General features: G+C 27.9%; 6 protein-coding genes and 1 long non-coding RNA gene across 7 annotated transcripts in view; 4 read left to right on the forward strand and 3 right to left on the reverse strand.

Annotated features, from left to right (window-relative positions):
- Window positions 1-363: 363 nt before the first annotated feature.
- Window positions 364-36,891, forward strand: LOC107451409 (nuclear factor NF-kappa-B p100 subunit). The gene is made up of 17 exons (XM_043046724.2): window positions 364-809; window positions 1,250-1,347; window positions 3,558-3,712; window positions 5,359-5,438; window positions 9,471-9,638; window positions 11,430-11,537; window positions 14,529-14,623; window positions 16,092-16,218; window positions 17,609-17,746; window positions 19,858-20,200; window positions 24,095-24,203; window positions 26,713-26,932; window positions 28,485-28,651; window positions 28,757-28,864; window positions 30,532-30,583; window positions 32,915-33,111; window positions 36,477-36,891. The coding sequence occupies exons 1-17, from the start codon at window positions 710-712 to the stop codon at window positions 36,603-36,605; spliced, it is 2,394 nt and encodes a 797-aa protein (XP_042902658.1). The 5' UTR covers window positions 364-709; the 3' UTR covers window positions 36,606-36,891.
- Window positions 36,892-41,843: 4,952 nt separating this feature from the next.
- On the reverse strand, window positions 41,844-49,270 carry LOC122270199 (uncharacterized). The gene is made up of 2 exons (XR_006225668.2): window positions 45,369-49,270; window positions 41,844-44,267 (listed from the first exon to the last, which is right to left on the reverse strand). It is a non-coding gene; the product is annotated as an uncharacterized lncRNA (long non-coding RNA).
- A 4,182-nt stretch (window positions 49,271-53,452) lies between these two features.
- On the reverse strand, window positions 53,453-78,053 carry LOC107453465 (protein FAM13A). Its single transcript, XM_043046721.2, has 21 exons — window positions 77,463-78,053; window positions 77,292-77,366; window positions 71,818-72,013; window positions 70,331-70,540; window positions 69,723-69,900; window positions 68,746-68,929; window positions 68,526-68,668; window positions 67,496-67,566; window positions 67,359-67,420; window positions 63,825-63,968; window positions 62,420-62,569; window positions 62,139-62,337; window positions 59,498-59,606; window positions 58,330-58,386; window positions 57,576-57,641; window positions 57,433-57,488; window positions 57,300-57,358; window positions 57,137-57,218; window positions 56,160-56,365; window positions 55,259-55,510; window positions 53,453-53,591 (listed from the first exon to the last, which is right to left on the reverse strand). Exons 2-21 carry the CDS (start codon window positions 77,307-77,309, stop codon window positions 53,475-53,477), a joined length of 2,559 nt encoding a protein of 852 aa, XP_042902655.1. The 5' UTR covers window positions 77,310-77,366; window positions 77,463-78,053; the 3' UTR covers window positions 53,453-53,474.
- Window positions 78,054-78,330: 277 nt separating this feature from the next.
- On the forward strand, window positions 78,331-82,915 carry LOC107453466 (xyloside xylosyltransferase 1). Its single transcript, XM_016070311.4, has 2 exons — window positions 78,331-78,834; window positions 81,881-82,915. The coding sequence occupies exons 1-2, from the start codon at window positions 78,415-78,417 to the stop codon at window positions 82,553-82,555; spliced, it is 1,095 nt and encodes a 364-aa protein (XP_015925797.2). The 5' UTR covers window positions 78,331-78,414; the 3' UTR covers window positions 82,556-82,915.
- A 2,840-nt stretch (window positions 82,916-85,755) lies between these two features.
- On the reverse strand, window positions 85,756-96,613 carry LOC107453467 (proteasome beta1 subunit). Its single transcript, XM_016070313.4, has 6 exons — window positions 96,309-96,613; window positions 92,547-92,614; window positions 90,895-91,026; window positions 87,681-87,810; window positions 87,455-87,599; window positions 85,756-85,930 (listed from the first exon to the last, which is right to left on the reverse strand). Exons 1-6 carry the CDS (start codon window positions 96,363-96,365, stop codon window positions 85,800-85,802), a joined length of 663 nt encoding a protein of 220 aa, XP_015925799.1. The 5' UTR covers window positions 96,366-96,613; the 3' UTR covers window positions 85,756-85,799.
- A 6,677-nt stretch (window positions 96,614-103,290) lies between these two features.
- On the forward strand, window positions 103,291-118,145 carry LOC122270200 (echinoderm microtubule-associated protein-like CG42247). Its single transcript, XM_043046727.2, has 4 exons — window positions 103,291-104,208; window positions 111,741-111,954; window positions 113,943-114,060; window positions 117,859-118,145. The coding sequence occupies exons 1-4, from the start codon at window positions 103,748-103,750 to the stop codon at window positions 117,927-117,929; spliced, it is 864 nt and encodes a 287-aa protein (XP_042902661.1). The 5' UTR covers window positions 103,291-103,747; the 3' UTR covers window positions 117,930-118,145.
- Window positions 118,146-119,865: 1,720 nt separating this feature from the next.
- The window catches only part of LOC107451876 (echinoderm microtubule-associated protein-like CG42247), a 43,614-nt gene continuing 33,207 nt past the window's right edge, over window positions 119,866-130,272 (forward strand). The window contains exons 1-2 of the mRNA XM_071182553.1: window positions 119,866-119,918; window positions 123,073-123,543. Coding sequence (XP_071038654.1) covers window positions 123,118-123,543 — 426 coding nt within the window. The 5' untranslated portion in view covers window positions 119,866-119,918; window positions 123,073-123,117. The remainder of the gene's footprint in view (window positions 119,919-123,072; window positions 123,544-130,272) is intronic.

A 130,272-nucleotide genomic window follows, 5' to 3' on the forward strand; every position in this document is an offset into this window, starting at 1 on the left:
CTCAGCTATTTTTTCGAGTGACTGTAATATGCAAATAATTTGTGTAAAATGTGCAATTTCGCTGAGTTTGGTATGCATTTCCACCATCAGAGAATTTGACCCTAGAGGATCCTTCAACCCTAGTACTCTAATATGAACTTTCAAAATTTTCTTAAGTCTTTTCTTTATTCTAGAATGCATACCATAATGTAGAAATATGATTCTTGATTTAAAATACTTGCTTGATATGTAGAGCTTTATCTTGAGAAATCACATATGCAAAACGCGCAAGTGTAAAAGCACATGTGAAATGAGTTGTTAGTAAAAATGTATCCTCTTAAGAACTTGTTTAGTACAAAAATAAGTCGCTGAAGACGTACAAATACTTCAATAAACATAAACCGAAACTTATACTTGCGCTGTCTGCTGACGCGCATTGTAACAGGGAATTTTGATTAATTCCCTACTCTTTTTATTTTGAATTGTTAATCAATAAATTGTTTACATCACGAATTATCCATTTTATGTTTTTTTTTGTATGTGGATTTTTATTTTCAAGCTTTCATCAAAATGAGAATGCATTTACTGCTATTTGACATATTTACTTTTAATTAGGGAAGACTTAATAATCTCACTGTTTTTAAATCTTAAAGTAAATTTCTTACTTTTCGCTTTTGTGTATTTAGACCGTTTCATAACTTATCATCTCGTTTTTGTGACGAGTATTAAGATGCATCACTGTTTTGATTATGAAAATACATTTCAAACTTTATCTTCAGAGTTTCAATCATCATTATCATATGCAGCATCCAGCTCTACTTCATCATATGGTAAATATTTCAAATAATTTTTAGGTAAAACTATTTTTATTTTCTATGCACACAATTTTTAACATGAAAAAGTCAACTGAAGAAATCTATTACATTTGGATACTTATCTTTTCTCCAGTAGTTTCAAGTATATAAATTAGTAGTGTGAGGGGGGTCACACTTTTTATTTTTAAAATACTATTCGTCTATTTTAAGTTTCATGCATAAATATACATTCATATAAAAGATAAATATACGTATATACAAAATACTTAAAATAAGCTAACAGTTTTCTAAAAACAAAAAGCGTGCCCCCTCCCTCATGCTATGCCTATATTACAACATATAATCTAACTTAATAAACTTTTTCTTGACCATAGTTTATTTTATTTCGTTGTAATTCATGTTCAAAGTCTGTTCATAACTGAAAAAAAGACATTGTAATATCTTTTTATATTTAGGAAACCCTTATTTGACTATTAACAGTGAACTCCCAGACAAATTTAGATTTCGATATCGCAATGAGGGGCCTCATGGAGGTTTACAACCAATAATCGAAGTAAGATACTTTATAGATTTTAATTTTTAAATATTGGTTTGTTGACTGTTTAATCATTTTTATTATTAATTAATGTTATCATTTGTAAAAATATTTTTCCTCACTTATGGTGTTTAAGTGAAAATCATGCTTGAATTTTTCTTATTCAAAGTTTAAATGCTTTTCTTTTTTGCTAGATCAATAGTTACTATATTGCCTAACATACAAGAAAAACTGGGAAAGTAAAAATTTAATTGAAGTAAAAAATAATGCATTGTTATTTTATTTAACCTTTTTTTCTTATTTGGACTTTGCTTTTTTTTCTTCTTTTTTTTAAATAAATAATGTACTTTGGTATACATTGAATAAAACTTATTACAAATTAATAATAATCAGTGTAAAAGTAGCCTCTAAAACAAGATTGCATAATTGTATTTTAGGATTATAAATTTTTTCTAAATTAATTGTTTTCTTTTTTTGTTCAGCTAAATTTTTCTAAGAAAGTACAGTTAGTATATATATTGAAAAATATTTGTTTACCTTGCAGAGCATATTAATTTTACTTCTTATATAATATAGATGCATGCTAGGCGATTATACGTCTGCGAAAATTCTTAAAATTCGTGCATACTTTTTTTCAAATTAACAGGAGTGTTCACACTGTTTAAAAAATCAACTAAAAAATTTTTTTTATTCAAAAATTACACAATAGGATCCAAATTCAAGTGTTTTAGAAATCAACCATCATAAATCGTATGGCCATTGTCAAATTATCACACAATTTATACAGAGCTGATTGTGCTGCGGAAACCCCCCGGATTTTTCGCTAACAGTGATCTGGAAGTTTCCGGAAATCAAAGGTCTAGACGTTTCAACAAATCTTGATCACAGAGTTTCCGGAAATCAAATTTTCAAAGGTGGAACTTAAAAACACAGTTTATTTTATTTGCTTGTAAGGGAGAGCCAGATACTTTATAAGCTTATATTTATGATTAATATTAATTTCTTATCAGTAAATAGTTATTATAATCATAAACTCAAGAAAGAAAGACATATTTGTAAATTTTAATTGCTTCTCCAGGTCATCATAGATATGTGTAAATGGTATAGGTATGTGTGAAATTTTAATTATATTTTAAATATATTTTAAGTAAACTAAGAAATATTGAGAAAAGGGAAAAAAACCTTGTTTAATTTCTTTCTAATTTTTCAATTTAACTGTGTGTGTTTTTTTTAACTCAAGAAATATTCAGGAATTTTGACTTGGGCTCACAATTAACCCTGTTTGTATTCACATAATTGAAAAATCCTGTATTGCAATTTGTATTCATGTGTTTTGCAGATCCAATATTGTGATTCATATTCACGTGATCTTAATATCAAACATAAATTTACATGATTTAAAAGTTAAACATTGCCATTCCTATTCCAATAATTTAAAAATTACATTTCACATTTTAGATTTATGATTAGAAATAGTTGTAAATGAATATATTTAAATTAAATCTTTGGCTCTTTATGTTTATTCTTTTTATTAAAGAATTTTTACTTTCACACTAATTGCTTGTGATGATGCAATTTTAATAATTTGAAAAACGAAGAGTAAAAGTGAAAGGTAAGATATTTAAAATACAGTTTATTTATTTTAATTAATATTTATTTAATGTATCAGTTTATTTATTTAATTTTACTTTCATTAGTTTATCACCAGTCAAGGATATGCTACATGCCTTCTAATGATAGTAGTAAGGTTGGTTGGTTTGTACCCCTCAAATTTTCCAAACTTTTTGAATTTTTTTTTACAGTTTCTTTTTTTTATCCTTTAAAGACGCATTTTCTATAAAAAAGATACTTTTTTTCCAAGTTTTTTTTTTAAAAATTATGTTTATATATCTTATGTGGCAATCAATAAAAAAAATTTTAGTGCACATTTCCACCAAATTTCTTATTTCTTGGTTCATTTGTTTTAAATTAAAACTCAGGAAACAGGTTAAACCTTAACTTTTTATGGCAGTTTATTACTTTCTAAAATATTATTGCATAATTAAACTTAATAGGTAATTACATTTCATAGATTCACCTGTTTAGTTTTGCAAAACTTGGATATTGGTTCATTACTTTAAATTTGAAATTTCAAATGCATTTGTATCTTTCAAATAAATATTTTATATTAAGGTATAAATTTGTATTTTTTCTAAAAAATTTTTTAACATATAATATTTATATTTTAGTTACATGGTTGTGATGATCCATCAGGTATATACATTAAAGCTTCTTTGTACACCAATGAAGAAATACCTAGATTGCATGTTACTAACTGTCTTTTTGGAAAACATTGCGATGATGGAGTGTGCTGGATGAAATTGTCTGAAGACTTTACAGCAGAGTAACTATGTTTTATGACATTATTTTTATTCTGACAGTGACAGATTATGGATGGTGTATTCTATACAAATGTAAATAAAAACAATTCTTGACTTTCTTACCTACACGACTTCAAGTTCGAAAGTTTGCAACTGTTTACCAAAGCTTATTGTAACATAATTCTGTTTTCGATGAAAAAATTTAAAAATTGATAAAAATAATTTTTGAGCTCAAATCTGTTGCACTTAATATTATTTTAATGATATTGAGTAATTTTTGTGAGTTCAAAGTAAAAATTTGTTTTAGCTATTCTAGATATATTGTTTAAAAAAAAGGGGGCGAAGTGGTTGCTATAATTGGAAAGAACTCACTTTCCCTGTGGCAGAATTTTTTTGGATTTCTGTGACGAAACTCTCTAGCACTAATATCTTTAAACAAGTTACTTTCAATAATAACAACGGTGTATATTACTAATTTAATGTAGCAAAAACGCTTTTTACAAGTAAAAATAAATATAATTATTTTTATTGAATGTGTAATATTTTTTTAATTCTAATATTATGGGATATTTTATCGCCTTTTGTTTTGGAGACAAATGCACTAATTATTTCCTTAATTGCATTTCGTAAATCGTCATCACATTAAAAAAATAATTAAAAATCATGAAATTCGTAGCAGTAATTACCGAAAAACAGATAGACGACAAAATCACACAAATGGGATCAGATTTCTTTACATGTGACCCTCATGATTTGTTGGATAGACCTTAAATATACTGGTTTATTATTGTAAAGGATATGTTATGTTCAAAATCAGATGCAAAAGTGTACTTTCACCAAATACATGAAATAAGTTAAAATAGTTTCTGAGTAATAAGATTAAAAAACAATTGTAATTGTAATCTATTTAGTTATTGATTTAAAAATTTCACATTTTGGATTTTGTCCTTTAATTTTATTTAGTTCTGAATAATTCGAAAATTTTTCTTTCTGAAGCTCAATGTTTTTGATCAATATTAAATTCTGAATGACACGCAAACAGGCAAATTTGAAAGTTTCTTCTGTGTATTATATATTTTTGTGTTTGATTTTTTAACTTAAGATAAAAAGTAACTCAAGATAACAGCATTTGCATTAATTAATTTTCATATTTATGATGTTTTATGCTAGTTAAATCATTTAGATTTTAACTTGGGTGTGAAAATTCTCTCATTATGATAGATTAAAAGTTATTCAGAATGTTCCCATTCACTGTTTTAATTGAAAGGAGTATCAGTAAAATGGAAAAGCTAGTTTTATTTGTTACTTTTGTTTTTTGTTTTAGCTTTTAACACTAAAAATAACTCTTGCCTATTATGGGAAAATAACTGAATCTAAAGGGACATTGCATTATTTTACTGATTTTTCTAAAAATTCGACTTGTTCATTTTCTTTCTACTAGAAGTTGGAGTCAATTCATTTTCTTTTAAACATAATATATTTTTTTATGAAGAATTTTATTATTAGAAAATAAGCTGTATTATTGTTCTGATTTTTTTATAAACTGCATGATTAATAATTTTAGCTTTTATACCAGTTTTAATTTTTATTCTAGTTTTAATTTTTATTCTGGTTTTACCTTTTATTCCAGTTTTAACTTATTAATTACAAATGAGGAATTTTGTTTTAGGTTTCCTCAACTGCCAATTTTGATTAAGAAAATGGATGAAACAAAAGTCATTTTAGAAGAAAGAATTAAGCAAAGATATTGTTAGTTCAAGTATTATTTAATCCGTTCTGACTATTTTTATATCATGTATATTTAAATATAGCTGTTATATTTTAACCGAAAACTCTTAATTTAGAAAAAAACTTTAAACAATAACAAGTAAAGTTTATTAGTGTACCTATTTAAATTTGTGTTAGTCTCTGATGACAGGATCTTAACTTGGCTAACATTGTTTCTTATGCTTGCAACAATATGCGACACACCTTAGCAACTCTTAGCATAGATTATTATAAGATTTGTTATATTGTGCTGCTATAAAGTGATTCTTATTAATATTGTTCATAAACTTGTTTAAAGACAAGCAGAAAAAAAAACTTAATGTGTGCTGATGAATAGAAAAAAAAACTGTGTGTATTTATTTGCACATGTTGCTTGATACTTATTGCTTCTTTCATATTTATTAAATATTTTTATTAATTTTTATTAAAAATTTTTTTTACTAATATCACACAGCAGACTAAAAAAATTTTTTTTATATATTACTTTTATTATATGCTTTGCCTAAATTAATCTTGTATTTAAGTGATTAAGTATGTTGATTATTATTAGTATTGAGTGATCTCGATGAAATTTTTTATTTGTTTTGATTTAAAGCTTTATTGCATCTTTTTGCCTAATTTAGTTTTAATATTTATAAGAATTAATAATGATATAATTAATCATATTGCTACATTTTTATTTATTTTAAACACAGGTGGCTGTTAGAGTTTCTTTTTTTAAACTTCAGAACTCCTAGTTGAATGGTATCTCAAAATTATGAATAAGGCTTTGAGCAAAATATGTGAACATGAAGCTAGAGATGAATATATCCGAACAACACTTAAGTGTATCAGTTATGCCTAAGTTCTTCAAAAACAATTAGTTTTTAGATTTATAATAAATATGAAAAAAGAACTTTAACAATGCTGTAAATCAAAGAGTCTTGCTCCATTGAAAATATATGTATATTGCTGTAAATATAATGTAAATACCATACGAAATGCTTTGTTGGGTGAGGTGTAGGTATAACTCAATGTGCAAACATGTTCACATGGTGAGTTTTGGATTGTTTTGACCTAACATAATAAGCGAAGAGATACACAGTTAAAATTAGAAACAATTGGTAAACTAATATTTTTTTTCCTTCTTAAAATGCTGCATGAATATGAAAAATTAAATTTTTGATCAAAATTTAATATATTTAAACCTCAAACAAGCATTAAAAACAAAATTGTGTTTATAGCAAAAGTGTTAGTCAACTTTAAAAAGAAAATTAAGAAAGGCTTGATTGTTTCAAGTTTTCATTACTGATTTTTAAAAATTTTATGCTGTTTTTATTCTTATTACTATAGGCAACTTTTCCAAACTAAAGCGTTCTGAAATTTATAAATTAGTTTTTTGACCCACTTTAATGGTTATCCTATGGATAGTGATTGTAATTTTGATTCTTAAGTTACTAATAAATTTACTCCTTATCAATTTAGAAAATATAAACATTTAATATTTTTGGGAATCAGAAAAATGTAAGTCAGGGATGTCAAACTTGCGGCCCGCTGAACACTTTTGTGGCCCAGTCAATATATCCGAGGCAAATTAAAAACAAAATAGAAATGTGAATTAGAAACGAAACCAGCATATAAAATTATAATATACTGTATTTATAAACTGTACGCATCATTTTAAATTGTACGCAGCGAAAATGTAAAATTCTAATTGGCTGAAATGGAGTCCGTTTCACTATAAACTATCAATTAGATAGTACATAATCAGGTTTATCCTACTATAGCGAGGTAAGTTCGGTATCTTGCTCCAAGGTTCTCAAACAATTCTGGGATTTAAAAGAAAAAATATCTAAGTTTTTACAAACTATAAATCAAGATACAAGCTTGTTCTCCGATCAAATATGGTTGCAAGGTTTATCTTTCATGGTTGATATAACCAAGCACTTATCCGATTTAAATTTATTGTTGCAAGGTGAGGATTAGATCATTACGAACATGTTTGACAGAATTAAAGCATTCAAATGTAAACTATTTCTTTGGGAAAGGCAACTGAAAAATGAAGATTTAACGCACTTCCCAATGTGCAACAGGAACAAATCTAGTTAAGAAGATACTGCATCGTATCAAAAATACGCAGAAAAAAATTCAAATCTTAGAACAGAATTTGAAACAAAGTTTAAAGATTTTAATGCTTTGGAAGACAAATTTTGTTTGTTTTCTTCGATTTTCTCAATAAATATAGACTCAGTACCCAGTTATATGCAAATGGCAGTGATTGAGATTCAGTGCAACTCAAATTTGATGGCAAAATTCACTGAAGTGGGTGTGCCTGAATTTCACGAATATTTACCGGCAAGGTTTGAAAATACTCAAAAATTTGCGTATGAAATTATTTCCTTGTTTAGAAGTACTATCAGTGAGAGCAATTATTTTCTGTTATGAATGGAAATAAATCTCCTGTCCGAAACCGTATTAATAACACTCACGTAGGGTCAATTTTGAAAGCAGTCTCAGCCAATAAAATTTCTCCCAAAATAGAAAAGATAGTAGCAGAGAAGATGTCAAGTATCAGGACGTAAACAATAATTTAACTTTATGTATGTTTATTACAATTTAAAATAAAAATATTTGTTTCTATGAACATTGATTTTTTTTCCTTTTTGCGGCTCCCCTAAAGTTAAGCATTGTTTATTTGGCCCAAGTTAGCTTTTGAGTTTGACACCCCTGATGTAAGTTGTGAATATTGGGTTATGCTTGACTCTTAGTCAGTAAAAGTGTTCATTCTAATTAGGTATATTTAACAGAAATTATTTGTAATTTTGGAAAATTGTCAAATTTAGTGATAAAAGCACTCTTTTGTAAAATCACTAAAAATGTTGTAAACAGTGGTGCGTTATTTGATTCTGCTTCAATGGCAGCTTTATATAATGTTTTATGTTCTCTGCTGATTCAGTGAAAAACTTTTTTTTTTTCATTGGATTTTTGGAGTTTGGACTTCATGTCAACTGCTTCCATTCAGCTAGTAATAATATTTCCAATTTAAAGATTTTTCTGTGTAAACTTAATATACATTTTTAAATTTCCTTTCCCTTTGAACTAAATTTTCTTTATTGAAAAAAATTTGTGAATAGTTTTTATCAAAATTTGAAGAAGTGTAATTTTTAAAATGGAAATTAAAAATTTATAAGATTTTTTAACAAAAAATTAATTTCAAAAGTAAATAAAGAAATAAAAGCTAAACTTTAAAAAAAGGAAAACCTCATAAAATATATGCTGTTCCATACAGCATATTAATTTCCATATGACAGTCAAAAGTTGTCTAAGATCACGATCATGCTCAAGGGTTATGGATGGAGAAATTGTTCCAGGACCTGGGATTGCTGAGGACTTCAGAAAATTGCTCTGCAGAAAATTAAGTGTCCATTAATTATTTTTTTAAACAAAGATAGCAGAGTATTCCTTCCTTGTATTCCTATAGAAAAAATATTTTTAAACGATTTTTCAAAAAGTTCTAGAAAATATTAAAATAAGATTTTTTTTATTTAAAAGAATGGGGCTTTCAGAAGAAGAATGGGAAGTCATTTTTGGGGCTCGTGTCCAGCCTTGTTGAGGATTCCATGACTTCCACATAAATTCTCACGTAAACCACCCAACATCTGGGTGCATGCTGCAGATCGTAACTCTTTATGTGCCTTATACTGATGTCGGGTATTGTGTGAATAAAAAAAGATAACTTCATGTTGTTGCTTCTCCCTCTTTCCTTCGCTAGTACGTATGAGATACAGTTTTGTGCCCTGCTTTGAAAGTTGAATTAAAAATGCAGTTATGATAATAAGGAATTTTTCTCTTGTTACTGCTATTATCAATTCTTTTTTTTACTTGTTTGATAATTCTAATTATTTTTTAAAAAAGGAATTTATAATTTTTTTTTTTTACATTTTTTATTATATATATTTTATTTACTTTATTATACATATTTTATTGTACATTTTTTATTGAATATTTTTTTAAAAAGAAATTACTATTTTTCAGTGGAGCAAGGGAAAAGTATTTCTGAAAAAAATCTGAAAAAAGAATCAAAAATGGAATTAAAAGGATATAACAGTAATTGTGTTAAGTTTTGCTTTGAAGCCTTTTATAAAAAAGATGAAAATTTTCCTGTATGCAAGAAAATATTTTCAAAACCAGTTAATTTCTTCAGTAAGTAAATTTAAGTAATCAAACTTATGTTATTTACATTATGATTCTGAATACATCCATTTTTCATACTAATACCCATTCAGCCTGTAATATTGCAGGGATATCCAGATATGTCTAAATTTTCAATTAATATTTTGGATTTATCTGAGATATCTAAAAATACCCAAGTAAATCGATATGAATATTTTGGCTCTCTGACATTATTTATGAATATGCATTGGCTATGGATGTTGAAGCGATATCCTCATGTGTCCAAGTTGAATATATGAATATTTTGTTACCTCTTGGATATTTATATGTTTAGGGTGTTAATGTTTAAAGAGTGCCTGAAGGTTATCTTGAATTATATTTATTATCTGGTGCATTTCTAGTTTTTAAATATCACCAAGATTTAGGTTTTTAGATATTTATAAGACATGCTTCATTTGCCAGTCCTTATCCACGTAAAAATACATGAGAAGAAATAGAAAATAATACTAAGCGTTATTATAATTTTTAATATGAATATTGTTATTAATAATATTTTTATTGTGGACTAGGCTTATTTTCAATGCAGACAAACAGCTCTAATTATTATTATTTTTTTTTTTTGGTAAATGGCAAATTTTACGCACAGAAAATGTTATGAAGTTATCGATGCACCAATTAATTAACATATTTGAGGTCACCCTCTTAAACCATTACGAATGAGTCCTGATACGTGAAGATCCGATCATTAGATCAAGAGTTATTCAGGATGGTCTGATTTTTTTTAGCAGTGTATACCATTTTTCTTTGAGGTAAGAGATCTAGCTTTGGATTAGCATTTTTGTTTTAATTACAATTCCAGTCAACAAACATCTGTTTTACATTCCTCACAATCATTATGCAGTATTTCTTTAAGTGCATGACGTTTTCTAATCATATAAATTTGTACAACCTTTATTCTCTCATCTTTTAACAGGGACATAAAATTTTGAATTGTATTTGTATGGTCGCACATGGGATGTTAATATTTATGTTAAAGATAGATGGTGGAAGTTTAATGCTTCTCTCTTACTATTATCAACCAAAATGAAACTGAAATTTTAAAATTAATCCTAAATGACATATTCTTAGAAAATAATAAACTAGAGGGATAAACAGTTTTACGTATCTTGAAAGTATAACTGACAACAAAGGAGGAACTCATTAAGATATGCTAAATAGAGTAAACATATCCTGAAGCATTTATGCTATTCTAAATAAATTCTGGAAAAACATAACAAATTCAGCAAAGATTAAAATTTTAATATTAATGTTAAATCTGTTCTCTAATTATTTGAGACATGGCACTGCAATAAAAATAACATGAAAAATTTCAAGTATTTATTAACAACAGTTTAACAAGAATTTTACGAATCTAGTTGTTCCATAAAATGTGCTAGACAGAAGTCCTTAGAAAAGCAAAACAGGAATCAGTCGAGCTTTAAATTCAAAAACCAAAATGGAAATGGATTGGTCATGCTCTATGTAAACCTGAAAAATTAAAAGTAAGACAAGTTTTTGATTGGAACCCGCTGAGTAATAGAAAAAGAGGAAGACCTTAAAGTACTTGGCGCAGAACGATTGTAAGTAAATCAAAAATATTAGGAAGGACAGGGTGAGAGGCAAAATATTTGGCCATAAATAGAGTGAGAAGGAGAGCTATGATAAGTCTTATGCTCCAATTTGGAGTATGTGTATATTTTGTTTAAAATTTTTCATGACTTGTAGCTTTAATATTGCATTAACGGTTTTAGTTTCAACATTCTTTGCTTCTTTATATTTTAGAAAGTAAAGATACTGTTAAAAAGTTAAATATTTCTCGATTATCAAGATACACAGGAAAGGTGACTGGAAATGAAGATACAATATTGTTATGTGATGAAATAGACAAAGGTATTATGCATTTTCTGTTTTTCTTCTTTTCTTTTACATGCGTATTCTTTGTTTCAATAAACATTTACTCACTGAAACATTTTTTATTATCAAATAAACAAAACAAAAGAGATACTTGACCTTGCATGCTTCAAACCTTTATTTTAGTGTATCAACAAATGATAGTCTTTTAATAGTTCTATAATATTTTCAAATGCTTAATGTAGTTAAAAATGCTAACATTCCACTACATCCAAATACCACCTCATATTGGAAGATTAAACTGTTTCTAAGAAATGTAAGCATGAATTCAATGAGGAATATTCATCAAAAATCTTTGTTCTTTTTTTTTTGGGAAGTGATGGAGTCAAATGCAGCCTAATTGCTGGAAAAGTACTCTGGCGATGTACTATGGTACTGCTCTAATCCTAGACTTCAATAAAGGGAGTTGTTAAGGACATATTGGGGATTAAACATTTCCAAGTATTGTGATGAACACTACACTTTGCACAGTGCTTCCCCCCCAAAATGAAAGAGAGTTCAAGGAATGTACAAGAGAGCTTGAATTAAAAATGTTTTCCATTTGAAGAATATTAAGTACTCAATGGCTAGCTTATCATCCTTTTGAAAAAAGTTTGGTGCACAGCTCAAACACTTATGTAGTGCCTTAGTAAGCGTGACCCAAAATTCAAGAGTGAGTAAAAAGGCTTAGGCAAACTTGTTTTATGTACTATTCTAGACATTTTCTTGAAGCCCTTAAAAAACTGACATATATTTTCTGATTTTTAGAAATGTGATACGACACTGACTGAAGCACACAAATTAGTAATGCACAGAATTTCAAGGATCATGAGAGTCAATGATATAGAAAGGAAGACAGAGATAACTTAAGTGAAACAGAAAATTCTATGTGAAATATATTAATTTTACAGGCATTAAGCTACACAATAGATCTAAAGCTATATAGATCTAAGACCAATCGATAAAAAGTCTTTTTAAATGGCCATAAGATAAGATGTAAACACTGAAGCTTTACTTGAGGTGAAAAAAGCAATAAAGCATTGTGCAGAACATTTGAAATTGAAGAACAGTTTTCAAGAATATATTGAATCAAAGCTTAATTTTTTTTTTAAAAAAAGGAATATTTTTTACATTTTAGTCAAATTTGAAAAATAGCAAAGTGTAAAATATGAGTAAACTTTTAATTTTACACATAATTTTAAAAATCTTAGGCTTTATACTTCTAAACATTTTTCTTAACTTGTATACCAAACTATTTAAATTAAATAATAACTCCGAAATTCTATATAAATTTTGTAATAATGGGTTTAAAAAACTATAGCTTCTTAAAGCATTCCAAACAAGCTCCATTGGATTCAAGTCTGATTATCAAGCTTGCCACTCCATGCACTGAGTTATTCGCTGCTGAAAATAATCATCCATGATGCAAGCAATCATTGATGCCCTGTGCAATGTTGTGTTATTGTCCTGTAGCACAAAATCATCACCTATTGCACCAGCATAAGGGCCTACATTAACATAAAGAGTGTCATCTTTATACACATGATTGTTCACAATTCCACATGGAAAGATGTGCAGGTCGGGTTCCAAATTCTCTCCAATCAAACAACATCTATTATCACTTTGGAGGCTAAACCTGGACCCATCTATGAAGAGAATAGCCATCCTGTGGACATAATGCTGTGCCCACCTCAACATTGCCTTCTCTGGCGTGATGAAAGTGGCACACAAATGGCTGGTCGCCAAGTGAACTAACCGCGTCTGTGAAGTCTTCAGCGCACAGTAGACATTGACACCAATCTTCCGGTGACTGCATTAAAAGAGGATCTGAACTAACTCAGAGTTAGGGTTCTATTTCTCCTTATGAATAATAAAAAATATCAGTCATAAGCATTCGTTGTAGCATATGGCTCTCTTTGGCTAAACCTTCTAGGTGTCAACCTGTAGTTAAAAATTTTTTTCCAAAGCTTATGAACCACATAAGAACTCACATTTAGCCACTTCTATCTGACTTTGTTCTACCTCTAGTCTTTCAGTAAATCTCTGTCACAGTTCTTCAGACAATTGATGCCTGGAGGTCATTGTTAAGAATTGGCTATCTCAAACTTCAAATTTTAGAAACGCAGCTAAATTTGATGGTTTGCGATCAAACATACGATTTCATGCTAATTTCAGATGGCGTCATTCCATTACAGCGCCACTAGTTTATGTAATGCGGTTTTTCTTAGCAACTCTTTTTTTGACAATATACTCAAATTTAATTGGAATTGCTTATTTTTGGAAGAGTTATAGCTATTTTTGTAATTTTCCCTTAACCTATGATAAACAGTGTATAAGGATTAAGAAACGTCTTGAAAGTCATCTATCAGACCTTATTTTTCATAAAGTGTTTTTTTTTTTACCATTAATTCCTTTTTATCCATTATCATTCATCAAATCATGGCTCAGTAGTGCAAGGCATGCTGCCGAGTATGTATTGAGTATATCTTGCAAGAGATTTAAAATCTGCAAATGAATACTAAGTGTTGTGAGCTCTTGTTTAAGGAGATAAAGTTTTCACACTTTTCTTATAAAAATATTTATAAAATTTTTTATTTGGGAGTTAGCTTGGCAACCCACCCTTTTCTTTTTTTTTTGTTTGTTCTCCCACTTCTTCGGTTGCCACAAATTTTTTTTTTGTTCCTCCACTTCTTTGGTTGCCACAAAGTTTATTTTTTTTACGTTGATTTTAGTTTGAAAATTTTTTTAAGATACCAACTAACAGATCAAGTTACAAACGGTCGTGCCAGAATAATAAAACTGTCACCCTGAACTTTTTAAATTATTGGTTGTTTTATAAGAAAACTAATTTAAAAAAAGTGCATAATTATTTCTCATTGTATTATTTTATTACAAATTATGAAATATTTTACTTCATTTTTTCAGTGGCTAAACCTTTTATTAGGTTCATTTGGTTAAATTTATCCACCTGCTATTATTATTATATTTCAGATGATATTGAGATTGTGTTCTTCAGTTTGGACAATGATCAAAATGAGGATTGGAAAGAAAATGCAAAATTCCTTCCTTCTGATGTCCATCATCAGGTTGTTAAAAATATTTCAACATAATTTTGAATTTTTGGTATTTTCTTATGTTTTTCAACTTCTGTATCTAAAATAAAATAAAGTTTATTTTCTATTATTTATATTTGAAAATAACCTGATTGTAGCTATTTCTTGTTGCGAATATTTTTATGAATATTTTTGATCAAATATAGTCTTATTTTTATGTTATCAAAATCTTGTTTTATTTTAAATACTTGCTATTTTATATTATTTTATCTGTGTCAATGAACAGTCAGTTTTTTGGCTTTTAATGTTTATCTTATTAGCCTTATAATATTGAACCTAACCTGGAAAATAAAGGAACTCTGTGTTTTTGAAGCATTGGGACAAGCTTACCTTCAAGAAAAACTGTTTGATTAAAATTAAAAAAAAAAGCCTACATGTATCTGCATTTTACTTAACCTACATTTGGAGGTCTCATAATTAGTAAAAATGATTTTTCACCCATGATATATCTCTCCGTAGGAGTCTTTCAACCTGGATCACTGGTTGGTTCAAGTTGAGAGCAGTATAATAATGGACCAGCTGACAACAATAATTAGAGTAGTTACCAATTTTTGTAGTAAACATGGTCATATAGTCTACATCAAGCATCTTAAGTTTTGACTTAAAGAACATGAAATATGAGTTCTCAATCAAGATACTAAACGATTTTCGGTCAGTCTACATAGCTGAACTTCTAATCAAAAGATTTAATTCATTTCATTTTCATTAAATTCAAAATCATTCAACAGCACTCCTAATCAACTGGTTTAAACTTCTAGGAATCCTTTCTTGTTTTGAAAAATTCTAATAATTCTGTAATGACGTTTCTAGTATCCCATTATTTCTAAGCATTTAAAAATCTATTTCCTTTTAATTTTTGCATCTTAGAATATCTACACTCTATATCTTTTTCTTATCTCTCAACTTTAATTTAATCATCTTGTTTCCCTTTCTTATTGATTAAGCTATTTTATTCTTTGTTATAACTTATTTTTAATTTCTTTTGCATCTGTGTTTACATCTTTCATTCTACGTTTTCACATTTAATTGTTTTCAATATAGTGTGGAAATTATCCTTTATGTGGCATCATTCTTGCTGTTTCAGTTTTATTGCAAAACTGCATATGTTCTAGAAACATATTGGATTTGTTCTATTACTTGTTTAAAATAAGACTTTAAATAAATGTTAAAATAATTGACACTAAAAGTTTTATGATTTATAAATTTATCTAAGTAATTATTATTTGAGTAATTAATTTCATTAATTTATTTAGTTGTAAAATTAATTAAAGTTTACAAAATACATTGCATTTAACAATTGCCTAATAAAGTTTGAAGATATAGAAAATTTATGTTATATACACTTTAATGCAAGTGACAAATATTGATGTTTTACTTTGTACTTTGTTTCACTTATAAACTGTGCTTCATCACCATTTTAACTTGAGTAATATTTCGGTAGGTTGCTATATGTTTCCAAACTCCTCCTTTCAAAGAGAATATCGAAAAAGAAGTTTTCATTCAACTTCGTAGCAAGTCAAATGGAATGAAAAGTAATGCAGTGAACTTCCGTTATGTACCTTGTCACGGTTAGTGAAAGTTCTTTCTACAGTAGAAGATTTTTATAACCCAAATTTTGAAACATGTGAATTTTATGTTACATAGATTATTTCACATATCGTTGAACTTGTCTACCGAACATGTTAATGTTCAGCATATGAATCCAAATGCTTTTAAATAAAGAGAATTTTTAAAGGCCAAAATATAACAAGGATCCCATGGTTCTTAAAAACTGCTTAATTTTTATTTGGGAAAATTAGAGTCCTTGAAAGTACTTAATTTTGGTTTCAAGGTTTTTAAAAGTATTTAATTTTTCAGCATCACTATCCTTGATAAAAACAATTTTTCAGTTCAATTTTTATACACAAAAAGTCGTTCTAGAATTAGACCATGCATTGAGGGTAGAACTTTTCTGTAGCCTATATTCCTTTAAAACTAGGATGAGAAAACTATGCCACGTCAGAAAGCTCCAACCTATCTGATATTTCTACCTCGCCTTTGTCAATTAAAAAAAAATATTTTCATATTTTTTGCATTATGAAAATGAACGCTGTTTGTGAAAAATTTCTCACTATCATGGAAATTTTTTTAATAATACGCATTGTAAAAATAAAGAAACTGCCAAAATTTCTCTATTCTACGTCACTGACAATTTTAGAAAATTCAGGTACAGCAACAGGAGATTTGATAAATCAATAACTCGTTATATACCTCTAGAAAACTGTTATATTTAAAAAATTATATGCTCTAATAATAATCAGCATGCAGTTATATAAAAATTAAAACACTTTTAAAAGTATAAAATATAGTAATTTTCAAATAAATTTTGTCAGAATAATGGAGAAAAAAGGATTGAAACTAGTTACAAGAGTCAATAAATTGCTTGCGGAAAGTTTTTTATTGAGATTTTGTGTTCACAGAAAGTATCTCATTTTATATAAGTCTGCAGTATCTTATAATATAGCACCTATCTTCAATATTTGGTGGAAGAGAAGAATTATTTTGAAATTTTAACTGTTTAACTTTCAATAAAATGCAAAAAAAGAGAAAAGAAATTAAAATTTTTGTTCTTACACCAAAAAGAAATTTTTATAAAAGATGAAAAATAAAAAATATTATTTTATGTAATCTCTAATATAAGTATGACTTACATGAACGTGATTCTTCTAGCTATTAAATTTTTTAAAATGTACCATCTTAATAATCAAAATAAGTAATAATTTTTTAGAACTGTAAAATGAAACCATTACTCTGCGTATAATATTTTGATACTGCAAGGTTTTATGATTAAAACCTTTTGTAATAAATATTGATTCAAAAAATAATACAAATGAAACACAGTTTTATGTTGTTTTTTTCTCTTCTACATACGTTTTTGCTGTTAATGTTTTATAGCAATAAAATTATATATTTTTATAGAGTTGGAACCAGAATTAATAGTACAGCAAACAAAGAAACGGAAAAGACTGGCCGAAGATCTCCTCGAAGGTGACCTTTCTATGTCACTGGCAAGTTCTTCAAAAACTGAGCAAATAAAAGCTTTTGGTGACTTAGATGGTTAGTTTTGTTTTATTTGACTGTCTAAAGTTATACATGAAAATAGCGCTTTTATTATTAAATCTGAGAATTATATATTTTTCAACTGTAATAGAAGTCTATTTATTAATTTTCTTTTATGCAAAGGGGATATAGAGATGTGTTTTCTTATAAAATTATAAGTTAATATTAGTAATATTTTTTCAATAAATAACTTAATGGAATAGAAATAATGACTATTTAAATTATGTATTCAAAATTGTCATTTAACATCTTCTTTTCATTGCAGTCTTAATTGTTTGGCATTTTTGTTTTACATATATAGCTTTTTTCTGGTGTCAGATAAGTGCTTTTGCTCATATTTCAACCTTAACGTTACATAAGATTTTTGACATATGTATTTTCGTTGTTTTAGGTAATCAACTTTAGTTTAAAAATGCTTTAAATTTTTATAGATTACTAACTAAATACCTGTTATTAGGGGCTGAAAAAAAGTAAGCTATCAATATATTAGTACTAAACAACACTTCAAAATCATGAACAAAATTAAAAGTAATTTACTAACAATGAATAAAGTTAAAATAATTAAATTTTTTTATTTATAATATTTGTTTTTCTAGGTGGCTTTATATTATTAAATTAAGCAAAATACTTTTTTAGTAGTTCTTATATAAAGATTAACTGCACTCAATATAATTTGGCATTATGCTGTTGCTTAATGCCAACTGATTATAGTTAAAATTTACCACATTCAAGCAGTTTTCTCCAGTACTTATTTCTTTAGAAGAAGAATAAAAAATTTAAATCTTCCAAGTATTGATGCAGTTTTAAATAGTGTCAAATATAGTAACATAATACATTGTATGTGTTTAGTATATTTGGTATCTCTTAAAGCTGGACCAACACCTTAATACTAGTAGTACCTATTGCCAAAATTAATTTGGCATCATTGGTGTCGATAATAATAATTTAACCATTTTATATGTTTCTCCTAAACAAATTAGCATCTTTCCTCCCCTTAATTTTGCTTTTTAAAAAGTTCAATCACATTAATGTGACCACCTGTCTAATGTTAGAATAACTACTTTTCACAAAAGGACTTCTGAGAAATGTTCAGGAAGAGAGCCAATTGGATTCTCGAAGGTTTTCACTGTAAGGTGGAGTGCTGTGGCTCTGAGAGTGCTGCAAACTCTGTGCTGTGTGCCAGCTGCAGTAGGTTACACAGTTGAGGATCCATGCCGCGATCAACGCAATCAAGGTGGTCCTACAGATTCTCCATTCGTTTTAAATCCAGGGAGTTTTGTGACCAAGGTAGTTTGGTAAACTCATCCTGGTGCTCATCGAATCATGCATGCACACGCCAATCTGTATGACACAGCTCATAGTCCTGCTGGTAGATTCCATCATTCTGAGAAAAAACAATTAGCATTTAGGGGTGTACATGGTTTGTTGGAACAGATGTATACTTGTGTTGATCCATCTTGTCATCCATAATGATGAGTGCACTCTGAAAACATTCTCCAGGCCATAAAGCTCTTTTCTCTAGCTTGGACCCATCTAGCAATAGTTTCCTTCTGGTCTGTCCTTCATTGAAAATTTTTAAGGTGTTTTATGTTGTATATGCAAGCATCCATTTATTCAATAGAGTATAAAACATATTCAATGGAAAAAACCACCTGTATCCACTCAGTGGACGTTAAGTTGTTGTACTGGCATGCTAATTCCGGCCTTCGTTGTTTATTTTATTGTATACATTGCAAACATTGCATTTCATAGCATTGTATTGTATGCACTAAAATTGGAGGTATGGCAGTGTGGCTAATAGTATGATAATTGAAATGTTTAGTTATCCCTTTTGCTGTTATGTGAGGTGGTGCAGCATTTTTATAAAAAATTAATTTTTCTAAAAAGTTATATCACATTATTTTAAGTTTTAGAATTTTTATTCCTTCAAATTTTTATGAGGAACTTAAAAGTCATCTCTTTTTTAAAATTTTAAAAACTGTTAACTCTATTAGTAATTTTTTCTATGAGGGTATAAGGACCAATACAATAGGCCTTTATAGTTATGCTATATTTTCTCTCGTTATATTTTTACTTTTTTATCTTCTTAATTCTCATTTTTCTTTTAGGTTATCTAGGATTGAAACCTCCTCTATCAATGTCTATTTTTGAAACTGGTGAATCATCTAATGATGATAAGCCATCTAACGAGTTGCCAGTTGAAATACAAGACTCCTTTAACTTAAACTTATTCGATGAAGTAAATTTTGATGGTCTCATTGATAATCTGGCATCTCTAAATATTAAAGAAAAGACTTCTGAGGGGATAATGAATAAAAGCTGCTCTTCAGAAGCAGAACAGGAGCAAATACTAAAAAGTAGTGTTACAAATCAGATCAAAGGAAGCAGAAAGGATACATTTTTTAAATTTCTTCCAACGTTAATAGCTTTTGAAGATGAAAACGAAAATAAGTAAGTTTCTACAAATCTTTCAAAATGAAAGGAAATTGTTTTTATTTCTTGAATGTACAATTTTTATAGTTCTTTTTTCGTGTAAACTCAATTACTTTTATATATTTATATTGCTTGTAGTATCTACTTTGAATATTTTACTTGAAGGTATTCCTTAAAGTAGTGTCTCTTATATTTTAAAAATACAAATATCCTTTTGTGTTCTATTATATTAACAACAACATTTTTAAGATTTTTATATTCTCACCAAATCAGTCAATACATTTTTGCAGATTTTGTGGCAGTTTTTGTATGCTTTTATCACACTATTTCTGTGCCATGTCTTTGAGAAAGCATTTAATTTTATTCTTTACTTTGTTATTGTACCAAAATTGTTTAAAGTCATAGTAGTCAACTTTATGTTCGCTCTAACCATGATAAATACTGACAGACACTATGAAACTCTGTTAAAATTCAGATGTGCATTTCTGACCAATAAAAATGAATGTTCAGCAAGATTCTCCACAACATTGCACACTCATACATCACCTATCAATCCATACATACTTTTAATCCTTACAAGTATACATACTTTTGATGTCTCAAAGTTGACGGGATGGCTTTTGTTTCACTGTACTTTAAGGAAGAGGTCTGTGTTCGCGCATGTGCGACTGCCGCGCCACCCTTGTGTGAGAGACCTTTATATATACCTTGAGAACTTCATAAATGGCGGACGTAGTCCGCGAGTATTTAAAATAAAGTAATCTACAGTCCATTGCAAACCAGTGTTGTTATTTGAGAAAAATGGACATTTTGAGCTATCGATTAGAGTGACCACACAAACAGTCTGTTTCATCGGCATTATAAATGTTCTGTGAGGAATAGTCAAGAGGAATTCTTATAGGGAACATCATGGAAAGGCGTAATGAAGGGTATGAGAGATTCTTTTGAGAATTCTTTACTTCGGTACAACATTGCAGTGATTTTTAACGAAAAAAGTAATTTTTTACTTTGAAAAAATTATTTAACATGACAAGGTTTTCGGGATATCGCGAGTATTCTGTATATATATATATATAAGTATGTATACATATACACTCTATAACAAAAAAATCAATGCACCAAGAAGGAGTTGTCCTATTGAAACGAAAATTGGTGGATAGGAAGACAATGTACAGAATAGTAAATGATTAAAATTTCAGAACAATTGAATAATTTATTGCAGAGTTACAGTAGCAAGTTCAATAAGGTGTTGACCCGCCTCTAGCCTGGATACAAGCCAATTGTCGATCCAATTGTCGAACGAGGTCATCAACATTCCGTGCCAGATGCAATCGCCTTCCCATCATATTCCAGACATGCTTGATGGGAGAGGTGATCTGGCAGGCCAAGGAAGAGTTTGACAAGCTTGCAGACAGTTCATAGCAGCATGTGCCGTATGTGGTCTGGCATTGCCTGCTGAAAAACCAGCTAAGGGCGCTGCAAAAGGAACGGTAGCAAAACAGGTCTTAGGATGTCGTCGACGTACCGCTGTGCAGTAAGTGTACCTCTAATGACGACCAAAGGGTTCTGGCTGTCAAAGGAAATGGCACCCCAGACCAAGCATGTCTTCTCCAAACACGTCTTCGATGATCGTCAGGACACGGTTGGAAGCGGGATTCGTCGCTAAAGATTATATGTCCCCAGTTGGCATCATTCCAGCCTGATCTGTTCAAAACATTCATGCATACGACATTTCAAAGCAATCAGATGATTGCTTCTTGGTGCGTCAAAACCTGAGAAAATGTTTTTTTTTTGCAGCGTTGGTATGCTAAATTTCACCGAAACAAAGAAATTAAGTTTTTATTAACGAGAAAAGTATTTTAAACCCATATTGATTTTTTACAAAAATTGTTCGCCAAAAAATGGCAACTAATATATTTTAGTTCGCGGGCCACAAAAAAAGGCTTCGCGGGCCGGATGCGACCCCCGGACCGCCAGTTGGAAACCCCTGTTAAAGAGTGTATATCGTTACACACATATCTTTCAGTTTTCTCAAGAAATATTTAAAGAACAATTTTATAACTTCAAGCATGTTTAGATCATGTGATTTCTCATACATATCAATGAAGTTTAAAGCTTTTTGAGATTTTAGGAACCCACAATAAATTACAAACGGAAAAAATTTTTTGAACACCCTATGCTGAAAAATGTCGGAATAGTTTTGTAACTTGCAACAGTTATTCTGGTTATTATATGCAGTAATTGCACAAAATTTTATAATCTTAGCTTAAATATTTATAGAAGTATGAACATTTTTATAAAAAACTAACAAAATTTTAGGAGCAATTTAAAATTAATTACAATGTTATTGCTTTAACATTTTAGAAAAATTCGTTTAAAACTTCACAAGATATGAGTAATTAAAGTAGTTCCCTTATACTGTGCATGCGTGGGAAAAAATCAATATATTTTTTTCATAATTTTGTAGCGAATCGTATTTGGTAACTAATGAAAAAAGTCTGATTTGAATATCTTAAAAATTAAAAAAGTTTTTAGCATTTTTCTAAGTAGTTTTTATATTATGTAGCTTCAAGGAAGCTCAAAATGATAATGGGATTTCTACAAATATTATTTTGTATCACAAGACAAAATTTAATAACAAATGATAATACCTTGCAATAAAATTCTTATACCAAAATGTGATTTAATAAGGAAAGAGAAGATAATTTTGAGTTTTATTTTAAAAAGTTCAAAAACTACTTGAAACTTTTAAATTTTTAAGATAATTATGTCAGACTTTTTTTTATTAGTTGCCAAATACAATTCTCTACAAAATTAAGAAAAAATAAATTTTTCCCACACAATGTGCAGTATAAAAGAATTGCTTCAAGTACTCATATCTTGCCCAGTTTTAAAAGAGTTTTTCTCAAAATGTCAAAGCAATAATTTTGTAATTAATTTTAAATTGTTCCAAATGAAATTTTTTTTTTAAGTATTAAAGTTATAGCAAAAAACGCGAAACAACAAATTAGCTTTTTATAAAATGTCCATATCTCCATAAATATTTAAGCTAGATTTACGAAATTTTGTGCAATTGTTGCATATAATAACTAAAACCGCAGTCACAAGTTACAAATTTATTGCTACATTTTTGTGATAGGGTATTCAAAAACACTTTTTTCTGTTTGTAATTTATTATCAGTCCCTCAATCCTTTAAAAAGTTTAAACATCATTGATATATATGAGAAATTGCATTCCCCAAACACTTCTAAATGTATAAAATGATTCTCTAAGTATTTTTTGAGAAAGATCAAAAAATGAGTTAGTATAGATGAATTTTCCATTATTTTGCCAACCCCTTTATATATAGCCCTTTATATATACCCCTTTATATATAGCCCTTTATATTAGCAGTGTGCTAAATACATGCTGAAAATACAAATATTTGAGATTCACTAAACAATCCACATATTTATAATGTCTAAAGAATAGAGAACAATCAAAGTCAGAAGCTAAAAAGCAACTTTGAATGATTCAAAGTGATAAAAAAATTTAAAGAAAGCTTAATCACATGTTTATTAAATTGTATATAATAGCCTTTAATATCTTGATAAGGAACTTATTTTTCATTTCTCTGAGTACAAAGTATTTTGCACTGACATATTAATTTTTTTTTTTTTCAGTTTCTAATTTTATTAAATTTGTCTAAATGCATCAGTAAACTTGTTTTCTGATAAAAAATTAAAATATAAACAGCTAAAGAAATATATTTATTTTACATTTTCTTATAATAATAATTGTTTGATAAAGTTGACATAAAATTCTTGTTCTGATTTTCGTTAATTTTCTAAAATTATAAAGTCATACTGATTTTATAACTGCTAATAAAAAATATAGCCCTAGTTTTATTTAAGTTGTCTTTTTTATTTTAGTATCTTGCATTTGTTTGTTATTGAAGAAAGTGAAGATGTATCTTTGTTATTAAAAATGTTGGAATATGCTCCTATTGATCTTCTAAACCAAGTCAACAAAATGCATATGGTACATCCTTTATAATTTTTTTTTTTCATTTAGAAGAAACTATTTCAGTTACTTAAGTATGTCAGTGGTACCTCTCAAACGCTGCCAAGTTCACATAAATGTGATTTTAGATGAAATGGTTTCCCATTTGATAAAAACCATTAACATTTATTATGACAAGCAGTGATTATCAATTTATATATCAAGCTTCAAAATTGGGCAGTAGTACCATTTAAAGTGTGTTGCCAAAGTTTATCTGAAAATAAAAATAAATTATTAATTTTACATAGTAATAAATACGCAATAAATACATAGCAAAACACAAAAATTTAAATCTACTTAATGCATAAAATTATTTTATACATGATTTCTATTTTATTTTATACATGATTTGTGTGGTTCTATCATATTAATGATAATCCTAATTAACTATTTGTTTATCTGCTATTTTTATTTTGAAAAGCCAAACTTGCATTGTAATTATAGTAATACTGATTATATTTTTAAAAAATTAAATTTCTAATTAGACTATTTGGGTCACAAATCCATAGCTAAAAAAAGTTAGTAAGGTAATTAAAGATAATTAAAAGTATGTATTTAATGAATTATTTCAATTAGTTGAAAGTTGCAAAAGTATAAAACAGTGCTGAAGTAACATAAAAGAAATTTCCTAAAATACTTTTATGTTTCACTTAACCTACTTTTTTTACTTTCTTGATTTGGCAGAGTTAGTCACACATAGTCCTTCATTGCGTAATTGCATAGTGCATTTCTTCGATTGATCGCCTTTACTTATTCATTTCAAATTTTGTTTACTATTTTTTAATAGTATAATTTTCTGAAAATTTTATTAATTGGCTAAAATTGTTTATATATTTTAGAAAATGCTTATGTACACAGACAATCATATACACAAACAAACTTTACAGAACTACGGAATTAAAAAATCATAATCTTCCCTTTACATTTGTAATGTCAGTCATTCATTGTTTCTGAGCATAAGTCTCAATAAATTACTATTTTACTGTAGGTTTTTTCTCCCATTGTCAATGTTAAACCACTTCTCTCTTTTTACTGTGATACTTAATTCCAGAGTAATTCTCGCTCCCAAAGTCTACAACTTAGGGGCAATGACATGATAGAGTTATTTATATACAGTAAATACTTCAGTTCCAGTTGTACAGAGGGATGTTCTCTCATCTCCAGCAATTAAAAGTTCGCTTGCTCAAAGAGCAGCTCTCTAGTGGACCTTCTACAGCTTAGCAGCAACAGGCTATTTATACAGACAGGAATCATAGAAATCCTATTTTACAAATATTTCCCTCTGGAATAAGATGATGGTCAAAAAAGAAACAATAAAATGTAAACCAGAATCTCTGATCCTGTGATCTATGGGACATTTTCACATTATTCTGCAAAATATTGACCTTATGGTCACAATAATTAGATCTACAAAGCAGGTTTAGGACTTTCAACTTGCCTTGTATATGTTTATAAGTCACAATTAAGTTATCTTTTAAAGGGATAATGTAATTACTTATTAATTGATGCCTCTTCATGTGTTCCTACTCAGATACTACGAAAATACTATTTTTTTGTAATTGTATATTGGAGGATGTGAGACAACAATATTTTATTTTACTTATTAGGCTTTTACTAGTGTCATGAATATATAAATAGGCCAAAGAAGCTGTTAACCTTCAACAAACCAATACCGCTATGTAAGCGGCATTGCATTTCCACTTCCTCAGTGGAAATGCAGAATAATATGGTGATAAATCATTTTATAATTTTAATTATTCTTATAAATTGTATGATTACAAATAATTTAACTATAAATTAATAATTAATATTATCAATAATTTTTAAAATTATACCTGGTAGAACTGTGATATCCCAGTAGTTAGAGAATTGTACTTTGGTCTGGAGGGGCTGGAGTTATATCCTTGACTTTGCTAAAACCCATTGAGTGCATGCGTTATACATGCTCATAAAATTTTTAGAATCAAAAGTCTTGTGGTCGGTCACTGAACAGTACCATTGGTATAGGGATCTGGAGAAAATTTTCTTCTCCTTCCTATGTCTAATTTGAGAAAGTGGCCACATGAACTCTTTGTGCTGCATGCTATTTGCAGGTTTCCAAGCCAAGACCTCCTTTCACCCTTGCTGTGCTCTCTTTGTCCAACAAAAGGCAAATGGCTATTGAGCTTGGCTTGGCCAAATGGTGGAACAACATTATACCTGGTGATATGTAATCTTGAAATACTTCTGCACCATTAGGAGTAAACATGCATACCCCCCTTTTTACTGATATTGCGTAAATTCCAAATCCAATATTACAAAAAAGTGAAAATATTTAGTATATGGCAAGAATAGTAACTAATATTATTTGTATAAAAAAATCACTTATCAAGTTTGGCTGACTAATGAGTTAATATAAATCATTAATTAATTACCATGCTATTATAAAGTTTTTTTTAATGTGTCAAATCAACTAACACTCAAATCAACCTATTATTTTTTTGCACAGACACCACTGTTGATTGCTGTGAGTAAAAATTTATGGAAAATAGTCAGAATCCTATTGAAGCATGGTGCTGATCCAAAAGTCAAAGATAAAAATGGGAATAATTGTGTACATTTAGCAGCTATGTTTAATTTTCCATTTTGTATGAGAGAAGTTTTAGCTTCTCTATTAGGGGATTCCACACAAAAGTACCTTCTAGATATTAATGGTTTAAACTATGATGGTATGTTTTCATTTCTAACTGTCTATTTTTTTATTTTTTAAGGAACATTTTTTTTGTATTGATGATTTTAATAGTAATAGTTAAGTATATTATAATATTTTCTTGTTTAGCATTAGTTTTTATCTTATGAGTTTTTTTTTCTTGTTGTATGACATTATTTTCTCTAAAAAAAAACTCTGGATAAGTATATAGCTCAGTTAGATTTATGAGAAAATCAATTTTTATTCAGCTAATACAAATTTAAGTGTACACCAAATTCTTCACTTAAACAAAATGCCTTGAAAATGCATAATAAAAAGTTCTAACAACAAATGTGAATATGATTAAATTTAAGCTGATAATGTTGAGCTCTGCAATCCTGAATAGCTTCTCTGGCCTCTTTTCTTGGAATGTAACCATCAAATTTTGTGGTTACATTCCAAAGTGTTAAAAAAAATTGCATTGGTATAAAAAATCATTCTAAAATATGACGTATTTGATAGCAAGTAAAAATAGCTAATAAGTTTATGTAACTACTTTTATTTGTATATTTTTTAAATAAATAGTCATATCTCGATTTTATGAACTTAAAGAATGGAAATTAACATTTCAGGATATTTTTTAATAATCAAATTTTTTGACAATAAAATCAAATATTTTTTAACAATTCTGTCAAAATAAACGTTTGAAAAGTTCTGTAAAAACATTTGTTTTGTCAATGTCTTTGCTTTTTAATTTGATTTTGCATTTCGTGGAAGTTCTTTGGTTCGGTGTTACCGACACTATTCTTTCTTCATAAATATCAGTTACTTTTGATTTCATGAACTTGCAAGTTCTTTTCAAATTTTATGAACAGATATTTTTATCTGTTTTATCTTCTTTAAGAATGAATTTTTCTTACAAATTCATTTCAAATATGGTAATCTTTTTCTTATTATTTGTCAAGAAATGATTCATAAAATTGTTCAGGAAAAGTTTTTAAGAAAAAGTTTTTTTCAAAGAAGCATTTTAAGTTCTTTAGTAATCACAAAAGAAATAAAAAATTTAGCAATCACAAATATTTTGTGAAATTGAGTGTTGATGACTAATGAGTTAATGGTCACGGAGAAATGAGTTTAGCTAGAAGAAATTTCTTCTATTAGCAACATAGAAAATGTCTGAGGAAGTCAGATTTTCTCAGAATGTTTGAAATTTTAAGTTCATGATTAAAGCATATTTAAAAAAATTAGCTTTGGAATTTTCATTCAATTTTTGTAATAGTTTGTTTTAAATTTTTGAATGCAAAGTTTTTTTAAGTTTTATTTTGATGTTAATTATTTAAAATGGCTCCCAAATTTGTTTGTGTTCGACTTAGTGGTATTCTCCCAAATTAGACTCATAACGATGTTAGTTTAATTTTGAACACGAAATATGGCTCTTAACATTATAATTTTTAAGATTTGATTGTCTTAGTCTGTTATTTTATTAAAAATTTTAGTAGCATAAAATACAGTTTATTTTTTTTCTTTATTACATTTACATTTGTTAATATTAAAACCATAAATTAGAAACCAATTATAAGACTTTTTTTCAGGTCTTGCTCCTTTGCATTTGTCTATTATAAGCAATTCTGAAATATGCACAAAACTGCTTTTCGAAGCCAACGCAAATGCCAATATCACTGATGGAAAATCTGGGAAAACACCTCTCCATTTTGCATATGAGAGAAGTCCTGACTTGATTGCATTTTTACGGACACAAGTTAGTTTATTCTATACTACATACATTCTATACTGTTGCTATACATTGAGTAGTTAAAAAGTTTTTAATATATTATTTTTGATTGATTAAAGTCATTCATTTCAGTCTGAAATAGATCCTGATGCTAAAGATTACAGTGGTAATATACCTAAGTCATGCCTACCTAGTACATCTAACACTTCTTCACCTATCATACTAGAGCTTAATGAAAAGGTAATAATGGAAATTAATGTGAAGATCAAGGGTAAAGAACATTTTCCGTCCATTAAACTGATTCTGAGAAGAAGAAAAAAATATGGAAGTGTGCAGACAAGAACCGTTTTAAACCAGAACGGCTCATTTTCTCTGTGTAATAACTCTGGGAGTGAACTGATTTTTTCATGTTTTTGATTTGACAAAACTTAATAAACTTCAAAATGCAACACATTGTGATCCGATTGTCCTTTTTGTGAAACTCAAGCAATTAATCCTTCCAAATTAAATGGTTCTTCACCCTTGATCTTCATTTATTTTGATGGTTTGCTAAACTTATCAACCAAACTTTTCGCCAATGCAAACTTTCTGAGTAAAAATAAATCCAACTGTTTATTTTTTTCTTGATTTAAATGACGTTATTTTTTTAAATAAATAATTAGATAAAATAGCCGAAATTGCCTGAGCCAGCGAAATGGAAAAGTATACAGTTTTTACTGCGGAAAATTTTTAAAAATAATTTTGAAATCCCATTTCGGATTTTTTCTTATAGTAAAATCTTTTGATTAAAAATTTTTTTTTCAATATCTGAACAATATTTTGTTTTAGTTACTTATTTTGGAAATTGAAAAAATGCTTTTAATATGATGCTTTAGTAAGGCTGAAAAAGCAAAATAATTATGAAGAAAACAAAATCACTTACAACACACATGAACTTTTTGTTCGATAAAAGGAATCTAGCTTTTGGTTTGGAAGATTGAAATTTAGTTGGATTTAAAAGCGTGTGTGCCTTAACAAATAGAAGTTTTTTACAAATGCATGAAATCACTTTTTTATCGCACTGGTAGCAATCCTCATACCTCGGATCAAAACCACTTGTCTTTTCACTGAGTAAACCTATTTTATAACTAGTAGGCAAATATGTTTATTTGTTTGGTAATCAAATGTAAAGAAATCTTTCTTTTTCTAATACATAAACTCTGGTTTTTACTCTTTATAAAATTGAATACGCATTGCTTTTATGAAGTGCAAGGTTGCGACCGATGACTATAATGTGTCCATTTGCAACTATTTTCAGACTACAGTAACTGTGTCAACTTTTTTTGTCTAAAAAGGTTGAAAAGCTACTATTTTCGCCCAAAGGCAGCTATTATGACTTTCTTTTCATTTATAGCAAACTTCCTTCGATAATGTCAAAGGAAGATAAAGAGAATTAAAAAAAACTTAAGTTTTTTTCAATAAAGACTTGCAAGGAATTAGATTAGTTCAAGGCACGATTGAGGACAACCTGCATTTGAAACAGAAAGAAAAAGAACATGAGACTAATAAAATAAAAAAACATAATAGTAATAAAAGAAAACAAACTCGGATTAAATTTATTTCCAAAATCTCGGATTTCCTGTTGTTTCATGTTATTTCAAAATTATGTGATATTCCCTAGCTGTGTAGTGTCATGTTATTCATTTCTCAATTATTTCAAACCTTAATACTCGTCAAAAATTCTTTTTAAATAATTAATGAGAAAAAATGCTGTTCGGAATGCTATTTGCCATTTTAAACTCAAGAAGTATGTGTTTTTTGAATAATTTAAGAGATAAAAATGTGTAGGACTATTTGAAATTTCCTTATTTCAATCTTAGATTTTGAAGCTATTTACTTCTTCAAAGAAACATTTTTTTTTATTGTAGGTATCTTTAAAATCAAAATGCTCTGAGATAAACAAGATTGGATATAAAGATGGTAATATTTTTAAACAACGTTATTATTATTGTTTTATGTTTATTATATTTTTTTACAGGTTATATTTTACATAATCTTTGTGTAATTTAAACTGGCTGGCCACTGAAACGGGAATTGTCTTAGAATTTTAGCAATTTGGAAAAATCGAGAATTTAATTAAAACACCCAAGTAGCCAGGAAAAATGAATTTATTTTAGTTTCAAATTTAGAAAAACAATATTTTGCCAAAAAATTGCTTTTGTTATACTTAATTTTCTTTTTTCAGTTATAATAGCAAGCAGTCGTGTTTTTCAATGTATTTTATGTACAAAAATAAGCCACAACTGAAAAATTAATAATTCAATCGATATCACCGATTACAAAAATCGAGGAGGGGAGATTTGATAAAAGCAGTTTGAATAAATGTGTGAAAAGTCTAGGAATTTTTTTGGGGGGTGTTTGTTGCCATATAAAAATTTTTTGTTTTTTTTTCTTGTGTTTTATAAATGTATTATTGTGTTATATATTCTCAGAACTCTCATGTGCAACTCTGCAGTATTTTGCTAGAAATTCTTAATTTCATGCTTCATTTTTCGCCCTCTGAAATCGAACCAAACATATCTCTCGAATTTTCGCTGATCACATAGACCAATTAAACATTGCCAATTTTTTTTCCTTAATAGCAAAAGAAAATTTTATTACTCTTCTTAATTTCATGGTTGGTGAACACCCATTGTTTTCGTCACTGGCAAGCTAAGAGCCTTCTCTTGCTATTCTATTTATATATAAGTACCTAAACCTTTGAACTTGGAAACTTTGAATATCACTGTTAAACTTATTTCCTTTTTTTTAAATTAAATGTTAGGTTATATTTTTAAACTATTGTATTGTCTCCCTTGCTCCACAAACCCCTACACATATTATATATATATATATATATATATATACACACACATATGACTTTCTTCAACTTAAGTGAATTTGTATTATTTTAGTTACTTTAACTATTTGATTGTTGACCACGCATTACTATACCATCTATTATAAAAAAAAATTATTAGGATATTATGATTATTAGGGAATTTCAATAGTTTTACCTCTTTAACTGTTAACGTAGAATTAGTTTAATGTAAATCTTTTTAGTCAAGGAAAACCACGTTTTCCTTAAGTTAGACAGTTCAGTTGTGAAAAATTGCCTAATTAGTAAAAATTTACATAAATTTGCACTTGTATTTNTTACTTTAACTATTTGAATACCATCTATATAACCATCTACTGTACCATCTATTATTAAAAAAATTTTATTAGGATATTATGGATATCAATAGTTTTACCGCTTTAACTGTTAACATAGAATGAGTTTAATGTGAAACTTTTTAGTCAAGGAAAACCACGTTTTCCTTAAGTTAGACAGTTCAGTTGTGAAAAATTGCCTAATTAGTAAAAATTTACATAAATTTGCACTTGTATTTCAAGAGTTAAAGGGTTATTTTTTTATAAATTAAAAGAATAAATAAATTGAATTTTTTATAGAGTCGGTTATCATTCATTGGGTGACCCGAAAAGGATGGTTTAAAAACTCCATTAAATAAAAATAGAAGCAGATAGAACTGTACAGTTTGCTGTGTTCTACTTAGGGAACTAAAATTTATTTTAATATTTCAAAATTAGTTTCAAAAATTGTAAACAGAAAGTGCTGCTGTCTAGAAAAAGTCTTAAGAAATTCTTAATGCTGTATTTTTCACATCGTTCCAAATGAAAAGTTTGCACAAACATCTGATAATTTTTTCTTCACACTTCCCTGTTCCTTCTTGCAAAGGGTAATTATTTTTAAAACACTATTTTATTGTTAGTTTTTTCTTAATTAGAAGTGCCATGTCTTGATGAACTTTGTAACTATTTTTGAAATATAGTAGAAAAAATATCTGGGTTCCTAATCCAGAACTCGTCAAATCATACATTTTTATCTCTTTCTGCATTTCTTCAATTGATTTCTTAAATTATATTCATCATTTTTTACTTATATAAGGCAATACTCAATAGTGAGAAGTGTATATGCTATATCATGATATGTATTATAATATAGTGTACATATACTTCACATTATTAGGATTATTTACTTCTGTATTTATGACATTTAATCTGTATTTATGTTTATATAAAATACTAAAAAGAAATTTCTTATTAACAATTTCGAAGAGTTCAACATATTTATTGCTTTATACTTAGAATATAAAAATGTTTTTAAATAATATTCAACGCTTCTAGTTGTAAAATGTTTAGTTTTTAAATCTAAAACAACAAAGAGGTATTTAAGTTTATTGATTTCTAAATTTTCTTTGTTATTTATAGAAAAGCAAATTAACTCATGTGAATTGCATGATAATAAGAAAAGTCATATTTATAAAAATGAGGAAGCCTTTTGCAAGGAATTAGATTCAAATGGACTTTGGAAGAAACTGGCATTATATGTAATGGATGAAAAAGAATTGAACACAATTGCGATTATGGATCCTAATCCTACCCGGACTGTTTTAAACCAACTCAAAGTAAGTAAATCAGTTATTTTAAATGTGGTTTGATTTATATTATCAGTACTTATCATAATAATTAACAATTTATCAGCATCATCTTGTATTTACAAGCTTTTACAAGCATTATTGTACAAGCTTTTCTCTCAGCTGAATTTTTTTTTGTTGTACATCACATAGTACCAATTTTTATGAATTAACTTAAAAGTTATTAATTTAAACACTTCATTCCACACAAATGAATTTTGGAGACAAATGAATCTTTGCTGATAGGATAAGTGTACATGCGCAAATATTTGGTAGATGAAGTTTTCAATGTGTTTCGACCAAAAAATACTGTTTTTATAATAGTTCCAAACAGTTAGAGTTAGAAAAATATTTATTTAAGTCTCACTTTTTTTCTGAATATAATGTACATTTTCATGCAAAGTAACTTAGTTGTTGAATTTCAAAGTTAAGACCAATCTGTCTTTCCCCAAATAGTAAAGATGTATATTTTTATGCATTTTTAATGAAAGAAATCCTTTATTTAAAAATGAAAAAACAATGGTTCTTAATATAAACAAAACTTAAACTGCTTACTCATTTAAAATGTACATCAGAATTTCATAAAAAAAATTTATCAACATGGCACATAAAAACTTTATATTTTGCAATTAATGGTATGTTTAATATGGTCTTTCAAAATTTTTTAACTAATTCAAAAGTAAAAACTATAAGGATTGAAAAATGTAATGGTATGATAAAAAGCAATGGTTTTTATTGTCTAGATCTAATTAACAACTTTCACTTTTTAAAACCGAGAAGAAATATTCGTCTTATTTATATTTTTTTCATAGGTTTGGCAGTAATGGTAATTTTCTTAAAAATTTATTTTGATGATTAACCTCCAGGAAAGACCAACCCTATGTAGCGACCAACTCTATTTATGACTACTTTTGGGAGGCACCGAATTTTTTCAATAGACTTTGTGTTGAAGAACACCTTTAGGAGAGACCATTAAAACCTCTCCCAGTGACTGGGAGAACATCAGCACCAAATGCAAATAAGATCAAATAAGGAAGCACGAAAAAATATCAAAATTTAACAAAACATATAAGTAGATTAAAATGTATTCAAAATATTTGTGTGAGGCTATTTTTGACGATATAATCGCATGATGCAGTCAGAGTGCATGAAGGACAATGCTATCAATGATTTACTTTTAGAGTTGAAAGTTAAATTAGAAAAGAAGCTATTTTTAGACAAAACAAGCATCTTAAATAAACAAATCTCTTCTCACTTTTTAAAGCTACCGTAAACCGGGGCGAGTCTATCCATTTTTTCAGTTTGTCAACTTTCAAGTGGTCAAACTTTTGTAAATATTAAAGAAAAAAGGTTTTTAATAAGTGTTTCGGAATCGCTATTTATCCCTCTTTAAAGCTGTGAAATCGATTTTAGAAAATATTAACAGTTACGCTGTTACTGTATATTTTTATAGAACTGCTGACAAATCTCTCGTATGGGGCGAGTCTACCCATTCTACTAAAATGAATGTTAACATTGTAAATAATCAAATTTTACTATTAAATTGTTATTTTAGTTACTATATAGGATATTTATGAAGTAAAATTCATAACTTTATTATATATTCCATTTTTTTATTCATAAAATAACACAAATTGAGTATTTGATCGATTATCACATTTTGATCACAGTTTTGTTTTTATAATCATTAACATTATAAAATAACATTTTTTTCTGATTATTGTTGATAAAAATAAATTAAAATTAATATAAATTTACAATTAAATAATTAATAAATAATAATAATTAAAGATTATTAACAAAATCGAAATTCAAACATTGGGAATCATGAAAAATCCTTTTCCCATTCTTTTGGGAGGTAATAATAATTTATAAATAATAATTTATTTAACTTGCATTAAATAAAAAAAGTTAATTTTGTAATATAAAAATTGAAAAAATAGGTAAAATAAACATATTTTATATTTACATTTATATTTAACCTATAAATTTTCTTATTAATGATAAATTTATCAATGCAGAATTAAAATAATATACTCAAATTCATTTAAAATGACTTAATTTTAATATAAACAAAGTTCTAAATTATATTATTATGCTTTATTAAAACTAAATACGAATGGGTAGACTCGCCCCGCGAATTCTGGCTTTTTGTTTACAACAGCAAAACTTACATTCTTTTTGTTTTTTTTCATATAAAATTAATGTAATCTTAGTCTTAGATAAGTTTATCACTTAACCAAAGTGAAAATAGTAATAATAATAATATACTTACGGAGCACCAACTAAAAGTTTGCTGATTTTCAATACAAATCTCTCAAAAGACGTTTGAACAGGTCGGTTAAAAAGACACCAAATAAATAAAAACGGATCAAACTACTACAGCGCCATCTTCCTTAGAGTCTGAACTAAGTCCTCCGTCGGTAAAATTTTTTTTATTTGCAATTTAAAATAGTGAAAATTAAATAAAACTAAAATGGGTAGACTCGCCCTGGTTTACGGTAACTCATTTTTATGACATAAAATTAAATGTAAACCTAAATGAATAACATGATTGTTTATTTATTAATAGCTTTATCATTCATAATTAGTTAATTTATTTTCACACATAATTATATCAATTGGGATAATTTTTATAGATGCTAAATTGTATTCATTGATCTGTTTTTTTATGATGTTAACAGAAGTGGCATTTCTACACCGAGAAAATGACACTGACTAAAATTAAAATCGTTTGCGAAAAATCATGAATCTACGATAACAATTTTGAAGTCAATGGAGTTAGACTATAAGAACGACCATTTTATTGTGGAATGGAAAGTAGCTCCCGAAAGGTTTCACTGTTCCATTATTCAGAATCTTGTTTTAAATTATAAATGCATTAAAGTAAAGTATACTTTTTACCCTCTTTAAATTTGCATTTTTGATGACAAAAACTGAAAATTGTCTTATTATCAACACAAAATTCTAACTTAATTCCAATTATGCTGAAATTATTTATTTATTGACTCAAATTCAAAGAGAAGTTAAGTTTTGTAACTTTGGCATATTTTGAGGTACTACGGTTAAAAGGTATGATTCTGTTTATTAACTATTATTTGCATTTAATTAACAACTTAATTTTGAGAAAAAGAAATAACAAAAGTGGTCTACATTTTTTAATTTAAGTTGAAATTGTATTGCACGTTACGTTGTTGAACTCAAGTAAGTATCTCCATGTTACAAATAGTTAAAATAGTTTCCTGTTAAAAAAAATTGATTCGATGAAAAAGTACCAAATTGATCATTGTTAGAATCAGAAATAAATTCTGATTCTTTTTTTTATTGATAATTTTTTTATTTTTTTGCCTAAACAGAAACACGGTTGTGAAGATTATGATAAGAAATTGAAGTTTATTTTAGAAGATAATGAATTAAAGCCATATGCTAAATTACTAGTATTGGTTGGATCCAGCACAACTTTTGAGGATATTACAAACTTTTGATAAAAGAAGGAACATTTTTGTATCATCATGATTTTTGTATACAATGGCTATTGTTAAATTTGTTGAGTTTATAATATTATAATCATAAATTATTATTCTCATAAGTTATATTTATTTTGTACAATTCTAGTCACAATTTGTTGTATAAAACCTATTAGCTTTTATTACTAAAATTATAATTTATTTTTTAGTGTTAAAATATATATATTTTTTAATGTGAAAAATTTTTAATTGTAATTTTATTATATTGTGATGTAAGATAGTGGAAATAAAACTATAAAATATGTTTTGTTAGTAATTTTCTTTTTCAGTGATTTTTTTTAACTCTCTTTATGTCACTTGGTAACATTTAAACTTATTTTATTAGTTTAAATGCGACCTTTGTAAACATTTTTAATATAATTATATTTCCCTTAGTGGAAATAAGCTAAGTTCTAACATTTTTATTCTTTTTGCAAAAAATCTAAAACCAGAATTAGAAAAAAGCTGAAACAAAAATTAGGAATGTAAGATCATAAACCAATTTAAGCCAAGTGTTACGTTTTTATTTGTAGATAAATTTAAAAATTTCGTTTAATAATGTGTGATTTTTTGTACCTCTAGAAGTTATATATTTTTCCTGCCAAGTTAATATTTTTTCTGGCCAATTTCATTATTTAGTTGGGAAACAGAGTTGTCATTTTTTTCCTCTTATTTAATAAGTATTTCTGCATGCCTATGTAGATAAAAACAGTCCTAATAATTTTAAGAACGATGTAATGTTACGATTTTTTAGGAAAGTTATTCTGTCTTAAGTATCTAGTAAAATGCTTTAGCAGAATATTTTGTTTCATTTTTAAAATATATATTTGTAGCATTTTGCTGCTGCAGCAAAAACCTGGTTTTTCCAGTTGTCATTGGTCACACAGCATAAATATTTTACTTTTATTTATCAAAAAATGGCTGAACACTTTGGAAAAGTTTATAACTGCAAGTTTCTACTAATATAGGATGCAGATTTTTTTTTCTAATAGAAACAGAAAATTGTCAGTATTGGAAAGATATCTTTTCTGTAGTTGCATCTAAATTGTGAAATAACAATCCGAGTAAAAATGTAGTTACCAGGTATCAATATGCTTATGTCACCAGTCGATCAGTGAATCCAAAAGAGTCCATTGATTGACACTTCTTGTCAAATTTCTGGGTTTGTTTACTGTAAGGGTCTTACTTATATCTCTTTCCATAACTGTTAATTGATCTACCTGCGTGGTAGAGCTATTGGGTTTGTGCAATTTATCGAAGCAATTAGCATCTATTTCTTAGAAGTAATTATTAATAATTATTTTTATACCAAAGTTATTTGAACAGTTATTATGCGAATTAAATAGGACAATTAAATACAGCTAGATATTTTGCTTCTTTTCTCTTGCCTTCATACTAGGAATACATCCATAATATCTCTGTTAAGCTGATGTACCAATCATTTGATGTCATTCTCATAGAAGTGATATGGTCCATCGTTATGTTGTTTTTTTTGGAAACAGTCTTCTATGGAAACTCGCTTGGCAGTGAAATAGCTACAGTAATTTGTCCTCATAACTACACGGAATCCTGTACTGAGTCACCAAAATGTATACTTGGAAACATAAATCTCTAACCTCATCATAAGCTATGGTGTCATTTGTGTCCACAGAGGTACGGACTACTTTACCACTAGCAATACTGGCTGCAAATATTTATTTGATGTGTTTGACTGACTGTGATAATTCCAGCTAGAGTTTATGAAATGTTGTTGCGAAGTTGTGATTGTGAAATGTTCAGAGCGCTGCTATGAATTCGTTCTACATGGATTTTAACCCGAAGCTACATCACCTATAGTTCTGCTGTAATATTGGATGAACCTATTTTAATAAATTTTGTTGCTATTCATTTGCTGATTGTGAATCACGCATAACGTCACAAGTATTACAATAATTTTGAGATTTCAGTTACAGAAGTCTACAAAACTACAGCAATAGAAGAAAATGAAAGATGGAACATGTGGGGAAATAGAAAAAAAAATTCTGTCTAAAAGTAACACATTGAAAAATTCTTCTTCAGGAAGAAAATAAATGAGGTAAGATTTTTGAATTCTTTCTTCTTTACATTTATAAGTTGTAAAAGTACTAGACTATTTTTTTTTGTTTAAAACTTTATTGTTATTGCTAATTTAATTTGATACAGCATGCGAAACAATACTGCTTAAACAGTGGGATAAAAACTGTACATTTGTGTTTGATAATGGAGTTTTATACAAGCTACTATCTAATTTAAATAACACTTCTCAATTTAAAAAGTAGATTTTTCACCAAGAAATTATTGTGCTAGAAAACTATATTTCATATATCTTTTCATGAAAAAATGATTTTTTTGGTTCATTTTATTAAAATATGTTTAAAATGCGTTCTTGATTATCAAATTCAAGCATATATCAGCCTAACTCAATTCAGCAGTTATTTCCTAATGAAATCGTTAAAAAGTGATTAGATAAACTGCAGGAATTAAAGTTATTTACAATTTATGCCAATCCTGAAAATTTTTAAATGTAGGATTCCCCTTAGGGAGTTAGTTCATCTTCAATTATATGGGTTTCTGAAATTCTAGGTACCTTAGTTACTATTCTTTTTTGTTTTTGTTTCCAGCACTGTTTAATGCCATTGAATATAGATTACCATACATTATAAGAGTTTAATAAGTTTATTCTCGCGTTGAGCACAGCAAAGCTTATCTACTCCTTATGCTATTAAACTGCACATTCTAAGCAAACCTCAAAACTTGAAAAAGCAATAAATTTATATTTTTTAGTTTAAAAATTATTTGGAAAATAAAACATAGGTCAATTGACCTCTTTAACCCCTTAACGATCAGATAATTTTCAAGAAAACGGTCATAAAAGTGTCTATTTTGCCAAATACACGTATTCGATTAGTGCTAGTATCTAGTTTAAAATAAACTAATTATTTATAATTGCCTTAAAAATATCCTGGTGCTGCTATATGGTGTGCAAAATGAGAAATAAAATGGTTTCTGGACAAAAGAAATGAATTAGTTTTATTCTTATTGGCGCATTACAACTGAACACTCCTGCCCGTCAATATCACGGAAGCGAGAAATAGCGAGCGAAAACTCACCCCTTCATTTTCACGGGAGCGAGAAGGAAGGTGTTAAGAATTATACACGATATTATGAATGTCTAAGTTTTAGTCTGTGGTTTCTAGAAAATAAATTGAGTTATTATGCTAACTTTTACCTTTATGAATCTGGCTAACTTCTATGTAAGTCACAACTTAAAAAGTCATTGTTATTATTATATGAGCACTAATTTAGAAAAGCTATTTATTATTATAAGCACCACATGTCAGATTTAATACCTATTTCTGATATTATATTTTCTGCTAAAGTAAAATTTTTATGTATGTATACACGGTTTAGTAGAGTAAAAGATATTTTCCAATCCATTTCCTTTTGAATGAAAGATCTTTTATTAAATGCTACTGGTTACAAAGATGTTTGGAAATAGCTGTGAAGCTTTCAAATGATGATCTAACTGATCACAATACCTATTCCTTCCAAAAATGGATAGCAGAGACTTTATATTTTACACCTGATATGTTGCCACCTTATTCACCAGACCTGAATCTCCTGGACGGTTATAATATTAACAAAATTTTTTGCTCAAGTTATGTATATATTCATTAAACTTAAAGTAAGTTTTTTTAGATATTGCAAGTTAAACCAATCAACATTCTTCCTTTATGATTTAAGTTAGTAACAGTGACATAACTAGCTTACTTGTTATAATTATATAACTAGTTTACTTGTTATAATTATTAAAACTAGCAAGAACCTTTAGTTATGAGCATATTCAAAATAAACAAAACTATTTATTTAATTCATTCATGCAAATATTTCCAGTTCCACATTAAAGTTATAGTTGCTGCTAAAAGTAACACCTAGAGATTACTAAATTATGTGTATCAATTTTATATTTAAATATGTTTTGAAATTATCTAGTATTGTGCATACTCCATTTTATAAACTAAAACCCCAAAAAATGTGAAATACATCAAATGAAAGTAAAGTTGTAGCTATATAGTTTTTATAATCCTATTTTGACTGTTTTAAATAAGTTAACACCATGTAAAACTTTAGAAATTTCCCAAATACTGTTATGTCTTAACATATTAATATGAGAATTCATCAAAATTAAAAATATTAATTGAATTAACATTTTTCAGAGGTGTAATAATGCCAAAATGGTTCTTGTGCTATTTGAATATTCATTGATGTAATTAATATTGAGTTGATGACACATAGTAAACATGTCTGATTACCGTATATCCAGGTGTATAAATCGACCTGTGGTATGAATTGAACCCCCTGCCCCCATAGTTTTGATTACACATTTGCAAATTTCTGATATGTTAGATGTATAAGTCGACTGCTGAAAAAACCAAATATAAAAATTTCTAAAATTAAAAAAAGTATATAAAAAAATTAAGTCGTTTCAAAATGTTTTCTAGTTGAAAATATATAACATTGGTATTTCTGGATATAATAAATTTGCCCTCAGATAATGATTAATCTTTTAAAAAATGTGGAATTATGGATTCATTAACTGATGATAAAGATTTTTTTGTGCAAAGCTGCAAATAAGGGTGAAGTCGAATCCATTTGAAAATGGGTTAAGCAAGGCAATGCTGCTAACATTATTGAATCTAACACATATTATGTTTTGTAATCTTTCAATTTATAGCTTAATGGTATGTTTTCAATGTGTTAAATTTTTTTTCCTCAATATTCTTGAATAAAATTCTCTAATTTTTTTTCTGAATGCAATTTAAAGTATTGCTTAAAAAAAAACAGTTTTATTTGTAAAGAAAATGTAATGGGAGAAAATATAAAATTGTATATAACATTTTGAAAAGAGTAAATTGATACAGTGTTATTTATATCTATCCAGTGGTTTATAACGCATCAATGTCAGATTTTCATACCTATGTATAAGTCAACCTTAATTTTCAAAAAATTTTATGGGTTTGAAAAATTGACATATACACCAGGATAAACTGTATGTTTTGCCAACAATAATTTTTACGTATTGCAAGAAGTCTGTTTTAATATTTTAAAAAAAGTTAAATTTGTTTGCTTCATCAAACTGCTCATTTAATTTTATTGTACTTAATTAGTGTATGTTACGGAATAAAGTAAAGCCAATACTAATTTTAATTTCCTTTATTATTGCTTTCAATATAGGTTTAAGACTTTCAGGTACATTTGTTAAAAATAATTGCAATAACAGTACAAAAATATGTACCTCAGGCTTTGATTTTTTAGATCCCAACCTAATTGGAAAAATGTCCATTCCTAAAATAAAAAGATTAATAAAATCTGGTACTAAAAGTGATAATTTTTTAGATTAATTTTAATCTTTAAATATTATGTAGTTATCTGAAACTTAACCACTTAATAATTTTCAATCCATAGAAAGGTTTTTTGTAAATATCATATCAAGAAAATGTTACTGATGAGTATAATTGTGATTTCTTAATTAATAGAAATACGAAGTAAAATTTGCCATTGTATGATTTGAGATCTTATGAATATAAATTTATATAAAACAATTTTATAATAATTTTTATCAATAAGTAAAATTTTATATGCTTAAAACACGTTCTTAATTACAAAAATTCTATTCACGCTGTAAAATATTCTTCCTAGACCAGATAAAGGTTTTAAGCACTCTCCTTCATTTTTAAATCAAATAAATACAGTGCACATAGGTGGATATTTTAAAAATTCTAAGCCATAACTTACAAAATAACATGCAATTAGATTTTCTAGTCTTAAAACTTTCTTGTCATCACATATTTGTTTACAAACAACTAAATTACACTGGCACCATTTTTAACCTACAGTACTATTATTTTAGTTAATTTTTTTTAAATGCTTCAAAGGATTATGTTTTTTTAGGAAAAAATCTTATGTAGAAATTTATAAGCTAAAGCTCATTGCTTTAATCCTCTAGCACTTTTTAAAATATATGAGAATGCTCCTTTCTTTATTCATTTATTAAATAATTCAAGGGAAATTTGGTTTACTATTGAAGAACTATTTAGTTTGAAAGACAGTTTATATCTGCATGATCATTTTTATGTGATAACTTTTTTAGTTTTAAATTATTTTTTATACAATATAGAATAATCTTGTTTCATTACTTATAATTAGAACTGATTGGTACTAACTTTGAAGATACTTTATTTAACATTGTTAATAACAAGGATCAGCTGCCAACCTAGAATTCATACACTTTACAAGAGGTTAAAGCGAGTTTTTTAAAAATTTATAATGGCATATAGGCAATTTAATTTTTAAAATTACTAACATGAAAAAAAACCCTATTTACTTTTATGAGACTTGCACAAATTTTTTTCCCTGTATCTTCTTAGTTACCTAAAAAGCAGCTACAAAAACAATTGCTTCAATTAATATATTTTTTTACTGATAAAAAAAAGTTACAGTAAAAAATCAAAAATAATATTGCAGAAGCAAAATTCTTGAGCATCATCACTCTGCCCCCTCTATGCTAATTAAGTACCTAGTTTTTGTCAAGATATAGTATAAATCCACCTGTGTGCATGTATCCTAAGTAAGTTTTATATAATACTGTATACGACTTGAAAACTATAAAAATATGTTAAACATAACTGTCCTCTGAAATTGCACATTACATAAATGCTAAATAAAAACTATTTTGTACTTAAAAACTTCCAACACACCGGGAAGAGAGCTACCAAAATAAATGCAAATGCTTAAGTAATTGCTTTGAACAAAAGACAAAATTTCACTTGCACAAAACAATTTAAACAATCAAATTAATAATATATTGCACTTTGAAAGAACTGTATAATTACAGTAACAACTGCCTTGTACAAAAATGACTCAATATTATAAACATTATATCTTGACATTAATTACAATGCCCTTTTTCATACATCACCTTATGAATATAAGTTACATTTATGTGTATGTATTCACACATATATATATATATATTTATGTATATATAGTTTATACAGATTAAACATGGATCAAAATAACAAATTGAATAGGTAAAGCTAATAAATAAAGACATAAATGTAAACTTAAGTTTTCTTAATGCAAATCTTTGGCACCATCTAAATAAGGAAAAAATAAATACTGGTTACTCAAAATTATTTTTCAAGTACTTGGGTTAAAAATATGCTGCATAGCAAAACATAAAAATCTCTTAACAGTTAATAATAACTTTATACAAAGTTCTAATAGAATAAATACTATATACAAAAGCACCTTCTTGTGCGGGGTCAGATGGAATTGAGTGTGCTATTTCAGAGTGTAGAAACTCTTCTTTTTTTTCAACACTGAACTAAAATGAGCTGAGTTAAATGCAATAAAATGTGTCTAGATTCTCGAACTAAAATTACTGACATGAATACTTGAGGACTCTTTGGCATCATGCTTTAATAAAACAACTTTTCAATAAATGACTAGATATAACTGAAATGATGTAGCTGTAAATATCTTGAAAAGAAGTAGTATTTAAGAAGGCTGTTCATACTTGGCAACTAAGGCTTCTAGAAGTTTGAGCTTTGACTTAATGTTCTAAAAAAAAGAAAAAACAGTGAGTGATAAAAAACGCTTTCCACTATTACATACAATAATAGCGTTATTGAGTCCTGATGTATAATTTTTATGTCACATGAACACAAATCAATAGTGGCTTTTAAATTGCGTAATTATGAATCGTGACGTCTGATGTGAAATCATAAAAATATGAATCGTAATGTGGGATTTTTAAAATGCATTAATATGAATTATGTGTTACTTTAAAATAGCATGAACACACTAAATGATATTTGTCTATGAAATGCAGTTGATGTGGGGACTCTGAAATTGCTTGTTGATATTAAATTGAGCTGTGTAATTCATAAACCAGGCAAATCTGAATAAAAAACATGTCAAATAATTAGCCGATACCACATGAATATTGGGATGGTGATTTGTAAATCTTTTTAATGCAAATTGTGATGACTAAGTTCGTAAACGGCGTTAATATGAATTGTAGTGTGAGATTCGTAATTAAAAGAGTGTGAAAACGAACAAAATTTTGCCCACTAGTGATAAAAATTACACATTGAAAGTAAAACAGAAACGTTAAAAAATAAATAACTTCAATTATAAGAAAGTTCTTTAGAAATGGAATTTTAAGAAAGTCTTATTTTTAAAGTTTCATATTCTTAGGAACTATTTGACAAATTTCACTCAAACGTTATATTTTACTGTGTTGAAATGCATTCATAAAATTTTCAACTATGATTAAATAAAATAATAAATATTTTTTAATAGTTATTTTTTGCATGGAATGATCTTAAAAACTAATTTTATAATCGTGTGCAAAATTTTTCAATTTGCTGAAAACGTTCTCTATTGGAAATTTTTTTTACTTCATGCATGTTATTACTTACTTAAAATTTAAATAATTCAATCTATTACATAATTTGAAAACAATAATTTTGACTTATTTATATTGGTTTAACTTGTCAATTGATGCAGGATTTGTGACAAGAATACATAAAACAATATCCTGATTTTTTTAGAAGTAGTTAGTTTAAGTAGTCTTGAAGTTTCAGAAATAAATATAACTCATTTTAAATATATATTCAAACACTTCAAAAAACAAAACAGAATTCAAAAAATATTTACTTTATATTCTGTGTAGCTGGTTTCCATAACAAATTTATCTTCACGTTGAGCTTTTCTACAAAAAAAATATGAAATTAAAATATTTTTTAAAAAAAATAAGCTATATAAAATTTATTATTATTACAATAAAATCAGTTCTATAAAAAGAAATCATGTATAGATAAATACAAATTATGCTGTTTATTGAGTTTCTAATAAGAATGTTTTGAAATTTTTATCATTATACAACTTATTTTTATAATTGCAATACAATTTTGTTTTCGTTGGGTAATATTTATGTGATCCTATTAACATAAAATGAAAAAGTTAGAACATGTAATTAATGTATTGAAATAAATATTAATTTAACAGACTAGAATTTGTTGGATATTTTTCCAGGTTTATATTATGATAAAATAAATGCTGTTTACTCATAAATAAATGTTTTAGATTTAAAGGGATGACTTATTCTAAAAAAAAACATCAAATTTTATTTAGGTGGTTAAATGCTAATTTATTCAGTAAGTATCGAACAAAATTGCAAAAATTTGTTATTATTTCAAAAAGGAATTAGAAAAAAACCTAATTTAAACAACAAAATGAACTTTCAATTTAATATTTTTTAAATTATTACACTGGAAATTAGATAATATTCGATCCATAATTACTATTACTTACAATGAGTTGGTTTAAAGATTTGTTCAGTTTGGTTTAATATCATTCGATATTTTGACCTGATTTTGTATTTTTTAAAATTATGTCAAATATATTTATTTTTTGTATAGTAACCATGTAGAACATGCATGATAAAAAAATTTCTTTTCATTGAAAAAGTTTAGACATATTTTAGAATATGATGTATCAAACTTAATAATATTATAATTCATTTAAGCTAATTAGTTAAACTCTGCCATAGTAATTAACTTAACAGGTAGTTTTAACAAAAGTGAACAATTCAGTTCAAAACAAAAATTATTTCTTACACCAACTGACATTAAATTGTTAGTAATTTTATTTTAAAAAAACTTAGTATTAGGAGAAGAAATTTCCCAGAAAGAATTAGGTATATCAAAAAGATAAGTCAAATTAAAATTTGGCTTCATGCAAGATACAACGATACAAACAAAACACAACTATCTGAACTAGTTAAATTTTACACATTTTCAACAGAATGTTGATTTTATTTTTGTCAGTGTTCTAAAAATACATATTAAGGGTGGCGATTACAAAACAAAGTAGACACAACAGGAATTCCAATTTAATATATTAGTGAGCAGTGGCGTGCCAACTTTTTTTTGACTGGGGGGGCGAGCCAATGCAAAGTCATAAGCTTTGCTTGATTTAATATTTTAAAGTTAGTTGTATTATTTTAATATTGTAATTTGTCTAATTGTAATTATCTAAACTATTTCCGTTGTTTATGACGATGATGATTTAACTATTACATCCACACCAATTAAGTTAACAAAAAATGATTTATCAATCCGAAACTAATTAAAAAGAAAAAAAGTGTATTAAAATGTAAAAAATTTAATTAATGAATTTTGTAATTTTACTCCTTTAAACTTGTTAATGCTAAGCAATACATTTTGTCGATACATTTTAATCATAATGACATAGAATGGTTTTTCACTCCTCAGAAACATATTGAATTAAAAATAACTTGTTATTTAAATTTTGATTCTAGCATAGATTTGAATTTAATCATGAATATGAATTTTCAGTTTACAAAAAAATGGAAAATTAACTTTATCATAATTTTAATGATCACAACTATCTGAACTAGTTAAATTTTACACATTTTCAACAGATTGTTGATTTTATTTTTGTCAGGGTTCTAAAAATGCATATTAAGGGTGGCGATTACAAAACAAAGTAGACACAACAGGAATTCCAATTTAATATATTAGTGTAGTGAGGATAAAAATCAAGCAAATTGCAAAACTACGAACATTAAAACCTGTTTGATTCTAAAGGAAACAAACAGGATCTTCAAGTTTAAGTAGGCAATCGAAGTATTTTGATGTTTTTTATTCCAACTTCTCCCCATTAGTAATTCAATATATTCAGATAGCATTTGAGTGTTTTCCTTGCTTAGGTGTTAAAGTTCCTAACATTTAATGCATACTTGTTTAACTTCGTTTTTTTTAAAAAGAATTCTAAGAATCACTAATTCACTAAAGCATTCTGCCCTCTTCTTGTCTCTCCATCTTATATGATTCACTTAGCAAATCCAACTCACTTTGCTTGCTACCAAGTTAGGCCTGTCTGAAATTTATCAAAGTATTTGGCAACATAAATAATTGCAGAAACTACATTAGAAAATAAATATTTTAAAGATGACTTCAGAGCATTTAATATTAATTTAAAAACTGAAAATTGAGATTCAGGCTTTAATGAGTTAGGCTTCTCAAACATTTTAAATTAGTTAACAATTTTTGAAATGAATGTTAGAAACACATCATTAAACAACATATAACATAGTGGAATATTTTCATGCTGATGCAATAAGTGTTGACAATAATATTGTTGGCAATTAGTATTGATAAGTATATTATTGACATCAATATGGTATTATTTTAATTGAAATTAACTAAAAAAATGAGAATACATATACGTATAAATAATGAATGACAATACGTATGTTATATAAAAAAGCATAAACCACTATTTTTCAACTTTTCTTGTGTGTTTACTCAGTTTTTTGTTCTTGTCGCAGAATGCTATTTTCAATCTCTTGTTAACTCTGGAACTGTTAATGCAAGGATTCTGAAATTCAGACTACGAGGTGCAATTTTTTCGCCAGTCAGAAAAATAGTTTAAAGTTTAATTATACCAGGAGAAATGTTTGAAAAAAGATTTTTTCAAATTAGTTTAACATTAGCCATTGTTTTAAATAAAATTGAAAATGATTCCGCTAAAGTTTTTATAGTACGTTCATTATTTTTCTGAAAATATCAGTCATCAATGGGAAGGAATGTGGATCAGTGCTACGTCACCAAATTAGCATTTCTAAAAACCACTGTATCTGAAACCTCATATTTATAATTGTACTTTTAAAACGTGTTTCTGGTGAAAAAATGAGAGATCATTTTTATCAAAAACTTAATGAATCCTAAGATGAAAAAGTATAAAATAAGTAATTAAAAAATTTTAAACAACCTTTTTATGGATCTGCACAAAAAAGTAATAAATAAATAGTGCGAGGAACTTGTAAAAATCTAGTTTATATAGTCTCGGCTAATTTTCCAGGCATTATGTTCATTCTATGTAACAATTTTATTTATGTAAAGTTTTATGTAAAGAAAGCAAATAAAAAGTTAGTGGTTTTCAAATAACAACAATAAATCAAAATAAACCTTTCTCTAAAAATTTTATAAGTAATTCTTGCAACAAATTTAAGATAAACTTTAGATATAATGAACATAGTACCTGGAAAATTAGCAAGAGACTATATAAACTCGATTTTTATAAGTTACACACAATTTTTAAATCATTTTATTTCAAAACTGGCAGTAAATATGTTCTGATGTTTTTCTTCAGAATTTATTTATTTTTTTATTTATTTTTTAAGAAAAAAAATGGAAATTATGTTTATAACTAAAATTCTGTGTTTTAGAAACCACATCAACTTACAGTTATGGTAATTTGAATGAATCATAAAGGCACAAAATTACTTTTCACTTCTTTCCAGTAGTTCTATTTGCCTTATCAAATAATTTAAACAAAATATGTCATGGATATTCACAAACTTTTGATTCATAAACTTATCATTTTTCTATCAATTTATTTTAACAACAGAATGTCTACCATTAAAACAGACTATCTACTTAACAAAAACTTGTTAGTGTTAGCTACATTATCGAACTTTTCAGGACAAGTATAATATAACTCAGTTCAATATAACTAAGACTTCTATAACTGGGTAANCGGCTTTGGAAAATGAGTTATGAACTTTGTGAAGGGAACATGTCCCAAAATCGACAAGTTCTGGTGAATTTTCCAGGGCCAGTCTCTCGTTTAATTTTTTAGCAACTGATTTATTTACATTTGGTCCATCCATACTAAGCATTAAAAGTTTACTTAGCGGCAATTTATGATTATTTAAAGTCTCTACTAAACTACAACCGATTTTATTGGCATCTGCATGCCCCAAAAAGACTGAATTTAGATAAGAGCTAACAACTTTATCGCACTCTTCGCTCCAAAATCTGATATATATGTCGAGTTGCTTCTTAATTTGGCTTGCTGTGGTTTCGTCGAAAGCCAAAGTAAACAAACTAGGAGACTTTTTCAACTGGATGATTACTACATTTTGAAAGTATGGCCCAAGGCCATGAGACAATATGTAGGAAACTTTCCGGTCACTAAACTGCATTTGATTAATGATAGAGTTACTTTCAAACATAGCCTGAAATAACGGCACAATATCCTGACTTGAAGCAAATGAATAATTGGACACTGCGATTTTCATTGCCCACAAAGCTTCAGCCTTTGCAACTTTTTTGTTTTGGCTCAACTGCATCATCACAACTTATGAATTGGTTCCAGTTGTGGTACTAGAGCTATCTTTTTCTCCAAACAACTTCCTCTGCCCTTTTGCTTCTTTGGCGGCCACCTGATGTTTTTTCCCATTAGAATGTTGCAGTAGATGGGAAATTCCACTATTCGAAAATTGAACACAACTGTTACAGAGACTACAGTATGCAGTATCCCCATCTTTACCTTCTTGACACCAATTACTTAATAAATCCCCATTTTTGTCGAGAACTTCAAGCTATGAGAGCTGAAATTTAGTTTTTCCAGCAGGCATTTTTCTGAAAGAGAAGTGCAGAAAATTATTGCCTATTCAAACATATTAAAAAGTTTTAAAAAGCAAAATCTATTTAAACTGATTTCTATATAAAAAGGAAATTTCTTTACTAACTTAAGGGGTGACTTATTATAAACCAGTTATAATAACCTTAGGAAATATAATGAAATTTATTTTTTAAAGCCATCTGCACAAGTTTTTTAAACTTACATACCATATTTTTTTAGAAATAAAACTACTTGCATTTCAAATCAATATTTTAAAACAAACTATAGCATTCGACAGATTTGGAAAATTTAGTAGGAATAAGGAAAAAAAAGTTAATGAAAATTTATTTATACCCATTTTAATTCTAAGTTTAATAAATTTTCAAGAGTAAGCTTCAAATTTTCTTTTAACCCAGAAACATTTAACAGAACAAAGGATTGCTTAAAATTATTAAGAATGAAATGCAGTAGAGAAGCAATTATCCGGTATGTTCGGGACTATTGCTATCCCAGATGGTTGAATTTCCTGGTTTTCTGAATCTGCTAAAAAGCAATATATATTGATGTTTCATCGAACCCAAATTACAATGAAAAATAAAGAAAGAAAGTTCTCTCTAATTAAAAAAATCGGAAGAAAACATTTAAATTAATAAAAACATTTACAAATTAAGATAAGAAAAAGAATTAATAATAAAAAATTTCACATATTTATTATTAAAAAAAAAAAAAAAAAAACTAAATCGTATTTAATCAACTGCGAAAGTTTTTAAAAAGAAAAGAAAAAGCAAACTCAAAATGCAATATGTTAAGATTTTCTATTAAAAAATTAAACACAAATAAAGCTGAATAAATAGAAAGAAAAGTATAAATTATGAAGGTAAAACTGCAAAATTAAGAAAAGAAAAAATAAGCTTCAAATTTTTCTTTTAACTCAGAAAAACTCAACAGAACAAAGGGTTGCTTAAAATTATTAAGAATGAAATACAGTAGAGAACCCGGCATGTTCGGGACCATCGCTATCCCAGATGTCTGAATTTGCCTGTTTTCGGGATATGCTAAAAAACATTATAGATCGATGTTTCAACGAATCCAAATTACAATGAAAAATAAATAAGGAAAGTTCTCCTTAGTTAAACGAATCGGAAGAAAACAACATTTAAATCAATAAAAACATTTACAAATTAAGATAAGAAAAAAAATAAAAAATTTCACACATTTATTTAAAAAAAAAAAAAAAGACTAAATCGCATTTAAAAATAAAAGAAAATAGAAAAGAATCGTATCAACTGCGAGAGTTTTTAAAAAAAAAAGAAAATAGATAAATTATGATAATAAAACTGCCAAATTAAGAAAATAAAAAACTTATGTTCACTAATATACATGTACAATACCCCTCCTCCTCGTAAATCAGAGAGAAAACGAAATCAGAAAGCTGCTCCTTTATGTTTGATTGACTGCAGCTTATCAGAAAAACACCGTTTCTTTCCACCCCTGAAGAACTTCAAGGCTACAGAAGAAATATATTGAAGTTTTCTCTTTCAACAAACAGGAGGAACCCCCCTCCCACACACACAAGTTTTTATTTCACTGAACTTCNGCTTTTCTTTCACTGAACTCCAAAAATCAGAATTTCCGCACATCGATATAATTCAAAACGGCGGGAAAATTAAGCAAAATTTATCTCGATGTTCTAGATACCGAATAAGTGGTTCTGTACTGTACTTGTATAAGCATATCAGATATTTTTAAGCCAGATACCCTATTTTTTTAAAATTATGTTAAACAATATTTTTAAGAAGAAAAATTATCTACATTACAGAACAGAATTTTTAATGCAAGCTTCAGTTTCACATTTATTTTAAATAGAAAAAAAAAAAAGATTTATGAAAATGAAATAATATTAATTTTCAAATTTATTTATTTTCACCTATGTAGGCTGCAAATTGCTTAATTTTCACTCCCAAACATTTTATTGCACCTGTGTAGACTTTAAAATTAGACAACAGAATAACTATCATAAATGCTTTAAAATGAATTGCATTTTTTTTTTTTACCTGTTTGGATATTAATCAAGTAATTGAATTTTTAAATTGCATAAAAATGAATAGCTATTTGCAGACCGAATTATATATAATACGAGTATAGCTCGCAAATTATTTCGCAAATCATGATTTGTAAGTAAGTTACCTACATAGGAATCGCGATTCATAGTCCAAAATCATTAAGTGTGACATTCGTAAATCATGTTCTTGAAAACCAAATCTCTTAAATGCTAACGATTTCGGATTCGTAATTCATGTAATGATTGTTCGTCGCGTGATATGTTTCGAAATTAAACTCGAGAAAGTGAAAAAAATCACTTAATTACATTAAAATAATAAAAAAAAACTTTTAAAAGAAGAAAAGAATAATAATATATAAACAGAAGAACTTACCTTGAAAACAAAATCACTTTACTGAATCCACATGTCTACACTAAAATATATTGCTTCGTTCCGGGTTCCTTCTTTTCACACTCTTTCTATTCCATATCTTATTCCACAAACCTCACATATATTTCCTTCACTTGCTGACGATCCCTTTTACTTGTGGTGCAGTTGGGTTAAGACATTGCAAACGGATGATTGGTTAAAGAATTTTTAGGTGTGGTTTGATGATTGACAGCGGGAGCGCGGACGTTGAGAAAGGATTATAAGGAAAAATTAAGGAAAAAAATACAGAAAATATAGGAAAAAATAGGAAATATAGGAAATATAGCAATTTTTCCAGATTAATAGGAATTATAGGAAATATAGGAGCGCTGCGAGGCCTGCAAATGAATGAAAAAGAACTAAAAAACGAAGACAGACCAAAATACCGCTTTCTTCTAGCAGGTGCTGTCTGATTTACTGAAAAATGTAACTACAAATATTTGAATGATTAAATGGATCCAGCAATCTGGTTCTGGTACAACAGCACATTTTTTTGGGATATGAAATTTCTAAACAACTGGTGAACAGCAGAGGATCCATTCCTTGACCTCCAGGGTATGCCCAGCTTAAGATTTTTCATAGAGGTACATTAAATCACTAGAGCCTGAATAAGCATTATTGAAAAGCCAAAAATCTTCTAACATCAGCCTGATTCCCTGACACTAATGTAAAGCAAATTGTTGCATATTTGAGCATTTCTTTTAAAGCCTTTATTATTTGCCTTTATCCAAGGACTCCCTTTTTGCTTTCCAACCAATGTGAAAGTTACTAGTTTTGGGCAAATTCTATCTCCCCTTACTGTTGTGATTATTAAGTTTCCTTTCACCTAGTATTATGATGAACAATAAAATATAGCTTACATAGATAATTCATGAAAATTGATATGTGAAGAAGAGCTAGAAACTTCCATTCCCTCATGCCGACTTTCACTGATTTGCACATCAACAGGTACTTGTGAACAAGGTTTTCCTTTCTGAAATAAATGTTAAGATTATTGTTTTAAAATGAAACATCTATTGAAAAAAACCTAACAAGTTCGAGTAACTAAAAACTTACGATCCATAAAAGATCTTTAAAAATTTAATTCTACATCATTCAAAAATTTATGATTCATTCGATTTAAATCATAAAATTCATAAAAAACTAAAATGTAAATGAAACTTAAATAAATAATAATATTAGAATAGAAGAATAGATTGAAATTTTAGAATGTGTACCTGGGAGGTATATTTCTGATTGGTTGCTAGCTCAAAACTGAACTTAGTTATCTTTGGGATAATTCAAGTAAGCTAGTCAAGTTTGGGATAGATTAAATAAGCATTTTTTAAAGTAACTTAGTCATCAAAAATATAAGCAAATGCCTACATAAAGATTTTCTTTCTTTCTTAAAAAAAAATAAAAGAAAAAAAACTAAAATTCAATTTTTTCAGTAAAATTTTGCTAGAATATATTTTTGTTATTTTCAATGCAAATATATGAATTATTTACCTTATTTAATTTTTAAATAGGATCAAATTAAGGTTATTAGAACTACTCAAACAATTTAAATACAGATATAAGTGTTCACCTCTGAATGAGGAGGTGGAGGAGGTTCACCTAATAAAAGTGTTCACTTACTAATTAGGTGAACCATTTTCGAATCCCAGCGGCAGCTGGTAGATATGAATTCTGCTCCCGGGTTGCACCAACAGCAGTGCTTACGTAAATATCCTCAGTAGTAGACCATGGGTAAGAATCTTTTTACTTGTGGGCTAACTGCAGAGATTTTCGCGGTTTTCCTCTCCATACAAATGCAGGTTAGTTCCATAAAAAGTCCTCCATAAAGTCTAGTTTGTCCCAATCTGTGATCCAGGAACTCCCTTGTCTTCTGGCTTGGGTTCAAAATAGGGTAAAGAGTTGAATAAAATAAGCCCTCCCCCTTTATAATTATAATAAATTTTCATGATTCCTTTCCAATTGAACTTAGTACTCATTTTCAAGACCCAGGAAGAATGAATGTTTAGAAAAAATATTTTGTACAATTTTAACGCTTGTTAACTCAAAAAATTAAAAAAAAATTTTAATCGAAAAAATTTATCCAGTAGTTCACGAGTAAGCAAAGTAAAATGTACAACGTATTTAATTTTCAAAAAATACAGTACACTGTTTTTTTTTTTTTTAAAGAAATATAATATTTGACACTATATAACACTCATTTTCAATTTTTTTTTTTTAAATATATTTAGTTTTTCATTTGTCTGAAAGTAAAATTTTTAAATAAGCTAACTTTTTAATTATTTAACCCTAAGTTTATTTTATATTTTTTAACTTTCATTCGTTTTATTACATTAAAAGAGAAAGCACTTTTTTTTTAAGAGCGAAAGAATGAAATTTCTTCCTTATAATAAAATACCAAAGAAATTAAAACTGAAATTTTTCTTAAATCTTGCAAAAAAATTTAACATTTAAATATAAAAATTTATTTTTTAAAAATTATATTGAAACCAAAATAATGCAATGGTAAAAGAAATGCAATAAAAACTACATAGAAAAGGTTATGAACATTTAAGAATAAAATATATGCTGTAAACTTACAATAACTAATAAAAAAAATGGTAGGAAGAAATCTTAATATTTTGGTTTTAAACAAATGGTACTTACATTAATATTCTTAGATAAGTCACACTTTTTAAAATCCATGGTTTCACCCTCTAAAATAGGCATCAAATCAGGATTATCTTTACTAGAACTATAACGAGTAATAAGCCTCTTGATTGATCTGTATCTATCGTACAGAGGTCGAATGAGTTCCCTACCAGCTTTCGTTGACGGTCTACCATGCATACTTTCAAAGTTCAACAAAACTTTCTGTACAGCTATTTTTTCTGAAACTAACTGATCTCTGTCCATTTCCTAATAATAATATAATGTATTACTTTACATAATTTCTACAATTGATAAATCTAAAATCATTTTTAAAAAGTTTGAGTTTATAAAGAAAAATTTAAAATAATCTTTTATATAAAAATTTATGTTTGTACCAAAAATATTACAGATATTGTAATTATTCAAAATGCATTTATATATAATATGCAATCCCTGTGTATTTATTGTTGAAGACTCTGCCACAAATTGTCTATGCACAACGATGGAAATCTACTGAAAAGGTTATTGGACACAGTTTGTGTTTCCCAACCTTGGATAAAATTGGATTATCAAAGGTTAGTTGCAAGGTTTATGCAGTCCAAGAAGAAAAAAACTAATCTAATTACAAGAGAAACATTACTTAATCATAAAAGGATGATTGCATTATAATAAAAAAATTTTTTTAGTTATATGGCACGAATAAAATTTAACTAATAGTGCACCTAAAATATTCTTTTTTTTAAATATAAGGCTTTCTATTGGCAATTTAAGTTTGGAGATTTTAGCTACAAAGAAAAAAGTTAAGGAAAGTTTTTTTTTAACATGAATAATACATTAAAAGTAAAATTACAGAAATAAAAACTAAATAAAAAAACAGCCAAGTAAATTAATTCTATGAGACGAAGAGATAAATTACTTCTAAAGTTTCAGGCCTGTTGTTTTCTTTTCGAAGATGAGATAAATATGCCTGTGCGTCTCTAACCGTATCTTCAATGGATATATTGTTTGTAGAATTGCTAGCAAGAGAAAATAGACCTTGGCTACTTCTAGTGTTTGTCCCTTTACTGCTTTTATTAGGTAATGTGCTTTCTTCACAAAATAGGAAAGGATTTTCTTTAAATTCTGCAAAAAAAGGCAAAATAAATTTTTAAGAAATGTTGCGGATATGGAAACATAAAGACTGAAGAAAATCTGCAATAATTAAATGAGTTTTTAAGTTGTATAATACTATATTTAAACATAAGAGATAAATGTGCTTTGCTAAAGTAAAGATAAATTTTATAGAGAAATAGAAGCATTTGTTTTGATATTTTGAGAAAATCACATTTATGAATCACAGTGTAAATAGAAAGTTTTAATTTTCCACCTAATGGTATGGCAATAGCCTATAAAATATTATAATAAAAAATTTGAATATAAATTAATGAAAAGCAATTAAAAAACTTGATACAAATATAACCATAAAAACTAAATGTATAAGAATTTATATTTCATTATACTCACGAATAAAGAATAAGATAATCAGATAAAGAAAAAGTAATTTTTTGACAAAGTTTAACGTTTTAAGAACCAATATAGTAGTTTATTTGCAATAGAATTTCATTTACATACAGTTATTTGAAGGTATGATAAAAAAAAATAGCATCTGTATTTAATGTTCAATGAAAATCAATTTTTTTAAACCTTACTTAAAAACAGTGCAATATCCTACATAAAATACAATGAAGACTGTGAGTTAAAATAAAAGTATGTTGATCCGTTTTATGTTTTTTCATAATTCTTATTTAAAATACATTGAAAGTGCCTTCTAACTATTTAAAAAGAAAAATTTCTTTTTGATCTCTTACAAAAAAAAAAGTTTCCTTAAAATCATAGAAATTTCAATTCTCTTACGTTTTAGTTCTGTTTTTGCATTATTCAACTCGGCCATTGTCTTTTTTACAGTAATATTTGCACACTTTTCTGCATGGGAAGGCTGTAAAAAATCGCCATGTATATAATTTATTGCTAAGTTAATAAAAACAGCAAAAGTTTCAAGAAATATTTTAAACTATACCTTATAGCCATATAACTTTTCAAAATTATCTTCAAATAGCTTTAGTTTCTTTTTAAGACCTGGAAAAAAATGTACAATTAATAAACATAACATAAATTAATATTTTATTCACATAATATGAGACAAATCTTACCATGTATTTTTCTAGCTAGCTGCTTTGCATTTAAAGTTTGTGCATCCAAAGCTGCCCTATTTAAATATAATTTGTGGCATAAAAATTATGGCAATGAAACTGAGATATAAAATTATTTTTAAATTCAGCTTTTTCATACTTACCCAGTAACAACAAGATCTTCTTGTTCAACAGGCGGAGAAGGAGGTAAATTGGGATCAAGATGTAGACTAAAATTAAAGAAAAAAAAGTTAGTTAATTAAGCTTACTGAAAGCATGACAATTTATATCAAAGGGAGAAAGGGAATCAAAATATGTCACTCATTTTGGTTACAACAAAAACATTTAAATCAGTAAAATAAATATTTTTATCTTATTTTTTTAAATTTATTATTTACATTTTTCATCTTATTCATTTATATTTTTAAAAGATGAAAATATTGTTTGCTTCTGATGATTTTATCTGTATCATAATGGATGGATGCAGATTAAGGTCATTTGATTGATGCTTATTAAGGTATTTTGTATTGATGTTGATTCAGGTCATAGAATCATTATTGTTATACTCACTATTAAAGTTTATAAAGTTTAAAAATAAAATTTGTAATATGATCTACAAGGTAGAGCTTTGTTTTTTGATCTATAGTGTAAATTAATGTAATTTAGTATGATATGTGATAAAAAAGAGTGAGGGTATGATGAAGTATGGCACTTTGCAGCAAAGAGGAGGGAAATAAAAAAATATTGAGAAAAAAGTGCTACATAATTTATAGATAGAAGGATTATTTATAAGATTTAAGGCATTCAGTTTAATGGCTGTATCTAGAGCTGAGCAAAGGGAAAATATCAGCTCGAGTAATTTTTAATAACCTTTTATAAACTGTGTAAAGTAAAGCTACTAAAATAAAGTAGACTCACTTGCGATGAGACAAATAACTTCTAAATGCACTTGGAGAAATAGATGCTTCTTCAGATCTGAAATAAATAAATATATTTTTTTACTTCATGCAAAATGAATGGATGAATGATTTTCGTTAACATTAAATTATTATTTTAGGAATAAGATTAAAAGCTTGCATTAAACACATTCCACTCAGTTACAATATTGTAACTTATCATATTATATCATGATTCTTTTGTTTTTTATTTATTTTAAAAGAAAACAACTAAAATATTTTTAACTCATTCAACATTTTAAATATCCTTCAAAATATTTAAAGTAATGATTAGATAAAATCATCAAGCTCAAGAAAAATTATATACTAGAACACATAACCAAACTTTTTTTATACTATTTTTAAAGATAATTTTTAAGTTTAAATTTGTCCTCTTACATAGCACCCAAGTGCCATGATGCTCTTGGTGTAAGTTTTGGGGGAACACTGTAGAAGTAATTAGAAAAATGTTATTGCAAAATTCTATGTCCAGATATGTTTAATTCTTTAAATAACGATGATATATATAAACTTAATGGATAATAATTAATATTGAGAAAGATTGTCTAAGAGTTGAAAAACATTCACACATTATTACCTTTTGACTAATTTAAAAGAAATAATGATACATTTGTGTTAACCCAGAAAGCACACAATATCAATGTCATGTTGTTTAGAATATAATAAGATTATTATTCAATTCCTTAAATTTAGTTCTATAGCTTTTTAATCTTAAGACTGCCATTACATACAATCAAATTAGCTTAAATGAAACAATACTTAAAGTATTGCTATTGATATCAGTAGCATATTTATGTTTTTTAGATGTTCTAAATATGTCTGCACCTTAATTCAGGATAAGTTTACCCATGCCCAATATAATTCAGTAAGTAACTTTTAGCTGTTTAAATTAAAGAGTTAATTAGTGATTAAGCTATTACTGGTAAGTAATATTTAAATCACACAGTTAATTAGTAATTAAGTTATTGCTCACAAGCGATATTTTTTATCACATTTAATATTTCTTTTAAAAGTAAAATAAAAAATTAATTTAATTTTTTTTAAAGTTAAAAAGTTCTTTTAAAATTAAAAGAAGCCATAAAAAGTATTATTTTTTTCACATAATTTAACAGAAAACTTATTCAACATACAATGTTATTTCAAGGCGCTGGGGACATGGTGATAAAGCAATGTCTTCTTCATCTTTGCATTTTCTGAAAGCAGGCCAACTATGCCTTATTCCAGATGAACTATCTTCAGCTATTAATATAAATATGCAATGACTAATGTTTTATAACATAATACGAAACACAAATAAATAAAGTGTAATAATAAACTTTAATTACAATCTGATTACTTATACACTAAAAATCATTTAAATAGATTAATGTAATCAGTGCTCTAAGAAATTCGACACCATCTAGAATATTGATATTAAATACAATGATCCATTAAGTTTATTATTTGTTTAACATGTTAAAAGCATTATGCTAAGTAAGCATCAAAATTAAAAAAAGCGTTAAGTTATTTAAAAATGAGTTAAAACTGAAGCTAGGAAACTAAAATGAAAAAAAAAACACAATTATAAACTGAATAATATTAGATTTTAACTAAATTATAGTTTAATAATTTTAGACAAAAATGAAAAGAATAATCCTTACAAATGCAGAAACTAAGATGTGAAAAATAAATTCGGATATTGCACACGAATATTAATGCCTACAATCTCATTTCATAATATGAAGATTAATGGATCTCTACTTAGTTTATATGTGTGTATATATAGTAATGATATTTACACTGCCATCTACATTTCCTATTAACCGTTAATCTATGAGCTGTTTACTGTAACCGTGCCTAGCCGGTGTTTGCCGTTTTTACTGTTGTTTTACAATGCAATAATCTGCCGCTAGCTTCATTTTGCTAATTACAGCTTTACTAAGTTATTATGTCCTGCTTTTATTGTACTATATATATACACACACAAACATGCCAACCTGGAAAAATTACGATTCAGGAGTTTCCTCAGCAAGAATTCAGGTGAGGTAAAATAAATTATATGTGACATATTTAATACTTCTAATGAAATATTTTAAATAAAAAATTATAGGAATGCAAGACATTTCACAAAACAAAAGAGAACACATTGTGGAATCTAATTTTTATAACATAGAAAAACAATTGAGCATATAGAAAAAATAGTGGGAAAATACTGGTTTTTACTCCTAAAACAGAATTTTTTATTAAAAAAAATATCTGTCTTTTTAAAACAATATGGAAAAATCCTTGACATCATAATAAAAAATGCACAAAAAACTTTCAGAAAATAAACAAATCAAAGAAACGTTTTATTTTAAATTAGATAAATTCAATTAATTATATTACAAATGTATAAAAAATCTGATTAAGTATAAAAATGATCTGATGCAAATAAAAAACAAATTGCAAATTGTATTTTTTTGGGGGGAGGGGTAGGAAAATAAATCAAATTCTAAAAGTAGGCTATTTTATGAAAAATAAAATAAAAAAAAAGAAATATGATAATTGCTAGCTCTGAAGTAATATTTCTCTTTGAGCTTTCGCCCATTTATTTGCCGCAAGCTATTATTTTTGCTTCCGTAAGCGATTAACATATTACAAGCACCACAATTGGAACAAAAAGCATATGTGCTATCCTTTCTTGAAGCAATAATGAAAAGAAATTCGTTGGTATATAATTAATTAGAATTGGTTCAATATTTATCAGACATCATTAAAAATAACAGGATATGATATCGACTTCATTTATCGAGAGGGTCTGAAATCACAGATGCCGCTCAAGAGTTGAAGTCTATAACATATTCTGCTGACGTCATTCGATATCGCTTGTGACGTCCTCAGGGGAAAGGAAACAGATCAAAGATTCTGATGACTTCTATATGTTCGATGGGTGGGTCAAAAAGGAGTGTGAAAGGGGGAGGATTAAGGTTGAAGAGTAAAAGAAAACTGAGATACGTGCAGCTGCACTTCAGCCAGGTGGTAGTTCGACAAGAGGGGACAAACTGTTACGTGGGGGAATGTAAAAACAAAACTTCTGTTTTTGAGGTTATTTTGAGTTTGGTCATCGATTGGAGAAAAATTTTGGAGATTTTCGTATCAATTTCAGAAGGCAGGAGAAGAACACAAAAGTCGGGAGTCTCCCACATAAAGCGGGAGAGTTGGCATTTCTGTATATACACACACACACATATATATAGTGTTTAACTTTTATAAAAATATATAACGGCATCTTTTATTTTTAATTTATTAGAATTTAAAGATAAATAAAGTATTTAAAAGTATGGTGTATAAATTTGATACATAGACAATACAAGTCGAAATTCTATTGAATAACAGCATTATATTTAAATATATCTTTTTATAGAAAAAAAAAAAAANAAAAAAAAAAAAAAAAAAAAAAAAAAAAAAAAAAAAGACAAATATAAACGTTCTACAAAATTCTTAAATTGAAGGTCCAGTTAAAGATATCGTCATCAAATTGCTTAAATTCATGAGGGAACTGGCAGGCTTTTTTTCTCAAAAATATTTAGATTTAAAAAATATATATATGCTGAATTTTACTAAAATTAGGCTAAAGATGCAATGCTTTAGGCACTCAGGGACTGAAATCCCAGAATTTGTGAATCCCTCGGCATGTTATATACATATGTATGTAATATAAATGGTTACTAAATTTATAGAAAAATTTGCAATGTCGCTGATTGTAAATAAACAATTGCATGCAGCAAAATGAAATAAAACAAAAAAAATTACCTAAACTTCCAGTTGAATTATACTGGACTTCACTTTTATCGTAATGGGAAACAGAAGAATTCCCATTGAATTCATCTTCATTTTGAAAATTAGTCTCAGGTCGTACTTCTGAATGTGATCGCCTTTCATCATGATTAGGTCTAACCTTGTGATGACGAACATGTCTTCTTCGACCTCGAGGATAACCTTTATGAATATCCTACAAGAAATTCATAACATTACTTTGAGTAATAACAATGAGGGAATAATCATGAATTAGTCAATCAGACAAAGAATCTTACTTTAAGCATTTCTTCTGATTTTTCATGGGTTATTTTGGATTGCTGCATATGTTCACTAAAGCCAGAATCATGAACATCGTGAGAATATTCTCCATAGGAAAGAAGTTCTTGAGGTGGGGATGAATTTTCTTTTGTGACAGTAAGGAAAAGCTGAAATTAAATAAGATAACACAAAAAATAAATTTGTTAAACTATGCTATACCTGAAACAAACTTTTGCATGCCATATCTAGTATTCTATTTAGACACATTATTCATTAGTCATTGAGTACAGAAGCTGCAATAGTTAAGTGCGTAAAGGCACTGAACTGTCGTAAATTATTAGAATTTGTACTTCAGTGGCAGCTTGAATTTCACCCAAATTTTAAGTAAGGGTGCCAGCTTGTCTGAGAAATAAATGTGGCTTTTGCGCAATGCTTACCACATGGAAGCAATTATACCAGAGATTGTGGTGCCTTAGCCTCCATGACCTCCTAGCCCACAACTGGCTGTTGCGGGAATGTTTTACATACAGTGAGGAAGATGCAAATAAGAGAATTTATCAAATCAAAATCTAAAGAATATTAAAAGTAAAACAGCAATACTAAGTATTAATTAATTTGTTTTAATTGCAAAGTTGATGCATGCGACCACACTATATCAATACAAAGGATATTTTCCCTGATTGTATGTACCCATGTCTCTATTATATATTGTTGTTGTTCACTCAGTTCATTTAATTATTTTCCCTTGTTATTATTTAAAACTAATTATTTTAAAATACTCAAATTACACCCAAAAAATTTCAGATGCCTTGCTGAAAAGTTTTCTTTTTTTAAAAAATAATAAGAATAATAATTAAGAGCAACTGACAGACTCATTGCAATTTTTACATTAGCATGTTTTAAAGCAAAATTAAAACAGCTGTTATGCCCATAAAGTTGCCATAGAAATCAGTTTTGTTACTGAATATCTTACAATCATCTTATAAAATTTTGTTAAATATAAATATACTTCACTTACACTTAGCTGAAAGATAGACAAAGTTCAAAGATGGGCTTTTGATTAAATGTACTACTTGGTGAAAAAAGTGGTGACATTATAAAATGTAAAAATAATTAACTATTGAAATGCATAATCTTTCGACTTCTACTAAACAAAGTTAATTATTTTGTCTAAAAAGTACCTTTTAAGATCTATATCTAAAAAGCTTTTCATAATCCTTTAGAGATTTGCAAGACAGAGTTTAAGGAAATAAGACAAATAGAAATGAAAAAGTTAGTTTTAAACTTAGAATAATATTATTTGTCACAAAATTTAATAAATAATAAATGCACAAGATTAATTTCAAACCAATATTTCTCAAAAGTAACATAGAATATGAACTTCAAAATAAAGTAATAAAACTAAGTGAGAAGTAGGCAAACCTGTTCGCGCTTTTCTTGACTTAATGATGAAGCTGAAGTTAGAGAAATTTTATCTTCTAATGATGAATGAGACAACATAGGTTCTTCTTCCATAATGTAATAATCTTTCAAGCACGATTCTTTTCCAAGAGAATTTTTACGATCCTATAGAAAAAGTTCAATATAAGAACCTTTAAATAAAATCCACAAAGCCACTGGCAGTTAAATATGAATGAGATAGTATAGTAAATCTCTAGCAACAATTTTACCTTGTCCCCAGTTGGGTTCAATATGGCTCCTATATAAGTATGCACAGAGGGACTAATATTGGGATGACTATATTATATATATATAGGTCTTATACACTGTGGGCCAGAAGACCATGATCTTAGGCCAAAAGTCAAAAATTAAATTTTCAACTAAAATATGTGTAGGCAGTTTTAATATAGCCCAAATTAAGTATTCATAATCATTCCAAACATTATAATTTACTTTTTGGACCGACGAAAGTAAATGTAATGAAAAATATGTTAAGAATTTTTTTTTTAAATGCAACTTTAAAATTTTTATTTCAGAAATATATATAAGAATTTCACCTTACTGTTACATTTTTATCAAAGAAATTAGTCTGAAATTATAGTACAATTTTTCAATTTGTTGGATTAGTTAATACTCTTGACAAACTTATAGTTTATACATTATCATTTGACATTTTACAATGTTTGAATGACTTTTGAAACTTAGTTCCGAAAAGTTCCACGAGGTAATTAGCCAAACTTTTTTTTGTTGTTTTCTTTGATGCTTCTTCTTTCGAAAAAACCTGCCCCATATTACTAAAGTGGACTAAATATACCGGAAAACAAAAACCATGTTTTTTTTTCTTCATGTTTTCGCGTTATTTCGTAATATTATTTCGGAAATATAATTTGCTTTTCATTTTTAATGTAAAATTACGAAAATTATTATATTTTCATTGCTATATTTAATTATTTAANTAATATTAGGATGACTATATATATATATAGGTCCTATACACTGTGGGCCAGAAGACTATGATCTTAGGCCAAAAGTCAAAAATTAAATTTTCAACTAAAATATGTGTAGGCAGTTTTAATATAGTTTTAATATAGCCCAAATTAAGTAATCATAATCATTCCAAACATTATAATTTACTTTTTGGACCGACGAAAGTAAATGTAATGAAAAATATGCTAAGATTTTTTTTTTAAATGCAACTTCAAAATTTTTATTTCAGAAATATACATAAGAATTTCACCTTACTGTTACATTTTTATCAAAGTAATTACTCTGAAATTATAGTACAATTTCTCAATTTGTTGGATTAGTTAATACTCTTGACAAACTTATAGTTTATACATTTTCGTTTGACATTTTACAATGTTTGAATGACTTTTGAAACTTAGTTCCGAAAAGTTCCTTGAAGTAATTAGCCAAACTTTTTTTTGTTGTTTTCTTTGATGTTTCTTCTTTCGAAAAAACCTGACCCATATTACCAAAAGTGGACTAAATATACCGAAAAACAAAAACCATGTTTTTTTTCTTCATGTTTTCACGTTATTTCGTAATATTATTTCGGAAATATAATTTGCTTTTCATTTTTAATGTAAAATTACGAAAATTATTATATTTTCATTGCTATATTTAATTATTTAAACTTACTATATTATTTTTATTTTTGCTTGCCATATTTCAGTCGCTATTTTGTTTCTTTGGGTATTTTTAGTGTATTTCAAAATTTCAACTATGAATTCAATTTACCTGCATATAAAACCCCCCAAATTTTGAAACAAATTTTATCGAAATACTAATTTTGGCCACGAAACCTTGGATGCTGGCCTACTGTGCTACATAGAGCCAATATCAGAGTTTAAAGGGCCAATATAAGGCCTTTATTGGCTGAATAATGAATATAAAATATCGGGTGAATTTGACATATATAGGGCCGATATTGGTTTTAAAGTAGTTGTAAAAGGTGAATCAGACAGTTCTGTATAGGGTCGATATCAGAAAATAACATTCCTTTGAATCCTTATTGAGTCAAGATTCATGAATACTAGTCCAATGAGGGCCCACATTATTTTGTCACTAGGGACAGGGTATCTGCTACATTTTAGATTTTCAAATTCATGATTTTCCATGACTTAACGAAGTTACTATTTTCTCCGACAAAACACAACAATAAATTTAAAAAAGTATTATAAAAACATTCATTGAAATGATAGGTATAACCAAAACTGTTATACTCTGTATCTTCATATTTATAGATTTTAAATTTAAAAAACAGAGTAAAGAAAGAGTTGAAGCAATGAAATAGCTGAAAAAAAGTATTAAAANNNCCCCCCCCTGCAGAATTACATTCTAAAGATACTTTTCTTGTTCATCGGAAAGGAAACAAATACTCCTGATTTTTCTGTTCTCATTTCGGAATAAAAAAATTCGACAATGACTGGCTTGCCTTCAGCTAAAATTTTAAATTTATAAAATAAAAATTATAACAAAAATTCTGAAATCACAGAAGTTTAAAAGATCTAAAGAAGTTTAAAGAAGAAAGCTCTAGAAATGATGTTTATTCTTTCATTTTTTGGAAGAACACCATAATTTTTAAAGAACACAATAAAAACATTTTATATTTTAATCAAATATGAGTGTGAGTGGCGATTTTGTTACAAATTCAGATATTCAGAACACTATGAAATTGGAGGGAGGGGGTAAATTCCATATTAAAAATTAGATTTTTCGGTGACCTAAATCCATGACTTTTCATGATTTTTTTAAAAAAATAGTTAAAATCATGAAATTTCATGACAAATTTTGCTCAGTACCAAAATTCATGACTTTCCATGATTTTTCATGACTTTTCAGGTGAACAGATACCCTGTAGGGATGTTATTTAAAGTGGTAAATATAAGAATTTTGAAAAAAGGTAAGAATCTAAGCAGAAACTGTAATAAAAGCTTAGATGTAATTCACAATAATTAACTAATATATTATAAAACAACTTGAATGTCACTAAGATCTCAACATTTACTGACCAAACAAAGAATTATTTTCAAGCAAAGAAATGGAAGCAGAATTTGGAAGAAAAATAACTACACCAAACTAATTATACAGTACAAGGTATCAATATAATAATACTGTACAAGGAATCAATATCATTCATTCATAATAAAATCTCCATACAACCTTCAATAACTTAATTGAATTCATCTGGATTCAATTCAGATTATCTACGGCATACTTTAAAGCATAAAATACTTTTTTTTCAATTTTGAAAAGTTTTTTAAATAAACAAAACCAGAAAATAAGCACTACCTGTACATTCTCTTTAAAAACTTCATCTTTAACAGAAGTATAATATTGGAAAAACACTATGTAATACTAATAAAAATGACTTGAAACTATTACACTGGAAATTTGCATAAATGGATTTGCTTTTAAGTTTATAAAAATAATTCAGTTGTATTCAAAATTTGAAACCAAAACATAATTTCTGTTTTCAAATAAATAAATAAAAATATCAATAGCTGCGATTACCAAATTTTCTTGTTTGCTAGTAGCATTTTCATGTTTCAAATCACTGGTACATTGAGGATTCCCTAAAAAGGAAGAAAATGTATAACTATCATAAAAAGCATTATTTACTGTTATAAGTTACATGGTTAAAAGCTTACCTAAAAATAAATCTTTCATCTGAAACTCATAGCTTTTAGATTGATGAGCTCCACAATTAGACTCATATTCCCTGTTAAAAGGTTAAATCAGATTAATTTTATAGATTACATTAAAAACAAATCCATGGTCAAACATTAAACACAAACAATACACAGTGTGTAAAATGTCCTAATTTTAGGTAAGAAAATATAATTTTATCTTATTATAATATTTTTGTAAACAAAATATTTTTATCTTGAACTTGTTTACAACTGCTGTTTATCAAGTTCAAATCAATATAAAATATAATTATTATTTTAAAAAAATCATTTTCTAAATATTCCGACAAACTGCCATGTGAATGAACACAAAGTTAGTTATATTAAAACAAATTTAAAATTATAATTTTAACAACTATTCAGCACTTGAACATTTAAATATCTCTTTTCTTATTTCTTAAAAAAATCTTAAAATTGTATACATTCTATGATCAGGAAAAAAAGAAAAATTCAAAATAATTATAAGGAGTTTATCTCTATATTATTTCTTAATAAAATTCTAAATTTTTATACATTCCAAAATCATGAAAAGGGGAAAATTCAAGATAATTATAAGGATTTCGTCTATGTTACTTCTTCTCAATTTATAAACAATTTTTTTAAAATTCTCAATTTATGTACATTTTGGGATCATAAAAAAAAGGAAAATTCAAGATAATAATTTTGTTTCAATGTCATTTCTTAATACAATCCTCAATTCGTGTACCTTACAGAATTATGACAAAAAGGAAAATCAAACAAAAGTTATATTTCATAAATTATTTTAACTCCCTGATCACTATTTCATATTAACTATGAAATTTATTTTATTATGTTATATAATTCTAAATGGTATTTTAAAGTACCAGTTAACAGTAATGTAAAAAATAAAAAATACTATTAATATTAGTTAACTTGAAAATTCAATTATGCATTTACATTAATAATATATAAACAAAACAACCCCATTTCATTTAATTATAAATTAGTTAGGTTTAAATTAATTACTAACACAGAATAAAAATCATCTGATCCCATCTCAGCAAGAGAATGAGTAAGAGAGCCTAATGAGAGGTAAGAATCTTCAGATAGTTCATTTTGAGTTGGCACATGTCCAAGACTCCATGTAGAAAGCATTGCAGAACTTCCTTTAGCCTGGAATAAGAAATTAAAAGCATGTTCATTACAGGAATGCAAACTGTTTAAAAAGTGAAGTGATAATCAACACTTACTTCCGGCCATGATGATACCATGGAAGAAACTTGATTAGCTTTGCTAATATTTAAGGATATATGGGAATGGTTGTTGAAAATATCAGATTGTTGCTTAAAAATATCTTGATAATCAGTAATGAAATATGTTACTATTTGATTTGTGAGAGATTGTTCTTTCAATCCAACAAAATCTTCGGTGACTCTGAAAATTAAACTCAATTACAGCAAGTATATTCACAGTTTCACTTTCACTTAAAACTCATTATCAAAATATCAAGTTTAATTTTGAAAATACCTTATTGATAATAGAAAAACAAATTGATGAAATAAGTTGTTTAATAGACAAGGCACAAAAAATTAATCATACCAAAATTAATAAAGTAATTTTTATAATTAAAATTTTCTTCACATTTCTTCTTCTTAATTTAGGAAACCAGTTATTTATTACAATGAAGTAAATTATACTGTGAGTAAAACATAAATATTTATTACTTGTTTAAGAGTTTTAATAGAAAAAATTAAAGTGCTCAATCTTTAATGCGAAACAGTTACATAAACTTTGGAAATTATAATTTTTTTTAAATGAAAATTAGAATAATTAGGCTGAAAAAAATTTGTCCTGCAGTATTTCCTTAGCAAATAACAAAGAAAAATGGGATTATTTGACAGAAATCGACAGATCTAAGCCCAAATTGCATTTGATGTAAACGGTTAAAACAACTGAAAACCACATAGAATTTAAAAATTTTATAATAAATATTCAATGAAGTAATATTATATTAGTATCATCATAATGTTGTGCAGCGATCATTCTACGTGAGATTACATTTTTCTCTCTGGCATCTGTATGTTATTTCTTTTAATTGAAAAAAACTAAAACACATTTTATCTACAGATGAAACTCTAGAAGTAGTTTGTGTATAGCATTGGTTATTATATTGCAACAAGATATTTTTAAAATATTTAAAATATAAAGATTAAAAAAAGGTCTATACCTAAATAAATTTGGCCCAAACACTATTCCAAGAGAAGATGGACTCATTCGGTTTTGTTCTTCAAAGTCTGAAACTTTCTTTAAAAAACTGAACAAGTAACTTAATATGTTGTAGTTTACAGGAGGCAATTTTTTTACTAGTTCTCCTAAACACATCACACTTTCTTCTTTACTTTTATCTAAAAATGAATAAGCATTTTAAAAAATATCAATGATTCAAAACAAAAAGAAAAGAAAACAATCCATTAAAAAATAAGCAAGTATAATTTAAATTCAAACAGGACAGACAGTTAAATATATCAAACCTTTTTAAATTATATTTTTTGTTATTCACAATTCAAAACTAAAAATTCATCAAAATTATGCAAAGATACACAAGTTTTCTTTAAATTTAGAAAAAATTGCAGTGTATACTGAGATATTAAAGTTTGTTTCATGGGCAGTTAGTCATCAAATAAATATCTTTAGATTTAAAAAAAAATGCTTTTCTCACTTAGTTTTTAATATTCGTAAATATCTGCTTACTTGATCAAAAAAATTAGTAGTTAAAAAGTTTTTTTTAAAATTAAACGATTAAAAAAAATCAAATACAGGGAAAGTGTTTGCAACCTTTAACTGCATTTAAAAACTGGCAATGTAGGTTTAAAGGTATAATTGGATCAGGTAACTCTCTTAGAAATAATTTTAGTAAAGCAGCAGCTGTGGGGACATCTCCTTCTGTTTCAAGTGGAGCATCACCAGAGCGATCAAATGAAATTTTTAGCCTTTCAACTGAGCGTGCATTTCCACTTATTCGAAAAAGACCCTCATGAGTGAAACCTGGAACAAAAAATAAAATATAGTACTAAGAATTTTTTTTTTTGCATATTATATTAAAATTTTAGTTTTTAAGAATGAAAAAATATAATAACTATGGCAAACAAATATGATTCATGATCATTAATATGGCTGATGGCTTCATTCCATTGTGTGGATATAAGGGTTTTACAGTATTTACCTCATAAGTCTTCAGATTTTGAACCAGACACAAATTAAAACAGTTTAGTTAATTATTTAGATAAATACACCTTAGTAAAACTGTTTGAATAAAACTAACACACATTGGATTTTATGATTGGAAAATTCTAAAAATATCCCACGAAGTTGCCTATATATTGGAAGCTTTTCTATTTTAGAGATATGGACATGGTCTTCAATCAAGACAGACACAAGTTTAATCTAGCTGGAAGACTTTACGAATGTTTCTGTTTAAACAACCATCTCCAATAAATCCAAGTAAGTAACACATTCTTCTTATATCTTCAAGGGAGTATTTGGTGTCACGTAATTCAATAAAGAAGTAAAAGATACTGACATTTGATAAATATTTTAGCCAACAACTATTTTTTTTAATTAACAATTGCATATTAATATATTTATTTGACATAAAAAGATTCCCTTTTTTGTTTAATAACACAAATTAAATTTCTATTATACTTATGAGATTTTTTTTCACTAAGACATACACAAAATAATACATAGATAAAAATATCACAAAATAAAAACGCAAAAAATCATCAAATACCTAAAAATATAAAAGAATTTATTTAATTTCATAATTCTCATTAAACAGCCAATCAAATTTTCGAGCTTACGACTACCAATGCTCAACTCCATAGCCTTGTAATTTTTAACCCAATCCAGAAGACAAGGAGACTCCTGTATCAAGTGTTGAGAGAAATTTGAATTCACAGTGGACTTTTTAATGGAACTAACCCACATTTGTGTTACATGAAGAGAAAAACTTCCCACAGTTAGCCTGACGGCAAGGGGACTCTAAACCATGACCCGTCTACCACTGAGGATATTTTATGTCAGCACTGTGGTTAGTGCGAACCGATTACAGAATTCCTATCTATCTGCCATTGCTGGGATATGAACTAGGGGCACCTCATTGGAAGGTGAACACTCTATCCCCTCAGCCAGCATGACTATGTCAAAGATCTGTAAGATTCTTTTCAACAATGACCAACTATATAACAGCAATTTAGAATTGAAATAAATAGTTATAAATAAATAAGAAATTAAACAGCGAAAAAATATTAAAAAATACACACCTGAAGCCTGAATGTATTGACATAACCTAGTGATGATGAAAGGTACTGAATATTCAGAGGGGCAGCGTTGTAAAAGAATTTCCAGGGGTGTACCGAATGTTTTACATTGTGAAGTAGGGGTCTTTTTTCTTGTCAGTGGTGAACTTAAGAATTTCCTCATCTTATCAATGCGACTTTCCCCAGATGACTCTTGATGCTAGAAATTTTTACAAAATACACTTTAGAATCAAATTCAATGATAAATAAAGATACAATTTATAAAAATAATAATCATTTAGAATATAACAATACAACAGATAAATATAAAGTTTTTTTCCTAAAAAAAAAAACAAAATGCTTATAAAGTTGAAAAAAAAAAGAAAAAAACTTCAAAAATTCAAATAACTCTTATCACCTGTATCTATACATATAAAAGGCAAAGCATGCATGCATGTTTATTCTCAATGCATATCCACAAATCTGAAACATTCAGATCCATATTCACTACACATAGGTTTTAGAGCAGAAAATCATCACTGTCAACCTTAAAACTCTCTTCTACCACTGGTTCAAATGCTATAGTTCAAAATATTTTTCCATACGATAACGATAGAAGTCATCATTGCAATTTAAACTACTACCTATAAACTATTTCTTTTCTCTTTTTTTTCCAATTACTTAAAAAATTATATGATTTTTTATTGCTTACTGCTCTATTTAATAAAAATGAGTTTCACTAAAAGTTTATTGCACATATCTGCACTTCATAAATCTGAGAAAAGTCAGGAATGGATCTAGGTCATTTCATGCTTGGGGTAAAAATTTATTTTTGCACTTCTTTTCCTATGCATGCACTACAAAGTAGCAGATGTAGAGACTAGATCATTTATCATAACAATGTGATATAAAAAATTTTAAAACTACATTTTGACAGTGGATGAAAAAAAAACAATTATTTATTTTTTTACACATAAAACTAAAACCGTTGAATATAAAACATAGCATAAATCTCACATTCACACATAAATATAAGCCATCACACATACATAGAAGAAAAACGTTTGAAAGGCATATGCTTGGGGTAGGGAAGATTTTTGGTGCTGAAAGCAGTTTGTTAGTGCAATTATTTCTTAATTTCAAATTGAACTTTTAAAATTTTTATTATATTATTTTTTTTCCTTTGATTTTGCATCTCATAATTATTATTTTTTTCAGTCAGAAAGCAGATGAAATTTCTATTGACAATAAATTTTACAGGGAAATCAATTTTGCTTTGCTCAAGAAACAAATAAAAATTTTCAGCAGACAAAGAACTCGAGTTGGGACTTAATCGATCTAGTATCTAATCAAAAAGTGGTTAAAATTTCGAGTGACAACATATTCTACAGATCAATAAAATGACAATAAAGTTTGCTTGGAATGATCCGGAAGTTATTAAAACTTGCATTCTTATCAGGCAAAATAAAACAAATGGACTCTGGCTAGTTAGAAAATCGTCTTAATCTCGAAGGATCATAAATTCTGTATAGCAATAAATTCTATTTATAGTGGTCAGGTAAATGATTGAAGCTTGCTTTTCTCATCAGGTCTAGAGCTCAGCTCAAGTAGATATTTGATGGGTACTCTAGCTAGTTGGAAAGGGATCAAAATTTTAATCAATGATCAATTTCCTACGGTGCTAAAATTGTAACAAACTGTACTTTTTGCAGCTAGAAAACAGTTGAAATTTGTATCATTATTCAGCCCAGAATACCAGTTAAAATTTAAGTGCTCTAGCTAGTCTTAATTTTGACTGATGATAAGTTATAATTAGAGATAAATTGTCAGAAAGTTTTACAAGTACATAGAGATTGGGAACTTGCATTGCCAATGCACAATGCAATTGCACAGATTACCAGTTAAAATTTTAATTTTCTAACTAGTTTGAAAGTTCTTAACACTTCCTTAATTCTGCTTATAGCGATCAGAAAACAACTAAAACAGTAACAATGTCTAGTTACAGTTGAAATTCAAGTGCTTTGGCTAGTCAAAATTAATCAGAATTTTGACTGACTATGAATTATTTTTTTACCATAACATCACGATAAAATCTGACCTGGTGGTCAGGAAACAATTAAAAGTTGCATCGAAGACAAACACAGAGTTCCAGTGAAAATTTGAGAGCTCTAGCTAGTCAGAAAGTGGTCAAAATTTTGCCAGCAAGATTCAAGCAAAGTGAGATAATAAAAATTTTGTAAAATAACAATAATTGCTGAAAGGTGTTCAACATTACAATAAAAGCAATCATCGATAAATATTCGAACTATTTTGCATTTTAGATTTTTTAATGTATGCATCATAAGAAAGATATTTCTCATGATGCATGATTGTATTAAAATTTCACCAACTATCTAGTCTCAGTTAATGATAATTTCTCACCCTTTTCCAATGAAAACTGATATTGTATATAAAATGAGTTAAAATTTCTTGTGCATGTACTAGAACAAAAAAGGGTTCTGATAATAATGTTTTCATTTTGTTCTTTCATGATTCTAGTGATACATGGAACATTTTTGCCTAGTTTAGTCCATTACCACATAGCACTCAGGGCGGATTGACTTTACACGATCTGTGATTGTGTAAAGTCAATTGAAATTGAAAAAAAAATATATGTTGTGTGACAAATTATAAGAAAAATTAAGGGAATGAGATAAATCGTAATTACCACATATTTGCCACTATCAATCCTTTTGAATCTCTAAAACAAGTTTTAATAAATGTAATAATGGAGGGATAACAAAATGTAAAAATAACTGGGAAGGATAACAGAATGTAAAAAGAAAACTATGTAGTAACAAGTGCCAATTCCCCCAGAATAATATGTATCACTACATAAACAGAGGATTTGCACAGAACTCTATGACACTTAGATGGCCAAAAATGATTACAAAAATATAACTGACATAAATTATAATCTTTGAGAAACAAAACTAATTATAGTGTATAAATAAGAACCTAGTGGCAGAATTGCAGCAATACGGCGACATTGATGCAGAACGTTACATAGTCCTTGCAGAAAGATTTTTCTTTTGAAAAGTAAAAAAAAAAATTTCTTTTCTACAGAAATTCAAGCGTAATATTTGAATCATACATTTAGATAATCACTTTTTGACATGCTCAATTTACGCCAATAGCATCGTAAATCAATGTAATTTTTTGATTGCATGTTCGGCAGTTATTGATATTGATTTTCATTTGGATTTTAAATATCCCGATATATTTCAAACAATATGGAATCGTTTTTAAGGCAATAATTCTATCGAATTTTTGGCACTATAGCTATTGATTTCTCTGCGATTTTTTAATCTGATACTTTCTATATGATATTATTTACTACAACAACCTAATCTCGAATCGAAACACACATTTGAGGAGCCCGATTTCTGTGATTTTGTCAAATTTTGTCTTATTTTCGGCAATTACTACTTCCGAATTCATGATTTTTAATAATTTTTTTCCTTGTGATAATTTTTTAACAAAATGCGAAGAAGGAAATTAATTTATGCATCCCCGAGAAAATGAGAGAATATCACCCATAATATTAGAATAAAAAATTATTATATGTTAAATTAAAAAAAATATATATATATAGTTTTTTTGGTAAATACAGGGTTTTTTTTAATTTTAAATTACTAACATACATGTTTGTTATTATTAAAAGTATCTTGCAGAAAGATATTAGTGCTAGAGAGCTTTGTTGCAGATAGCTTGAAAAAACACGGGGAATAAGAGTTATTATTGTGAAAGCTATGAGAAATTCACTATTCTGAATTATTATAATGAAAGCTATGTGTAACAATTATAATTTTTATACCAAGATTGTTATTACCAATGATTGCCTACAGAACTTTTTTTAATAACTTTTATAATAATAAAGAACAATTAATAACAAGTTACGTTCTAAGTGTTAATTTAGCACATTAACTAATAGCATAAATAAACTAGCTGTTGAACCTGGCATAACTTAAATAAAAAAAACTAACAATATTGGTACAGTGGGAACAGCATGTAATTCCTTAAAAAAATTAATGCTTGTAGTAATAATACTTTATAAACATTTATGGTAAACAAAGCAATAAAATCTTTTTTTAGACCTGCTATAAATTTACACACATTCTATTATAAATTACTATATACAACTCATATTCTGTTATCTACTAGAGTTGATTCAGTTAAATAATTAATATCATGAAAAGAGTGTACCTAATTATTATAAACTTAGTAAAATAATATTGCCAAGAAGGAAAAAAAAACTAATAAAATAAAAAATGGATGTTATGTGCAAATGCCAATTCAGTGAGATAATTTATTTTTAGTGGAATTTAGAACTAAGGAAATTACTTATAAATTTCAGTGATAATTATCATTCTAAATAATGTATATAAGGTACGTAACCAAATTTTTCAATAAAATAAGCACCTTTTAACCACTAAAAAAATATTTTTAAGCACCTTGAAAAATATCATAATTAGACAATTGATGGTATTATCTGGTTTTATTAACAGGGACAAAGACGATGGTGTGTCACAAACGATGAAATTAACAAGAGAAATTAAATTTTCTATCACTAATAGAGAAAAAAAATTGACAATGTTTAGTTGGTTCCTGCAATCAGCAAAAATTTAAGAGATTTTTCGATTCTATAACAGAGGGCGGAAAATTAGATATTTCGATTCTATCACAGAGGGCGGAGAGAATCTCTTGCAAAATGCAGCAGGGTTGCACATAAGAGTAAAAAATCCTTACCATCGAATCCAGCTCAGTACACGCAAGTGCGGACCCGCAAGTATTTAATCAAACATGTAAAACAAATTGTGCTTTTATACACTACAGAACGGCGGTACACCAAAATAGATTGGGGTTGAATTAATTGTGAAAACGTTGAATAGGACAATGTCTTTTTGTATAATTTGTGATTAAAATCAACATGGTAAAGAAAAATATCACATTTCGGAAAAGGGAAAATTAAGCAGTTTTTAAAACATCCATGTAAAAAAGCACCTTTCAGGGCTTTTAAAAAAAAGAAAATAAGCACCGTTAAGCACTTTTTAAAAACGCACACACCCTGTGTATAGGCAACAGGAAGAACTAATTTTAAGAAAAAGTTATGCACTATGTGCCAACGGAATACCAAAATTTACAAGAAGTCTAAAAAAAAAGATTTATCTGCCTCCCTTTGTTAATCAAAGAAGTTTAATACTTACTTTGGAGAATTTTATTCGCTTCCCATTTAATTAATAATCTGCATTTTTTTATTGTTATTATTTTTAAAGCTATACCATGCTCAACAGCCAGTTTATTTACAAGTGTAAGATATATACCTATGGAAACCTATTATCAGGCAAAAGGAAATTTTTAGTTTATAAAAAAATTAAACATCATCACGGAAAAAAATATGACAAACAACAAATTTAAAAAATAAATAAACAAAGACTTATATGTTAAACTTATTTTACCTGGTTTGATGCTAACATTTCAAGCACTTTGATACAGAATCCCAAACTCTGTTGTCAAGATGTTATTCATAATAACTAAAAACAAGTTAGGAAAATCAATTTAACAATTTATTTAAGGCTAAATTTGTTTAAAAAAAGTCACAAATGAAATAAAAATATTTTTTTCCTTACCATCAATATTTTGTATATTAACTGGGTAATTCATTGATTATATATTTCTAATATCAAGATAAAAAGTTATGGTTGCTTCAAAACTCTACATAATACTAAACATAAATTAAACATTAGAAATATCTTTGTAAATTGAATAGGTGTTTCCTACTATATAATCGTTTGAATACCGAAATATTAAAAAGGTTTTTTCCTTCAACTAATAAATAAAACTGAATACATGTTTATTAAAACATTACATATCTTAAAGTAAATTAAGTTATATAGTAGATTTTTCACAAAATATTTCTATAATTTGTCTCCAGATCAATTAAACAGTTTCAATTCATAGTTTAATGAATGTTTCTGATTTCTTTTAATAAAATGCAACCTATCTTTAAAATAGAGACAGTGAGTGACATCAATGTATATTTGATCTAATCTATCAATCTTCAAATGGAAGTGTTGAAAAAGATTGTAATAATTATTTCTTATTACGGGTGAACAACTCTCCCTTTTCAATTTACGACGATGTTTACTTCAATCGTTTTCGTTACAGACAAGTTACGTTTTCTATGGTGGCGAGTAGAGCATTGAAGGACTTGCTGTTTTGGAGCCCATCCAAAATAAGTTGAATATTTTTAAAATTTGAAGACAAAATTGAATGAAATATTGTTGCTCATATTATATTTTGAAATAATTTTTCAGATAAAGCTGATTCTATCGTAACAGAGGTTTTCAGATTTTTAAACATAAAACACAATCTAAAAACAGAGCTATAAGCTAAATAAATTTTAATCCATAAATTTCATGGCAAGAAAGATTATCTGGCAACGATATTTTATTGTTGATAAACATTTGAAAAGGGCCTTCTTACTCGCTGGAAAAGGGTCATAAAACCCTGGTACGATTTTCTCGTTTCGAATGTCTCAGTGTGAGAAAATCGCATTAATTTATCGAAAATTCTTTCATTATGTTTCAATGTAATGTAACAAGAACAAAAATTAGAATCTGTTTCTTAACTTCGGTCGTTTTATTATTAATATTTTTATTTCTTGTCAGTGACGAGCTTATTAGCAGAATTCGCTCGCCAACTGTTCGTTCTTGTGTTTTATGTCCATTCAAAAATAATGCATCTTTGAACAAAGCTGAGTTCTTACATTTTACGATACTTTCAGATAATTCTCACGAGGAACCTATTAATGTAATGTTGTCATTTGTTCATGCAAATCGTAATGTAAGATTGAAAAATAATTTCAATCGATGTATTTCGTCACTTCTTATGCACTCGTCTGTACATCTTCACCTACATATTCTCACAGATGACTCCAGTGTTAATGATGCCATTAATATGCTAGAAAATGCAGCCCCTTTAGCCAAAACCGCAACTCAGGTATTAATGCATTTTTCCTTTTCTTTAGAATGTTTTTTTTTCAGTGAAAGACGCCACTGTCATATAATGCCTACATAAATAAAGTTAAATAGAGGATATTTCTGCTTTGGTTCCTGTTCATGTCACTACAATCACTAAGACGTGAAAGGGATTTTAAACTTGGAAAATTTAAAGATATATGTTGAAGTTGCAACGAGTTATACCCTTTGAGTTGGTCCCCCTTTGGGGAAATTTATTTATCATAATTTGTGGCAGAATAATGGCCAAGTCTTGGCAACTTCCGGGTAACAGACCTGCAATATATAAAAAAAGACGTCACAGAAAGGGACCAACTCGAAAGATACAACTAGTAGCGAACCTTGGGCAAACGTAGATATTTTTTTAAAAAAAACATTGCATGTTTAATATCTATTTGGCATCTTGGTGATTATAGTTGGCACGACAGATCACGATACAGAAATATCCCCATCTTCTCTGATGTTTTTTGTTTCTTTTTTTAATTTCTCGGGAGCTACTGCTTGTTGTCAAAACTTGGCAATTGTTTTGATGTAGATTTCATTACAGAAATCTTCTCATGAAGGAAGCTAAATGACATATTAAGAAAATCCCCATGACAAATTGAATATACTCGTGCACTGTATTTTCTTAGGAGGATATTTCTGTATAGGTATCATTATGTAAATCTTCTTTTTCTTAATAAACTTATTTAGTAAACCAAAAATGGGATAATCTCAATCAGGGTTTGTTGATTTTAAATCAACTCATTTTTTGATCAATTTTTTGATTCAACTCATTTTCCTGTGGGTGAATGGACTCATGGACCTGGTCTAGCTACGCTAGACCAGTGGGGATGAGAAACAACAAAAAGACAAAACTTTGAAATCCCCACATTAAAAGAAAATAATCATATAACCAATTTGAGTTCTGCATGTAATAAAATTGCATTAAAATTTTTTTAAACGTAGTATTATTTATTATTTATTTAGTATTTTTTTAAACGTGAAAATTCGTAGCAATAACTGTCAAAAGTACAATTGGAAACACCGCATGGATTAACAAGAATATCAGCACATATTGATCCTGTCAAAGAGCGATTTCTTAAATTCATAATTAGAAAAATATTGGTATTTTTAAAACGAATCAGAAGAATATCAATAATAATAACTGATCAATAAAAGATATTAGGATTAAAAAAAATAAAAAATCAAAGCACTAGTACATATATTATTGGAATCAAAGAGAGTTTGGAGCAATAGTCAAGACTCAAATGCATAATTTAAAATTTTTATGTGCAATATATATAAAAATTGTTAGATCAATTTTATTTCAACAAAATTTAAAAGAAAAGAGGGATCTCAACTGATTAATCAATTCTTGATAAATCAATTCTTTTGCTACAAATCTGAATTTGTAACAGAATCCCCACTCAGTCATATTTCATTGAAATGTAAGTATGGTGTTCTTGCTATTGCAAAAAATTGGAAATTCTTCTCTCTATAAAAACATTGTGGACAAAATGAATTCAAGTATATGATTTCACGAAACTATCTTTTCAACTTTTGGAATTTATTTTATACATTATCTATTTGAAATTTTAGATGAAGCCAGTCATTTTCAATTTTTTTTTAAATTCTCAAATAAGATTATAAAAATCACGAGCATTTCTTTCCTATCCGAAGTGTGAGAAAGGCATCTTTTAAATATAATTCGGAATATGAAGAAAAAATATATATTTTGAAAATTTCTGCAGAAAAAAAAAATTAGAATTTTTTCTTCCCGAAGACGAAAATTTTCTGCAAAAACTCAGTATTGTTCTGTGATAATATTGCCATAATCCTGCCACTTGGACTTTAGGCATTTTAAAAAACCTCTGGCTTGCCTCATTCACATCTAGCAGGTCTTGGGAATAAGCATTAATTTATTTGAGTGCTCAAAAAATGTTGAATCTTATTATCTCTTAAAGCAAATGAAATTTTTTATTTATATTATCAAGTATATTTTTCCACTTTCGGTCTCAAGTCTGCGGGTTTAATCCCCGACCCAGGCACCTGATTTTCGGGATGCAGAAAATCCTCAGCGGCCATGTCGTATGATTATGCGGCATGTAAAAGATCCNATCTTTTCAACTTTTGGAATTTATTTTATACATTATCTATTTGAAATTTTAGATGAAGCCAGTCATTTTCAATTTTTTTTTAAATTCTCAAATAAGATTATAAAAATCACAAGCATTTCTTTCTTATCCGAAGTGCGAGAAAGGCATCTTTTAAATATAATTCAGAATATGAAAGGAAAAAAAATATTTTGAAAATTTCTGCAGAAAAAAAAAATAAATACAATTTTTACTTCCCTAAGATGAAAATTTTCTGCAAAAACTCAGTATTGTTCTGTGATAATATCGCCATAATCCTGCCACTTGGATTTTAGGCATTTTAAAAAATCTCTGGCTTGCCTCATTCACATCTAGCAGGTCTTGGGAATAAGCATTAATTAATTTGAGTGCTCAAAAAATGTTGAATCTTACTATCTCTTAAAGCAAATGAAATTTTTATTTATATTATCAAGTATATTTTTCCACTTTCGGTCTCAAGTCTGCGGGTTCAATCCCCGGCCCAGGCACCTGATTTTCGGGATGCAGAAAATCCTCAGCAGCCATGTCGTATGATTATGCGGCATGTAAAAGATCCCTGGAGTGCTTTCTTGGCATTTCCGGCAAAATTAAAATTCCTAGTGCACTTTAGCATCCAAATAAGAGTCTCGGTGCTGCCATCTAGTGTGGCAGAAACTAGACGTCCAAATTAACATGGCCAACGGTATCTCACCCATTGTGGTGGTCTTGAAAGAGTGGATACCACTTCTGGAGAACACACTTGTGCTACTCATTGGAAATTTAAAAAAATGTCCACTTCAATTCAGTAGGATTATTTTTTTACAATTCCTTACTAGTCTATTAAAAAAATTTCAATTACTTTAGATTGTAAGTCTATTTTTTATTTTGTTTGTTTTACATGAAAGTAAAATAAATTTTTTTCCTTATCTCTTTTAGGTTAGCTTATACGATGTAAATATATTTGTAAAGCCTTTGCAAGACTTAATCCATACAATTAGACCATACTTCAGTGTTAAACAAGGAGCTTATTACAGTGATGAATTATTTTACGTATCTATAGCTTTATACAAAATTATTAATTTAAAATATTTAATAATGCTCGATATTGATGTAAAAATTTTAAATGACATCAAATATTTATTTAACGAGTTCACAAAATTCTCCAATAAAGCTCTGATTGGGATGGCCAGAGAACAGCAACCTGTTTATCGACATATTCTCAGTGAATATCGCAAACTTCATAACGATTCTAGAATCGGTGGCCCACCCCCCAATGGTTCTTCAGGCTTCAACAGTGGAGTTTTGCTATTGCATTTGCAAAAAATTGGAAATTCTTCTCTCTATAAAAACATTGTGGACAATTCTACTTATATTCAAAATCTCGTGGAAAAGTACAAGTTTAAAGGTCATTTAGGTGATCAGGATTTTTATACTTTAATTAGCCTCGAGTATCCCGAAATTTTTCATGAAATTCCATGCACATGGAATAGACAGTTATGTGAATGGTGGAGGCACCATGGATATAGCAAAGTTTTCGATTTATATCATAATTGTACTGGAAAAATTTATTTACTACATGGAAACTGTAATTCTTTAATGCCAGAATCGTAAAGCAAATTTTACCTTTACATCACATTAGGAAAAGTACAAATTTTAAGGTCATTTAGGTGATCAGGATTTTTATATTTTAATTAGCCTCGAGTATCCTGAAATTCCATGCACATGGAATAGACAGTTATGTGAATGGTGGAGGCACCATGGATATAGCAAAGTTTTCGATTTTTATCATAATTGTACTGGAAAAATTAATTTACTACATGGAAACTGTAATTCTTTAATGCCAGAATCGAAAAGCAAATTTTACCTTTACATCACATTAGTTAGGCAGTTAACTGGCAAAGTGATAGTAAAGAAATAAAAAAAAAACTATCATGTTCCGTTTTTAGAGCAAGAGACTAAAAATTGTGCGATATTTACCATAGTTTTTAATTATTGTTAAATGATGAACTCCTAAAAGAAAAAAACTGTTCGGACTAATCATTAATAAAAACATGTTGGAAGTATGGAGCTTGAAGAAAAAAATTTTAAATTTATTTTACATTTCTCATTAAAATTTTAACTAGAGTTTGTTTTGCTATTTAAGATAAAAAAGCATTCAAATATTTTCAAAATAGTCCTGCATGTTTTAGAAATCAAAATTTTCTCAAGTATATTTTTTAAAAGTATTAAATGTACCTGGTAATATTAATGAAATTTTATATTTGTACAATTTCTTACTGTAAAAAGTGCCTTAAACTTTGTGCAATATTGTTATTTGAATAGATATACAAGTATTATGTGTTCAATAAATTATTTTGTTTGTCTGTAATTTAGTATCTCACAGAAAATATGTTTTAGCAATTAAAAGCTAATCAATCGTTCTTTAGGTATTTTGTAATATTAACTGCATCTTTAAACTTTTGAATTGTTCAGTCTCAACAGAATTTTTATAGGTTTTATGTGTAACCAAATTTTTGAAAGGGAAAAAAAAAAAAATTTCATCTCATTTTATATATGGGTCATTCTCACTGAAAAGGTATAAATAGACTAAAAAATTTTCTTAAAGTAATTAAAAAAGTGATAAAAATTACATAAATGTCTTTATTTGATTTTGTTATATGTCCTTATAACAATGGTCAAGTTTTCTATTTTATTTTTTACAAGATTTAAAATATTTGAAATTCTGCCTTGTCCACGGACGGAAATGTAATAGTCGACGGAAGAGACATTTTATGTTATAAAATATAAAATGTTAATGAAGACTAATTCATTAATTATTGAGTACAACTGATATTAGTTTAACATTAATAAGTAAATAATAAAGTATTTCATTATTAGAGATAGAGCTACTTCCAATTAATCATGCTGCTATGAAAGGAAACATCCATTTTTAGCCTAGGTGTACAATTTTTTAAGTAACTCTTACTGAATATTAATAAATTAAAATGTAAAAACTATTGAAATAAAAATTCAGACTCCACATGAAAGTTGAGGGTATGCTTTTATGAACATTTTATGCAAGTTAAACATACTGTCATCCAAATAACGTTTTTGTTTTTTCTCTTCTTGTTATTGTTCCCTTTTTCCCTAGGCACAAACGGCTTGCTCTATCAATTTCTAGAAATTTAAGTACATTTAATCAAAATTTTTCTGTTAAACCCTTTTCTGATACAGATTTTAAAGTTTCTTGCTCTTTTTTTTTTTACTTTCTTCAAACAATTTAGGGTTTGCTTTTAATTTCTGTCAAGCTTGTCTCATACTGAGTTTTTTCTGTTCCCTTCTCTTTTGCATTTGAACCTTTGATTGCTTTCTTTTTTTACATTTTGGTTTTACCATTTTTTTTTAAATTTGAAGAGAAAAAAAAAGTTAAACATCACAGAAAGTATTTAGAAAAATTGCCAATATTTACTTCTCCAATAAGAAAAAGTTAAACTTAATTGATTTCCTTTAAAAATACAAACAAATTAACACATTTGTTGCATTTAAAAAAATATCAATTAAAAGAAAATAGTCTTTTAATTATTTAAATTGTATTATGGTTAACTAACACATTGTCTCTTCCATTGACTGTGTGTTCTCCTCCGTGGACTTGTTACGTCCACGAAGGAGACAAAAACTAGTTCTTGAATTTTACTGATTTTTGATTTTAAAGTTACAAAAATGGTGCAGTTCTTTTTATTAAATATACTATTTTTGCAATCTAAAATTCATCTATCAAAAATAAAATAATTTTCTCGTACCGTCTTTATGATGTCCACGGAGTATACGGTGAGAACTTTTCCAATCCCCAGTTGAACACAACAATCCAAAACTGACACCAAAGAGAACAAAAACAACTGACAGTTAACATTAGAAAATAGAATGGTTACCTTTCCCAGCAGCTGTCTTATAGGGATTTCGCATATGCTGCCCTTTATTGCTTATTTACCGAACTATATTAATTGTCCATGGAGGGAGATTTCATTTTTGATGGACAAAGTTTACTAGTCATTTATTTTATAAAATTTTTTTTTTTTTAAATATTAAATAAAAAGTTACTATAAACATTTAACTAGCTAAAACTAAAAAATCATTAAAATAACATTTAAATTGTTTAACAGCAATTAAAAATTATTTTGTGTCACAGACGTAGTGACGTCCACGGAGGGGATTTTGAAGTTATGTTATTAAAAAATAAGAATGAAATATTAAATACATTTAGCAGAAATGCATATGATTTGTTAGTTAGAACTTTACAGAAAATAATGAAGAAAAATATTAAGAAATCTGCTGTATTTGCTAATATTTATTACTAAGGGACTTAAAAAATCACCTTTTTGTGAGAATGACCCATATCAATGACATAAGCACAGCATGTTTTTGATACTAAACTTTGTCAGTCTAAAACTATGACAGCTACTTTTACCATAACAAGTAAGATATATGAATCGTGTTTTTAGCAATTAAAATTTTTAAATTCAGTTTTAGCTTCTTTCTTTTTTTTTATATAAAATATTACAAAACAAACAAAAATTAAGTTAATGTTATTTTATTTATTTTTGAATTTTCAAAGCTAAAACAAATGCTAATTTTTAAGTGAATAATATAATAAGGCTGGAATCTGCTTAAATCTGCACTTTTACAGAAGAGAAAATTAAGACCTTAAATCTGCATTTGAAGTTGTTTGTATATAAATGTTTCCACATTGCAATGAATCTGTGAACAAAATGTAAAATCTTTCTATATGAAAAGTAAAAAACAAAATATATAACAGGAAAGAAATGACATTGTCATTAAGACAAAGGAAATTTTATTATCATAAAAATTACAACACAAATTACGAAAACTTATTGTACTTAGGAACTTCATCATTAATGAAAAGCTCCTTTTCTACACCTTCTTCTGTAATGATTCCCATTCTTATAACTCCACCACTTGAATGATCTCTCCACATAGCTTGTGAAACAGCTATAAAAGACATTGAGAAGAAAAAAAATTACATTTTTTTTTTAGCATGTGTAACTCCGATTTATTTTGGATCTAATCCTCTAACAGCCCCAAAGTTAATAATATGAGAGAATAAAAATAAAGTAGATATTATGAATTATAAATTTTATGCAAATTATTGCACAGTAAAAAAAAATCAATAGATAAGGATATTATAAATAGTTAAAAGAAATTAAATATAAAAACTACATAAACTAGCTGTATGTTCGGTTACTTAAATAGCAACATTTTCTATTGATTCTTCAATTTATAATTTTAAATAGTAACAGATATTAAAACTCCTTTTATACGTTAGTAACTTATTCTTTAACATATATTCTTTAATAACATGTAAAAAAAATTCTAAAACATACTAACATTAAAAGAATTTTAGATTAAATCAATAGAATTGATAAAATCCATAAGTTCAATCTAACATCATCTAGCAAATTATAAATAAATCTCAAATGCAAGTAATGGCAGTAATAGTTAGAAAGATATTATATTCTCTCAAATAAACTTCTTTGAACTGCTTAAAAAAAGATCTTTTAATTTAAACTACTAATAGTTTCAGTTTATTTCAATTAAGGATTTTCTTTCAAGGTTGATAATATACATTAAGAACAGTTTAAATAGCCTGTTTGTGCTTGCATGAATTGTTTGCACCTTATTATAATTCACACTTTACTTAAAATAAAGAAGCAATTAAAATCCATTGTCTCTTCATTTGTGAACAGATTTATTAAACTGATTGTATCTAACACATTCATCTGGAAGTGTTGTAAATAAGGTTTATGAGAGATGCTACTTAATACTTAACTGACGGTATATATATAAATTTAACTTTTTCTATTGTGACTTTCTAGAATAGGTAATAAAGATTTACATTCTTAATTACATTTTTTATTTGATAATGTGTTAATTTTTCATTTTAAGCAGATTTTATTATTATTTTTTGGCAACATTAATTTTACAACCTGTTTGTTGGTCCTATTATAGTATTGCTTTTTAAGCTAGGTAGTATTTTAAGTAATTTTGTTACCATAAAAATAGGTACTGTTAATTGTATTGTGAACAAAACAAACAAATACCACTATTCATTTAAATCTCGAAAATTGATTTATAACAAGTGATAAATCCAAAGTGAGGCTTAAAATTCATACATGTTTATTTCATTTTTTTAAAAAAATACCTGAAAACCAAGAAGGACATAGCAGATTCGACCCTTTGTTTAAGTGTTAACAAGAGAAAAATTGCTATAAATTGTGAATATTAATTATACAGAAAATTGAATGAAGGAAACTAGCATCACTTAAATAGCTCAAGACACTAATGTAGTACTATACCAATCACTAAGTAGGAAAAATATCAATTAAAAGCAATTTGTCTATGAAACATAATTGGTTTGGTAAAATATGTTCACACACCAGAAATAAACTAATGCAATTTCAAAGAAATGATAAAATTATAACAATTCATCATTAATATAAATTAACAATAAAATACCTTTTAGACAAAATTGAATGCATTCTTCTTTGGACATATCGGGTCTGTAATGTTCATCAACAAATCCATAAATAAATCCACTCCCTGATCCACCAATGCAACATTTTTGTCTCATAACCATGCCTCCCAATGGTATACTGTATACCTAAAAAATGTTTTGAGTTACATAAATTTGAGCATTCATTCAAACTAGCTTTTAATATCATTATACCGTTCAAATACATACTTGTCCTCCTAATTTTCTATCCCAACCAGCAATAATCATTCCTGCAGACAGGGACTCTCTGTAGTTATAGCAAATTTGCTTGACATCATTTGCAGCAATTTTCACACTAACTGGTTCACCCAATTCCATTCTAGGAAAGAAAAGAAAAAATTAGTTATTAAAGGAATAATTATAAACTTTTTTAATGAAACAAGAATAATTAATAAAATAATTTTTATTAATATAATAAAATCTAACTGCAATTCTTAATGTAATTGTTATAAAAAATATCCAAATCAAAAGTATAACATTGATATTGTGTTACAGATGCAATTTAATCTATAATAAGGGATTAATCAGATTTTTCTTTTTTTTTTTAAATTAAAAATCAACATTTCAGGCTTCAAATTAAATTTTAATACTTTTATATGTTAACATTGATTGATATGTTATAATAAATTGTAATAGCAGTTAGAAAATTAATGATCCATAATTTGAAAAAATGTTTTCTGAGCACTAAGATGATTACTTATATTAAATACAGAACTTCAGATAAAAAGAAAAAATAGTAGAGTTAACTAAAAAATTAACAAGGAAAAACTTTTTCGAGTGTTTATATCTAAGAGAGAAAAAACATGCTCTGTACCAAAATAATATGAATAAGAGAGAGAAAAACAATAAACCATCACAAATTACCTTTGGCAATTAACATGCAGTTTATAACAGCTCAAAAAACACTATTACTTAAACACTATAATAAGGTAATGAAAATATTTAACAACAACATGAAAATAAAGCCAGTGATACATTTATTCAGATTGTAGTTCAAAATGCTTTATAACTTACTTGACAAAGTAAAAGTTATAAAAATCAATATGCAATTCTATAATTAGAACTTGGTAACACTGTATAATAAATAAATACAGTCATTAAAATTTATATATATATATATTACGCACCCCCGTGGCAGAAACACGGCGACACAGCGACATTGTCGCAGAAAGCGACTGATTTCTTGCAGAAAGATTTTTTTTATTTGGGAAATAAAAATTTTTGGTTTGCCACAAGCAAAAGTTCTCAAAATAAATTCTGCAGAAACAGAAGCTGTTTTACCAACAAAAAAAAAATCATTTTCTTCAGAGACAAAAAATTTCTGCAGAAGCAATAATGGTTCTGCAAAATTTTTTTCTTACAGAATTGTTTTAAATATTTTTTTTTCTAGCGTACCGCGGAAGGAGAAAGCGCTCGTTATTCTCCGTTAATCTCCAACACAAACAGTTACTGGATAAAAAGGGGAGAATTTTTTTCCCCTTTATTAAGCTATTTTTGGAAATTTGCCAACTTCGGCCTCTATCGCTGGCGCAGTAATTTGCTTTGTGTTTTTTTATGAGAACAGAGCATTTTATATTTTTTGCACTTATGTGGAAAATTTCATGCGTAAAAAGATTCTTTTTTTAAAAAAATCATGTCTAGCGAAAAGGTTATTTGTTGCAATTGTGAAGCCACAATAGTTAAAACAAATTTGAAAACTGATTTATCAAGGCGGCATTCCGAAAAAGAAATAAGATGGAAGTCGACAACATCTAAAAATGCCTATATGCTTTGAATTAAATCGTCGATAAAAAAAAAATTAAAAAAAAAGCGCAATCTAACGATAAATGAAATAAAGCCTGAAAGATATCTCACTATCTACGATTTTTTAGCATGCGAATGAAAACCAGATTGGTGAAAAATATTTACTGGTCACTTTCAAACAGGTTTCCATACGCATGCGAAAAAAATCGCATCCAATGAATATGGCTCTAATACCGATGTTTCAGTACTGATAAAGACTATTTCGTTTCGAGATGTTGAATAGACTTGAGCATATTGAGTCGGAAACTGCTTCTGCATACTTCGTGTGGAATCAGTGCTATATATTTACACAATACAGTGCGAAATCACAAGCGCTGTGTATTTTTTTCGTTCTGAACTTAATCTGATCACGAAAAAAGTTTTATTTACCTCCTTTTTTTAAAAAAAAAATCTTTCAATAAGTCAGTACAATATTAATCGCATCTAATTAATTAGATAAAATTAATTAGATGTAGAAAAAATTGAAACAAACATTGCTTTAATTTTTTTGCTTTTAGAATTCGGTTATAGTCAATACTATTTTATTATTTTGATTACTCAACTTCAATATTAATTTTTTCACCTGATTTGTTTCTGTACCTGATATAACTACTATAGTGAAACATTAAATCATACTGTTTTAAACTGATACTTCAAATTCAGTTATCTTGTTTTATAAATTTAATCTTTTTGTCCATTCTTAGCTATTTCTATAAGTTCTATCTTATTACAGGTTCTGGGTAATCTTTATTTATGCTCTAGTAAGCATTTTTGTCTGCAGATCTATACATTTATAACTTTTCGTTATTATCGAAGATTATGCAAATTTATACTTAAACAATTTAAACTTATTAAGAAATGTAAACTTATATTATGAAATTACAGTTTTATTCTATGCATGTAGACTTATTTTATAAACACGAATTTCATTGATTATTATAAATTCATTACACATACATTTATAACGATAAAAATATCTTGCAGAAAGATATTGGTTCTAATTAGGTTTGTCGCAGAAAGTCAGAAAAAGTTCTGCCACAGGGTTACGCACAGAGACCACTGTTGATCAGAACATCTGGAACTAATATCAATTTTATAGCTAGAATGTGACTCAAATATAAATTCAAAAAACAAAAAAACACCGATTTTGCCAAGAAATAACATTTCTATTTTAGATGCCCATATCTGCTTCATCTACATAACTGATAACTCATGGCATAAAGCAATATCTACAGGGGTCTGTCTAGGTTTTTCTGAGAGGTACCTATTTTGTGAAAATTTAAACATAATTTGAAAATTTAGACATAATTGTGAAATTAAATTAAAAAATCAACACAGAAATATGGTAAAAATATGGATTTATCGTTTTTTATGGGATACAAAAATAAAATTTAAAGAAACAGTATTTTGTGAAACTACCGTTTTTCCTAAAGTTGAATTTGTCAAGGTACTGCTAAACGGAAGTAAATTTGGCCTGTACAGACCCCTGATCTATATAATGTAGGACATTCTAATTTCAATACTAAATAGAGATCAGATACATTCAATCTGGTACAATCAAAAATTAACTACACAATTGTAGTTTACTATCAAAAAATATCAAAATTCAAAAATTACTCACTGTAATAATCCTAACTGATATTTAACAGCATCTGTAACGGCTAAAGTATCGGCAGCGGAGCCAGAACGACAACAATATATATGGTCAGTGATTTTGGTAAGTTTATCTGTCAGACGACTTGAAACATATGTTCTGAAAGAGATAAAGAAAATAATAAAAGATTTATACTTCACATAAAAAATTTTTTTATAGGTACCTAAAATAAGTTTGCATTATTTTTTTTTTGTTAGAATTTAAAAACTAAATACATCATTTGAATGTATTTTAAAAACAATTATTAAAATAAACTTTTAATACAAATAAGCTTAAAGAAATTACTTAAAAAATATGGTTCATTTAAGTTACTCATGAATTTCTTGAAATAATTCCAATCTTAAAATTTTATCATTCAATTTTATTTCATTTACTTTTTGCTTATTAAAATTTTGGTGAAAAAACATGAGAATTTGGTGTTGGTAGAAAAACTGAATTTTTCACCAAGACTTTTAAAGACTGATATTTAAAGAAGTTTACGAGTATGTCAAGTTTACAGAGAAATATAAAACATTAATAACTCATGGAGTATAATAATAACTAATAATTTATCCTATACTTAATAATTAATATTGAAAACAAAATTTAACTAATTTTTAACAAAAAAAAATATTTAATTATATAAAATAAAATTAACTGAAATACAGAATAAAATTTATTATTAAATGAATTAGATTTCATGAGAAATTTTATTATATTTGCATAATAAATAATATTATAACTCAACATATTTGAACCTAACAGTCATTATCTTTCAACATTGTTTTAATTATTTCAATTTTGAATAATGCCAAAACTTTCCTACTTCTTTTTGCAGGGATGAGATTAGCCAAAAGGCAAAAAAGCTGAATTTCCACGTTAGTAAATTTTACACAAGCGCAACCCTTTAATAATAAATTCCAGACAGTTTAAGGTAATAAATAATGTGTTGACATACAATTGTGTACTAATCTATTATTATATAGATGATTACATTGCTACTTAACATTTAGTGAAAATAAAAATTACCAATTGAAAAAATAAAGCTGGAAATTATANAATATGAAAAGCTATGTTTGATATTAAAATCGTGTGAATAAGAATCGAGATATTAGCAGATTCCAGGCTTGGGACCTCTAAAAGGCTTGTCAGAAGCAGCATCGTTTGAACTACAAAAATCGGATCTATCTGGAGGGCGGGTAAAAAATTCGGAAAATCTTATCTGCTGCGAATAAAAGGATAGAAAATAGCTATAATAAGCAAAAATGAGAAAGGATTGGTAGCTATGTAGTTTGAATTTTCTGTTTCTTTTTGAAAATCGGTGCATTTTCTGAAAAAGCGGAATACTTATAAAAAAGTGAAATTTTTAGAAAAATCTGAATTTTTGATTTAAAAAAAACTGAAATTCAAGAGATAAAAGTGAAAGAAGCGGAAATCCGCTAAAAAATCTCATCCATCCCTGTTTTTGAAATTCTGATTAAAAAGAGTGAACTGCATGTCAAAATTTATAAATGTTTACTTATTTTAAATTCTGTCACTTGTTTCATTCAGTTTTCACACTAGGAATTAAACTTTAAGCTTTTAACAAAAAGAGCTAGTTTAACTTTTTAACAAGAAAATTATAGTTCTTTCAAACTTACCTCATGGTTGTACGAGAATCAGCTGCAACTATAACACCTTTATTAAACTCACAAGCCATAATTGTAGTCTAAAATGAAATGTATTTTTAAATAAATTAAATTCATGACTAACTATAATATTAAACATGCGAAATAAAAATACATTATTAGTAAAAAAGAATTTAATCAATCAAATGATAAATAAAGTACATCAAGTATCATTTAAAAAAATCTTTCATTAATATTCAATATTCTAATTAATAGTTTACACTTTTCCTAATAACCCTTTGAAGGTTATTCTTCCTTTACAAATATTTGTTTATAATGGCAGCTTTTCCCCATGTAATTCTTAAAGCAGGGGTCTGTCTAGGTCTTTCTGTGAGGTACCTATTTTGTGAAAATTTAGACATAATTTAAAAATTATTTTAAAAAATCAACACAAAAATGTGGTAAAAATTATTGTTTCTTAAGGGATACAAAAATAAAATTTTAAGAAAAATTAGTTTGTGAAACTACTGTTTTCCCTACATTTGAATTTGTGAAGGCATCGCTAAAGAGTAGTAAATTTGACCTAGACAGACCCCTGTAATGGGAAAATAGTGCACAATAGAAAAATTTACAAAGAGGTTCAACAAAATAGGGGTACAATGAGAAAGGTCAATTCATGGTCTTGCGGCCAAAAATTAAGAAAAAAAAGAGAAAAAAAACTAGTTTATGAAATAAAAAAGAAATTGACCAGAAAACAGTCGACAGGCCGCAGAATGTGCACACTTACTTCAGACAGTGTAATTGGTGCAATCAAAACTGTTTCTAACTGTCTGTAACTAGTCTCTTTGACTAAAACTTAATTTCTGATAAATAGGACTTATATTAGGGATATTTCTGAATCAATACCTGTTTGCTATAAGTTATACTTTTAAGTTGATCTCCTTATGTAATACTTTCCTTAGTTTCTCTTACACCACGGCCCAATTGCCCCTAAAATTAGGCAATTTATTGGCTGCAAATACAAATATGAAAATCTTTCCTAGTACTTACGTATTATTATGCTGACCAATTTAGGCCACATTGCATCAAAGTCATTTCGGTATCTTTCAAATTTACTTTGATATAGCGATTGATAATAAAAATTGACAAAATACAAACATAACTTATTCTTATTGCAAAAAATGAGATATTTAAATTTGAAACATTTCTAAATTTATTTTCAGATTTGGTGAAAATGGTCGACGGTGTAGTATGTCAGGTCCTTTTTCCTTTATAATTATGCCAACAAAAACACTGCGGATAAATTTATGCTTCAAATAGAATTACAAAAATAACAAACAAATCTTGTACCTACTAATTATTGGTTGATATTTGATTTGGTTGATTTTGATTTTTCTTGTAAATCTTTTGCATTTTGTTACTAAATTATTAAAAAGAATCAGACTTATAAATAATATATGTACAATTCAAGTAAGATATAATAAATATGATTGTACAAAAAGTTACAAAATATCAATGAATTCTATTTATACTTAATCTATTTAATGTAGTTTTTGAAAGAAAAATGTATCTTTTTCAGTTTGAAGTAAAAACTCAGGACCAGTGGTACTCTCTAGTCTTTCTTTTTGGTTATTTTTTCTTAAACTTTTGTGTTTGGTTATGTTTATAACACAGCTCTTTGTACTTTATTACAATACTGTTTAGTTATAACATTATTTCATTGATTAAGCATAGTTCTGTTTTGTTCTTGGCAAATGGCCAGTTATGCTAGATCCAAATGATGCTATCAAATTTAGGTGAAGAAATTGCTATCAAGTTTTTATGAGGCAAACATAGCATTCTCAATTTTAGCAACAAAATTTCGTTTTTTCACCTAATTCTTTCCGTAGCTTTAGTATAGTAGGGAACCGATTATCCGGAACGATCGGGACCATCGCTATTCCGGATAACTGATTTTTCCGGTTTTCTGAATCGCTATAAAAAGAATTTTTTTTTTATTGTTAAACCCAACTAAAAAAAATTTTTTGGAAATAATCTTAGAAAAGAAAAAACGATGAAGTAATACACTAATGATTAGTTCTAAAATGATGGTAAGGTGAACATCTTTCAAAAAAGAAAGAAAAATCCTAAAACTTATGAGGGAATTTTTTTTTTTTTTTTTTAAATGGCGGGAAAATTTATCGAATTTCGTTTCAGTTTTTTGGTTTTCCGATTTCCGGATAACGGGTTCTGTACTGTATATGTTTAAGCAGCTAATAAAACGATTTATTTAAAAAACAAGAATAAAGATTAACACTTTAAATTTTCCAAAAATCTTTGCATCGCGTCATACATTTTAGGCAAGCAGCCAACTTATTCTCATGTTCTGCTAGAATATAAGAAAGAGTTCCCATATGGGTTACTTTTGCTGGATTTTGTAACTTCATTAAGTGAGTGTAAGGTTAAGTAAGGTATGTCAATAGCTGGGAGACAAACCAGAAATGGTGCAAATCCGAACACATTTTTCTTGTATTCAGCTAAAAACAAATTTTATGATTACAGTTAAAATATATTTTATAGTTGTTCCACTTAATAAATATGAACTGCTATTTAAGAAAAGACAATTAGCTATTTATTAGCTATTTTTAATACAATTTATAAAAAGAAATGACAATGATCAGGAATTACCCCAGTGATCAATGATTACCCCATCTGTAGGGGGCAACATTTGATATAGTTTCCTATAATCAATTATAATATTTACAGTAGATGTGAAACAATTAAAAAAAAAGCTTACACTATTTTCATATCAAAGAAAAAGAAAGTAACTCAAAATATTTATTATTAAGAGAAGGAGGAGGATCTTTGCAGAAATGTACACATTTTGAAACCCATCTTTGAAATGGAAAATACAGAAAGCAGTTTAAAAGATACTTATTTTGTTAAATCAAACAAAAAATTTTTATTAAGTAAATGCAGTTATACTTTGATGCTGTTAGTATGCTGTTTGAAGTGTACCAGCATTCTTGTCCATGTCTCAAATTAAAAAAAAAAAAAAATTATTATTTTCTGTAAAACTTAGGTGATCATTATTTACCCCAGAAACAGAGTGATCCTGAATTACCCCAGGTCACCCTACCTCTCAGAAAAACCTAGACAGACCCCTGAAAAGCTGCATGATCACCAAATCTTGGCAAATTCTGAGCAGATTTTTTTTAAAATTTTCATTATTATCACACACAGACATTTAATAGCAAAGTACAATGAAGTAACACTGATAATTCCTTCCATATGTAAAACAAATTAAGCAATTCATTAAAACTGAAGATTAGTTTAAAATCTATTTGTTGCTTTGGAAATAGTAGATGTCACAGAAATTTCCTCCAACAGTACTGGCCGAGAATTAGTTTATAAACATTGGAATTCAGAATAAAAAAATGAGAACCTAAAATAGGAAATTCGAATTTTTTTTTTCAATTTAATTTTTATGCGTTTAAAAAATAATCAAAACGAAAAAAAATTGATGGAGGTCTCAATTTTTTATCGACTTTTCGCTTACGTCCGGCTAACCGAAAAGTACAAATTTTTTTTATTATAATGCATAATATAAGGACATTTAATAGCAAAATACAATCAAGAAACACAGATAATTCCTTCTATATGTAAAGCAAATTACGTAATTCATTACTATAACTGGAGATTAAGAGCATTTACAACAAAAAAAATATTTAATCACAGCTTGATGAATAAAAATTAACTTCGTTTCTAAATTATAAACGATATGTAAGAAAAGAACATAAAAAATCATAGCAATACCCCTGTTGAGACTTCATCACTGGCAAAGTCCATAGCATTAGCTGCAAAATCGTACATTTTTTATAACAAGAAGTTTAACAAATGAAACGATTAGTATGCCTACAATGAGTAAACAATTTTTAGAACAGGATGGCTTGAAACTTGTGTGATTGTTCGAGAAATCAGTATCTTCTAGTCGATTAAAGGCAACATTAGGTTTTCATTCAACAGAGTTCGGAAACATCTCTTGTAACATATCATAATCAAACATTTTCAACTGAAAAAGTTTTTATCGAGTAGTCGATGCATTCCATTTAATTTTTAACGTTTTTTATTGCTCATTTCTGTTCCTTTTAGAATTCATCAGACAGAATTTTTTTAAAAAGACGTTGGGCCAGGGTAGCCGAGAAAATGGAAACTCAGTGCTGCATGCAAAAAAAATCGCATATGCGCAAATTTCTCCAATCAGGTTCTCACTTGGAACTCTGAAGTGTTGTAAATGCAAGTTTTCACATACTATGTGAACGGTCCCATAAACAACTCAGAACAGAACCCGCAACCATTGAACCATCGATTCGAACGCTCATATTTCAACAAACATTTACCTACGTATTGTATGAATATTCTCCTACCAGCTACATATTATGAATATTCTAGTAATTACCCACATATTTTATGAATATTATGAATTTCTCGAGCAAAATTTTTTCTCTCACAAATTTATTGTTTCATATAATAAATGGATTAAACAATTAGTTTCGGTTTCTAGCAAAACTTATAATAAAATCTATAATAATCTTGCACGACTTTAAATAAAACGTGAACATTTTTTCTGTTCCAAATTTTTGCGTATTCTTAGCCATAATATGTTTAGTATAATTATTGCCATGTTTTTATTAACTTTTATTTTAATTACCTCGTAATATTTTCAAAATATCTGCAGAAAAAAAATGGAATTTTTTTCTTTAAAAAATTGGTGAGTTATGACTGAGATTAGTGCCAAATAAATAAAAAAGATTACTATAACNTTTGCTGCTAAAAAATGGCGTCTGATTCAGTCAATGACTTTGATGGAACTAAATGAAAACGTGATAAATTAATGTCCGATATTTACAGGCTCCCGCTAGACGGCGTACTCGAGCGTTGCGATCGCGAATATAGGCATAGGAGCTCTATCATAACTTAATTCGAAAAAACACGTAAACATTTATTCGCTCCACATTTTTATGTAAAAAAAAATTTATTGTTGTAATTTTCTGTGTAAAAAAAAAAAAAAAAAAAAAAAAAAAAAAAAAAAAAAAAAAAAAAANAAAAAAAAAAAAAACTGTTTTTCTTAAAATTATAAATGAGATTGGTACATAATAAATACGATTACTATAATAACTATATCGTTAACATAAATAAGAATTACTATAATTTGTATACGTATTTTTCACCCAATGTATAATTTTCTGTAAGAGAAATTGAAATTGAAATTGCTATAAAGTTGTTGACAACTTTAGATGCATAATTAAGAAACATGTTTTCATCCATTTTTTTTTTTTTTTTTTCTGCTCGCCTTGCGAATCTTGCATAAGCGAAAATCACAAATGTGAAATAACAAGACAAAAATACTTTTTTACTCTTATATGTATAAAACCAAAATAAACTAAATAACTCGTTTTTTTCTTATTTTCTTTTTTTCTTCTTTTTTTTAAATTATGCGATATTTTAGGAACGAAATTTCTTAAGATTAACATTTAAAAATTTCTAAAATCACGATTCTAAATTTTTTTGCTAGAAATCGTATTAACAAAAAATTATTAAATAAGAAAAGAAAATAGTTACTTCTAAATCTGTTGTTTGACATTGGATCCAATTTACTATTTTATTAAAATTCGTATTTTTTAAAGGTCGACCTTTAAAAAATATTTATTTTTAATAAAATGGTAAGTTACAAAATTTAGGGAGGAAAAAAAACTTAAGCATAACTTTCTTTTCTGTTCTGAGATTCTCGGTTAAATATCAGCTAAATTATTCTAAAGACATTCAGTTATATTCATTTGTTATGGTTAAACTAGCATTATTTGTCTTTATTCAAATAATATTTCAGATTATCCTAATGAATGCGATTAATTCTTCAAAAATTATTCAACGAATTTATACGACATACAAAAAAGAGAATTTCTTTCGAAGGACTTTTGCATAATTTATTTGCATACAGAATGGTAAATCATAAAAAATAAAAATAAAAAAAAATAAAAAATATCCGGCGTTAATCTGAAAAACAATTTAGAGTATTTTGAAATTAAAAATTCGTTCAATAAAAACTGTTTAAAAATATCTGCATCGTGTTAAACTACTAACACGAATTTTGTAATAAATTTAAAAAAATCATGAATAATCCTTATGGCTGGACCGACAGCAATGAAATTGTGTAACTAAAAGTTCTAACATCCAAAAGTTTCAACTACTTGGTACCCTTGTCTTCTGAGTTGGATTAAATAAAAGAAGGTAATAAAAAGACCGGAATATAAAGAACGGAGACTTTTTAAATAAAATCGTTTTTGAATTATTACAAAGCTGCTGATAAATTAAGATGCAGAATTAAGAAAAACCTTTATTTATTTATTTTTTAATTTTTTTTGTCCTCCCCCCCCCCTTACATTATCTGTTCTAAATATGCCAAGACAAAAAGATATTTTAAGTCCTATAACATCGAAATATACTAGAAAATTTTCATTTATTTTAAAAAATAATGTAATATTTTAGGAATAAAAACTTCCAAAATCTCATTTTTTTTTGAAAAATTTTTTGTTAGANTAAGCCGCATAACCAACCTTTTTCGGTTTACATTAAAAGGTTTTTGCTGAGTGAAAATAAACCATATTTTGCTATTTGGAATTTATTTTAAAAATTATATAATGCAAAGTTGTTCATTCTTAGTTGTTGTTTTTTAATACAATTTATAAAAAGTAAGATTCTCAAGGGCCCCCCTGAGTGCCTGGGGCCCCTGGGCACTGCCCGGGTGTGCCCATGCGTAAAGACGGTACTGAATATTAGGAAGAAAAAGAAGAAAAAAAACTTGAGCATATCTTTTTTTCTCTGTTTTGAGATTCTTTTTTAAATATTAGCTCTTAGTATTTCTAATTATGTTCTTTTTTATTCATTGGTTATAATTTTACTAGGGTTTTTTTGCTTTATCCAAATAATATTTCAGATTATTCTGATTAAAGCAATTAATTCTAATTCAAAAAAGTTTTTTGCAAATTTATGTGTCTCGTAAAAAAAAAAAACTCCTACGAATAACTTTTTCATAATTTATTTACATACTCAATCGTAAATAAAAATAAATAAAAAATAAAAATAAAAACCTTCGTTAAAAATAAAAAAGAATTAAAAATATTTCGCGTTTGAAAATTTGTTTAATTAAAAGTATTAAAAATATTTGTATCGTGGTAAACACGGATATGTAATATAAAAAAAATTAGGAATAACCTTTATGGCAACATTGAAATTGTATAACTAAAAACTCTAACATGAAATCCTTCGATGACAAATAAATTAAGACTACATGGCACCCTCATCTTCCGAGTTGGGTACAATGAAGGAGGGTAATAAAAAACAAAAAATTAATTCCAGTGAATTTATTACCAAATCTAGTTCAATAAGACACAACGATTAAGAATACCATTTTCTACAAAGAGATAAATTATTAAATTTGAAAAAAATATTGTATTGTTTAGTTTTGCAAATTTTAATTTATCATTAAAAAAACATTATGAAAAAGAAGTCAAGATTGTTTTTGCTAAAAAAAAAAAATAACGATTAAATTTGTTTATTTTGTAAAATGTGTAAGTTCGAAAAAAAGATAAGTCGTAACAAACATGAAAGAGAAAAATGGAAAAAGCAGTTTTTTTAACCGTTATGCAATTTTTTTTTCAGATTATTTAAACTAACAATTATTTTAAAATATCCTACTACGTAAATTAGCAACTACTTAACAAAAAAAAAAGAAAAAAATTTAGCAAGTTTAGGGTTTATTTTGTGAATTCTACCTTTTTATTAAAGCTTATTTATTACACATTATATTTATACTTAACGCACCTTTAAAAAAGGTTTAACTAAAAGGTTTTAATTGTATAAAGTTACTCATTTTATCGATTTGGAAATAAGAAATAAAATAATTATAAATAATGCAGAATAATGACACAATCATAATAAATAAAAAAATTAATAAATGAATTAAAATAAATATAAAAAAAAGAATTAAATTTCTTTTTTAAATATACTTTTTTAAATGTTGACTATTAACGAGATTTGAACACTGAACCCCCAAGTCTAGCAATTTCTTGCTTTCTATCACGTAACAATTACTACGCCACACATTTTTAATGGAACCTTAATTTCCCCCCTCCTGGGCTTCCTAATTTGCCTGTAATTATTTCCTTTGGTACGATTGTATAGTATATTGAAATATAATATATCTAATATTGAAATATGTGGTCGAGTTTCAAAATTGTGAATTCTTATTATTATTAAAGGGAGATATGGAGTCATTTATATGCTTAGTAAATGAGCAAAAATGTCTCCATTTTCCAGCTATTATTCTCTTTTATAAAAAAGAAAGTAATAATTTAAGAAAAAAGAATATTTTATTTACTTTGCAATATTATAAAATAAATAAAAATTAAAAATATAATTTTTGAAGTATTAACAATCATGGGGGTACGAGCCCCGGTCACTCGGGTTGTGCAATTTGTTGTTTCCAATCATGTAACACTAATTCACGCCACACAAGGCTTTGCCGTGTGTGACGTGAAGTGCTTTTAATTTGTTAAGTGCTTTTCTGCGCTTTTTCATTAGAATCATATTTTGCCCCCTCCTGGACCCCTTAATTTGCCGATAATTATTTCCTTTAACACGATTGTATGATATATTAAAATATAATATTTTGTTGCGTTTGAGGTTTATTGAAAATTATAGGTTACTAGTAAGCGGAGATATGGGGTCATTTATATGTATAGTATAGGAGCGAAAATCTCTCCTATTTTAACTACTACTACTACTTTTTTACTATTTACTACTTATTTGCAAATATATAATTATAGTTACACGCGCTTTATTTATGTTATAAACATGAATCAGATATATTCACTTATGAAATTAGATTAGAAAATTTTTTAAAAAATACTGAATTACTTTTTTTTCTTTGTGGATTCGGATTTTTAAACTTCAAAGTATGGGGATCAGTCTTAATCTGGAAATTATGGTGGTTCTAAGAAACTACAAAAGAAAAGACACAGATGAAAATTTGGGTTTCTTAATTTTTACTTAAGTATTGGAAACGAATAAATATTCATTTCCAATACACAAGTAAAAATGAAGTTGTATACGTAAAAATAAGTTGAAAAGATTCCGCATAAATATATAAAACTCTATTACCTTAATTTGTCTCAACCTCGACTTTGGCTTTGAAACCCACATAGCATCAAATTAATTTGTTCGGGGAAGTAAAGGCAGCCAGTGCGCAACAGTGACTACGTTGAATATAATGGACTGTTACGTAGGTACTTAATTCTTTTCTCTAATGATACTTTAATTCAAAAAACAGTTTTAAGTAATTTATTACTCATTCTAATTTGAAAATGATTTCGCAATTTTAAATTTTGAAGCATAATAATTTCTGATGCTTTGAAACAACGTAACTTAAAATGGAAGAAAATATGAAACACCCGAGTTGCATTCTTAAATATTTTCTCGCTAATTCACTAACCAAAATCTAAAATCATTTTGTTTACTGGTTTCCGTGTAATACAAATTCAACCATACTGCTCTATGTCATACGTTTATAAATGTATGTCATTCTGAGGAGAAAATATTGAACATTTCCAAAATTTTTCAATCGCAAGCCGCAAACGTTTTTTAATATCGCGAGATTTAACATTTTCCATTATTATGGCGACTGTTCATATTTTGATACCGTAATTTTTCTTATGTGAGATTATTTTTCAGAATTTTTTCTCTTGTTTGTTTAGTTTATACTAGGTTATTTTAATTGATACTTTTAATGTCTACTGTGAGTCTATACTTTTTATTATCGACTCACATTACCATGACATTGAAGAAGAAAATTGTATCCCCAATCTGAATTTGAATCAAAATAATTAAGAAGGAACTAAAACGTTTCAATAAGATTTAATAAAATTGAAAACTTTACAAGCTAATTAAATCAGAATTTTTGAATTAAAAAAAAACGCTTCTTTTGTCCTTTTAAAAGCAGTATTTTCTCTTATGGCATGAATTTGTCAGGTGATTGATCTTCATAGCCTTGAACCCTGATGCCGTGCGCTTTTCTAATGCATTCACAAATATCTGCTCCAACCGTCAACAGTTATTTAAATTCCATTTTGCCGGAATTATTAATCAACAGATATTGGTATTAATTTTTTTTTCAGAAAGTTATTATTAGAAAGAAAAAGAAGAAAAAAACGGTTTATCATAACTTAGAATAATGGATTTGTATGGCGCTTAAAATCTTTTAACTACAGACATTGTTTTTGTGCTTGCATCCAATCGAAAACATTTACATGAAATCGTCGAATAATAATTAATTATTTCTCCTAAGTTTAAAAGCACTCGTTAATCACATTGATTTAGTAAATTTTTAGTTTAGAACATAAAAGAAAAAAGAAAAAAAAGGATATTGAAAATGATCTTCTAGAGAAAATATATAGCTGCAGTTAATTGTTAATGATAAAGTATTATGAATAGACGCATTTTATATTTATTTAAAAACGGAATTACTGTTACATTTTAAGTTCACATCGATGATCATGCTTATTTTTATGCAACATTTAAGCTTCGTAAACATCTGCTTCCTGCAACAAATCTTTAGTTAGTCACGCAATGGAAATTCTCGTTTATGCATATTTGTTTGTATCACTATGGAAACAGGAAAACATGCGATATTGTACACAACTAGGGAACATATAAACTGTGTAGTAAACTCTTAAAAATTATCAGAAAGCAAAATTACAAAGCTAACAAATAATGAAGATTTAGAATAAAAGAGAAACAAAAAGGCTTCAGTTTTGCATACTGTTCGATTGAGTCAATGCCATTTAAGCATTTATTTTTCAGTATAAGTTCAAGAGCTTGATCAAAACTTTCAGAAATAGACAGGCTGCGTTCATTTATAATAGTGAATTTTATTTTCTCCCTATCCTTTATACATATCCCCTAAATAGTTTTCGAAAAAATATGAATTATTGTGCGAAGCGTTTTGTTTACTTTACCTACAGTTTAAAGACACGAATTCCCTTTTTTATTACTAAAATATCCGATGAAAAATTCATATTCACATCTTATATCTGTGGATAATTTTCTATTTGCACTTTTTAAATAATTTGTGTTGTTAGGTCCTGAGATTGAATCAATTTAGATTTAGTTAGATTCAATCGCGGAAAAATTTCGCTAACATGAAAAGTGCTTCGATATTGAAATCATCGCGATCTCTGGATGACTTGGGTGATAAAAAAGCGTTTGATGTTAAAATAGGATACAACCAACGGAAAAAGATACCCCCTTTGGGAACTTCGGATCCAGCCCCAAAAGCCTTATTTGTGACCATGTACAGAAATGGAGACCAGTATTTTCCTGGTATTAAAGTGAGCATAAGGCCAGGCAAAGACATGATGAATATGGCTGGTTTTTGTGATTACCTCAGCCAACGCCTGGCTATTCCTCAAGGCGTGAGATACATTTTTGATTTAAATGGGAAAATTATAAATGATTTACAGCAAGTGAAGGACGGTGACTCGTATGTAGCATCAGGTGTCAAAACATTCAAAGATGAATCTTATGGAAGATTAGCTGTGTTACGTACTAGTATGAGACCTAACGCTGCACCAATGCGCCCAGATGATATGCTGTTATATAGGTAAATAATAATTTTTTTAATGCATGTTTTAAGTCATCCAATAAAAATAAAGATTAAATGTATTCAGTATCATTTTGCATCATGCTGTAGCTCGGGGCCAACTCATGATCGCCAAAATTTACTGCAATCAATTGAATTTTCTGGTACTTATCACTTTTAGTTTTTTCTTTAGAAAAATAACCTCTTTTTACAGTATTCTAAAACTGTACAGTTTTGGTGTAGTTTAAGTAGGTACAAAATATACTAATGCATAGTACCTATAATCGTTTATTTGGGATCTATTGAAACTACATCTTATGCCATAATAACAGTTGTGCAGATTACCAAAAATAATTAAGAATTATTGGTGTCAATAATATGACGAATGAATAGTATGACGTCATAATATGAATAGTATGACGAATTTTTACATTTCTCATAAACATATCATAAACGAATTAGCAACATTGCTTAATCAATTTTGCTTCGACCCACAGCCTCTTTATTAAAATATTTTTATTTTAATTAGTTCCTATTACCAAAATCAAAACATCATTAGCGTTAAAATTGATATTGAGATTTTTTTACTTTTCCTCGAAGGGAATTAGTATCATTTTTCCATTAATTTTGTATTTTAGTACATGGCTTTTTTTTTGTTTCCATCAATGCTTATTACTAGAATTAGTAAAGGATCATTGGCATCGATAATAGTTTTGCGTTTTATTTTACACGTTTCCTAAATTAATAAGTACTATTTCCCATAGGTTTGCTTTTAATAGAAATTTTTTTTTTAAATTTCAATTAGTACTTATTACTAAATTTAATAAAGCATCATTGGCGATTTTTTAGTTTTCCCCAAAACGAATTAGCACCATTTCTCCATTAATTTTATCTTCTATTATATTGCTTATCTTTTTATTTCAACTATTACCTATAACCAAAATTAACGAAGCATCATTGGCATCAATAAAAAATGACGATTTTTTACGTTTCTTCTAAACTAATTAGAACTATTTCTTTATTAATTTTTACTTTTCAATACATATTTTTTTATTTCAATTTCGACTGATTTTAAATTATTTAGTTTTACAGAAGCACGTTTTCAAAGCATAACTATAAAAAATTAACGGGGGGATAGCTTTAGAAATACTGATTCGGAAATGTTGTCTATCCGTGATTCTATGTTCATCTTGAACATTGAGTTTATCTGACATAATGAATTAAAAATGATTAAATGTTAAAGAACGTGCAATAAAGTCCAGAAAGCTATAAGCTAACAAACATCACTGATGTTATCTTAAAAATATTTCGAAAAAAAATCGTTTGTAGTTTAATTTTTATCAATGGCGGTTTCTAAACTAATGAAAAAATTCCATTTTTCAAAAATCTCTCCCGAAAGATTTAATTAAAAGTTTTGGATGATTTTCAGCATCGGGGACGAGAATTGTCCCATTCAAAAAACTCTCCAAATTTCGGGTCACTAGCGTAAGCGGTTGTTAAGATATAAGAGAAACAGATACACAGACAAACTCTTCATATTATTATTATTAATATACTAGTGGGCTGCGCCCCCTGCTCGCTAACGCTCGACAACCCCCGAAAATTGCTACGCAATCTTATATGGTTTGCTTCGCAAACCAAGCTCGCTTCGCTCGCTACTAACTTAGGTACATTGCAAATGCACAAAATTCTAAGAATTCAAAACAATCATTCAAATCCATATAACAGCTTTTTTTTAGCAAAAAATTACATCTTTTTAGTAAATACTAAGTCACTAAAATAAATTGGAATTCAAATAAATGACATGTAATTCGTTAAACCTATTAGAAATGTGCTTTAGTATAAAATCTTAAGACAAAATTTCTAAAACTGATATCTCTTTGAAAAGGTTAAAATTTTGGCTATTAATTAAGTATATTAAAAATTTAAATAAGTGAATTGCAATGGAGAAACCTGCATAAACAAATAAATTCGTGATATAAATCAAAAATCGTCAAATAAATTCGTTAAGAAAAGCGCTTTCGACAAAATACTAAAATAGAGATCTATCGACAAAGACTACTCACTTCTGCCTAGCTTATGCTCTCTCTGGTTACTTCAGTTTCCATTTTTAAAAGCACTATATATTGAGCCATCTCAGCTAGATTTGGCATGTGACATTTTTAGCGGCAATCATTGGTTGATTTTCTAGCATTGCTATTCGGGGAGTTGTAATGAGGCTTTTCTTTGTCGCCGTGTAAGAGAAATATATATATAGATTTCAGAATTCTTGATGAAAATGAAGTAAAAAGGAATGAAAGTCAGTGGTCACGAATTTATATTTAGGAGATGAAAAATAAAAACGTTCTCGAAGTCTGGTAAATTTCCAATGAGGAAGGCAGAATTTCTAATTATCTATTCTATTTTTTTTATTCTACTGATCTATTCTAAGTTTCATTCAGGAAATCAATCAGGTTCAAATATTTTTAATCCCACCTTTCTCGTCAATGCTTCTTCTGTTTTAATAACATATTTCTCGTTTTTTCGCTTAAATATTAGATTGCTACCCAGTTGTGAAATATTTTGTCTTCATTATGGAAAAGGATTCTAAAAATGTATATTAAGGAAGGTAATTAGCGTAACATCCTGCATAAACAATCTTGATAATAATCTATATAATTTCTAAATTTAATGGTTTTTAAGACAGAACCGTGGTAGCTCAGGGGATAGAGCGCTAGCGTCCCAAAGAAATGACCCAAGTTCCAATTCCAACGATGGCTGGTCGATACGAACTCTGCTCCCAGGGGGCAGCAACCACAGGGCTGACATAAAATATTTTCTGAAATAGTCAGATCACGGGAGTAAAATTTAGAGTTTAAGGGTTTCCTCGCCATGTCACACAAATACGAGTTAATTCCTTCAAAAAGTCCACCATGACGGTTAGTTTGTCCCAATGTTTGATACAAGAGTTTCTCTGTCTTCTGGGTCGGATTCAAAATTACAAGGCTGTGGAGTTGATCATCAATAGTTTATTTTACCCAAAAATGGGTCAATTGTGCAACGACAGTCATAAAAAAAAATCTTTGAGGCACGCGTGTTAGTGTTTTTTCACTGTAGGTGCTTCATTCCGAGCATAGAAATATTTTTTATCTCATAATTTAAAATTCTTCATAGAAATTCAAAATTAACCTTTTAATTTTATTGGAATTTGATTTTGAATTTTAATTGATTGATGAACCGTGAATCTGTTAGGTTGAACAATGTTACATGTTAGCAGTCCCAAACATGCAGGTCCTTTATTACAGCCATATAATTTCTTGGTAAATTCTTACTCATTTAATTTATGTCACATAATAATATAAATTACGGTTAAATTTTCAAAATATGTAAGTGTTTTGAAAATTATTGTTGGCCTCAATAATTGACTTCCAATACCAATGCTAAAATACTGATATCTTTAAAAATATTAAGTCACTTTAAGAGTAAAATGCACGATTGGAGTTAATTTGAAATTATGGTTTTGTGGTTTTTTAAATTTATGCAAAAAATTTTTTTTGACCTGGTTTTTAAGGAAAAAGAGGTATCAGAATTGAGTGTATAACTTTGCTTTCAAAAATGTAATATTGATTACTTCTTTATGGTGCATTCCCAGCTCTACATCTATCTACTTCTCAAATATTAGTAAGCCATGGTGTATTCTTTTGGTTTATTACAATCAAAATTTGAAGGATTCAGTTGATATCAGTTGCATAGTGATATATTAGTTTTTTAAAGAAAATTACCCCTATTTAATGCTTAATAATGCCAAGTTTATAAACTGACATATATCCTAAAAATTTATTTTAACTAAACGTCTTGAAATAATTTTTAAAACGCATTAAAATAATGCAAAACATATAAATATTACCTTTTTGCTTTTATGTTTATTTTTTAATGTTAATGAGAAGCCTAACACAAGCAGCTGATTTAGGGCAGAACAATCTTCCTTTCATATTTTTGTGGTTTTAAATCCAACTCAGAAGACATAGAAACTCAGCCAAGGATAAAAGTAAACTTGCTAGCAAGGCTAACTTTTTAGATGAAAATTAGCCTGCATTTTTGCTGCATGGAACGACATCCCAGGTTAAGCTTGACCCTTTATAAGGTTCTGATGTATAGTTTGACTGATAGTTATAAGGCTCTAATGTATGGCTTGATTGATACTTGTAAGGATCTAATCCACAATCTGTCAACCTTTGGGAATAATTTAAATTGACAGCTGAACCAGGAGCAATATGCGATTAAAACCAGCCCATCGGTTCTAATCTAGCTCTCTTTTGGCATAAATGTGGACCTGGATCCCTTAGGGCTTANATTGTTAACAGATACTTCATTTCAGGTTTGTCGCTTAAAAAATCGCTAAGTCACATAATATTTATTGGCCGCAATTATTTTAGAACTTGCTTTTTTCTTTCAATTTTGGCACCCAAGTCTAGCATTGCATTTAAATGGCCCGGAGCAAAAGGGTTAAACTCGTGTCGAGTACATTTTCGAATTGCCCCCCCTTAACAATCAAATTGACCCCCAGTGGGGCGTGGGCCCCACGTTGGGAAACAATGCTCTAATGTATGGCTTGATTGATACTTGTAAGGATCTAATCCACAATCTGTCAACCTTTGGGAATAATTTAAATTGACAGCTGAACCAGGAGCAATATGCGATTAAAACCAGCCCATCGGTTCTAATCTAGCTCTCTTTTGGCATAAATGTGGACCTGGATCCCTTAGGGCTTATGATATATCAAGCACTAACTATAACCATAGCCATCTTTCCTAGTTTACAGCTCTTATCACAATAAAAAGAGCTTCCTTAAGATTTTGCTAAACGTTCTTAGCAATTATTTATTTTCTTTTTCTTTACTCTTAATTATAACTTACTTTACACAAATGGTAGTCAGCGTTGTATGAAAACGAATGATTCAGAGCAAGGATGCAGAAAGTATCAGAACCCCCAGCAGTAAGCATATTTGAAAGGCAAACTAGCTGGTTGACCGAAGGTCACTAATAATAATATAATTAGCCTGTGCTGTAAATTTCTTTCTTTAAATTAATTTTTACGTTCCATAATTAAAACTTGTTTTAGAATGTATTATATATTGAGAGTTGCGACTTTTAATGAGTTATTTGTTCTAAATGTAATTTCCAAGTAGCAACTGTGAACTGTTTATAAAAAAAGTCATTAAGTGTATAAATTTTTTTAAAAAATGTCTATAAAAAAAAGATTCTCAGGATGAATACAGTGTTATTTTTTTAGAACTTTATTTTCAAAAAAGTACCATCATTCATTTGAAAAAAGTTAGACAAAAATACTATCTAATGAATAAGCGAAACGAGCTTAATTGCGAAATGATCCGAAAGAACTTGCGAATTAATCCAAAGGCAGTTCTTGAGGTTGGCAAGCGCTGTAAGCAGTGGCGAAGTCTCCTTGCTATTAATTATACTGAAAATAAAAAAATATTATTCAGTATAATATAAAAAATAAAATGCTAATGAAAAATAATTAAAAAAAACTTAAAATAATATCAATAAAAATAATATATTGTTTTTGCGTAAAATTGCCTTTGATTATGGGATAAAATAGAGCAAAAAATATTTTTTGATTAGCTCAATTAGTTTTAGAAGTATGGCGGGAAAAAAAACTTTAAAGAAGCTTCAAAATTTTGACCACTTACCTGACTAACTCTTGGAATCAAATTTCTACTAGGTGCCGTTCTTACTGTTTGAACAAATAAAAATCCAATTTCGGAGAGAAAAATACATATTTTTTTTAAACAGAAGTAAGATTTTATGTTGATCGTGTAACTTAAATTATTCTCTATAAAAATTCATTACCATATTTTAGGTAAAATTCTTTAATCATTAAGATTGCATAGTACGTTAAAATTTGCCCCTTAAATTAAAAAACACTCAAGGCATTTCGTTTACTATTTTGTCCAGTGTTTACGTTTAATATCATTCATAATTAAAAACTGTTGGAAAAGCATTGAAGACCATCGATGAATGCTGCATAAAATAAGTTGGATCATTTTTTTTTCTTTCAATTTTATTTCTCAGTTTCATTGCAAATATGAAGATTAACGAGATCGCTTCAGTTCATGCCAGGCAAAAATGTTTACTAAACTATAATATCCAGCAAAAAACAAATCAAAATCTGTTGGCCCAGTGGTAGAAAATTATCGGCAGCCACCAGCTGAAATGCCGTGTTGGCATACCGTTTGCCGTCACTTCCATCTGAATAAAAATGGCTTGCCTGCAGTCGAGAATTAACAGTAAATGACCAGCGATTGACCAGCACTTTCGAAATCTGAAATTTCTAACTAGTTAACGAAGGAAAAGTGTAAGTGATTGTTCATTACTGTTCGATGTGTAATCAGCAGATAGATTGAAATCACTTAAATACTGTTCTAAAATATGGAGTGTTGTAACTATTAGTTTTAACTCTGATTGTAGAATGTGTCTATTCTTTCATAAATGCCAAATTTTTATTTCACAGTTGTCATAAAATAACTTTTGATACCTAATCTACTTTTTATTAACAGCATCCATAAATGTGCAACTGCTATTATCTATATTTATTTGCTACGTGAACCTATTTAGAAGCAAATAATTTTTATATTTTTAAACACTACAAGCTTGCAAGCTTTTATGAAAGTAACTGCTATATCAAAACCATCTAGTGTCGCCTTCTATGCCTTCAAGTCCTATAAGTTTAAGCAGTCGCATAAGTCAAGTCCTATAAGTATTCCTATACGCTTAATTCTTACATTATGCAGGTTGCGTAGAGCTTTTAAAAAGTGCTTAAAGGTGCTTATTTTCGATTTTCGTTCTTTAAAAGCCCTTAAAGGTGCTTTTTTCCATGGTTGTTTTTAAAAAGTACTTAATTTTTCCTTTTTCGAAATGTGATATTTTTATTTACCATGCTGATTTTCACCACAAATTATGCAAAAAACAAAACATTGTTCCATTCAACGTTTTCACAATTAATTCAACCCCAATCTTTTTCGGAGTACCGTCGGTTTGTAGTGTTTGAAAATACCCTTTGTTTTACATGTATGATGAAATACTTTCAGGTCCGCATTTGCGTATGCTGAGCTGGATTCAGTGGTAAGGAATTTTGACTCTCATGTGCAACCCTGCTGCATTTTGCAAGAGATTCACAATTTCAGACTTTATTTTCCGTCCTCTGTAATAGAATCGAAAAATCTCTCGAATTTTTGATGATTACGGGGACCAACTAAACATTGTCAAATTTTTTTTTCTCTATTAGTGATAGAAAATTTTATTTCTCTTGTTAATTTCATCGCTTGTGACGCACCATCGTCTTCGTCACTGTAAATAAAACCGGATAAAATCATCAATTGTTAAAAACTTGCCAACCCTGTCTAATTATGATGTTTTTCAAAGTGCTTGAAAATATTTCTTGAGTGCTTGATTATGGGCTTATTTTTTGTTGAAAAATTCGGCTACCCACCCTGTTATACCTACATCTATTTTTAAATCTTTATTTTTGAAGCTGTTAATTTTTCACACTTTCAGACAACCTCATCATCCAACTCCAGAAGGAATATCTTTGCCTGGATCTAGAGAGAGCTGCGTAGTTACTGTTGTGAATAAGAAAGAACCAGCCAGAAGAAGTCGCGTTCTCCTCAACTTAAAAACGAGACAAAGTTGGGAGGATGTTCTTAAAGATATGGGACAATCAATCGGGATGAGAAAAGCATCTCGACTACTCACACCCTGGGGGGCAGAAGTAAGTAAAGTGAAAACATTATACTTTTAGCCAAATATTTTCATTCTGTGTGACCCAGAGTTTTGATTACTTCATCTTCGTGACTTAATAGAAATATTATGCTTTATTGATTTTTGTTTCTATGTTTCATTGTTTTTTATTTTTAAGATTATATCTTATTGCCGCCTTTCGTTAATATTTTATCTTTACGAATACATTTCATTGATTTATGTTCATAAAGCAATTATGCTGTTTTATTATTATCATTGTTATTATTTTCGCATGAATTATTTTGCAGAGGAATAGAGCAATAAAATTCAAGCAATAACTAAACCAATTAAAATGAAAAATGCATAATCAGTTTTGCAATATTTATATACTTCAAACGCTTTTCTACATGTGTAATAAACCTGTTATCCGGGCAATTTAATTTATTTAACGATTTCGCTTAAAATTTCCATTTGAACGGCTTGAAATAGAGAAAAAAACATATATTCTTTTAATTGTTATAAAACATTTGCTTGGAATAATTTAACTTTATTTAATATAGCAAAGTAATAATTTCCGATATGCTTTTTTTTCCCTGAAAATATTTGTTTATTATTACAAAAATAATTGTAAGGAAGTATTTACAATGTTAAAATCAAAAATCAGATTTATTTTATCACATCAATTTTAAATGATCAGATCTATTTTAAATGTTTCTATATAAACGACTGAATATTGATAGAATTCGTGTGAATGTGAAATGATGAGCTGGAATCGATTATGATGTGTTAAATTTTACTCAAAAAATCGAAATCACTCAGTGTTATAAACTAGATACTAGAGCCTGGGGAAACATAATCGGAAAAAAAGATAGGAAAATCAATTGGAGTCCGTTAATATCGAGGATATTATGCTCATTTAGGGAAAGCAAACCTCGTTAGGATGTAAAGTTAATTGAAATTAATAAAAAAAATAATTCTCTTTTTTAACTTAATGGTTTGAAAAAATAATTTCCCTACCTAGTATTTTTTTTAAATTATCAATTAATTTTATATATTTTTAAGACTTTTAAATTTAGATTTGCATTACTATTTAATTTTTCAACCTACAATTATTCAAGGGGCCTGAAGACATCTAATAATTATCAGTAATTTAATTGGAGTAAACCCTTTTCTAAACATTTTTAAGCCAAGCTAGTTTTTTTAAACTTGAAACGGTTATTGACAAATTCGACTTTTTAAAAATGTATAGTTATTCTGTTTGAGATTAATCATCTGTTTTCATAATGGATTAAAGTCATAAATTCTATAAATAAAATAAAAATAAAACAAATGTTATAAAAAATACCAGTTCTCAGCTAAAGGATTTATCAATTGATTTGGTCAATGGTGCATACATGGGCATTTTTTTTTTTTTTTGAATAAAATATTATTTTTCATGCACGAACTTGTTTTTGTGTCGTAATGAATGTAATTTAAGCATGTTTCAATAAAAATATTTAATTTTATAAAAATTTCTATCCTTGGTCTGAAATAGGTATAACATTATTGACTTAAAATGTCAAAATTTTGATTCCTTATAACAAAAATGTCCAAACTTTTTGGATTATCTCCATTTAATTAAAATATTTTAATAAAACAACTTTTTTTCAGTATTACTCAAAAAATAGTTTTTTTTAAAAAAAAATAAACAAAAATATGTATTTGCAAAGTTTTTAACTGAGTTTAGTGTATACCATGTTTAATAGTAATCTTCATGTTTTAGAGTTTCTAAGAAAAGGTTATACAAAGTTAGAGTCATACAGATTCCCCTTAAAATAAATATTTTTGAAATTGCAGATTTTTCAAAAAAGTACAACACGTTACAAAAGTACAATAAATAGCTTTGATTAAGATCTTTCCAAGCATCGTTAAAACTTCAAAGAGGATTTCCTTTTGAAATCGTAGGGAAGGAAACTTCTTACTTTTCCTATTGACTACATACTAAATGATTATTTAAAATTCTAACAAATTGTCTTTCAGGTGAGAAGTTTTTCGCATCTAAAGAATGATTTTGGGGACGTTGAAACGTTTTATTTGGATTCCGCTTCTGGAAGAAGAGGAATTCCTCGAAGAGCTAATAGCGATTCAAATTTGAAAAGTAAAGTACTGTAGAAAATGAATTCTATCGTCACTTATAGTGGTGAATTTATGTTTAAATTTTTATGCACCATTATCCATACTCACATAATAGAATCAGTGTCTGTCACGCAACAATAATCATAACATATTTTCTATCATTTAAAAACTAAATCAATACTTTATTTAATAATTTTTCAATAAATAAAAATAATTTTTATATTTTCATTCAACGACCTTGACATACGAAGGGAAAACAATCTATTCCTAGATTTTCGAAAACCGTGAGCCCTTTGTCGAAGATGTCTTTTATATTATACTTTTTTCTGACTCTCTAATTACAAGCAGAAATATATTATGATATTATGGTAGTCGAATTACTGAAATTTATTTTGTTGAAGCTCAGTTCTTGAACATTATAGCGCGATGCATATAACTGAGTTCAAGATTTTATTTAAAGTAGATAAAGGAAAATTTTATTTAGTGACTCTAATAGCAGCTGANAAGTACTGTAGAAAATGAATTCTATCGTCACTTATAGTGGTGAATTTATGTTTAAATTTTTATGCACCATTATCCATACTCACATAATAGAATCAGTGTCTGTCACGCAACAATAATCATAACATATTTTCTATCATTTAAAAACGAAATCAATACTTTATTTAATAATTTTTCTATAAATATATATAATTTTTATATTTTCATCCAACGACCTTGACATACGAAGGGAAAACAATCTATTCCTAGATTTTCGAAAACCGTGAGCCCTTTGCCGAAGATGTCTTTTATATTATATTTTTTTCTGACTCTCTAATTACAAGCAAAAATATATTATGGTATTATGATAGCCGAATTATTGAAATTTATTTTGTTAAAGCTCAGTTCTTGAACATTATAGAGCGATGCATATAATTCGAATTCAAAATTTTATTTAAAATAGATAAATGAAAATTTTATTTAGTGACTCTAATAGCAGCTGTATTATTGAAATTTATTTCACTGAAGCTTAGTTCATGAAAGCTGCAGCAAGATGCATAAAAACAATCAAGCGATACAAATAAAGAAACAATACCAATTTTACTATATAATTTTTCATACTGTATTACAATAATACAGAGTGAAAAATATTTTTTTTGTTTTTATTTTACATTAATTTCATAAATAATTATTTTTTATCTAAATTTTGATAATTTTTATTTTTAAGTACATTGATGGATTCAAACCCACCTCTTGATTTATTCTAAGTAATGCAGTCGGATTTATCTTCCATGGAAATGCTGTTTGTTATATGATCTTCTGACATTTTCAAACGTTATAAAGGGTTGGTTCTGCATTGTACATGGAAATGTATTTTGTCTAAATATAACTTAAGACCACCACCATTTACTTGGCGACAATGGTTTCTCTTGTATTTTTTTTCTACCCATTAATTTCTCTTTTCATTTTTGTCAGCAACAGTGCCTAATATTCTATTTTCCTCAATACAAGCAATCATACATATATATATATATATATATATATCGATCTTCTATCACTTTTGACTATTAAGTAAAATAAGTTTTTTATTATCAAATATCAAATTATTATCAAGTTCTGGTTCAAAGTTTTGAGAAATAGGAGAAAATAGTATATTTTTTTCAATTTTTGTACTTTTCACATTTCGCTAAGAACTTTTTGACGAAATCAGATAATCTCTGATGAATTAATTGGTCTTACATTTGAAAAATTTTTACTAATGTGTCATAGTTAGATTTTAATATTTCTTTTCCGAATTTTTTTTTTTAATAAGATTGCATATTTTACACCGAATTTCAATCTACCCAAAGTAAGAATTCATTTTTACTGTTGTACTTATATGTTAAACAAATTTTTTGTTACGCATTTCTAGCAATGTTTTAATGATTCTATGATTTTTATTTAGTTACAGTAGGTAAAAATAAACATATTTTCCATCAAACGTGTCTTAATTTAGGTAATAGTTGAAGCAATCGATTATTTTTTAGACATGGAATTGTACCATCAACTTGAGATTCTAAGTCATGCAAATAAAAGGAGCGAGGAAGACATTGCCGGAATGGTTTGGCCAATTTGGCACGAGTTTGGCTTGCAGCATAGACTAAAGGAACCTTATTCAAAAACAGCCCAATTTTAAGAAGGTTCTCATCTTCTTTTTTGTCTTTCATAAAATTGCAATTAAACATACCTACTAAGTGAATTTTAGCTATGCTCATGTCCTTTTTACAGGTATCATCTTCGAAATTCCGGAAGATGAAAATTACGAATGTCAATAAATTTCAATGTAGAAGATTTCATTTTCGATGATTTCAAATTTTTATACGTTTATCTCTTTTTCCTTGCTATATTTTTTTAACAGATTCTACTGCATAAATTGTTAAAATTTGCAAAATTCAATAATTGCAATCAACTGCTTCAATTTGGAAATGATACCATTTTTATGTATGGATAACAAAGATTCAAATTTTATATAATTCATTACAGAGTTTTAAAAAAGTATATGCTCTTAATATTTGAATTCGAATGTTACGATTCTTATACTTAGGATGCTTCGAAAGATTTTCTTTGATAAATATATTTAATTAAAAAGAAACATTACTTATAAAATTGAATCATTTTTCATGTATTTTTGTTGCGTAATTTTTGTAGGTACTGGTACATTTTGAGACAATGTTAATTTTAAAAGTTAATCATATTTTTGGAGAGCTCGGCGAAAGCTGTAACAGATTTAGCTACTCAGGGTGCACCACGTGAAGGCCTGCTTCGTTACACCCGGAATATTTTCAACGAATTAGTTAGCTTTTTCTATTATTACACCATGCTTATTTTAATATGTTTGCAATATTGGGCATCGCGAAATTTTGGTGTGATTTTTTTTCTCATTAGAAAAATTTTACCAAAATCAATTTTATAGATAGTTGATTTAGAAATTCGCACTTTTCTCATAGTGGGTAAATAAATGATTAAAAAAAAATTAATAATAAATTTCTTGAAATTTTTTTTTTAAATTTATAATTAAAATAAAAATTCAAAATATTTCTACTTTTTTTAACATTTTAGAAGATGCATGACTTTAAACTTATCAAATCTTTTTCAGGTTCACGCCTTTTTTTAAATGATTGGGAGATCAGTAACGATAGTAACTTTGTAATAAATTATAAAGTTGTCTTTCTTTTTTTCTTAATTTTTAGTTGATAAAATTCATATTTTCTGCTCACGTGCTTTTTATTTTTTGTGCAAATTTTAGTTCTATTGAACTATCTTAAGCCTTATCGATTAAAACGAAAAGGAGGTAAACAAATTTTTTTCAAATTTTGTTTGCAAGTTAATCACTTGAAACATTTGGAACTTATAAAATCCAATTTAGAAATAATGTACTTTAAAAATATCACCTTACTTCTTTTTTTGTCTTAAGTTATAGTTTTTGGTCGATTTAATTTTAACGCTTTCTCTTTTGCACTATTACAATAATGACAAAACTGTAATAAAAGTTTCGAAATTATCCTTTTCACTTTTTATTAAGAAATGATATTTGTCATAAAATTAAGAATTGCGTACCGGTACAAAGTTATTTATCTACCGAGTTTTTGTCTTGCACGTTTTTTTATTTTATAAATTAAAATAATGCTTGAAACAATAAATCAAATATTTACTTTATAAAAGCAATGGTGAGATATTTCTCACATTAGTTACATATTGATACCTATAAAGTTAAATTAACTTCAAATACCACTTATACATAGCGTTTTTTTAAAATTTAAATCATGTCAAAATGCTAAAAACTGTTCATTTATTTCTGCAGCGTCATCTCTGGACAGTACATTAAGGATTGAAATTCCCGGAGGCTCAAAACGGCGATGGTCACCCGAGTGAGTTCTAATAACTGAAAAGGATTCAACAATTGCCAAAAAGAAATCCGTAATGAAGCGGTCCATAAGTCAACAAGTCGAACCTGCCGTGTCAAGCTTCGGGAGGTTGGAATAGTTTGGACACAAGAAACCGTTTATTGTGGCTTTCCATGCTAATGATTAGAAATAAAGCATGCCAACTGTCATTTTTGTTAAATTTTAATAAATAAAATTAAAATAACTCTTTGTGATTATTCTTCACTAAAAGTTGGACTTATTTTGCACTAAGTATTAATTGGAAGGAAAAAAAACATAGGTTTGAAAATCAAATTATCTTAATAAATCAATAGTTAATGAACTTTTGAAATAGAAGGAAATTTGTAGATTTGGGGTTTATTTTGGTGTAATGTTCTTCATTATAAATTACAAATGATTCATTCTGCTCAATACTTCTCTTCACTGGTAATCGGGGTAAATAAACCTCCACTGGTCCATATCAGTATCCCCAATCAAAATTCCTTAATTTACAGAGTAAAAAATTCCGTATCAAGTTAGGGTGCCAGTACTTTCTGCCGTAAAATCGATTTTTACCGAAAGATGTTACGGAACAAAGAAAAATCTGATATGCTGTAATTTTTGCAGTGATGATTACAGTAAAATCACTCTAATTAAACAAAAGTTCCTGTAAAAATTACGGTAAAAATGGATTTTACGGCGCATGATGGACACAAAGTGTTAGTAATTTATATCGTCATTCGATCCGGAATTTTTGGCAGCGAACACTGATTATTTTCTTAAATATTTAATAATTTTCCTTGAAAGAAATTTACTCAAAGAGTTGCTATTTCTTAAATTCAAGTTTTGTTTATTTATAAATTTTTTTTGTTCATATATTTGCAAATTCATCATTCTTTTCCTTGCTGTATTGAAACTATTACTTAACTCGCATTATGGAATCCGAAAAAAAGAAATGATGGAAAATAATAAAGTAGTAATAAAATAAGTTAAAATGCCTAAAAGCCGTTGATATAGATGCCAATTATCGAACTCATTTGGATTGTTTGCTGACTTATGTGTGCTTTGGCATTGCTGATATTTGTTTATAATACCGAAACGCTTGTCTGCCTTTTTAATTTCTTTATGCGACTTAGTGCGTCTTTTTCTGCATTTTTTTATAATGCACGCTTTCAAACACCTCCAACTGAAACGAAATACCATGCCACATAAATATAAATTTATACGCATATAATATTAATTATGAAATTTCTATAACAACAACTTAATTAAAGCTAGTGTTAAATCTTTAAGTGCTAAATTTCTTTGCCTATTGAATGTATCTAAAAAGTGCATAACAGAATTTTCGAAAAATATAACTCCTTTTTAAATGTTATCTGAAAAAGAAATTTATACAGATTTAAAATATAAATAACTAGTCACAGAAGAAATATACGCAGAAAGTAATACTATTAGTAATTATAAAAGATAAAACAAAATATAGGAGACAATTTTTTTGCAAAAAGTTTTATTATTATAGTGCTTTATATAACACAGCTTTTTTTTTATAAATACAATTCAACATGACGCTCAATCGAATGTTTTTTTAGTCCCTTAAGACGTCTTGAAAGGAAACTTTCATTCCCAGTTTCCATCAATATCATTATTTTTTTCTTCATACAGTTACTAAATTAAAATGCTGACGCAATTATTTTACCAACATTTGTTTCTTTTTTCACTTGTTTGAATAACCCAAATTCAATCTAAATTAGTTACGAATACATGTTAGGCGCTTTAAAATGACAGCAATAGAAAACACAGAACAAACAGTTCAATGGCTAGTTTGAATGGTTTCCTTAGGAACTATTTTTTTTTCTGACAAGTTTCGTGAAAACGTCCAAAGACCGTGACAGTCACGAAAGGTACCGAAATCAATACAATTTTACTTCATCAAATTCCTCAGCATTTCATTTAACGATGAGCATGATATGTTTATAGAAGCATTCAGATTTTGAAAAAGGTAATACTAATTTGTTGATCCTCTGCATTCACTTTTAAACTATTTCCTTCTAAAATTCATTCTGTAAAAAATAATCATTTTACTGTGGAGCTCTATAATGATAAGCCACATTTTCAAGCTGTTCAAGGGATCGTATTTTGTTAAAGCGCTTTTGGTTCCCAAAACTTCTATGTAAACAATAAAGTGTTTATATGCGTTATGCTAGAAATTTCTGAAATTGGCAAAAGACCAATCTGGAAAAAATAATAAGGAACAGTTTGATATATAAAAGAAAATGTGGCTTATCACTATATCGCTCTAAACCCATTTCATTCCTATATTTTTATAATCAATGCACTATAAAAATGCTATGAAAACATTTTGATTTCTTTGTATTATTGCATTTTGATATAACTAGCATATCCTTACACCATCACCTGAACTTAAATAAAAATACAGGCTAAAATACAACTAAAAATACAGGCTAATGGGCTTGATAGACAGCGCCTCTCCACTAGAAATGACTTTAAAAGCACATTGCTTGCTGAAAGCCTTTTTTTTAAATATAATAATTTCACATAATCAATATTTTAAATTTAGGAATAGCAGCATGTGTCAAAGATTTTCTCATAATCTAACTTGTTTCCGAATCAGAAATTGATTTTTTTACATTAAAAAGTTACTGATAATTTAATTTTTTTAAACCCATTTCCTTATATGGAGATAAAAAAATATTTCAGTAAAAACAATTATATTAATATTTTTTAGACTTACATATAAAAATAAAACGACTTTCAAAATCTAATGATTTTAATAAATTTTGTTTAGATATTTAGTATTTCGTCCAAAAATTACAGGGATACTTTAACTAAAAGAAAAATATTTGCAACCTGGATTTTTTACTAATAACTTTCTATTCAATTTTCTTGCATTTAAATTGAACGTATAAAATGCTTTTTGAAATAGAAATGTGACTTTCGCGAAAGTACAGTGTAAAAAAAATCCGATGAAAAGTACCGGCACTCTGGTAGCCGGTACTTTTGGTCATAAAATCCATTTTTTAAGCAAGGATACGGAACAAAAATCTGATATACCGTAGTTTTTACAATAAGTACCGTAAAATCACTGAATCACTCTAATAAAATAAATATTACTGTAAACAAATTACGGTATTATATTTTAGGATAAAAAAGGATTTTACGGATGACGCACTCAAAGTGCTGATACTTATACCGTAATTTAATCCGGAATATTTTACAGCGTAAGGAAACAATTTAGTTATTTAATCTTATTTTATTCTTGAAAGGAAAATATTTTCTTTAAAACACTCGTTATGAAGCGAAAGATACGTTATAAAATTAATAATGTTGCTCATTATAAAGTAACCAAACTGTTTTTAAAAAATCTCTCCCGAAGTATCGTAAAAAATGTACGAATATTATCAGATTCTGAAGGCTTCTAAATGGGGAAATGTCCCTAATTTGCAGTGGCGGATCCAGCAGGGGGGGGGGGGCTTAGGGGTCATGACCCTCTTCCCCAAAAATGGGGAAAAATGAAAATAATATTTTTTTAACAGTTTACAAAAGAAGTAAAATAGTTTAAAAACTATTTAAGGGGGCATAAGGGGGAATCTGAGTCTATGACCCCCCCCCAAGAAGAATTTCTGGATCCGTCCCTGCTAATTTGACTCATACATTAGCTGTGCCAAGGCATAAAACAAAGATTCCTTAACATTTATTCTTATAACTTTCCTGTGCATTTTTATTTGAAGAAAAAAAATTACGTATAATATTATATGGAGTAATTCTTGATCCATAGATATGAAGATTCAAATATTCGAATTGACTAAACGACAAAACCAAATTAGCTATGACGCAAGCCTAAGCAATGTAATAATTGACACATTCACTTTAAAAAAAAGTTTTTTTTTTGAGTTACGTCTACTTTAGCAAGTAGGCGAGGATAAAATCTAAAATATAAGCATTCCTGAATTTTTATATATCAGATATTCAAGTATTTTCCCACCAACTTTAGATTTTTTAATTTAAAATTGAGTACTTTAAGAGAATATCCAAATTTACTTACCTTCCGTAAGCTAAGATTGCAGTAATAGATAAGGTGGGGCTCTCAAACTATGAAACATTATTATGTGAAAATCCGATCAAAAATTTTCGAGTGTAACGCTTTTCATATTGTACTACATTGCTTATTACTGGAAAAACTAACCACGATAGTTTTACGTGAGAACAAGGGATGAAAATTTTTAATGATTTCAGAACTTAGTTTATTATTTTAAATATAGTTTTGATTCATATCGCCTAAAGTTGTATAATTTTTACTAATTTGACGGCTGATATGTTTGATGAAAAATGTAACCTTCACAGACTTTTTGTTTTGATCTTATATCTTTATTCCGAACAAAAGCTTGTTCCATTTTTGATATAATTTATTTCTACCTTTAGACACATCTATCAGGTTTCTTTGTAACAGCTCAAATATTGCTTTATTTTATTCATCTAACATTATTTTTTATTAAAGTAGCTTCAAAGTAAAGAATTGTTATTAAAGTAGCTTCTTAAATTATTATTATACATCTTTCGTTTCATTCCCGTCAATACGCGCTTCGAATGTGAATGTGAATTTGAACTATTCACATATTTATCTCAAAAGTAAGTATTTTAATAACACATAATTATTATGCGTTATGTTGCTTCACAAAAATTTCACATGAACTTAGAATTTATTTGTAATTCCTTTTCTTGATTAAAATCACTAATTATTAAGAGAATTATTTTAATTTTGACTTATATCCCTCCTAATATTGCCTATAGAGGCGTATATATTTTCTTTTTATTTCATATAGGCTTAATGTGTTTAAACTTATTGAAATAAATCATTAGTTTTACAATAAGCCTTCACTACTATGGGCTTACTGTAAACTCCCTTAAGGGGAGTTACAGTTAATTGGCCTAATTAAGAAATATATTTTCTAAATAGATTACGGTAATTTTGGTGCACTGATAAGCCTAAAAATGTCAGAGTGATTAGAAAATAAGTAAGATTTTTAGTCTACCTTGAAACAAAATGATTGTAGTTGTTTGCAAAGAGTCGGATTATTCAATCGTCATATGCATTAATAAACAAAAATGCTTTAATTTATTTCTCCTCAATATAGATCCAAAAAAAGAACATCTCTCATAAAAGATTTCGCCTTTTCGTGATGATGATGATGACAAGACGTAGGAGATGGAGAGATTCTGAAAAGGCTCGCCGCATCACATTTTACAGAAATGGAGATTATTTCGATGCTGGTGTCAAAGTCGCTTTGAGAGGTCCGAAGCCTTTCCCAACCCTTCCTCATCTTTTGGACTACCTCAGCCAAAAAACACGCATGCCAGCCAAAAGACTTTTTTCAGTCCAAAATGGTCATGAAGTGAAATCTCTGGAGGGATTTGATGACGGGGGATCGTATGTAGTGTCTTCCGATGGAAAATTTATTCCAATGGCTTACGGCAACATTCCACGTGTCCAAACATCTTTTCTGGAGACTGCCTTGCCAACTATAGCTAAGGATATGCAACTTTACAGACCTCAGGAACCCATTACATTTAAAAGGAAGAAAAAGAAAGAAGAAACAAAACCCTTGGTATTTGCATTTTTTTTTTTTTTTTAACAAATCTTAATAATACTTTTCAGACATTTCGGAGATATTTTATTTTATAACCCTCGTTGATCAGCCAATCCAATTCTGAGTTTACGACTTTCAATGATCAACTCCGTAGTCTTGTAGGTTTGAACCCAACCCAGAAGATAAGGAAGCGATATTGGGACAAACTGTCCTTCGTGGAAAATTTATGGTCGGAACCTTCTCACAATTGCGTTACATGGAGAGGAAAACCATGTGGTTAGAATTATGGTAAGGGGATTCTAATCCATAATTCGTCTACCTCTGAGTTTTATCTTTCTTTCTTTTTTTTTTCTTTTGCATTATTGTTGTGGTCGGTGCGAGCCCAGAGAATAATTCGTATCAGCGATACCTGGGTCACCTCAGTGGGGCGAAAGTGGCAGTGTGCAAACGCTCCGTTCCGTAAGCCACCACGTCTCAGACATTTCGGAGATAGGGATTTCAGAGAGGAAAAATCAAATGAACAAAAACTTCTCAGAACGTACTAAACGTATGACAACCAACCGTATATTATAACCAATTAATACGGTTACCCGAAAATAGTAAAGCTTTATTTAGGCTTTGCGTTCTTAGCGGATTAATTACTGACTTTTAAAATTAATAAATGATTTTATACAATATTTTTGTCCAGTTAACAAAACATTTTTAGAATATCGGGGGTACAATAAAATTACACATTTATCATCAACAAAATATATCGTAGGCAATAATTGAATATTTATGTTAATTCATTAAAAAAAAACTTGCATTAAGTCAATTATTGTACATACACTAGAGGGAAATAACGAACTAATTTAATTGGATAATAATTCTCATTTATAATATAAAAATTTATAAAATTTACATAATAGAGATATGCAAAATAGAATTAGTATGTAAGTTGAAATAAATAAGTAAAAATGGAATCTGTACTTGAAATTAGTCTTATAAGGGGCATAAATATTTCAACGCTTTTTAATCCACCCGAAAATTTGTGCCGAATTCATTAAGTTATTTTTTATGTGCTGTGAGTTTCACGAGGTATAGAAAAGCGTAAATATTAAAAATTCACAAAAGAATGTAAATAATAAATTAAAAGCCACCCCGGTTTCATGAAGCTATGCACTAGAGTACATATTTTAGATAATCTTTAAGACATCTTTAAGAAAAAAGCATCTTATTGTTAAAAATGAAATTATTTATACAGGGTGTTTATAAATTCCCGGACCCATTTTGATGTTTAATAACTCATAAAATAATGAAGATATAAACAAACTTATGGCATTTATTGATGGAATAACTCATATATTCTCCTTTTCAGGTTTGAATATCTTTACTTTTGTAAATATCGTCTGCGTGTGTGGTTAATTTCAGATAATTTCATTTTCCAGTCTAAATATCTACACTTTTCTAAATATCGTCTGCTTATTAGTTGCATTTGTCTCTCTTTTGTTTTTGGCAACTATTGCAATGTTATGTTTACTTTTGATGTGTGTGTTCTACACGTAGCACTTTTCTATGTGATGTTTTTTTTCGAGCGAATATTAAGGAGAATGCATACACCACAAGAGAAAGCACAGATTTTATGGTGGTACATAGAAACGAAATCGATAGTGCAAGCACAGAGACATTGCAGAAGAATTAACCAAAAAGACCCTCCATCCAAAAGCAGCATCTTGCGATGGAAAAAGAATTTTCTGGAAACTGGAAGTATCGCAGATAAGAAACGTTCCGGACGTCCGTGCACAAGTGATTTTGACGTTGAGCGTGTCAGACAGACATTTTTAGACAATCCTAGAAGATCTATGAGATCAGCGGCAAGAGAATTGGATATGCCAATTTCGACGGTGCACATGGTTATTAAGAAACAATTAAGACTGCAGGCATACAAAGTTCAAATTGTTTAAGGTTTGGAATCAGACGATAGGCCTAGTAGGATTGCATTTGCAACATATATGGTAGGAAGGATAGAAGATAATGCTGATTTTCTGAAGTGCATAATGTTCTCCCACGAAGCATCCTTTCATGTTTCTGGCATTGTTAATCGCCATAATGTACGCATATGGGGATCTGAAAATCCCCATGGATACCGTGAGACACAAAGGGATTCCCCAAAGTTAATGTGTGGGGTGGAGTAATGCACGACCGAGTCATTGGGCCTTTCTTTTTTACAGAAAAGACGGTCTCATCAGTCGTATACTTAGTCATGAGGGAAAACTTCGTATTTCTACAACTAGAAGAGCTTCAGCCACATGTTTTTTTACAAAGGGGACACACGTGGAAGTTCATTGACAAGGGCCATGAAACTTTTCGAGTCTATCTAACCATTTATATTATTAATTTTAATCAATCTTTATTATTTTATGAGTTATTAAACATCAAAATGGGTCCGGGACTTTATAAACACCCTGTATAATTATTTGTTTGTAATTACCAAGTAGGTAGGCAGGTATTTTATTTACGTCACACTAGAGCTTCACAATGGGCTATTGGCAACGGTCTGGAAAAATTCCTGAGGATGATCCTCTAAAATTTTGATCTTCTACACAGGGCGCTTTGGTAGCCCAAAGACCTGCACGTGAAGTCGAGCACTTTACGGTAGAACAGTTTAACTAGGAGCGATACCGTGCGCCTCCGGTCCCTACGTAAGCTGATGAAGGTGGTCACCCACCCACTCACTGACAGCAGTATTCCCATTAAATCGTTACCACAAGAACGGAAAAAATATAAAATGAATGGTTTAAATACCTTATATTTTGACTTTATCATTTGTCATTACCACACAGAACGGTAATTTTTTTTCAGAATTTTTCCGACGTATAAAATCATTACAAATTTAATAATTTACTTTTTAATCTAAAAATGTATTATAAAGATTTTTCAATTATTAATGAATTAATTATCTTTGAATTATTAATTAAAAGATTATTCCACAACTATATATTTAGCTGGAACCATTATCAGCACGAAGAGAGGGAAGACTTTTAACGATTGCTACAAGAAAAGGTGACAGTTCAACAAAGCTTCTTTTCAATGACAAAAATCCACCACCATTTGAAGAACTTTTGAGGGATTTCGGGAGAGCTTTAGGATTGCATAAAGTTAAAAAAATGGCCACTGCTTCCGGTCGACAGGTAAATTTACACGTTTTTAACGCCTCAAGGAGTATTGCTCAAACTAAAAGTATTGTAAATCATCTTATGCATCATTAATTTCGTTCGAATTCGGTTTGGTAGACACCACTATCATACCCTACAATGTAAATATATAATAAAATAAAATATAAATTTTAAAAACTATGTTTTCAAGAGAGAGACATTTTTATTTTTTCAGATAAAAAACAAGAAACGAAGAGTGCATTATTTTCGAAAAACGTAGAGGGTCGGTTTTCGAAAGACGTTTAGGGTCGTTTTCGGTGTTGACAAAAGTTTATTGTGAAAATAATAAGCCCTACGTATTCCATTTTGTGAATACGTATTCCTTTTTGTATTCCAACGTGTGACAAAAAAAACTATTCTCTCTTTTTTAGACTATGCAAAAAAATTTAATTTTCAAATTTCTTTGTTTTGTTTTTTTATTAATTTCTCTTTTGTTTTGCTGCTGCCAGTTAGCTTTTGTCAGAAAAGGTCGAAATTTTAAGAGGTGATAAAATAGCGATACATTATATATGCCTTATTTAGAAAGCAGTTTTCACTTTTACTGTCCTCCACCGATCTCAAATTAAAATCTAAACACTACAGCTTTTCGCCAAGGGGGTCGAATCTCTTGACGATAAACTCTCTTAAGCGATAATATGGCAGCATATTTTGTTTCACGATATACTGCCATATGTTCTGCTTCAGAACAAAACGTGAATTGTCATCAAACATGGAGCTCAAGTTAAGATTTAAGTGCTCTAGCTGGTGAGAGAGAGATTGAAATTCTAATTACTTAAGATTCCACTCCCACAGACACGAAAATTAGTAAATGCAAAGGCAATAAAATGCATTAAAAAAGCATGCTAAAAATATTGAAGATATTACATATTTTATGAAACATATCATGAAAGAAATCTCTCGCTGTCAAATCATGCAATTATACGAAGTCATAGAATGATCTAGGAAATTTATCATATTACACAGAAAAAAAAAATGTGGGCAAAACTACCAGAACATGATAAAATTTACTGTGAGTCTGGCCCTATGGGAACACCGAAAAGCTCGGTAATTCTTACCGATGTGCTTTGGTAATGATTTGGGAAAATTAACAATAACATGTAATTTTATGATATGTGATAAAATATGATAATTTTCATCATGTTACATTATAGTATGGCATAAAAGGAATTTTTCGGCTGAATTTATTTCTCAATCTTGTATTTTTTACTAAATGTGTGGTAATAAGAATTATAATTTGGGATTTATGGTAAATCGTTACCATAGCGAGCGTAAAATTACCAGATGAATGGTTTAAATACCGTATATTTTGTATTTATTAATCCAATTATGGTGCTTTTCTTGCTTTTTTTTTACCAGAAATGTCATTACCATACAGTACGGTAATTTCCCCAGGAATTTTTCCCCGTTTAAGCACAAAATTAAATTTTAATAATAATAACGATAAGGATGCTTAATTTAAAGACTGTCACCCTATATTTTTCTTCTCGAATAATTTGAAATATGTGTTAGTAAGAAATAGCAACTAAACTCTTGAACCTGTTTTTATAGGTGCGGAGTTTATCTCAAATGAAGAATGAATTTTATGATGTTGATACTTTTTACCTTGAAGAAGATTTTCATCTTCAAGGTAGGATTTTTAACATACTATTAAAACCAATGTGATGAACCAATCAATACTCAACCAATGATGAACCAATGTGAAAGCCAATGTTTGAAATAGTCCCCCTTTTTCCAATTATGGGCATATAATTAGAAGTTCAGAAAATTTGATTATTGATTAATAGTTAAATCAGATTAAATTAGGATAGTACCATTGTCCTATAAACTTTCAAACAATTGCTGAGCACAGTTTGTTCTCCTAGCAAAATTTAATTTAAAAATTTGTTACAAAAAAAAAACATGAAATTAACTCATTTCTTAACGAAGCAGTTATTTCTAGAAGAGAAATCGATCATTCAAGAAGTTTAATTTTTTTTCGTTTGTTTGACTTTTTAATTTAATAGCTCGTATGAACTCGTATTACAAAACTGTTTCTCAAAACTCTACTGTGTAGTGTTTAAAAATTAATTACATTTTATTACATATATTTTTTATTAGATATATTTTTCACAAAATTATAAAAATATTTAATAAAATTTTTCTAAATGAGATTTAGAAATGATTTAATATTAGATTATCTTCATAAGATGATTTGCCATATAGTATTTTTTGAAAATATATAAGTGTTTTAACTACTCATCTGAAATTATAATCTTTTAAAGAAGAAATATTTTTAAATATTAAAAGTACCTATCTACAAATAACACTTTTTTAGATCCCTTTTCCAAGTATGACCATTATACTCTACATTTTTAAAACGTCTTTCAAAACATCTTGAAAAGAATATTTTATTTAATAATCTTTTTAAAAACGACAGTTTACATTATATATCTTTAAACCGATGTGTTTTAGATTTAATAGAAAAGCTTTAGAAAGGGAAATAAAAAGCAATTTTTAATATTTTACCCTACTTTATCCATGAACTCGAATTACCGTTAAAAAAACATTAAGAGTAATTGAGATCTGATCAATAGAATAGAATAATAAATATGTAGAATTCTTTGTAATAATCGCTCATAACGCATTAATAACTCATTCACATTATATATATATGAAAAAAACCGACATAAAAAAAGTAATTGTATTGAAACAGATTTATACAGACTTATCTGACTCTTTTAAAATTCAATTTCTGAGGAGATATGCGACCGATTTCGATAAAATTTTATACTTTCCAATACAAAATAAATTCTATGAAATGATGTAAAAATATGCATACCTTACATTTAAAAAATTTTCCGACCATTATTAAAAAAATTACAAAAAATAATTAATAATTATTAAAAAGTATTTTTTGTGTGGAGTTATCTTTGTGTAATCAAATTTTATAATTTCACGCAAAAGTTTTCAATTCTCTTAAAAAAATATCGAGATATGGGAAATAATACGAAAAATAAAATTATCATAAAATTTACAAACCTTCGCCTGCTTTCCTGACCAAACTATTGGGACTTATTTCTCTGATTGCGGCTACTCCCTATGTACTAGGTCAGGATTCACAATCCATCGAAAAAAAGGTATGTTTATTCAGAGAAAATACGTTTTTGTGTCTGATTTCATAACTTAAAATATAGTCTGCAGTAACTAATTAGTGCAAATGAGATCACGCCTTCGAACCATTAAGAGTGAGTTCTAAATGCTGAAAATCAGAAAGATCTACAGTTCAAAAGTTATTCAGAGTAATTCTTTTTTCTTTTTTTTTTGTGTGTGTGTGCTCTGTACGTACGTGAAATATATATTTTTTTCCATTTACGTACTATTTATCTCTAAAACCCCACCATGCTTCAACTTCCGATCCAAAGTGCTAATATATATATATATATATATGCAAGGAGTCTCAGTTAAGCGTTTCAGAACTCCTAAGAGTGGTAGGGTGCATCCTGACGACTCGAAATCATATAGCAATGCGGGGTCGGAAATGCTTTCCCGAAGCGGTAATGTAATGTATATATAT

The sequence above is a fragment of the Parasteatoda tepidariorum genome, chromosome 1 (assembly GCF_043381705.1).
Source record: "Parasteatoda tepidariorum isolate YZ-2023 chromosome 1, CAS_Ptep_4.0, whole genome shotgun sequence".
Classification (NCBI taxonomy): domain Eukaryota; kingdom Metazoa; phylum Arthropoda; class Arachnida; order Araneae; family Theridiidae; genus Parasteatoda; species Parasteatoda tepidariorum.

Bases quoted from the DNA above. Each gene is read 5' to 3' on its own strand.
- LOC122270200 (XM_043046727.2), top strand. From the start codon at position 103,748: ATGAAAAGTGCTTCGATATTGAAATCATCGCGATCTCTGGATGACTTG. The intron at 111,955-113,942 runs GTAAGTAAAGTG...ATTGTCTTTCAG, and splicing joins TCACACCCTGGGGGGCAGAA to GTGAGAAGTTTTTCGCATCT. The intron at 114,061-117,858 runs GTAAAGTACTGT...TTATTTCTGCAG, and splicing joins TAGCGATTCAAATTTGAAAA to CGTCATCTCTGGACAGTACA.
- LOC107453467 (XM_016070313.4), bottom strand. From the start codon at position 96,365: ATGTACGATTTTGCAGCTAATGCTATGGACTTTGCCAGTGATGAAGTC. The intron at 92,615-96,308 runs GTATTGCTATGA...ATTTCATTTTAG, and splicing joins GTGATGAAGTCTCAACAGGG to ACTACAATTATGGCTTGTGA. The intron at 87,811-90,894 runs GTGAGTAATTTT...TTTCTTTCCTAG, and splicing joins TATCAGTTAGGATTATTACA to AATGGAATTGGGTGAACCAG.
- LOC107453466 (XM_016070311.4), top strand. From the start codon at position 78,415: ATGTTTCAATGTAATGTAACAAGAACAAAAATTAGAATCTGTTTCTTA. The intron at 78,835-81,880 runs GTATTAATGCAT...TATCTCTTTTAG, and splicing joins TAGCCAAAACCGCAACTCAG to GTTAGCTTATACGATGTAAA.
- LOC107453465 (XM_043046721.2), bottom strand. The intron at 69,901-70,330 runs GTTGCAAACACT...ATTCATTTTTAG, and splicing joins GTTTTTAAATGCAGTTAAAG to ATAAAAGTAAAGAAGAAAGT. The intron at 57,219-57,299 runs GTATAGTTTAAA...GATTTTTTACAG, and splicing joins AAAAGTTATATGGCTATAAG to CCTTCCCATGCAGAAAAGTG.
- LOC107451409 (XM_043046724.2), top strand. From the start codon at position 710: ATGCATCACTGTTTTGATTATGAAAATACATTTCAAACTTTATCTTCA. The intron at 810-1,249 runs GTAAATATTTCA...TTTTATATTTAG, and splicing joins CAGCTCTACTTCATCATATG to GAAACCCTTATTTGACTATT. The intron at 5,439-9,470 runs GTTAGTTCAAGT...ACTATTTTTCAG, and splicing joins AAGAATTAAGCAAAGATATT to TGGAGCAAGGGAAAAGTATT.